The 144179-nt window shown below is 34.7% G+C and overlaps 1 protein-coding gene across 1 annotated transcript; it reads right to left on the bottom strand.

The window, feature by feature from the left end:
- Nucleotides 1-22309: 22309 nt before the first annotated feature.
- LOC120352966 lies at nt 22310-72800 on the bottom strand. The gene is made up of 5 exons (XM_039435327.1): nt 72789-72800; nt 69171-69213; nt 66908-66997; nt 49747-49926; nt 22310-22401 (listed from the first exon to the last, which is right to left on the bottom strand). Exons 1-5 carry the CDS (start codon nt 72798-72800, stop codon nt 22310-22312), a joined length of 417 nt encoding a protein of 138 aa, XP_039291261.1.
- Nucleotides 72801-144179: the final 71379 nt, after the last annotated feature.

Genomic DNA, 144179 nt, shown 5'->3' on the forward strand with positions numbered 1-144179 from the left:
TTTCTTTCATCATCATCATCAACATCATCATAATGTAATTGAACTAATATTATGATCTCACTTTATATAAGATACACACACACAAACACACAAACACACACACACACACACACACACACACACACACACACACACAAACACACACACACACACACACACACACACACACACACACACACACACACACACACACACACAACACACACACACACACACACTTTACCTCCTTCTACTTCTCATTCACTAAATAGCTGGTTTGACAAAATAAAGAGACAATCAGATTTTGGCTTTATAGCCTTTTTTTTTGTTTTATTAGCAACACAAAGTTACACAATTTTTAGTTTTTCTTTTAAATCACATTGTTTGTCTTTCTCAAATCACATGTCTCTCTGTCGTGAACAATCGAAAACAAATAACGGCAACTTTTGTAGAGCAGACTTTGGTAGGAGTGGAATTCCGGTACGTGTATCTCCGTGATTATAGCTTCCATTGAATTGTGTGTACATGTTATAGATACGAGAATCATCCCCGTCAATAGTTTCGTAGGAAAAGTAACGTGTATTCAGATAAACATGTACATCTTTCACTTTACACTTGTCAAAATGTGATGCATTCTTTGTTGCCACACCACGTCTTGCAGTTTGCAACGCAACAACAATATACCTTGGTTTTTCCATATGTGATGCAGTTGTCACGTTCCAAGAATGCTTTGTGCTTGTTAGTACAGACGGATACTCATAAAGTTCCCAATGCCTGAATGACATTTGTATAGGTGTATCATCTCTAACCATTTTTAATAGAGAAAGTTTTGCTTCATCAGAAACCTCAATGTACGGTATCCTCCACTCTAGGCGTTTAATGTCAATTTTACCTTCGGTATTAAGACAATCAATATCGTTGGCAGCTCGTCTCAACACTAATTCTTGTTTGACATTCAGCATAATACGTCTATAGTCTTCCGCAAAACCCAACAGATAGCGTAGTGGTACATCAAGAATACTTGTGTTTTTTCCATTCACCAAAAATGGTTTGAATCCGTTAGTAGAATCATAAAAATAGCCAGAATTCTCCATTTTCTCCTGTTCATCTTTTTCAAAAGTGACGGCATTTTTCAAAAGCGAAGTTATGCCTGGACTTTGAGTACTATCAACTCCAGTCCCGTTAATTTCATAGCGAATTCTAGAAAATAGAAAAGCGAAAAATCTGGGTACACATGCTGGTGTATTTATTGCCTTTCCATCTGCTGTGGTAACTGTAAATTCCTAGTGAAGATAACTCTCTGATGGGAGTGTATAAATATCCTGCTGCTGTAAACATAATTTGAGTTCATCATTGGCTGCAAAACTTCTATTGTAGGGTGCATGAGTGTGAAAATCATAAGAGGTAATGCTGTTGTCTGAAAACGGTCCGCTTCTCCTTACATCCAAAATTGACATTTTTTTTTTATTCTTCTTCACTTCGTTATTTTTGTACTGATTACGCGTAGTCCTCTGTTTAGTGGATAATTAATACTTTTAGATGTTAGCTCTGCAGTGTCTGACAGACAAATGACGTTTTTGTTAGTCGATCCTGTATTATCAATATTTGTCAAATCCAACAGTCATGTAGAATCTTCTTTTTCTCTTCCTCGCCTATTACCAAGTCATTTATCAAACAATAGTACCATTTTGTTATTGCTGTTTTCTCAGATGAAGAGTAATATTGATTTGTTCGTTATGAAGATTAACTAGTCATCCACATTTGTCTACAATTTGCAATGTGATAGAACTCATGCGTTTGCTGTCCACAGGCAAATAGACTACAGTGTTTGCAACGATAGCTATTTCATAGCCTGGATCGACCATAGGGTAAAACTTGTAGAGAACATGGTCCTGTACACTGTTTGTGAATGAACCGTGAACAGTATCACACAGTACACGAACAACATTGGGTCTATCCAATTTTAATTCTACATCACTCTTTGCTTCTAAATCAGGTTTTATAATGCTATTACTTTTAACTCACAACAGTTTACCTATTGAGTCGTCCGACGAAAATCTTAATTGAGAATCACATTTGAAAGAACATTTCATCGTTGAAGGATCTAGCGTGAGCTCCAATTAAACACTATGCTCTTTCAATCTAGACTCTAATAAATCTCTTATTGTTTGAAATTCGAAACTGCCTTCTGGAAGAAATATACTTTGCCATTGTTCTCCTGTGCTGCTGCTGCTGCTGCTGCTGCTCTCATCTTGTTGTTTATCTCCTTTATTCTCAATCACTTTCTCCTTCATTATCCACTTTTCTCCCCCCTCCTCCTTCTCCTTCCCCTCACCACCCATGGATGGTGATGTTTTTGAAGGTAGATTCCATAGCAAATAACTATCCACCATGTCAATACCAAGAATTTCATCATCTGTAAGTTCTAATCAATCAGTAGTAGTACTACTACTATTACTCCGTTTCTGTTGAGGCTTATTTGTCAAAAGTTCCAACCTATTGTTAAAACCATTTTCAACATTTGGAATTGAGTTATTGCATGTAAAACTGAGCAATCCTATTGCTTCGCAATAGTTCGGCCTCCAGCATAGCCATTGCCCCGTCCTTGGACCACAACTCGTTAGTGTAAATTTCCTGTAGAAAAAAATTAAGTTTAGCAGCAAAAATATATTATTTTTTATTTTTTCAGTTGCTGTTTGAAAATGTTGCCGCGAGCAAGAAAGCGTTGCATTCATTGTTCCAACAACAGTGACATCATCAACAACAACGATAGTGATGAGAAGAAAGCGGTAAATTACTTTAAAGAAATCGATAGGCTTGACTCATTTTTTGAAGGTAATAAAACTATTTGGCCGCATCAATATCCAAAACCAAATCATTTAGCAGAGGCCGGGTTATACTTTTTAAAAGTTTTCGATAGAACAAAATGTGTTTTTTGCAATGTAGTTTTGGAAAATTGGGAAGTGAGTGATTATGCTATTTTTGAACATAAAAAATGGTCACCGAAGTGCGGCTTCATAAACAATTATCTTGTTGGTAATATTCGTACAACATCAACTTTTCAGAAAAAACCAGACTACAATGAACAATACGAACGTGAAAATTCATTTATGAAAATGGAATGTTTGCCGAAAAATTTCAAACAGCTAGCAAGTGACGGATTTTATTATGGTATTGATTTTTCAAATTCGAATGGATTTGGTCTTATTTGTAGTGGTTGTCATATGTGGGCAGACATATCGATCAATAAATACCAATTGAGGGATTTACACATTCAATCATCGACAAATTGCGATTTTGTTAAAAAAAGTCAAGTGTGTGAAGCAGAAGCAGAAGAAGAAGAAGAAGAGAAGAAGAAGAAGAAGAAGAAGAAGAAGATGATAAAGACATAACCTATTAGCAGTTGTACAGTGTGTGATAAGTATTCCAGTTTAGTTTGCGCAAAGGGGATGACAGTGTTTTAATTAGCAGTAGATTAGTTTGTACATTCAATGTGTGAAGAAGGATTCAACAACAACAAAGACATAACCTCCACCTATAAGTAGAGTGTTATTTGGGTAATCAGTTTTAGGGGACAAAAAATTTAGAAGAACTTTATTTGTATGATAGCAGCAGAAGTATTCAGATTAGTTGAAAAAGACTGATTGCACAAAGGGGATGACAGTGTTTTAATTAGCAGTAGATTAGTTTGTACGTGTGAAGAACAACAAAGACATAACCTCCTCCTATAAGTAGAATGTTATTTGGGTAATCAGTTTTAGGGGACAAAAAATTTAGAAGAACTTTATTTGTATGATAGCAGCAGAAGAATTCAGTTTAGTTGAAAAAGACTGATAACATTATTTTTAGTTTGCTAAATTTGTATGAGAAGAAAACTAACAATGTCAACAAACAGAAAACTACTGTTGAGTTTTGATTAGAAGAATGTATTTCAAGTCAGTTTGCTAGATGAGTAAATGGAAAAAATAATAATAAACTTACATTGGTTTCGCTGTTGATTGGCGCTGCCATAGGCGAGGTTTGATCTGCTGACTGATACATCGACGTAGTGTTGTAGGAGTTTCAAACTGATACTAACAGAAGGACGCAGTTTTTCGTCATTATATATTATCAACTTGATGAATATAGATGGTAAGAAGTTCAAAGAAAGTATATCTGTTTTGTGCATATGTTGTATGCGAAATTTAGTACAGATGTTTCATTCCCGGAACACTGATAAGGAAAAATATTGTTTGCAAATTTCTTAAGGACAATTAACGGGCAAAATGTGTGCACCTTGCATCTCTGTAATGCACTTAACATCTGCCAATGTTAGCTGAGTGAAAGATATTAATTTATTCATTGTGCAGTGCACATGCATACTTATATAATTATTGCAACCCCCACATGTTCTGCGTGATAACAAACAGTTGATGGTACCGAGCGGCTCAAAATTATAAAAGCATCGAGCGACATGATATTGCTTGCATTCAATTATAGTATGACGTTTCATGCACAGTGCAAATGGACAACCAACAAACCAATAAAGCAGCAGCTGCAGCAGCAACAAGCGAAGAAGCAGCAACGCCAACAATCAACATGTAAGTATAATGAAATATTTTATTAATTTGAAATTAATTTACAAACTGTAAAAAAGTAGCAACAAGTTTTGTGAGTGTTTTCATTGTCAATAATGATTGGCGGTGAAAACATTGTCACGTTTTCATTGACAATAATGATTGGCAGCAATGATGATTGGAAAACAAATATGATTAAAATGTTATACTCTAACAATCAAACTGAAAAAGCGGCGGCGGCGGCGGCGGCGGCGGCAGTAAACAATTTGACTACTTTAATTTCTATTTTGAAAACAATTGTCTTGCTCTAACAACTGCAAACAAATATGTATAATGGCGGCTGAGGAGGTAATAATTGTGCTTGAAGTAAACTGGAAAATATACTATCTGTAAACAGATTTATGATCATTCATTAATGTGCGTTTGCAAATAAATGTATACACACACGCACACACACACACACACACACACACACACACACACACAGTCATTTTATTCTATACAATTATTTCATTCTATATGTTTGTTTTTTCAGCCTGGTTGAGACGATAGCGGTCGACGAGGAGGTGGAGGTGGAAATGGCGGATGAGGAATGGTGTGTGGTTGACAGCAGCGATTCGCCGCTGGCAAAACGTGTCCACTTTTCCTCAGCGTGTGATATGCCAAAACGTGGTGGAAAAGGTCGGGGCCACGGCATTTATTTTGCCGATCAACGCGTCATCGTTCAGGGCAGAGGAAGAGGCCGCCAAATTGATGTGGGTGAAGTGAGCGCGGAGTCATCATTGCAACAGTCCAGTCGTAATAGTGGACACCAAGCTGAAGCATCATTGATTCTGCTAGACATGACAAACTCAACTCAACCGAGAGTCGTTGATCATGTAAATAAATCCTAGTCCTTGAAATAAATCAAAGGAGATCATAGAGATTAAGAGGAGATCAAAGAAATAATTGAGAAGAATATCATAGAGATCAAAGGAGATCATAGAGATTAAGAGGAGATCAAAGAAATAATTGAGAAGAATATCATAGAGATCAATCATCAAAGGGATCATCAAAGCAAATTTTAGTAGCTACTGCTACTAACATCGACAACGAAGTTGAAAACATTGACCCGCAAACCTCTTCAAAGCGGTAAGACGGCAAAACCTATAACCTATTATTACTACTACTACTACATCTACTAGCAAAATCGAAAAACTATGGATTATACTATTGAACGAAGTACTAGCATAAATTCGAGTGCAGTTCGCTACAGATTTGTTTTTAGAAAAATATTCATTGATGTTGTTCAAACATTATTGCAAATTTTAAAGCCGAAAGTAATTGAATTGATTGTTGAAGAAAGTGATAATTTTGACAAAAATATTAAATGGTATTTTGTTACAACTGTTCAATTGAAAAAAGTAAATGTTGATAGCGGCGATCAATCGCAACAAGAAGAAATCATTGAAACTATGACAAACGCATCGTTTTACAGTTATACGTCATTGTTAATTAATCTTGATGAACAATTGGATATTTTGCAAAGATCAAATTATTAGTGGTGTAGAGAAAAATTGAATCAAACGCTTGATAAGTTTATTAGATACGGTTGTGGTTGGACTCAGATAACATCATTGATAACATCATTAAAACTAGCAATAGAGAATATAAGGGTTTTGAATATTCATAAACCTTATTATAAGCTATTTTGATGGAATGGAGAAGAAACTGGATAAGATAAAAAAATTGCTCTCTCAAGCATCAGAAAGCCAGGTCATTGACCTCACTTCACAGACATGTTTGAACATGTTTGAACTCTACTTGTAGATCTAAACATGACTGTAAAGTGAGGTCAATGACCTGGCTTTCTGATGCTTGAGAGAGCAATTAGAGCGAGGGGGGATTACCTTTAAGAGAGAGATGATTATCTCAGTTAGGATTCAGTCCTTGTGTAGTGAACATCGGAGGCGTTTGTGCTCTTAATTAGTACAGTATTTTTATCTGTTTTCTACAATACACTTGTTAGAGAAGAGATCATTGTAGAGGTCATCATAGTGGTGATCACAAAGATCTTTAGAGAGGTCATCAAATAGGACATCAAAAGAGGATATCAAAAATATTATTGAAAAAAAAAAAAGACATCCAGGAGATCATTGAAGAGGAGATCGAAGAAATAATTGAGAAGAATATCATAGAGATCGAAGGAGATCATAGAGATTAAGAGGAGATCAAAGAAATAATTGAGAAGAATATCATAGAGATCAATCATCAAAGGGATCATTGGAGAGGTCATCAGAGAGGTGATCAAAAAGGTCTTTGGAGAGGTCATCAAAGAGGACATCAAATATATTATTGAAAAAAAGGAGATCAGTGAAGAGGAGATCATCAAAGGGATCATAGGAGAGGTCATCGAAGAGATCATCAAGGAGACTATTGAAGAAGTCATTGGTTCGTAAAAATTCTTACTCTCATATAACATATTGACATTATACAATTGCATTATTCAATTATATTCATATCATGAGGTGTGAAATTTGTGGTCGTGAATTCTCACGTTTATTCAATTTGAAAAGACATGTTTCAAAATGTGAAAAGGAATTTGATTCTGCTGTAAATCATATTTGTAAATATTGTTGTAATTCTTTTAAATAAATTCCATCACGAAACTTTCATGAGATCATCTGCTCTAAATTCTTAGATGATAAAGACTTAGACTGTGCTATGAACATTATTTGTGTGAAATGTGGTAAAGTTTTTCAAAGATCAGACATAAGAAAAAAGCATGAAAATAAATGCAATGAAAATTTTGAAGTTTCATGCTCTCATTGTGGATGTAACTTCATCAATTTACACAATTTGCTCAAGCATCATAAAACTTGTGAATCAGAAATCATACCATCAAAACGGCGAAGAGTTGAGCCAAAATTAGATGCATTACTTGCAATGCAACCATCCTTGGAAGGTGTTAATGAATATGAGACTGCATTTGAAGGTCGGCTTAAATCATACTTCATTCGACAAGATGTCAATCATGACTTACCTCTTTTTCTACAATCTGTGAAAGATAAAATAACTACAAGATTGAATATGTCATTGTCTTTGAAAGGTGCAGTTAAGTTCAATATACTAGTTGATTGTAGAATGATAAATCAAATGGATGAAGAGATGAATGTATCATTTAAAACAAAAAATTATCCTATTTTTGCAGATAGTAATATAGATAAAATTCTAATGTTAGGATTTGATAAATTGAATTTTGAGTTGAGTGAAGTGCAACTAAAAAAGAGTGGATGGCATCTTCTTGCTGTTGATGGGCTTAGATTACGCATCAACAAGTATAAACCTCTTGGTGGTAGTACTTATGTACCACTTCCCCAAGTGATTAACAACAGGAAAGCATGTATCAATGTCCAAAATTTTGATAATAGATGCTTCGAGTATGCAATTTTATCTAAACTGATAGATACAAAACCTCATGGAGTATCAAGTTAGAGTAATGTCAATCATACATATGACTTCACTTGTGTATCTTTCCCCACACCATTGAATGAAGTTAAAAAATTTGAGAAAGTGAATCGAATGACAATCAACATATTCGGCTTAGATGAGAAGAACAAGGTCTATCCTCTGAAAGTTGTTGATGAAGAACTTGAAGATCATAGAGATATTCTATTGATTTCCAATAGTGATGGTATCAGTCACTATGTATATATAAAAAACTTGGAAAAATTGATTCGTTATCAAATTACAAAACATAAAGATAGCATATCAATATGCAAGCGGTGCTTCAGCCATTTTGATGATCGGTATGGAGTGTTAAAAGAAGAAAAGCTGAGGGAGCATTTGAAAATGTGTGTTGCTAATAATCCTATAAGAGTTGTGCTACCAGATGATAAACCATTCGTGAAATTTGAGCATGTTGAGAGAGGTCTGCGAGTACCTTTTGTTGTTTACTGTGATTTTGAAAGTATTTTAAATCCCGTACAAGGCTGTACACCAGATATCGCTGCATCATACACAGTACTGATGATGATGTTGATAGTAGGTATCATTTAAGTATATGCTCATATAACAATGTATTTTTAAAAGATGCAATTCAAAATGCAAGCAGCATATTTGATGTAGTAGATACTTGTATCTGTGCTCAATTTTCTATGCAACTAAACATACTTTACTCGCAAATTAAATCAATAGACTTTAATGTAGCTGATGTTGATGAAGATGATGATGATGATAAGAAGAAAGAAAAGATATTAATTTATATTTTAGATTATTGCATGTCAATGGCTAATCTTAATTAATGCGTGTGACGCTGCTAACAGCTATACTGTATTATGTGAAAGGGAAAAACACATGCTTTGTAATAATTTACAATTTTTTATAATATTAGCAAAAAACACTGTCAACTTTGTATGTATTATCACTGTCTCAGATTCGTCGCCACTTACCTTACTGCAGCTGTCAACTTTGTATGTATATTTTCACCTTTTATGTATGCAGCTGTCAACTTTGTATGTATTTTCAACTTTTTATATATTGTCAACTTTGTAAGATATTGTCAACACACTTGTTTCAGCTGCTGCTGTATGTATCTAGTATTTTTAATAAACTGTGATCATTGTATGTGCGTGTTTTCTTCATTCATAAACCGCTTGTAGTATACACACACACACACACACACACGCACACACACACACACACACACACACACACATCAGATGTAGCGATGTTAACAGCATAGTTGAACTGTAGACACGCATGTGTAAACAGCAAGCGCGCGCGCGCAGCAAGAGTTAATGATTAGTTGTTATTATTATGACGTCAGCAAAAGAGTCAATAGCAATAGTTAACTTTGATAATCTAATTGTAGATACAAAACAAGTGGGCAAAAATTGTCTAGATAGAAAAAAGCATGGTGAGTTTTTGCCAAGTTCAGCTAGAATTCTAATTTGTGGTGCATCAAATTGTGGAAAGACAAATGTACTGCTGAATTTAATATTCGATAAAAATGGATTAAAATTCAAAAACCTATACTTGTTCAGTAAGTCTTTGTATCAGGAAAAGTATAAATTATTGGATGTTGTTTTTTCAAAACTCAAGTGTGTAAACTACTATAAATCTGACAACATTGAAAGTATACCGCAACCGAATGATATTGACACTCATTCACTGATAATATTTGACGATTTGAATGTTACACGTGTGCCGCAAATACATAATTTTTTCACAATGGGCAGACACAAAAGCATAGATTGTGTGTACTTAATTCAAAGCTATGGCGCAATTTCAAAACATCATATCAGAGACAACGAAAATATGCTGATTATTTTTAAAATGGATATGCACAATTTAAAATTAATTTTTAGAGATTTTGTTGGAACTGATATGACATTTGTTGCATTCAGAAATCTATGTTCAGATGTATGGCAAAGCGGTGGCGGAAATCATAGTTTTATTTCAATTTTCACTGAGTGTAAACCAGATGCTGGTAAATATTGTAATTGTCTTGGTAAGTATATTGATCCAAGTGTGTATAGCAGCAGCAGCAACACCAATTGACATGTGTCAATTCTCATCATTTGTTGTTGAGCCAGTGTAGGTGAAAGAATTAATTATCGTTCTACTACTAGCAATATGCGTGAAATTAAATTAAAAAGAAAAAAAACAAAGAGGAGGGCGAGGACGTGGACGAAGACGAGGACTAGTGCAACGTGATCATCATCATCGTCATACTAGTAAAGTAATTGACAGAATAAAAGGTTTGCGTAAGTCAATTATTAATAAACATAGATCATTAACTAGTATGATTAGGGAAAATGATTCGATTAGACAGAAATCATTAGAACCAATTATCAATCCACTAAAACAATTGAAAGATACACTTGTACAACATGCACACACTAGTAGCAGACTTAAAGAAGAATCAGAGGACGATGAGGAGGAGGAGGAGGAGGAGGAGGAGGAGGAGGAGGAGAAAGACGCGGGCAAGGAAATGGATGTGGATGAGGGTTTGAATAGATCTAATGTAAGTGATATTTTGAATAAAACAACAACAACAGTGGATTTTATTGATGAGTATATACGCGAATTTCATAATGAAAAACTAAATAATTGTATATCTTATGGTATATGTTATGATAGTAAACTAAATGAATACTATATGGGTGTAAAGGATATTAGTATTGCCAATGGTTATTTAATTATCGACAATAATAAGTATCGTTTAACAGTTGGTTTGTGTGAACTTCTATTTAAAAAACAGCCTGACCAGAAACTGTACACAGAACGTGATTTAAGAAAATATCGTAATATATTGCAGGGGTAACCTGCTCATTTAGATAGACGCGGTTATGTAAAGAGAAATACAGGCTTTAAATCACAAATTATTCAATCTTTATTTCCATCGAGTAGTAGGAAAACAAAAAGATCTAGGATTGATGATGCAGCAGCAGCAGCAGCTGTTAGAGGTATGGGTTTTATAAGAAATGAATCTACTAGTCGACAGTATGTCTACTGGGATAATCCAAATGAACTGATAGACAGATTAAATATTCTGCTTTCATCACAGCAGGCGGGAAATAGATCACATTCAGTTGAAATAGCTTCTATTATTGAAGAACTGAAAGAAAGTGGTATTATATTAGGTGGCAATATTGCTTTTAGTCGTTAATATGTGTTTAACACTTGACAAGGATAGAGATGTCGGGCAGTAGCGTCACTGCTGTGAGTAGTACAATAGATCGATTTGGTAGGACAAATCATGTGTTTAATACAACAGCACCGCCACCATTAGTTTTAAACAGTGGTTGTGAATCATCAGTAGCAGCAGCAACATCGTCATTAGTGGCAGCAAGTAGAGAATATTTAGACAGTAAACTACTTGAATTATCATCAAATATATTCAATAAACTTCAGTCTGATCAATTGTCACCGCTAGTTAACAGAGAATACTTGGACAGTAAACTGCTTGAAATATCATCAAATATATTCACTAAACTACAGTCTGATCCATTGTTGCCGCTAGTTAACAGAGAATACTTGGATAGTGAATTAAAGGAAGTTTCAACTAGTATAATCCAAAAACTACAGTCTGATCAATCATCACTGCTAGTTAACAAAGAATACTTGGACAGTAAATTGCTTGAAATATCAACAAATATATTCACTAAATTGCAAACTGAATCATCTGATTTAGTAGATAGGAAATATTTAGACAGCAAATTACTTGCAATATCAACTAGTATATTCCAAAAACTACAGTCTGATTTAATTACTAAAAAAGTGTTTGAAAGTAAATTGCATTCAATGTCTGATATATTGAAGGAGATAGCACAACAAAAACAGTATTTCGATTCACAATTGAAAACATTGTCTAAATCAATTAGTGATGATATTGAGGTAAAGTATGTTAGTAGGTCGTTGTTTGATCAGAAATCAGACAAATTGAAGACATTATGTGAACAACAAAGTAAAAACAATAGTTTAAAACATGTTGATACAGATTTGCTAGAAACTAAATTGAAAGAATTAAAAGACAATCTACTTGCACAAACTAAACTTAACTTTATTAACAGGCAAGATTATAATTTGAAAGTAGTTGATCTAGAAACATCATTCAATATTATGTTTGCTGAGGTGCAAAAGAAACTTGATGAAAAAAATTTAGCTTCTCACCAAAAGCTAAAAGATGACATTATGCAGATGATTATGAAAGGTGAAGATTTTCAGAAATATTTAAATGAACAATTGTTCAACTTTTCATACTATTTGATTGCACAATATGTCAAAAAGAGGTACATCTTTGACATGAGTGAAGCTGTACAACATAATTTGAATTCTGATCAGGTGCAAGAGTTGTTTTTGAAAAGAATGTTCAGTGATAGGCGACCAAGTGATGCAGGAAAAAAAATAAAAAAATATGACTGGGAAATAGATTGGTAGTAGTAGTGTAGTTTGAGAGTTTAGTGCTAGTAGTGATATCTGTGGTTTTAAAGATTTTAAAGATTTTAAATGTGGGGATATTTTCAATATGCAAATTGGCACCACTTAGAAGCAGGTGTTAACTGGGGCAGATGTCAGAACACCTGCTACAACAAAGATGGTCGCCGTCGGGGGCTGGGGAACCTATTGGTTGGGGGCGGGGACTTTGGTGGGGGATGACAGATGTTTTTGACAGAACACCTGCTACAACAAAGATGGCTGTCGGGGGCTGGGGAACCTCTTCCTATTGGTTGGGACGGGGTCTTTGGTGGGGGACAAAATGGCTGACACTAGGGAAGGGGGGTGGAGGGCCGCCATTCTGGTCACGCCCCCTCGCTTCCTATTGGCTGGGGGCGTGGCCAAAATGGCGGACTACGGAAGGGGGGTGGAGGGGGAGGAAAAAGGGGCGTGGCCACGCCCCTCGATTCCCATTGGCTGGGGGGGGGCCAAAATGGTGGACTATGGCAGGGGGGTGGAGGGGGAGGCCACACCCCTCGATTTCTATTGGATATGCAGCTCTCTCAAAACACCACTGCTAGTTCAGTTTGAATAAGTTTAGCTATTTCGGTTGTTAACAGATCTTTGACAGTAGCTGCGATGCGCTGTAAGTCCAAAGGGGAAAGACAGTCAGAAGTGGGGGTGGCTACGGCTGATCCCCCCGACCTCTTCACCTTATAACTATCAGCCTCAGAATAACCCCTCCCTTCCGAACTGTGCAGGCTTCTTCTTCTTTCATGAGTGAAAACATCACATTTCCACTTTGTGTCTGATGATTCTCGGAAGAAATTAACTTCCTCAGCTTTCAAATTCACCCAAGACTCCAGTCTCCAGACTCACAATTCCACTCACCACACAACACCAATCCTGACATAGTAAACTTGAGGAACTGCCTTATTTATAATGTTATAATTACCCTGAAAGAGAAAAGCGGCTTTGAAACAAACTAATGAATGCGATCCCCCTAGAATCAAAATCGATTCTGACCTAGGTAGATTACACTCAACTATTGAAAGTTTAATGGAGTTTTCAATGTTGATTACTATGTTAAAATGATCCCTAATGCCGCTTACCATATAAAATGATACTATCAATATTATCTGACTCCAGTACACACGGAATTGCCGATATACTGAGTGCTTATATTGTTTGACTCATATGAGTCAAACAATATAATATACTCACACTCTACTCGCATAAGTAATTAAGTCCGTGGGAAATTGATTTCACACGGGCCCAATACAAATTCGAGGGATGAAAGAATATGGGAAAACTGCTGTCTCCTTTCAGCCAGTATCACTGTTAATGCTCCGTGAGTATTGGCAATGTACTTTCTCTTTGTTCATAGAAAAAATACATTCTCGATACTCCTAAGAAAATTGAAAACTGAATAATAAGTCCAATATTCAAGTAAGGCATACAATGAATTTTAATTTGATAGAAAAAATAATCAAATTCAACAGTAATATAAATTTTGAAATATGCTGAAATAGAAATATGCGTGTTACAACTTTTTGGAGACCACACAATCTTGCCAAGACTTGAAACAACCCTATCAACATGTTTATCTTTGTCCAGGCTATTGGATATTAAGCTTATGTGCTGCTTATTATGATAATTCCACTATTTATTCACAATTATGTCTAATACTCACGCAGTATATTTTATCTTTCCATGAATTAAATTCAATCGAAGCACTTTCAACACCTTCAGCACTTTTTAGAGAAAAATTTACCTCCGGGTAACCTGGGCGAATGGGGATTTTACAAGGTTTAATTCAGTAGGATAATTCATTGAGTGGACCCTCAAAAAACTACATTCAACACATCTAACAAACAATTGATTTTACAGTTAATTGGAGTAGTTAGAAAACAAAATTGAAAGAAATCTAATTGGATTTATAGAACTAATTCATCATGTCAAACAAGATTATCACAGAAGGGAACAAGAGTGAGTGAACGAATTTAAAGCAAGGATAATTATTGTCTCTTGCAGAACAGCTGTGATGTTAGGTCAGCTGTATTAATTGGACAAAAATAATTTGCAAATTGGGGCAGAATTATTCATTTTGTTCATGAGATAAATTAATACACTTATTACAAATCTTTACGCTTCTAATAAATGCAAAATAATAAATTTTTTAAATTGGTTTTACAAACACCAAATCCAGTATAGATCTAACAGGCATGAAAAAACATATGATCAGACGTGATGTTACAATGTTGTCTGCTTGGAATCTAACCTCAAATAATATAACCTTAAAAAATGTTCTTAATGATAATAAAGGTTTATTGAGTATTTCATTTTTAACCATATTTAAGTTTTTGAATTTTCTGCCCGAAACTAGTAGACTGTATAAATGAATGAAGATAGAGAAAATGATTGGAAGGATAGAATATTAGAATATTAGAAGGATAGAATATATTAGAATAGATGGACAGAAAAATTAATATAATAAATACCGGTGCACCCTTGTGCATGCACTTGCCTAGGCCAATAGCTTGTCCATGCAAAAGGGTAGATGGCACCTTTGGTAGCTCAAGGGATTATAGATAAAAGGAAATAAGGTTGTCAACACCAAAGTAGTTGAATAAGCAATTTCAATGCTTAAAGACTATATTGAAGAAGGTAAAAAATATGAGTCAGGTGGAATTAATTACAATAGATAATTGAAAAATATATGAATGATATTGTAATTAAAACAATAACCAACAACAAGTAATAAAAATTTCATAAGAATTTCCTAGAGAACAAAGGTAGAGTGCTAAATGTTTAAGAGTGCTATTAAATTGAAACATAAATCCACAATTTCTAAAAGGTTGACAATTATTATGTCTGATGTCAGACCAAGAAATCAATGAAGTTTAAAAAATTGAAATGATAGAAAAATAGCAAATTATTTGATAATGACACTCAGGAGAGCTCAATAAAAAATTATTACAGGAATTTGGGATTTTTTAGCTTACTGAAAATTTAAAGATTGAAGCTAAGAAAAATAAATCAATTTAAAAGAAAAATATTGAAAATAGTATACCATAACAATAACCAGGATTAAACAAATGTTCGTCTGTGAACCTAAAAAAATCTGGAGTGAATCAATAATGATTATGAAATGTACAAAATTGAAGTTCCATCATTGAAACACAGATATTCCAAATGGTAATTGAAAAAATGTGATTCTGAAGGAGAGTGAAAAGGCTAGGTTAATAGCTAGCCTAAAAATGTTAACAAATGGGATAAAGATATGAAATTTCAAAACTGAAATTACACCTAAACTTCAAATGCAGATTCAAAAATATAGAAAATTAACTAAGAATTGATTACTAAGAAGTAACTCAAGTCGAATACTAGAAGATAATAAAAACAATAAAATGAAATGAGGTTACAAAAATATTAAGCAACCTAGCAACTTGACATAGGTCAATCAAGAGTTAAAGAATACATTTGTTCATGTTTAGTCATTTATCATGGACTAGACAAGATAATCAATGATATTGAGTTGACAAGCCGGGAATAGAAAAAGTTGACAAAGTCGGGAATAGAAAAATCATTCAATAGTCAAAAATACTTGTATGTAGACTGTACTTGACAAGTTACGATTAAGTTCTCAAACTGGAGGACATAACCTAACATAAATAGTAAAGGTTGAACAAATGATTAAGAAAAGGAATGAATGAATCCTTATTAAAGACTTGAATACGTGAATAGAAAAAAATAAAAACTTGACCTGAATGGTAATTCCCAGTATCTGGAACAGTGGATAGAGCTCAATGCTTCTCAGAAGTGAAGTTGGCTACGGCAGACGTTTGGCATGTGACTTGGACAGAAGACCTCAAAGAGTAGAATATTCCCATGAATAAAGTAAGCAGAAGGACCCTTCCTTAACCGCGTGAGGACAGGAATGGAAGTAGACTTCACAAGATGATGAATTTGATGAGTAGAGATCCCCTTTATCCAACGTGAATAAAGCAGGAAATGGATTTAGTGCAATCCCCGAGATGATGAAGTAATGAGTAGAGATCCCCTTTATTAATCGTGAATAAAGCAGGAAATGGATTTAGTACAATCTCTGAGATGATGAAGTGATAAGTAGAGATCCCCTTTATTCATCGTGAATAAAGCAGGAAATGGATTTAGTACAATCCCCAAGATGAAGAAGTTGATGAAAACTTTGAAGAAGTTAAGAATTCCCTTGTTGCCATGAGCACATTGCAAGTCGAAGCAAATGCAAACTAAACTGAGCAGGAAGCACTATAAAACTGGGAATGATGTTTTGAACGATCAAAAAACATAAGAGAACAATTTCTATAATGCTGAAAGGCTACATACTCAAAAAGGGGATTAAAAATGAGAATTTTTTACAATACCCAAGCAAGGCGTAGAAATGAAGCCATTTTTAACAAAACGGAAGAAGGAAGTGTGTTAGAGCAAACTCAAAACAGGGATCACAGCAAAAACCAATGCCAACATGAACCGCTAACAATGAATATGCCAAAAGAGATGAAGAATTCAAAGATAATAATCTCCTCGCAGAAATTATGCAAAATAAAGAAATAAGAAATGAACATATTCAAAATAAATAAATAAAGTCAGTACACGGGCGAAAGTTTTACGTGACAATGACTTGAGTGGTGAAATAATTTTAATGTGAATATTCATTCGTATAGTAGGAAGAAGGATGAAATAATAGTAACAATTTAAAACATTTATTTATACAAAGAATTATATTTAAAACATTAATTTATACAAAGAATCTCGCACTGAACCACAACATTGTGATTACTACAACATAACCTATTCACTTATGCATGATTATGTGATTATGCATTATTGTGATTACTACAACATATTTAACCTATTCACTTATTCACCTAAGCAGGCGCAGTCGTAGGAGATTGCTTGTGGCGCCTGCGCAGGTTGACTACTCCGTTTCACTCTCTCTCCAGGTGAATGCCTTCGGATTGCTGTGCTGCTGTGCGTTGCTCGCCACTGCTCCTATTCGTGCTCTTTCCAGACGACCGTGAACCGAAACGAACGCTCTCACTCGCTCTCATTGTGAGCGCATAACGTGGGAACGTAACGCAGTTTCTTGAAGTGTCACCCGGCAAACCAATTTATAAGACGTTGACACATCAAAAATATAAAACGTTAAATTAAAACCAGAGAGAATGCTAATTTCTTCCTTCAGAGCAGACATAATCTAGTAGGCAGCTGACGTCAAGCATCAAACAAGCTGTGACATGCGCGCTAAATACAAAAATGAAATAAGGAAAAATGCAAAGTGAGATTTAACATAGTATTAAATGTGAATTTCCCAGGTCATGAATGCTCAGGCGTGTTGCGTTGTCACAATATTTTAAATAATTTTCTCTTTTCAATTTTGAGCAGCCACAGCTATTGTTCGAGATTGAAGGAGTACAGTGTTTGAATCATGAATATGAATGTGGTCTAGATCAAGTGGTTGGCCAACCATATTGGGAGAGAAGGTCATGAAGACGCTTTTATTCAAATTAAGTGTGAGAATGTGCTCATCTAACCAGCTCTTAACAGTCTTCAATACCGACTCTGCAGTTTTCTTCACCTCCTCCCAAGACGGTCCGGTAAACACTGAAGCGGTATCATCCGCAAAAGCAAGTGTCACACAGTTTTCCAATTCAAGTTTGATTAAATCATTAATATATAGAAGAAAGAGAATCAGAGATAAAACAGTTCCTTGAGGAAGACCGTAATCATTCAACTGTTCAAAACTAGTTTTATTTTCTATAGTAAGGATTAGGTATCTATTTGTTAAATAGCTGCCAAATGATTTGAGGGGTATACCGCGTATGCCAATCTTTTCTATCTTTTTTAGTAATTTGGAATGTGGGATTGTATCAAAAGCTTTGGCTTTTCAGGAAGGTGAGTGACTATTGTTTTTTTATTTTCAGTGAAGTTATTTGAAATTGTTTGGGTTAGGAGGGTTATAGAATCAATTGTACTTTTGTTCGCCTGAAATCCATATTGGTTTTTATGAATGACATTACGTTTAAGTGGGTAACAAACTAGTCGAGACTTGATCAATTTTTCAATTAGTTCAGCGATACCACTCAGCAGACTGATTGGACGGTAGTTTGTTGGGTCTTTATGATCACCAGACTTATGTAGCAGTATAATATTTGTCAACTTCCAACTATCTGGAAAGCAGCATTCCAAAAAACAAAGGTTAATTATTTCTGATAAGAGTTTTACAATGTGAGGCCGGATAATTTTCAAACATTTATTGCTTATTTTATCAATTCCCGGAGCAGAGTTATCATTTAGAGAGCTTAACACAGTAGATATTTCAATTTCAGTGGTAGGTGGTAGGAAAAAAGAGACATGATCTCTTATAGATGAATCCCTAAACTTATTTCCGGCAGATGAGTTGGGATTTTCGCTTTTCAATTTTTCAGCATAGTTCTTACCTACTTCGGTGAAGTGGAGATTTAAAATATCAGCATCAATTTTGGGAGGAGTTGATTTTCGTTTTCTTCCCAACATCTCATTTAACGTGTCCCAGACTTTCTTCACATTATTTTTATTTTGGCTAATTTTATTTTCATAATAATCACATTTACTCTTTTTCAATGATTTATTCAGCATATTTCTGTAAGCGATAAATTCATTTTTCAAAATAACATTAAAAGGTTGCTTTGAGAGGCTTTTAAATAATTTATCACGTTTAGTAATTGACAGAACAAGACCCTTGGTGATCCAGGGTTTCAATGATTGGAATTTATGCGGAATATGTACTTTAACAGTTGCTTGTTCAATGTAACTAGTTATCTTTTCAGTGAAAAAAAGCATTTGATCGTTTACATGTAAGTTTGGGTTACGCACACCTTCCCTATTCTCCTCCCCAATAGATAACAGTAATTTATTATAGTCAATTATTTTCTTATAAGAATGGACAGGTTCAGCGGCTTTAAGAGAATCAATTGGAAGATCAACATGAATACTAATACAAAAATGGTCAGTAATGTGTGTTTTGATAATTGAGCTAATTAATTACATTATCAGGATTAAAAGTAGACGAACAGTAGTGTCTATTCACAATTGGAATAAATAATAGAGTTTTTAAAAAAAAATATGATCAATACATGATTCTGTGCTGCCATGAACTACCAGAGTTCAGAGGCTTATTAATATAAGACTTCAAATCATTTAAGGACAGTGTGCTAGAATAATCGCTGGAACTGGTGTTATTATCATTTAAGTGGATATTGATGTCACCTGCAAAGATTATATTAGCTCTATTTCTGAGAGATAGCAAACATTCATCTAAGCTGTTCAGAAACGTATCTACATTCGATGCAGGCGATCTATAAACAGCGATAATTATTATCTTATCTTTTACTCCTGGCACTTGTACATCCAAGCAGGCAGAGCTTGCTTCAGTAATCTCACAAGTTTACTTGTCTACGATCAAGCTATTTTTGAAAAATATACAGACTCCGTCACATTTGTTAATTTTACCTAACTTATTTATTACTGAATATCCGTTCAAGCGAAGATTGAAATTATCATCATCAACCACCCATGTTTCAGTCAGAATAATTATATGGAAATCAACTGAGCAATTACTAATTATATAGGAAAAATCGTCAAAGTTTTTATCCAAGCTTCTGATATTTAGGTGAATTATATTAAGAAATGAATTGCATAATCTATCACCAAACAACTGTCTTGCACTGGGAAATATCCTCTATTCCGATCGTATTGTAACATTCAAGGGAAATCTGCTCATCAAAATCGGTTCCTAGAACCATGAAAAATAAAAAATAAAAGATTCTAAAACGAAGAGACTGAAGAAGGTATAGAAAATGAAATAAGAAAATAAATTAAGATTAAAAATAAGAGAATATTGAAACCGACTCCTTGGTTCCTCAAGAGGCCACAAAATTATAAATTATTATACATCGATATAACAAAATATTAAAACAGTATAATATTATGAATCAATCAACCTTATTATCAAATTAGTCGTTTGAACAAATCTACCAAATTTAAATGATAAACTGGAAATAAATAGAGTTCAAAGAGAAATGATAAGAGAGTCTATTTGCTTTTTTCTGCTATTATTCTATTTCTAAGTTCATTCTTGAATTTCGAAAGATCCTCCTCATCTGAAATTCTTTTTGCTGGTGAACCCTCCCTCTGCCTAACCATAGTCTTTCCCTCCTTTACCCATACATAGGCTATCTCGCCATTTCTGGCCATGTTTTTAGCTTTCCCAAGAAGGATCTTATTGTACACGGTTAAATCTGAAATTGAGTAAATATTCTGAGGTGAAAGATTAGGATGAATATCGGTAGAACACAGGTTTTTCTTTTTCTTTGCAGTATCTCTCCATTGTAGTATTGGAGTCCGCGAAACGAAACGAACGATTATTGGTTCAGTTTTTTTCTTAGCTGAAGGGACCCTGTGGGCGATGGAAATATCCTCTCTTTTGAATGGAAAAGGGCTGTAGATTGTAGCACAGAATAAACGTCTTCATTTCTGGTTTCCGGGACTCCCACAATTTCTGAATTATTGAAATAAGAATGCTGTTTTAGGTCATTTCTTGAGCGTGTTTTCAATTCAACACTAATACTGTTCAAGTTGGAAATAGTATTATTCAGTTCCTCAAATTTACAATTGATAATTTCAGTGAAAAACTCTTTCAAAGAGTCTAAATTGTCTCGTTGATCACACTCAGAGTTTTTTTTTCGCTTTGAGACTTACACTTACATAAATCACATCTCCATGTTGCCTTACATGCTCCAAGTTTTTTGAAGTTATCAATGGTGCGTAGTTTTGAACAAGTTGGATGGTAGACGTTCTTACACTCCGAGAACTCAATGATTTTCTTTGATGTTGGTGAAATGGATTTTGCATTTGAAACACTCACTATCCATGGTTGATTGAAATAGACTTACAAACTCGTTTTAGGAATGAAGTAAATGAACGTTTAGGTTAGAACAGCTCGAGAAACCGGAGTCGGCACGTTTGCTAGAGCGATAGTAAGAGCATCCGACCGGTTCAAGAGATAACTCAACACACTAGAAAATGAGCTGTAGTTTCCTCCTCTCACACATTGCAGATTGGACAGTGCTTCTCACAGGCTAAGTAAACTCCTTTCTCCTTTAAATACAGATGAAATACACTTACAGTTGCCAAACGCAGCTGAGTTACACATCTCACCCATGAAAACAACAATTCTAAGCCAAGCTGTCCGCCCAAAATGAAGTTCGGATTAATCTTATAAGAAAGGACTTGATTTGAATTGATTGCATGCTCTGAATCTGCAGCATAGAGTGCTGTACTATGCTCAGGAGATATTCCTTACTCTATTTATCTCAAGGTTGTTGATAGATTCTCACAATGATTCCAATCAATCGTGACTGAAGTGAAAGGAAATTGTTGTTGCAATAGACCCAGTTGAGCTTGTTTCTGCTTCCATGAAGCCGGTTACTAGACAAGATAATTAACCATTCCAAATATATTTGTGGGTATATACTGTGTTCTCAAACTGAATATATGTGTTTACTTTGATCAGACAAAAAGCAGTATTGGCTGTGACATTTTGTTAATTGCAGTTTCAATATAATATAGATTATCCCCTCCATTAAAAGAATAGAAGTATAGATAGATAGATAATGAGGGTACTAGTGATTATCTGATATTATACATTCAGGTAGCCCTATCAAATGATTAATTGAAAGATAGTGATCAACCTACCATGTCTCTCTCTGGGTTATGTCCAAACTCCATGGCATAAGCTAAAATAATATCGTGCAAATCGATTTCACTTCGAGCTATCTATGGGCGTTGGTATTGAAAGAATTCTCCTTTATTCCCAAATTGAACGCCTTAGCCAAATACTCATAAGGTTTGGCAGCATATCTCACTGCAAAAATAATTATATCAGTCAGATCATTCATGAAACAATCAATCTAAACATTGGCCGTTTCCACCAATTAATTGTCAGCCGCAAATGTAAATATTATTAGCCTCCGATTGGTTTATGAGAATTAGCCAACTCTGAGTATAAGATGAAGGAGAAGGAGAGAAAGAAGAAGAATGAGAAGCCTATAATTATCATCAAATACATTGACAGAATGATGTATAACATTTCAGATAAAATATATATGTGAAAATAGTAGTTCTTTATACAACAGCTTTATGATAGGGGTCTTTGACTGAGTATTGTATAAATAAATAGTATGAATAGTATACTATTGTAGTATTGAGAAGCACGAGTTTCATGTGGAGTTAAGACACAAAAGTGGAAGTGAGAGAGTGTAGTGAGCAAACGTGTGTCTTAAAAATCTTACAAGTGCTTTAATTACCATATAAAACTGTTGTATACACTATTATTTTCATCTACAACCACTCTAACAAAGTACATTAGGGTATCAAATCCCTGACTTGTTAGGTTTAACCATAGACAAGAAATATACATCATTCTTATCCTTTATCAATGGTTGAACTTAGAAATCAACTATCGGGCCTTTATGGCTATGAATGGGAAATGATTGCCAGCTAGGTAAGCAAGGTTTTTGGCTATAAGCAGGAAGCTCGATATGCAACGTTACAAACAGCCATCACTGCTAGATGCTAGAGCACATCTCTTCTCATCACTTCTTCTTCTTCTCTCTCTATATACAGTCGAACCTCTCTATAACTAAAGCCGTGTTTTCGTAACGGGCAGACGATAGAATTCACTTTAAATCAACATTGGTTCTTAATGCAGGAATGGAATAGTAGAAAATAGTTAGAAAACCTTGACATAGTTGGTTTGTTTAAATTCAAATGTGGCCGGACCAGCGACATGCTGTATATGTCTATGTGGTGGGGAGGGGTAATCTTTAAACTCACAATAACTTTGTCTAGTGATGAGCTATCGATTCTGTTCTTTGTGGAATATATTAGCAGGGCTTGTGTACTACATATTGGCTATTTTAGTTTTTCAGAAATGCAATCATGGCAAGGCTAGAAACGTGTTTTCGTGTGTGGTGATTGGCGAGGGAGGTGGGTGAAAACTTACAATCCCCTATAACTTCGTTTGGGTTGAGGTAGAAAATTTGTTATTGGAGGTAGAAAATGGTAGAAAATAGGTAGTAAATCTTGGCATAGTTTGTTTGGTCAAATTCGAATGTGGCCGGGCCAGCAACATGCACGTGACCTTTACATATTTTCGCCAATATCTCCGTTATGCGTGGTTAGATTTCAGTTTGGTTTGAGGTAGAAAGTAGTTAGTAAATCTTGGTATATTTGGTTTGGTTAAATTCAAAGATGGCCGGGCTGAGAGGTCATTGACCTTTTAATATTTTCGATCATATCTCTGTTATCCTTGAGGTAGAAAAACTGTTATTGGAGGTAGGAAATAGTAGTAAATAGGTGGTAAATCTTGGCATAGTTTATTTGGTGAAATTCAGAGATGGCCGGGCTAACATGTCCCTGGTCCGGCACTTTAGTTTATTTGATATCTCTGTTATCTTTGAGGTAGAAAATCTGTTATTGGAGGTAGAAAATAGTAGAAAATAGGTAGTAAATCTTTGCATAGTTTGTTTGGTGAAATTCAAATGTGGCCGGGCCAGCGACATGCACGTACAGAAAATGTTGGATTCATCGACTTTCAGTATGAATATGTAGGGGCGTGTCTATTTCAGGACTGGTCTAAGGAATAGATCAGATTCGAAGACTCATTGAAATTATTATGTTGTACTAACATTTCAAGTAAATCAGTCCAGACGTTCAGTAGTTCAGACGTGATGATGCGTCAAACATAATTTTCCTATCCTTTACACAGTATACCTAGTATATAGCTAGGTATATAGCCTAGTATATAGCCTAGTATAGGCTAGGATATATAGCCTAGTATATATATGCATATAGCCTAGTATATATACCTAGTATATAGCCATATATACCCAGTATAGCTAGTATACCTGTACTAGCAGGAACCCGTGCTTTGCAAGGATCTATTTTCAAACTTGATAATCTGAAAACTTGACGTAATGAAATTTTGAAGAATCGAAAATAGGCCTATAACCATCCTTGGTTAATTAAGAATCTAGCCTATATGCAAAATTTTAAGTTAATTAGTCCAGTAGTTCAGACATGATGATGCGTCAAACATAATTTTCCTATCCCGTACGTACGTGTATAAGATAACTCTTTCTTTTATTATAGATACGATTAACGACTGCAAGAGATAAGAGTGTGGAACAGAATAGTTGTGAAACTATGATAGCGCCAGAAGTGTCTCAAACACAATAATAGGTACCACATGAACTTTTTAAAAGTGATTTGAAAAAAAAATGTTAAAACACCGGAACTGAAAGTTGTCAACTTTATCATTCTACCTCCATTTAGAGAGGCTTTTATTTGAGCCGATGGAATATTCTATCTTCTATATATTCAATATAAATATAAACAGGATACACACGACACGGATAGATTAAAAACTTACATTTAAACGAGAATTTTTAGGAGCTGGGCCCCCTTTGTCAATCAACAACTATGAAAACATTGAATTCATCTTCAAAACACTGATTTACCCTATTTTTTTTCAATTCAATACTTTACCGGCTAGATTTTCGTCTTATCTTAGGGGCAAGATGACGGAGCGACACAGTGGACTCTTGTCCATCAGGGCGACGAATGTGAGCATACTCTGGGTTTGCCTCAATCAATTCAACTTCTTCTACTGATGAATCTTGCTTTGAATTTCGGTTTATTTTCTTCAGCCAAACTGGTCCTGGGCTCACTAGCCAAGATGGTAGTGACTGTCCATTTGTTGAGGATCTCATGTGTAGGAACATTCGTTCATGAGGGGTGCAATTTGTTGTAGTACACAAAAGAGATCGAATAGAGTGAAGTGCATCAGGCAACACTTCTTCCCATCGATTTGAATCAAGTCCTCGTGATCTTAGAGCTAGTGTTATTGCTTTCCATATAATTCCATTATATCGCTCTACTTGACCATTCCCTCTCGGATTGTAAGGCGTTGATCTACTAGTTGCTATCCCTTTTGAGCCAAGAAAGCTCTTCAACTCAGTTGACATGAAGTATGTTCCTCTGTCTGTGTGAATATAGCTTGGAAGGCCAAACATTGATATTAATGAGACCAGGCAATTTATGACTGTTCTCGCAGTCATGTCTGGACAAGGAAATACAAAAGGGAATCTTGAGTACTCATCAACCATCACCAGTAGGTATTTATTTCTTGTTTTTGATTGTACGGGTCCTTTGAAGTCCATATTAATTCGTTCAAAAGGTTTTGTTGCCTTTATGAGATTTCCTTTTGTCTTCATATACTGTGGTTTTATTTCAGAGCAAATTGCACAATTGGAGCAAATTTTCCTCACATCATCTACAGTATAGGGGAGATTTTTCATTCTGAGCCAGTGGTAGAAACGAGTTACACCAGGGTGACAAAGTTCATCATGGTATTTTGCCAAAGCTGAGTTCAATGTTGAACAACCAGCTGTAATACACGAGAGAGTGCATCAGCTGGTGCATTTTCTTTTCCAGGTCTGTAGACTATGTTGAATTTGTATTCAGATAATTCTAGGCGCCACCTTTGTATCTTTTCATTTTTTATTTTTCTATTGTGTTGAGTGCCAAACATGAATGTGACTGATTTTTGGTCAGTGATCAATGGTGCAAGGCGTTCTGGGTCAGGTTTAATTTCTCCATGTTTTATCTCATACCCAAGGAACTTCAATGATTTTTTTTTAAATTTACATTTTTCTTCATTTATAGTCAAGCCATACAATTCAATTACTTGTTGAAATTTCTTAAGATTTCTGTCATGTTCTTCTTGATCTGAACCGCAAATGACAACATCATCCAAATAGGCAAAGCAGTCGTTCAAATTCTCTCTCTCTATAAGTCCGTTTATTGTACGTTGGAAGGCAGCTACTCCATTGGTTACTCCGAATGGTATTCGTTTGAACTGATAAAGTTTTCGGCCTACTTCAAAGGCAGTGTAATGTCGTTCATTCTCAAGAATCGGTATTTGATGGTAAGCTGACTTGAAATCTACAGTACTAAAAATGTTGTACTTGGCAATTGTGTTTACAAGATCTTCGATCAATGGGAGAGGGTATGCGTCTAAATTTGTGAATTTATTAATAGTCTGTGAATAGTCTATGACCATTCGTTTCTTCTGTCCATTGGTTACAATGAAAGGCTGGGCACGCCAACTGGACTGGCTTTCCTCAATTATTCCTTCTGTAAGGAGGCGATTGACCTCATTCTTCATGAATTCATAGTCATCTTGTGGGTGTCTTCTGGATCGGGTAGTTATTGGGTGGCAATCGAGAGTTAAGTCATTGAAAAGGGAACATGGTTTTATCATGGCCTCCACCAAGAGGCAATCCTTCAAGGGTGGTGTGGTTGTAGAATTATTATCTATTACAAGAGGCTGTTTATTACCATTGAATGCTGAACTTATTGTAGAATGATTCATCAAGAAATCGTGACCAAGTATTACATTGCAACAGCATTCTTTTAATACCAAGAGTTTAATATTGTTGTATTCATTTCCTTTGTACACAATATTGCTATAAACACATGCTTTTGTAGCGGTGTTATGTTGAACAGATGCAAATCTTATAAAACAAGAATCTGATGCAGTTTTAAATTTATTTGTTTTTGCAAATTTTTCATCAATAAAACTGGCAACACTTCCGGTATCAATAAGAGCTGGTGTATTTATTCCATTCACCGAAACAATAATTGTAGCTTTAGAAAGATTACTGGCTATACCAGCTGCAGTAATAGTTGACGTAGTTAGTTTTTCTTTGAGCGTTTTACTTTTACACACATGGGAAAAGTGTCCAATTCGTGAACATTTATGACAAGTCTTTCCTATTGCAGGACATTCTTGAGAATTTGAGTGTTTTTTATATCCGCAACGTTGGCATTGAACGGATTTCTCTACAATTGCCTGTCGATTTTGGGTTACAGTATTAACATCTGAGGAAGATTCACTCAAGCTTATGTTTTTATTTTCTTCAACAGAGTTTGTATAACAACTACTTTTTAAGGAGTCGGCATATGTTTTTGCGGATTCAAGAACACGTGCTTGGGAAACGGTTTCTTGTAGACTCAAATCTCCTTGTTGAAAAAGTTTCTCTTTTATTTCAATAGAACATAACCCTGAAACAAGAGCATCTCTAATATGCTCGGTTTTGTTTTCTTCGGCTGACACTCTAGTGAAGTTACATGATAAGCTTAATCTTTTTAGTTCAGAATAGTAGTGATCAATGGACTCACCTATTTGTTGTTTTGCATTAGCAAAGCAGTATCGTGCATAAATTTCGTTCTTTGGTTTAACGAACATATCTTCCAACATGGATATAGTTTCTTCATATGAAGTATAGCTTTCCACAATTTCGTATAAAGCAGGTGATAAGAAGTTTACCAATATTTTAATTTTGTCTTTGGTTGTCGTTCCTTCTAAGAAATTTTCGAACGTCTTTTTCCAATGTTTCCACTCTCTCTCTGCCGTAGGCGAATCTGAGTCGATAGATAATTCCTTTGGCTTGAGAAACTTGTCAATATGTGATTCCATCTTATCTTCTTTGTAGTTACGGTTTTCAATCGTTTTTGTCTTTCTCTTTGTCGGCATTTTATTTGATTAAATTGAAATAAGTAAACTCTTCATTTGTAGAGCTTTAATCAAATAAAATTGAACATGACTTTCTACTAGTAATGGATCAACAACATTTGATATTTATGAATGAATCAATGACAACGAAAACATATGGTTTATCATATCATAGATATTACTACCAATTGATTGAGAAGAATTTGTTTCGGGAATAATGAATTCTGCATGACTAAGCACATAGGAAGTCTGTATTCAGATGTAAATGAAAATATTGATTGTCAGATAAATTTCATGATTCACCAAATAAAGTAAAGCGTGACATGAGATACATTGACTTTTTGGTGGTACAAAGTTCGCCAGGTAAGCTAGTTGTATATGAAGGTCCATTATCAATAGTCAATGCTGGAAAAAGACAGGCTCAATCACCAGGAATACTATAAATTCTATGAAGGACCAGTAAGCCATTAATTTTCAGTAGTTCAATCACTTCCATTATGGACACTGGATACATTATGGATAGTCAATACGTATGGAATTTATTAGCTACAAAATAAAAAATCTGGTGTGTTACACTCACACAACTTTCCTTGCTCATATTTGAAACTATGATCAGACTTCTGTATATGTGTATATATAATTGTTTTCAGAGTACTTTTCCTTTGTGTAAATTGTGAAACTCGATTATTTTTTTTGTCCTCATTTTTTCTAAGTCGTCAAAACAGATGTTCTACAGATGAAATATCTCAACTATGTGTTATTTTTATGAACTGCGCTACCTACCTACCTCATGCACGAGAAGGAGGTAACTAAGTCCATTTATCAAGGATGAGGTGAACCCCCCATCAGTTTCCCAGGAAGGAGACTCATGCCAGTTGATAGAGCTGATAAATAACTATACAGGGTATGAATTTGAAAAAAATCAGTAAAGTAATTTTTGAGAAAATCGTGAAAAACATGGTTTTTTAGTAATCATCCGCCAAGAATATTTCTTTCTCAAGAATATTACGGTGCTCCTGCAATTTTCTCAAAAATGAGACTCATGTCAGTTGATAGGGCTTATAAATAGCCATCCATGGTATAAATTTGAAGGGAATCGTTAGAGTTGTTTTCGAGAAAAATGTGAAAAACATGGTTTTTTAGTAATTATCCGCCATTTTTCCCGCCATCTTGAATTGAATTTTATCGAATTTCTTATTGTCAGATCCTTATGGTATAAGGACCTCAAGTTCAGAGTTCCAAGTCAATCGGTTAATCAGGAATGGAGTTATCGTGTTGACAGACATACACACATACACACACATACACACATACACACATACACACATACACACATACACACACACACACACACACACACACACACACACACACACACACACACACACACACACACACACACACACACACACACACATACTGGAACAAGGCCACAAACGGGGAGGTGAGAAATGAACATACAATGCGGGGAGGCTGATTTACACACATTTACACACATGTTAGAGATTCATTTTTTGTTTTAGAAGGTATATTAATATGTTTCTGATACAATTGTAACATTTTTTTTATGTTGAGTTAAAAAAAAATTACGCATTAAACCTACAAAATGGGGAGGAATGTGTGTACACTTTCACTGCACAAACTGGGGAGAAATGTGTGTACACTTTCACTGCACAAACCGGGGAGACATAGTGTGTACACCTCCAACCCACAATCCGGGGAGAAATTGTGTGTTTAGTTCAACTTACAAAGTGGGGAGAAAACTGGTTCTCAACACAAGTTCTGGCTGCAACACTCATTTTGCTAGGCTAAGATTTAAACTTGCAGGGCTGCCTATAGCATCTTATTCAAATGATAGTGAATATTTTTTTCACAAGTCAACAAATTCAATTGGTTGATTTGGAATAATATTAAATAAGAGGGTATAATTAATTGATCATGAAGTTCTAAATAATTGAATTTTCAATTTATTTCCAATTTCAATTTCAATTTATTTTCCTTTACACACATACATAAAATACAAGTAATATTAAATTACAACAAGAACAAACAACTAGCAAAATTAGTACAAAAAAAAAAAAATGTCCGTACAAGATGCTAATTCAGAATTTGGTGTAAAGGGGTGGGTCCACACTAGATTGGTAAGTGAGCACACAAAAACACTAAGTTCCTCTTTTACTTTGTTTAATTTACAGGTAGAAAAAATAGTTCGTTTTAATCCAAATACTAATATCATGTTTTATTTTTTTAGTCAATTTCGCGCAGCAGATATATTCTTCAGGAATTTTATTTATCAATTTAGTGCTTAAATATATAAGTTGTCTTCTGATGGTTTCGATGTTTGTATTGTACATAAGATACTTATTCGAGGAGGGTCTCAGATTGTACAGGTTATTGATTGTGTTATTTGTGCAAGGAAAATTAGCTTTATGTTTGATTATATATTTCGCTACATTTATTACGTACAACTGCCTAACTGTTAACACATTAAACTCTTTGAAAGTCAAGTCGGTTGGGTAAAGTCTGGGTTTATTTAAAATTGTTTTGATTATTGATTTTTGAATTATGAAAAGCTCTTCTAAGTGAGAATTATAACAGCCCCCCCATACGGATATACCATACTGAATTATGGACTGGACCAGTGCAAAGTAAACCATTTTTAGATGTTTTGAGTTCAGAATTTTTTTTGCTTTGTAGAATTTATAGGATAGATATATCATTCTTCTGCAAATAAATTTTATGTGTATGTCCCACTTCAAATTTTCATCTATTTGGACACCTAGATATTTGGTACTTTTGACTCTTTTTATAGTAGGGCAGGTGCAGTTATTGTTGCAGTTTGAGTGGAGTTTCAGATTTAAATTCTCATCAGGTTCACCAGTTGTATTGAATGCAAAGGTGATGTAATTGGTTTTTTCAATGTTCAGGCTCAGGGTGTTTTTGTCCAACCAATTTTTTATGAGCAAACAGTTCTGTTCTGCAATTTCATGTACCCCAGTCCAAGATTCCCCATGGAAAATAGCTGCAGTGTCATCTGCGAATGATATAGTTGTGGCTTTTTTTAATTTCAGCTTTAATAAGTCATTGACATATAATATAAAGAGGATTGGTGATAGTACCGTTCCCTGAGGCAAACCGTAGGAGGTCATTTTGGAGACATCAGTAAGTCCGTCGATTGTTAAAGACTGGGTTCTATCTCTCAAGTAGCTCTTTATGAGTTTTAGAAATATTCCCCTAAAGCCATATCTTTCGAGTTTATTGTAAAGAAAACTATGTGGTATAGTATCAAAGGCTTTTTTAATATCCAGGAAAACTGCTATAGATTTGTAATTGGAATTCAAGTTTTGTGAAACAGTATTAGAAAATTCAATTAACGCATCTTCGGTACTTTTCGCAGTCTGGAATCCAAATTGATTCTTATCTATTATTTTATGCTTGTTCAAATACACAACTAATCTCTTCTTTATAATTTTCTCCATGATTTTTGCTATATTACTAATAAGGCTGATTGGTCTGTAGTTACTTGGGTCCAAGGGATCTCCTTGCTTGAATAAAGGTTTTATCTTGGCGGTTTTGAAATGTTTAGGGAAGTAGCCTTGTTCAAAGCATTTGTTGAAAATCACGGATAGCGGCTGTGAAATAGTGTGGCTTATATGTTTGAGTACTTTGTTACTGAGATTATCCAAGCCTGGGGTGCAGTTATTTTTCAGCTCTTTTATTGTCGCTTGAACTTCATTGGAGTTTGTCGGTCTCATAAAGAAGGAATTCGGTAGAGGAGTTTCAATTACATCGTTGTTGAAATTGAAATTTGGAGAGCTTGTGGGATCATTGTTTATAGTTTTAGCCTGTCTCTCCCCAACATTGGTGAAAAAGTCATTCAACCTCTTGGCATCAACTCCAATTTTACAACACTCTTTCTTCCCCTCCCCGATAGCCTCATTAATACACCTCCAAAGCTTTGAACTATTGGTGTTACATTGTTCTATTTTATCCCTATAATAGTTATCCTTCGCCTCACTTATGAGTCTATTCAATGTATTACGATAAACTCTGTATGTATTTATCGAATCAGCATCTGCAGGGCCTTTTCTTATTTTATCATGCATTTTATCCCGTATAATAATTGATCTTATTATTCCGTCCGTAATCCAAGGTTTTAAGGGACGCTTTCGGCGAGGAATATACTTCTCAGTTTTACTTGAATCCATAAAACCATTGATAAAAATTGCTAGAATGATCTTCCTAGACTTCATTCATTTTATTGAGGACTTGAAGAGTCTCCTTCATTCATGCAAGATATGGAAGGACCATCTTGAAATATTAAATACAGAGTGGCGCAAAAATATGGGAACGTTTTGATGTGATGTTGGCAGAATTAAGAGGGTCAAAGAAACGCGATTAGCATGGCAAAATGTACACTGGAGACACTGGAGTGTACATTGGAGATTGATAATCCATGAAACAGTAGACTGTTCAAGAACGTGTACTGTTAATTGACTTAATATAATATCTCTATAGACTAATTTTTGGAGGTCGAGTTTTTAAAAAAGCGTAGTTTACACAGCTTTTCCAGTAAAAACGGTTAAATCCTCAAGTTTACTGTAATAACATAGTTCTATGGACGTACAGAAAAATTTATTATTTTCAATTCAGTTACTATAGTAATTTCTATGTTTTATATTGATCTTATGAGTATTTATAATATTGTAATTGTACATTACGTTCTTAAACAAATTTTGTAACGACATTAGGACAATCAATGATTTTGATTTCGTTTAACTCACGAAATAACTGTAACAGGACGGTAACGGTCTTCGGCTTCCTCTCTATTGTTATTGTTCCGTAATCCATTTCATTTGGGTTGAGCTCTTGAGATGTGTATATATCATGCAAACAGCTATGGAGTGCACAGCTTCATTCCTTTTATTTTTAATTCAATTTTGTCCAGCTTAATAGCATCACGGATCTCTCACTCACTACTTGTTATTATATTTACAGTCACAATATACGAAGTGAAATAAACTAATTATTGACCGAGCGAAGTGAGGTCTAAGATTCAAGTCCATGGTTTGGCATTTCTCTTTATGTTCAAATGTTTATATGTTGCGCATTTACAGCAAAACGCAGCAATAGATTTTCATGAAATTTGACAGGTATGTCCTTTTTGAATTTCGCGTCGATGTATACATGAGGTTTTTTTTAAATGTTGCATTTTAAAGATAATACAAAAGGAAAGGGAGTTTTATTCGAACACCAGTATTACCGTAAAAATCAGACTATACAATTATTCATCATAAGTCAGCTGTCTAGTGGACTAGAATACTGACCGTTCAAAAATATCTTTCCATCAACGTTAGTAGACAGTTGTCTACTAACTTTCTCTTCCCATAAGCTGAGATCACTATTCTAGTTTGGAGTTATTGATAGAAAACTTTTTTTCCACATTTTTCTTTTTAATGTGATGATTGAAATTGCAACAAATATTATTGAAAACAAATATATTTCTTAAATCATGGAAAGTCAGAAATGAAGTTTGTAGGAAATCCGCATTATGGTAGTTTATTTTTTCAATTCCAACACACCGATTTTTCGCCAACACAACACAGAATGTTCTCTGATGGGTTGATTGGATTGGCGTATCGACAGCAGCCAGAACTGATAACAGCGCTCACACTCACATTCCGGGACGACAAGTCACGGTACGATAGAACGGAAAGCTCTATGTATATTTAGGATTTTCTCTAGACATTTTTAATTGATAAATTATTTATTAATTTTTGAGGAAAAATAACAACAGGTCAATGTAACTTACTGAGCGCGAGGTCTAATGTTCACAGAACAACTAGTTTATCACAGTCAGCACTGTCAGCAGTCTTGCGTCTTTGACACTGTGATATTTTGTTTTAGGATGGTTATAAATATTGTCTTGTCTTTTCAATAGGAATTGTACATTAAAACACAAAATTTAACACAAAAATGTATTCTTCTTGATTTGGCATAAACAAACGTTTTTAAATTTTCTCTAAAATCCAGTTTCTTTGCAATTTTATTTTCAATCGAGAGTATCGCGAGTGAATATTGAGCCTTTCTTGTGCCATTGTAGAGCGCAAATACATTTTAATAGGTTTGACTTTGCTAAAACTACGTTCTGCACTAACCACGGGAATTGTCAGGAAATTGAATTGTGCAACCCACAAGTTTGTGAACATGTCTTCACTGTTGAACTTTTCAAATTAAACTCAACACTTCGCTCGCTATGAGCAGATTGGGGATAAAAATGCTTAGAAGGAGGAAACAATAGCCTATTCTCAAATCCGGAGAATTTTCTGGTGCCCCTGCTTGAGTACCGTACAAGAACATGTGATCAGTAAACATCACATGCTCCTGTTTCCAAAGAAATCGCTTTAAACAACAAATACTATAGTAATCTGTGACTTATTATTTTACATTGATCTGATATGAAGATAATATATAATGTAAGGCGCCAGGCGCTTTCTTGCAGTCAAAACACAACATAATGTACTCCGCGCAATCAACTACGTCCACTCATATTGCACGCAGGCGTCAGATGAACAACTAGTGAAAAGTATATTTATTATTTAGAAGAAGATTGGAGATCATTCACTATCACAAGCTGTTCAAATCTGAAATTGGGCAAAAATTCAGTTTTTTTATGACACCGAGGCGCCCCAGCCTCCCAGACCACGGCGCCCAAGGCGACCACCTCGGTCGCCACACCCTCGCGACTGCTCTGTATATGAGTCACTGTTTTTGACAATTTTGGTGGGACAACTTTCGAACCACTCTATACCAAGTTCAATCACTCTCCCAATCAATTTCTTGTGTGTTATGGTCAACAAAAGTTTTGCCTTGGGAGCCTTAGAAGAGCACGACGGCCTTGTTCACTCCCCCCCCCCACCAAGGACATAAACTCTAAGGTTGACCCTCTACCTTAAACTCTAAGCTCGACTCTAGTAGGTTGACCCTTCCCCTAACATGAACGCCTATGTTGACAGAAGAATTGAGAATTATGTACCCTATTTATGTTTATGTCTTTGGAGGGACAGATTCGAGGGTCCAAAGGTTCAAAGGTACCTTATTCAGAAGGGTGGATGCATAAAAAAAACAACTTTGAAAGCTGATATTCCTAGTACTTGATAATTTCATGTTAATCAAGCCTTCAATAACTGCAAGAGATATGCTGTATGTTGCATACTTCCCGTAAAGAAATTATGTACAACAATAAAAAACTAATTCCATAATAATGGTGTATTGCAATAGATTATAAGAACTGAAGAAATTTGTATTCATGTTTCACGAGTCACAACTGAACTGATTTACAAAATTTAATTATTTGAGTATACAATAAAGCTTTCCATGGATCTTTTGTGAGTACTGACATAAATGCTTAGAAGCTTACATTTGGGTTTGATAAATTATAATAACTTAACAGGTTAAAATAAGGATTTTAATGTCAAATATATTGAAAATCAATATATACATGATCTTGCAAAATATATATAATCATAATATAATATTATGTTGATCAGATATGAATAACTGCAAAAATCTGTAGAAAATGTCTCATACTTTTGCAAATAGAATAAATTAGAACATCTCATAACACTCGAAACATACAATGATTAGAGCATTCAAAAAATAATATTATGTTGGGCTGTTGTTGAGCCTAGAATGCCAATCTCATGCCAATTCATTGATGAAAACAATCAATGGATTATCGAATGAATGTATCCATTCATCAGAAGACTGGAAGTGAGGAAAATAGTATGAAATAGAGTTAAAAGATTAAAATATGATTTAAAAATTATTATACATTACAATAACCAAGCTATTATGATGTAAAACTCTTGTGGGTAGCCTGCTAAAAGGATATGTTGAGATATTTTTGAGCCTCGAATGCCAAGCTCAAGATTTTATTACTTCAGATTGAATCAAACACTCAATGGAATTATCGAATGTGCATCCATTCATCAAGAGATTGGAAGTGAATAAAAAGTCTAAGTAGATGGAAAATACCAAAGGATAACACAATAAAAAAGGATCATGACTTATTACAATAAAATATTGTAATGTAAAACTGTTGTATATATTATTCACATGAGAATTAAAAACAATGTAGCCTATTCAAAAGAATGGATGTATGCAAAAAATACATGATATGGTATTATACATAGGCCTACTGAATAATTCCTTGTTGATCAAGTATAAATATTCATTAAAAGATCATTCATTTTGAACTTATTTATCTATTTTCGTATTTTTTATTGGAAATTTCTATTGATACTCGCTGGCAGCACTCAAAATTTCGGTTTTGCAGGCATAACCCATGTGTTATTTAGATTATCGAAATTACTTTTCGTGTGTAATTGCAACGTCACGTCTGAAACTGAGCTGTCACCTGTGAGCTGAGAAAACCGTGAATTATGCTGAAAATGAACTGACTGCTGAATCATCAGTTCACTGAGAGTTCAAGGCCAAAGCAATAGCAGTTACTTCGAGCAGTGGATACGAAATAATTACACATCAAAGCCACAAAACGAGGAGGTTTCTGTGTACACTTTCAACATACTATCCGGGGAGAAATGGGATTAGTAGATAAATGAATAAATTTTTTTGAATTCGATCAATTGATACCTTCATGATTACCTTGCTGATGAGAGGCTTACACCAATGACCATGATACTATTTTTTATTATTACGATATATTCATTGCAAATCAAGGAGAGGATTCTTCTATACAATTTGGGCCTAGATAAGTTCTACTTTCAATAACCAAAAAACAAAGCACGGTAACCCTTGAAAATAGAATATTGGAAAGAGATATTATACTTCTTTGTTTTGGAAGATCATAATTAGACAGTTGTTGAACATAAGTGTTTTGGAAAGGCATCAAATTTTTGATAAATTTATTAATTATTCACTTATCAAGGATGCCTCAATTGGAAGATCATTCCCAGCCCTCTCCGAACTTTTTATTCATGTGAAGATTTCCTCGCGACAGCCAAGACAACAAACCGCTACTCTAACCCCAACCATTCTCGAGTGAATCGACTGAAAAAGGCTTATTTTAAATATCAGCTGCAACATAGATAACAACAATGAAGTTGTTCAGATTAGCACTGAAATTCTCTTAAGGCCCCCTTCCACGACAGAGCCAATGTAGCCATATACACAGAACATATCCTCCGATTGGCTGATTCTCACCAACAGCTGTTTCTTAGCCAATTGGAGGATATGTTCTGTGGATTTGGCTCTGTCGTGAATGTGGGCCTTTAGAAAAGTTTTATCTCGTTATAACTATTCATCAATGTTACAAATCTCAATAGGCTTCTTTCTCAATATATATAAGATATATAAATAGAGAGAACGTGGGTGGCTCGTTGGAGCAAGTCAGTGGTTCTCAAACTTTTTTTTTCGAGCCCCACCTGCATAATTCAGCTGTAAGCCGGGCCCACCTACATGTATAAGCATAGACTACTGTGCATGTTGTACATATACGTATACGTACGTATATACCTACATATTTAACACTCAATATTTATTTAGTTGAATTTAGCACGTTCTATACATAACCCAATGGGGCGATAGTCTCAATCATAATAAAACAACTAATTCTATAAAAACAATTATCATTTATTCAGGTACTATCGTACATAGTTGTTTTTTTTGTTGCAATTGAACAATAAAAAGAGCCTAAATGTGAATGATGAGCTCGTTTTTTTCGCACAGAGTTTATTGGAGCGAGGTGTCAGCTCTGATAACGCTACCCTACTCGAAGTTCCTGGGTCACAACCAGTCTATATTTACTTTTCATGGCAGTTAGAGCAGTAAACCGAGTTTCACACGAATAAATTGTCGCAAATGGAGTCAATATCTTCAATACATTATCACTCAAAATTTGGTGTTCCATTTGCACACCAATCCAGAAGGATGTGAGAGAATATTCTTCAAACTTCATTTTAAGCGCAGAGTCACCTTTGAGATCAATGAGGTTTTCTTAGCTCATTGATTGAGAATTAAAATGGGTTTTGAATCCATGCCAAACCATTCAAGTTTATATTTTTATTGAATAAACAAATTATATTTATATTTATACAAATATTTTCCGAAACTACTTTTGAGGACTTCTAAATTTTCAAAAACGAATTTTATTTCTTCTCATTGAATGGAGTTGGATACATTTGTATGAAATGTTAGATACTTTTCTTCAGTAATAATCTTAAGATTGGGAAATAGCTCCAAGTTGTCAATTCGAAACCGCACTCGTACAAACTTAGCTTCTTCACAAAGCTTTCCATCATTTCAGTCCATTGCAGAATGTTTGCATCTTTTCTCTGCAAAGACTTGGATAGGACATATATTTTCTCAAAGATATCCACCATGCATGCTAATTGCAGCAAAAAATCTGAGTTGGTGAAAAACTTTCAGTTTTGGTGGTTTTTCCCAAGCAAAAGTATAAGGACTTCATGTATGAGCTCAAATATTCTAGTTGAAGCCTTTCCTTTTGACAGCAAGCGAGCTTCAGTAAGAAACAGTAGAGCTGTGTGTTCTGAGCCCATGTCTTCACAGAGAATCCTAGAAACTCATGACTTAATGCCCTCTAATGCTGTTTGGTACACCTTTTTATTTTTATTTAAATTGGATAATCTTTTTCAATATAATTGTTAAGATCTCATAATGATCTTAACAACCCATAACTCGCTTATTGGACCACTTGAAAATTTCAGTTTTTCTCACTCAGTTTTTTTCATGATTTTTCAGTTTTTTTAATGATCTTAACAATTATATTGAAAAATATTATCCAATTTGAACAATAAAAAAAGTGTACTGAACAGCCTTAATGAGATTGACTGTTTCAACGACCACATGTGAAACTACATCAAGTTCAAGAGTCATACCTTTTGCAGCTAAAGTAGCCTCCCTATGAATTATACAGTGTGTCCATCTAGCTTCTGGTGCTACCTTTTTGATCAACCCTCGAAGTCTAGTGTACTTTCCTGACATAGCCCGAGCTTCATCTGTACAAATTCCTACACATTTGCTCCAATACATGTCAATGTCCTTCAAAAATGTATCAATCATTTGAAAAATGCTTTCACTGGTATGTGGGAGAGTGGTGGAGGGCTTCGGGAAAGTCATTATTTTTCTCTCCCTTCAATTTTGATGATGTACTTATTGTATCAATCAATAGAGAATAAAAGAATGAAAGAAGAAAGATGCTTATAGTGATTATTTTAGAAGTAAATTCATATAATTTTTCAACCAAGCTTCGCGCCCCTCCTGAGGAATCATCGCGCCTCCCTTTAGGGTCGCGCCCCACACTTTGAGAACCACTGGAGTAAGTGATTACGCAACGGTCTGACAATCAACAGAACTCGAGTTCGAATCTTGACCCGGGCAAAAGTCTTTGACCACAGCACAATCACATGGATACGGCCACTCCATCTTTCGGAGGAGACAATAAGCCGTCGGTCCCGACTACCTAAAAAGTAGCCCAGTCGTCATCTCTCATCATCATCCCTTTCACTCAATACCCACGCACAAGCCTAAGAGCTTATGTGGTCATCACCCTCAATATTATTATTATATATATTTCGAAATTGTACGTCCTTCCTTTCGTTACATATCTTGCGTACATACGTACACAATTAGAGATAATATTGTTCAGTTGAGTACTCAATAATATAAATTATGCTTCTTTCTTGAAAAGATAGAGATGTAACAGTAATTATCAAGGAGGCTCATCAATAAATTCATGACTTGGAAATGTGAACTCCGCATTGTGGAATCATATTCCTATGAATATAAAACGATCGAAATTTGGTTCTTTTATTAGCCTACTTATATTCATGGTTGATTTTTCAACACTTTAGACTTGACATCTTATTCACATATCTATAGAACAAAATTGGTTGGGAACTCACAAAGATATCATGCATACAAGAATCTCACATTTATTTCAGTTTTATGTAAAAATAAAAAAATATTAAAGTACAAACTGGCAAAACTGATTAAGTAGTTTCAATCGAATGAATGGTCCAATCAGAATAATTGTGGTAGGAGTAGTCCGTTGCATGTGGTCTACTTTTGTTCAATATTTAACCCCATCACACATTGAGGTGAATCACAATTCAAAATAAATTATATAGTTAGAACATTGGCAAAATATTACAACAACGTCAGCTCACATATCAATATCAACAATATATAACACATAATCGAATCAAATGAATCTTGAAATGATTCAAATGATGCACGAATTAAACTATAAAAACAATATTATAATAAATAAAAATAAAACTCCTTGATAATTAGTTTTCAATAGTACAATTATGAAATTATCACAATAATAAACCATAAAAGACGACTTATTTGAATAATTATCCATTCATAATAATTCATATAATAATCCATTCAAAATGCTCCCCAAGAAGTGGAATTCTCTAAAGAGTAGCTAAGAATTCAGTCATCTCATCAGAGAAGCCATAATCATGACCTGAACTAGTCAACACAAAACCGATCAATCTCATCTGCAGTTGCAAAACTCTGGTCCAAATCACCTGATTTGCGTCTACAGAAATCGATGAAACTCCAAGCATCCCTACATGGATTTGCAGCCTCTGCTATATGAATAGCGCATTAGCATTTTTCTTAACTTCTCTCAATCTGTGTCGTCGGTATGCTCTTTTCAGCCTACCCGCATGTGGCACTAGATTATACCTGGTTCCAGACAAATAATGCATTATCATTAATTCTTAAATGAGATATTTGGAAATGATAGTCTACCATATCCAATCTCTCATTGGTTAAGCTGCGAACCAATCCTTTACTTGTGGAACAGACTCTATTCTGGCCAAGATCGATTGAATTGAGGTTTTGAAATGCCAAAGTAATAAACCAGAACTCCCTGACAGGTGCTTGCTTATAATTCAATGTATAATTTATACAACCCCACTTACAGTTTCCCGAACAATTCTACAATTGACCATTTCTACAATATTTGAATAAAACCTGGATACATGCACCAACTTATTTTATTCATCTTGACAAGGACAGGATTCATATAATTTTCTTTTTCTTGATTTCTGTTCAAGATTAATATTGAAGCTAGGATAAATAAACTGGGGATCTATAACGCTCTCCTGATTGATTAATAAGTTATTTTCCTGATTAGAAATAAGAAGTTAATATATGTAGTGTTCATATAAATTTCTTTCGCGAGTTTAACATGCGATTGATGGAATCACTATCCTTCCCCACGTTTATAAATTATTTTTATTTTAATTCATTGTCGGTTATGATTGTGACTAGTATAGGTGAAACAATCCATAAACTGAAAATTCTTAATTAATAATTTGGCTTATCATAATGATACGATACATTTATAACATTCAAATAAACATTCCACGTATGGATATAAGCTACTCAGTACTGGGATTCAAGAAAGTACGTTTCACAGTGCCTCCCAACTCTAAATTGCGAATTGGTCCTCGACATTGCTGGTAGGTGACTCCATTTTATAGTAGGTTACCGTACTCCATTTTATAGTGCATTATTGAGAGACTTTCAGCTACCCAAATTGGATTATTTAATAATATGAACTGGAAGGACTCACTGCTCTGATTTCTCATTCTTCATTTTCTCAAAGATAAATCATTTTGGAATGCCTTGACTCTTTGAGTAATAGCCCGCGCGGTCACCCTCCCTATCTGACAACTAGTGACTACAATTTTTCTGAGCAGGGTATGATTACTAAATCTTTTCTCCGGAACAAAGTCTTTTCACACGAAGTGAGCATATAATACACAAGTAAAATATTCAATCTGAGGTTCACAAGACAGTTTTCGCAAGGATATTGACAGACACAAAAGGAAATGGCAATATGGCCATCCTGGTCTTGAGATAAAATGTTGGGTTACCAACTTTTCACATTTCTGTAAATCAGTAAGTGAATTCTCAGTGAAGCCTGTTCGAGAATATAAACTTACTGACGTGCTATTCTTGAATCTTAACAAACCTCCCATTCCCATAATTCTAGCAATAGCCCAAATTCAATGAAGGAAATTGTGTTTCCAAGAATCATGTCTGAGTCACCATTGATTGTGATGAACTCAATTTGGCGTTGAATTGTAGAGGATTTTGTATTCTTGGAAACGGTTCTGGATTTTTCACTATGAATAATTTTTGACTTATATGGAGAAAAACTGGTATTTTCAAAGACTGTGAGGTTAGCAGAGCGTATTTTTTGTGAAGAATCATCATTTACAGACTATTTGTACCAAATAACTGAAAAATCAGTACCACAATACAATCTGCAAGCATGTATCCTCGCTCCCTCCTCATGTCACAAGTGAATGAACAGAAAAATAAACTATGAATTCGCTAAGCTGTGAATCATTGAGTCACGGCAAATCCCATAGCAAACCAGCTACTTCGAACAGTGGAGGAGACAATGGAGATTTGCAGGGATATGCAAGTAGCCCGCATTGTATGCTCAATCCGTAAATAAGTTTTGTGTGAGTGTGTATTAGCGATCGTAGCACAACGTGGTGGCAATTTCGGGAACTGGAGTGTATCCCAATTAGGTAGAGTACTAACAAAATGGGGAGATTTTTTTTTATTACGTTTTTACATGGTTTTAAGCATGTAGAAGTGATTTTCACTAAAATTGAGCAGTGACAATACGGGGTCTCCCCTTAGTGTACACACCTCCCCTTAATGTGCTGTGTATACTTGATTGTCTCCCCGTATTATACCTTGTTCCAACACACACACACACACACACACACACACACACACACACACACACACACACACACACACACACACACACACACACACATACACACACAGACCAACACCCAAAAATCATGTTTTTGGACTCAGAGGACCTTGAAACGTATAGAAAACTTGAAATAGGGGTGCCTTAATTTTTTTTGGAAAGCAATACTTTCCTTACCTATGGTAATAGGGCAAGGAAAGTAAAAACTTTGATTGAAGTGACCTCGACTACTAAAATATGAATAACCATTCAGATCAAATATGAGAAATTACTCACATCTCTCATCAACTCGTACTTTTTCTTCACAAAATATAAACACAAAAATATAAGTTATATTGAATGAACTCACGGCTAGTAGACCTACTCAAGTTTGTCTTTTTCTGGCCGTGCTATAAATAAATGTAGGTTTATGTTTGACATCTTGTTTTTGTGATCTTGTTGTCTAACTATTAAGAAATTTTTCAATGTGGTTTTTGTTTGCAATAAAATTTGAATTTGAAAAAAAATTATCAACAAACTCCTATCCAAAGAAAATCTCTGTGCTCTGTTCTTATCGGAATGTATGAGACTCCATATACAGCTGATAGAAGGCGCAAACCGATCTGGCCAAGCATAAAACAATGGAACAAACACGTGGTAAGCTCACGCTTTCGAACCCCGGAAATTCAAATTCGATCAGCTAATTGATAGAATTATCATTTTAAGCTTTCCAATGATTACAACATATATGTTAGAATATCATGTGTCAATTATATCAGTTCCATATGGCATTCACCTTACCATGTTCATAACCTTACTAAATAGGATCCTTTTCCATCCTTTGAAACCCTTAGAGGCAAAATATCTCAAAATCCGTTCTTAGTGCATGTCTAGCATGTTCGAAGGATATTTGTGCAGAGTTTTAAGTTTGTAGGCCAATTAGTTTGAGATGTAGTGTGATTTTCCATGGAAATTTTCAAAAAATGCCCTCTCCTGGACTCCTCTCTGCTCCTGGTCAGATTTCTTCTGCATAGATCTGATTTTTTTCCGTAGCTGAACAAAAAAGTTCCTCGTGACTTTGCTGTGCAATGAGTGGTTAAAAAGTACAAAATTTTTAGGGGGCTCCAGCTCCCTCAGGGGGGCAAATTTCTGAAAATCCTTTCTTAGTGGATGTTTTGAAGCTATCATAAACAATTGTGCAAAATTTGTAGGCTCAGTAGTTTGGGCTGTGGTGTGATTACAGTCTGTCGGGGCTTAGCCTTTTATAGATATAGAGATAAGCCAGTTCTTTTCTCCATTATAGTAGAGAAGATGATAGATAGATGGATGATATATCAGCATCTTTTAACTTTTGAAAGGTTTTGAGATATCGATGTGCGGTTTTCACCATACCTTCTCTCTTAAAATCCTGTATCAAAATCATGTATCATAAGACCACCTTTCAATTTTGAAAAATGAAGTTGGATTCAAAATGGCGAAAAATATTTGGGTGCGACGTGTTTATTATTCGAATAGGATCCCCAATCATACCTATCTTCTAATTTCCCTTTTAAAATAAATGTTCAGCTGCTTCTATACAACAACTGGAAGCATGACAAATTGAAACTGAATGCTTGATTTAATCAAATTCTGAAGAATCAAAAATAGGTCTATAACCATCCTCGGTCAATTAATAATCGATATGCCAAATTTCAAGTTAGTAAGTCCAGTAGTTAAGACGTGATTATATATTTTGCTCGATTAAGAATCAATATGCCAAATTTCAAGTAAGTAAGTTCAGTAGTTAAGACGTAATTATGTTTCAAACATAATTTTCCTATTCCGTACTTGTATAAGCCAGTTCTTTCCTTTATTATAGTGAAGATTATTATGTTGCTTTGGCCTGTGATCTGTATAAATATGTCCTGTAACATCTCAAGGTCTGTCCACACATGCCGAACCGAACCTCGAACCGCGCAGCAAACCGTGCATTCCGCCGAATATTGCGCCTTTCAGCGAACATGAGCATATGTTTCATAATGTAAAAAATCAGCTGTTAAACATTATTACTATTATTATTAGTGAATGGCACATATATATAGACGCACACAAACACATTCGGTAGTCAAAGAAAAATCTGTCATGAGACCGTTGTCAGGTTGATATAATATTGTAAATATATTGAATTTTGATGTCAAGGTTGTCAATGTAGTGTAGTGATTGTGGAGTAGCCGAGATAAAATAATTTAAATCGCCTTGGTAGGCACATATATTACAATTTCTGATGATGTGCTTCATCGTCTGTCTAGCCTCTCCACAATCACAAGCTTGGTAAGGTAAACTGCCCCAGGCATTGAGAGAAGCCCCGCATCTCCCATGGCCAGTCCTAACCCTGTTGAGGGCCGCCCACATCCATCTTGGCAGTTCAAATCCAGCTACATTTACACCAACTGTGTATCCAAAGCAGATGCTGAGGGGGGTTTTTCCATCCACTCCTGCTCCCAGCTTGCTCTCATGGAGAAATTTTCATCACTCAGTTGCTCTGTCATGAGCATGGGAGGATGCCTTGACTTTAACCAATCACCCAAATCCAGAAGATCTCCGTGGATTAGAAGTGCCCTGTTACTCTTCATCTTTTTGTGTTCATGAAAAAAGCAGAAGATTCAGGCAGCCTCAGTGAAGCAATATTGCTGAGAAACTGTAAGCCAATATATGGGAGTGCTTCTAATTGTCCCAGTGATTAAATGCTTTTCAATTTTGGGTATGGTATTTATAGGATAGAGTGCGGTCAAGCATAACTATCAGGTACATGGACAAAAAATTATGTTGCAGGTGAGCATCATTAAATTTTATCTTCAACTCCACACTTGCTCCCTTATTATTCAGATGAGAGCAGCAAACCCCCAGTTTCCTCATGTTGGGCTGGATCCTCCACTTGTGGAAGTAAGCTGAGAGGGAAAACAAGTCTTGAGTCAGGCTGCTCGCTGTTTTTTCCATATCCCTGTCCTGCATGACTATAACAATGTCATACACGAATACTCTTGATTTGATATTCGGCAAATCGGCTTTGTAGAGATTGAAAAGAAGGGAGGATGAGATAGATCCCTGTGGCAATCCATTGTTCAATACCTCCCTCCTGCTCAGCCTATCATCCATGAGAACCCTGAAATTCCTGCTCTCCAGCTATTTATTGATTAATTGAATGATTTTTAGACTTGGCAGGACCTGTAGGAGTTCAAATTTGAGGCCCTCTCTCGACACTGTGTCGTATGCAGCACTCAGGTTCACATAGGCAACAGACGTCTTCAAGCCCTTCTGGAAACCTGCTCCAATATGTGTTGTCAATGCAAGAACCTGGTCTGTGCAGCCGAAATCCTGCTTGTTGTATTGGAACATGTTCCAGTATTTTTGGGCTGATCCTATTATAGATGAGCCTTTCAAGCAATTTATAACTGACACTGAGCAGAGCAAATGGGTGGTAACTCATAACATCATTACAAGGCTTCCCAGGTTTTATGATTGCCACAATTTTTGACTCCTTGAATTCTGCTGGGAGATAGCTAGTCTGTAAGATCCTTGTATAGAACCGAGAGAGCCACAGTCTGACACGCTTTCATGTATGTAGCATCAGAAACTCTGGATGAACTCCATCAAACCCCATTGCCTTACCAGGCTTTGTATAGCAAAGTGCAACATTCACCTCCTCAACTGTGAAATTACTGTAAGACTTGAGTCTTGTGGAACAGTTGCTTTCATTTCCCTTAGCCTATTCTTCACGCTTATTGCATTGTCCAGGCAGCCTGGGGCCTTTGATGTCCTTACAATTTGTTCTGCCACCTGATTAGGATGGATATGGGAGTCCTGATGAGTGACAATATTTTCGAACTGCCCAGCTTCCTGAGCAGACTCCAAGCCCGGCGGCTGGAATGTATGAAATCCATCTCCTCCATTGTGCTGGATCATTTCTTTCTCTGTGCCTCATCCAAACTCTCCAGGAGTTCTCCTGCAATCGTTGGGTCATTTCTCTTCTGGAATTGCTTGAAGAGATGTTTACTTGTTCCACTTCATCCCGGGATATATTCCTTCCTGAAACCTCTTGGAATATGTTTCCTGGCCATTGCTACAACAATGCCTGTAAATCTTACATAGTTTTCAGGCTCTGGGGGGATCCAACGGATTCATTTATCAGTTTAATGTTTTTTAATGTTGAACATTCGCCGTACTGTACTCCAAACCGTTCCCCGTGCTGCTTGTCTCTGTTTCAACTGTTCGCCATACCACACTCCAAACGCTGAACTTTTCAGCCAATCAGAGTCCTTGATTGGAATCCGCCGTGCAGTTTGCTCTATAATTTTGGCTATCCATCACAAGGAAAACATGAGAACACGTTCGCGAACATGACTACAGAAGTATGGGACTTTTTGTTTGATTAAATTCATGTTTTGAACAATTCATTGTTACGAATGATCGATTGATGGAAGCTGATAAATATTTTCTAATTCGAATAGAACTTCTGAAAAATGATGAATGGTTTAATACCGATATTCAAATATTGTTGACCAAGAACTCAGTACAACGACAATTCATTCAATTAATTATGTACTAATAAAATTATTATGATTTTTTTTTTGTCTTTGATTGATAGTCAATTTCATCAACTTACCATGAACTGACCGGAATATATTCCTTCAATTCCCATGAATTCAAATAATAGAAAATTGTGAAAATCTGAAGTGAGATCATATCTAAATTCACAAAGTGTTTGATTGTTGTTGGCAAGAAACATTTTATTCAATGCAGAAATCAATGTTATTTTACTAAAAGATAGTAAAGTTGGATAGGTTCCCTTTTAGGGGCAGATTTGACAACCCACAAAACTCATTCTTCATTTGAAGAGAAACCGGAAAGGTGCATAGGACCTTATTTTTTTGTTCAGCTTGCCAAAATACCCCTCATTTCGATATTAAAATTTATGACTGACTGACTGTACAGTGAGTCAATCATTCTATCAGGGCTCAAATAATTTCTAAATTGTAATTAAATAGAAATGAAGGAGAATAATCCATTCATGTAAATATCAACACCTTTTCAGACATCTCAACATCTTAACATCTCAACTCAATGCTATAGTAGTACCTTAGAAAAAAAGCAGATAGCAGATAGCGCAGGTTTGAGTCGCTAACTCTAGCTAACTCTGTCATATTTGGTAGCAAAAGTGAGGTTATAAACTTCGAGTTACACAAATTATCTGCTTGGAGCGCAATTGCAGTTAGCTTATAGCAAGGTCTTTATATACTGGTCATGAAATTCATGTTCCTTATGGAGCGGCCATTTTATGGGGTCTTTATGGCGATACATTTGAAAATCCAATCCAATTCAATTTGCTCGTTACAAAATTATGCAATCTAAAAACCATATTCTAGTTCAGATAATGTGTGGATTCAGGATTTGAATTTCTAAATAATGAAAATCCAATAATAAATGGTTCAACTATTCATTTATTTATCATAAAAAGATGTTCTTATTCTTGCAACTTAAGGATTATGATTCATAAGGCATTGGGACAAGACAGAAATATGTGAGTCCAACTTCAAAAAAAGTTTTAAGTACCTGATCAATTGAATCTGAAAATCTAAAATTCAGTTCCTAGTTGGAATCTAAATATTATTATTCTGTCGGAACAATTTATTTTATAATTCAAAGCCAAGCAATATCCCTTGAACAATATAACAAAATAAGACATCATTTTGTTCAATCTATAATGATAACAGATGATAAATTAAAAAATTGTTGAACTAGAACCCCATAAAATGGCAATTCTGCAATGCATCACGGGATCGTGTCATGACCTGTATTAATAGACCTTGGCTTATAGCAGTTGGTTTTAGATGAAGGGTTCACAATCCAGAGTTATCAAATAGCACTTTAGCTGGCTAAAACAACATTGTGAATACCCGTTTTACATTAGAAAAACAATGTTTCTAAACTATGTTTCTCTGAACAGATGTTTTTGAGATAACTACTTTGATGCAGCTGTTTCATATTCACCATATTATTATACAAATTTTGTGAATATGAAAATATTTATTAATTATCAGATCAATGTTATTATCAATTATTCAATAATTAATTATTTTTAATCATCAAAACAACTATTATCATATTAATAATAATATTATTCTATTAATAATATTTATAACCCATTTATCAATTATCAGAACAATATTATGAGGTCAAGTGGAATCATGTGGGAAACAATAATAGAACACATGTTCTTTTTTAACTTCTATCATATGATTTGGTGAATTCGCTGTATAAAATCATATGTCCCATGAATGAAATTTGAACATTAATTTTGAAAAATCTAGAAAGGAAATTTAAATTTGGGCTTCAAGGTGCACGAGATTGAATCTACTTGAAAAATTTGGAAATCTTAATCATTCCCGTTTTTCCGATATGCAATCCACAAGTTGGCATGTTTTGATGTGAACAAACGAACAAATGAACTAACACAACCCTACTCTCTCTTATTATATAGATGAGCGTGATAGGAACAGATATATATTGTAATACTATATTGTTTTCAAATTCATATCAAATGAATCATCGAGTCTGACGAATTTATAGGTAATGTAATCTAGTTATGATGGCTGTAGCATTCCATATTGAGCTTCCTGCTCATAGCCAACAATCCTGCTTATATCAGATCAGCTGATTCCAAAAATTTCGACACTGTGGATAATCTTGCATTGTAATTGGTTGAAGTTTGATTTGAAAATCAATTGTGAAAAGGAAGCTCTGATGGGATTGATTGTAATGTCCACATTATAACATGGTTGTAGATGAAATAATATTTGAATGCCACCTACCTATACGCTTATAAACCTCTTGCATGAGACCAATCGGACAAAAATTGTTAATTTTTTCTGCGAGATGTTTACCACTTGAATCAGAATGCCCGTTATATTTCTCCACAACCAATTTGATCTGTTCAAAGCTGGCAGTTGTCAGGAAATCCTCTAATTGCACATTATCACAGTTCGCTGTTTCTAAAAAATACGAAATGAAAGAAATTAGATAATAAGAACGAACTTGGATGTGGGAGATGAGTTAGAATAAGAACCAAAAGATTGGTGCTGTTTGAAAATCCTAGAGAAGAGTCCGATGTGAATCCTACGATAGTAGTCTTCTGTCAGATGAGTTCACACAATTCCAAATGAGTTGAAGCTACATACTAGCACCACTTGCTGGATGTCGAATCTACAGTATAGCCACATTCACGTTATAATGTCAGTGTAAATGACAAGACAACATAGTTGAATAGTTTCTCTCTCCACCACCTTCTATGGTTCCCTTTATACTATAACCTTGTACAAAGTGCGCCAGAGAAACTTACTCATTTGAAAAAAATCCCCGGTGAATTGATTGTGTAGAGGGGTAGGAGGGGGCGTATCTGGAGGTGGAACTTCCCAAATTTATCCTCTCTCAAGTAAGTTGCCATCATGCTCTTGTCCAGAGAGCAGCGGGCCTTCGCAGTTGAGAGATTCTTTTCTAATGGTCGATCACTTGTTCTTGCTACGCAATGTGCATTCTGCGCTCGATTTCAAATTCCTCCTTACCGACTCGTTCCTGTTTGTAATTCAATTCTGCCGTGGTTTAAATAATTTCGGGATTGTGAAAGTGTCGCTAAGCTTAGGAATGAACTTTCACAAACCATCAGAACTCCCGAAAATATTGAGAGTGAGGCAGTCAGTTTTGCGTTCTCCCAGGCATTTGGCTCACAAACACGCAGCTGCTATGCAATAGTAATATAAATTATTTATGACTCCTTTGTTCAGAGAATTTCCCATGAAGACCTTCAATTTCAACCATATGAATTGGCTGTTGTTCAAAAATTGACTAAACGCGATTTTGTTGCCCGTCAAAATGCATGTGATATGCTGATTGACAAACTGCCTGAAGTACGGTCATTTTTCTCAGTGATGAAGCTTATTTCCACATACATCTCTTCAATGCTATTTTTTATGGGGTTATTTGAGATCTCTGGTTTATGTCGATCGACCACGGACTAAAGCCTGTGAGTATTGAATGTATAATTGTATTGAATTGTATATAATTACATTCTATCCTCACTGACTATAGCACACCTCATGAACAACATTCGCGACAACATACTTATTGATAACTCCCACAATGAGTGGACACAAATTTTGAAAATCGACTCCATCAGTGTATGCGCGAAGGGGGTCGCCATTGATCTGATGTAATTTACAAGACTGCATAAAAAAATTTAGATATTGTATTTTCATAAAAAAAAGATTGAAACAATAACTAAAGTACTTTTGTTTTTATTGACCTTTCAAATAAGTAAGTTTCTCTGGCGCACCTTGTACTAACCCTCTACACTAACTAACTAGATAGTATATCTTGTTCTATAAGTATATCTAGTCTATATTATGATAGGGGTATTCACAATGTTGGAGTTAGCTGGCTAAGTCGAGCTATTCGCTAACTCCTGCTATTTGTTAAATCAATGCTATAGTAGTAAGTTACAAAAAAATAACAGATGAGATAGCAGATAGCGAAGGTTTGAGTTCGCTAACTCTACCTAACTCAGTTAAAACAGCGGTCATATTTGTTAGCAATAGTGAGGTTATAAACTTTGAGTTAAACAAATTATCCTCTTGGAATACTATTGCAGTTAGCTTATTGCAGTTGGTTCCAGATGGAGCATTCACAATCTAGAGTTATCAAATAGCACTATAGCTGGCCAAAACAACATTGTGGATACCCCTAGCCTATAGTATATATGATTTGAGTTATCCTGGTATATCTGATATTTTAACAAGTCCCTTGAAAACAACGAATTTTCTGAAAATTGGAAGCTTGCTCTTGTTCATCCACTAAACAAAGTCACCTCTACAAAATAAAGTATTTCACCTGCTCTGTCCAAAATACTTGAAAGAGTTGTTCATTCACAAGTGTTGTAGATTTTCTACAAGCCAATAGTAAACTATATAATTTCCAATCTGGATTCAGAAAAACTTTTTCCTCTGAAACCGCTTTTTCGCGTATTCTCAAATATTTTGAGATATTTTGCCTCTAAGGGTTCCAAAGGTTGAAGAAGGATCCTATAAAGTAAGCTCATGAATATGGTAAGAAAAGCCACGATGAAAATGATATTATATTGACACATGATTTTCTAACATATGTTGTAATATGTTAGAATATTTTTTGTGATATGAGATCAGCTGTGCTTTTAGTTCAAGTTTGTTTCTCGGTAATTCTTCAAAATTATATCCTTTACTACTAAACGAGCAACTTCTGTTTATAAGTTTAGATGTTTAGATGTTTATATGTTTTGTGATGTACCAAAGGATTGTACAACCCTCGAATTATAATCAATTAATTCATAGGCCATTATACGAGCAAAATAAATTCCATCACTGGGGAAGTACCTTAATCTTATCGAAGGCAGATAAACGACAGTTATCTGACCTACACAGGCTGAAACTAATAAATCAGTAATTATATTATACCTTCCAGAAATTTATTAACTGAGAAAACCGTATGTATTTGTGACGTTTATCATTTTGATCAGTAAGGCAATATTTGAAGGTTGGAATTGAATCAAAACATAACCCTAAACCGACCAAAGCTAACTTGTCAACAAATAGCCAATTGAGAAGGCAGTTTGATTGATAATTGATCGCAACAGTTATATTTTATCAATTTTTTCACTTTTTATATTATAATTTCTATGCCGAATGAGCCTAAATATTTATTTAAGAACTGTCATGAAGATATATTTGTTAGAAATACGAAGACAAATTAGCTTAGCCTGTATATATATGATGATTGAGGGTCGATATAAACCAGCCGGAATGATATATTCTACAGCCGAATATACTTTGAAAACAAAAAACGGAAACAAAAGTCTACATAAGTTATTTGAATATATGAAAGGGGAATATATGAATGGTTAATCTAAGAAAATTATACAGCGTATAAATTCGTCAATTTGGGAAGAGTCATGACTATAGACTTAAGGGTATAAAGATATCATAGATGATTTTCATTGTAATGAGTAAATTTTAATATTCATGCTGTACTTAGCCAAAAGGTCTGTACTTAGGCAAAACCCCACCCAGATAATAATTATAACTATTCATTGATTTATTCTATTTTCTAAATGATAATTTTGTATTAGCTCACTTTGCCTATTTGATTGGTGCATTTTATGACCCATTCCAAGGGCTATCACCCATCTCATTTCATTCAATTAGAAAGTATTAAATTCCCATATAGTATCTATAATTTGAAGATTCAAATTCGCTATCACTTAATATTCATTCCTTATCAGTTGGAAATTAAATTTTGTGAAATTTGTTCATTTATCTAGTCAATATTTTGCTGTCTGAGAATATTCTCCAGAATTTATTCATATTACCTTTTCACTGAACTGGGTTTATTCAATTACACCTCCAAATTCATTCTTTCTTGACTGACACATATCAATCATGCAAGACACGGTGACATGCAAGACATATTTTGCTGTCTGAGAATATTCTCCAGAATTTATTCATATTACCTTTTCACTGAACTGGGTTTATTCAATTACACCTCCAAATTCGTTCTTTCTTGACTGACACATATCAATCATGCAAGACACGACCTGTTTTGCAATAGTCAGATATTATCGAGTATGGTACTTATTATTAGAATATTATTTCTTCTGGTGGTGGATGGTAGTCGATATTCTTATCAAATAATTATAAATCGATATTCTGATCATTTTATTCGAGATATCCTCCAGAATCAAATAAAAATCGACTGCCATCAACCTACCGCATCAAGGTGTATTGGATCGAGCATTCACAACCAGTCATCATCACAAGGAGAGGTAATGGGTCGCATAGACAGCATCAGAATTAAACTCGGTACTTGAAGTATTTACTATTTTGGTTCAGCACTTTGCTATCACATAACCTATAGTATTCATCAGAGACCCGGTTCATATGGATTTGCTATTCTGTCTGTTGTCTTGTGTGGTCTAATATCTCTTTCAACTGTAATACAGGTATTAGAACCTGAGTATATTGGTTATTATTTGGAGAAGGAACTCTTGCAGGAATTTATATATCTGTCTGATCCTAGTGACAGCATTGATCATAGTGAGCAGCTTCAAACTGAACTGCATTCCATTACTGAATTGGATTCAATTTTAATCCACTACATAACCACCTACAGCGCTAATTTAGAAATTTACAGTCCCTACCTCGGCTACCTTTGTAGACCGCCAAACTATCAATCTAGCAAATTAGTTTTCGAACCAGTTACATCCATACACTGTTCACTCTGTTTAAGCACTCTGGATTCAGTGATACCCTGTCCCCGGCAAAACAAAGGTTAGTCAACCTAACCTACAACTACAAATAACCGAGTTATAACCTCAAATTTTACAACTGTTTATTTATCTCTTTTTAACCAAGTATTCTAGTTATTGTTTCTCTTTCAATGCACATTCATGCCCCTCCACGGAGCAATATAGGCTATAACATATGCCGACACAAGGTGAGGCACTTAATACTGAGAAACCATATTTATGGTTAAAGATTATAATCTTTGTTTTTTGTCCAATGACTCCAAGTTCATAAGTAGATACGAAGTATGGATACTGAGAAGCTCTTTTATGACTTTTCCACCACCCTAAAACTGCAAGGTTTTATAAATTTATTTTTAAAATTATAATAAAGATCAATTTCTGCTTCACATTAGTGTTCGTTGTGTTCATCAATAACCCTTGGACATATTAGAATCATGAAATAACATCATATCTTGAAATATATTGAGATATTCAATATGAAAGAAGCAGGTCTCTGGGACCCAGGGTCACGACTAATGTCAGGAAAAAATAGGGTCAGGACTAGAAGGTTAACCCTTATTGCATGCAATTAAAAATCCACTCGACAGCTGATTTATGATGAATGATTCTATTCTGATTTTTACTGTGATATTGGCATTCAAAGGAGACTTTACCTATTGTATTAACCTTAAAATGCAAAATCTCCAAAAAAAAACCTTGTATATACATCGAGGCACAATTCAATAAGAAATATATCTGTCAAATTTCATGGTAATCTATTGCTGCATTTCACCGCAAGTGTGGAACATATGAACATGAAGAGAAATGCAAAGCCGTCGATTTGAATCTTAGAACTCACTTCGCTCGGTCAATAAATCAAAATTTTAAGAAACCACAAATATCCTGGATGAGAAGGGGAATCAATTGTTATGTAGATTTGAATCTGAATGTCTAGGATCTACTATAAAGTCTACTAAATTCATCATTTTTTCTCAACAGGAGAAACGTTTAAAGCTGGCATCAAATGATGTCACCACATTATTAAATAATGTGTGTGAAATGATTATTAAATTTACATATGTGAATTATATATTTATATATGTATGTCACGTGGATTGAAGGAGCGTTTTTGTCACGTTGATTGTTGATTGAAGAAAGATTCTATTCTACTATTCAAATGAATCATAATGTAATTTACTTATCCACTTTGAGATTTACATAGTATAGCGAACACTTCAGTTGCTATGTAGGCCTACTGTATTGTATTATCTGTAGTGTCTTATTTTTTACTAAAGTGATGAAGTATCAGAAAATACTATTATTCAGCATTGTAATGTATTATTTTCAATGTCATCTTTCTCTCTTTCTTCTCAATAATTTAAAATATGTTATTATTTTAAATAAGTAGATAACTTAACTATTGTTTGTCTTTAATCATATTATTTGTATTATTTTTTTGTATTGTTATGATACTTGAAAAAGAGTTGAGTGTAAAAGAGGGTCAACTGCGCCCTAACTTCGCTCTCTAAGAGAAATAAAGGCAGTAATTCTATTCTATTCATGTCACCATGATATATATGTACATATATATTGAAAACAGATGACATCCAATTTATTAGAACAAATGGAATGCCTTCATCTTCATGTGTAGGCAACACACCACACCATCCTTGTTCCTGTGAGACTGACCTTGTCTCTGTGACACTCCACTTGTTCGGATGGGACTCTACCCCTCTTCTGGTTCCACTGACACTACTTGTTCCAGTGAGACTTACCTTGTCTCTGTGAGACTGACCTTGTCTCTGTGAGACTCACCTTGTCTCTGTGAGACTCACCTTGTCTCTGTGGGAACTTGTTCCTGTGAGACTGCCATTTATAAAAATACTTGTCCCTATGAAACTTGTCTCTGTGACACTAATATCGTTCAAAAACACTACTTGTCTCTGTGATACGGACCCTTTTAAATGCTACATTCTACAACAAGTAGTATGTTAAACTTTACTGCATCTTATTTTGGCTTCAACTCTGAAGCTCAGTTTCTTAATTTTGCTGGTGCAGAAAATTGTATAAATTAGTGGAGTAACTGTGCAGCTTCTAAATTTTCATGGTTTTTTCTTATGACTGATCCTTTAAAAACTTCACTACAAACAATGTACATATAGTAAGATCAAATCAGAAAAAACAAGATGAATTGATATTCTTCCATTGAGAGAAGTGAGAAAGAAGTGAAAAATGAGAGGGTAGAAGTAGAATGAATTTGTATGTTTTGCATCACTTTTTTATTACTACTCCCCCCCTCCCCCCTCCCTTGCACCCATCCCATATACCCCCCACCTCCCCCGCTCACTCTCTATTTCAGGAGAAGAAGAAGAAGGAGAAGAAGATAAAAACAATGATGCTCTCTCCCTCTCACACCCTCTCTCTCTCTCTCTCTCTCTCTCTATATATATATATATATATTATATATATATATATTATGCTCTATTTCAATTATAGATAGTCATGCCCAATTACATTTATGTAAAGAGATGTGAGAGAGAGGCAATCTAGTGTCAGATTCTAGTGAAACGAACTTCTGCCAGATTTAAGTGAAACGAACTTCTTACTGTCATAAATTCTAGATGTACTTGACAAGTAGGAGGAGATTTTACCATTCTTTCAAGAATACAAGTCCAGCAGTAACATTCAAATCCCATCTTCTGCTTTTAAAACTCTTTATGTTGTGTGTATTCAGCACAGTTGAATATTCTTTTGGAAGAATAATAGTGAATTCAAAGTTGTCTTCTAAATCTATATTGATATAAATTAAATCATCCTCACCAAATGTTACATTCTTAACATAGAACCAATCAAACTGAAAAACATTATGAAATGCTTTAATGGGATATATCTCCAATAAAAGTTAATTAAAAATTGACATATCAAAGTGTGTCATTTCTTTGTTGCAGTTTTCACTCATCTCACAGCACAATGTAGCAACGTTTATAATAGATAAGGATATACTAATTACAATCATATACATGCTTCCTGTGAGACAACCTTGGACGTTATCACTACGCACCAATTCTCCTTTAGCTTGAACATCTACATGTTTCAAAATTTCAGTTCAGAGACCTTACAAGGACGAATGTGGTTCTGGTCTAATTCGATACTCGGTTATTAGCACGTTTGCAATTTCACTTCACAGAGCTTACAAGGACGAATGCATCTCTGCTCTGGTTCATCTCAAAGTCGATCATTAGCACGTTTTGTGCATAATCTTGTTTCACCTTGGAAAGAATGGTTGTGAAGTAGAGAACACTCTCTCATGTTGAGATAGAATGTAGCTATCTATTTCTCATGCAATTTCTCCCAAGCAATTTGCATAGTGAAATCAGTTGAAGATTGATGTGATTCTCACTTGAGGGTTTTAGAACATTCGCATAGATACTAAGTCCCATTTTATCAGTGATCAAATCACCTACTTGATCTTCTGTCAAATTATGCTGTTTTGCCTCAAACAATTCATATGAAAACTAACTTTCTCATAGTTCCGAACTATTTGGTAGGCTATTCTATGTACAAATAAAGTGAGATAATTGATGAATGCAGGTGAACATTGTAATCTTGTCACTTCATCATTCTCAGTATTTTCAATTGAAGATGCTATTTCCTCACAAATTGATTTGACTGTAGCTTGTAATTCATCCTTCTTAAATGCTTGCATTCCACTACTCAGATCATTTTTCTATACATAAGTCTTGCTAAATGTAGATAGCAATGTATTTTAATTGTTTTTTGAAACAAATTGTTCAATCCCCTCCAAAAGATTCATCTTTATTGTATTAGTCATTGCGGATAATCGATCTTCAAACTCTTGTTCTGTTATAACAATGTTTTCCAATGCCTGCACAGTTTTATCCAAATATTCCTTATCAACCGATAATGAATGAGTTCCATTTACTCTGGTAAAAAGTTCTGTGCTAAGCTGTTTCAATCTGGTATTTAGATAGATTCTATCCAATACTTGCAAATTTTCAATCTTGTCTGAGATAACTTTCAATTTCTCATCCAAAAAATTCTTGTCAACTTTATTATCGTTGATCGTATTCAAGTGCGATCTGGATATCTCTGTTGTTGATTTGAAATCATGTAGAGAATTCTCCAAATTGATAGATTCCTCTTTAACTCCTCTATTGATATTGTCAGATAACTGTTGTAATGTACTGAAGATGTGTTCTATTTCAATCTCGTTCAATCCAATATTCTTAACTATATTGAATAATTGTGAATCTAAATACGAACGTGGAGATTCACTAACACCTTGTTGATTAATTGCCTGGATTATTCTCTCACTAAAACTGTCAAGATCTATTTCATCCCATACAATCTCTTTCTTCGCAGTGACCCTCTTGCTTTTACCTCCAAATCTGTGCACGCTCATTCTGCAACTAAACAATGATTTTACCTTCACGTAGTTGATGCAATCTCATCATCATGACCTGAGTGTCCAGCAAGTTTTGATGATTTTAATAAATGAAGTCTCTGAACCAATTTATCATAGTTGTCATATATTGGTAAATTCTATTGCTGGAAGTATTTTTCGCAAATTTCGATAACCCTGAACCTCTCTTACTCACTTTTTCAACAGGGAACAGCATTTGAATAAAGCGAGACTTTACACCACTGTTACGTTTCACATATCCTCGTCTATCCAAATTAACTTTTGTTATTGATAAAATCTTCTTGTATTTATTAAGATCTTTTTCATCAAAGAGATATGAATTTGGTCTTTGGGCAAATAACAGTTCAAATAGACCATGTGTAATCCGGATTTTTTTGTTATCAATATAAAAGAAGTAGTTATCAAAGCTAACAACCAACTCACCAATAAAATATAATTTTCGGTCAGAATCATAGGAAATTCCATAAGGAATCGAGATATCCAATTTTTTACTATGAAATGTATACAAATATTGTGCGAGCACTCGATTCTTCATCCTCTTTATTTTGCTGCTTGTATCACTCTCAAGCCTAGTTGAATTGAATATACTTGAATCGTTCATGCTTAGATCTTTTTCAGCCACTGATGGTGATTCAACTTCTATTGTTTCACTGATATCATCATGTTTTTCTCCTAGATCCATACTTCTTCTTCTTCTTGTTCCTCCTTTCTTGGTATAAAACTCTGATCGGATTGGTGAGGAGATTTATTTTTCCCCATTTCAATTAGAGGTGTGATAATTGGTTCAAAAAGTTTTTCTCTGTAATTGTCAGATTGCTTTTCAAAATGTACAATGCTTCTATGTTTGTCTCTAATAACTTCCCTCAATTTCTTGATCTTATTGATTAGAGCAATGCTAGCGTTTTGTCTTCTATGAGGCATCCTCATTCTCCCACTGCTACTCACTCTCTACTGAATGTCAATGAAGTTATCCAGACCCTGCCTATATTTTCCACTATTAGCTATACATTCAGTCATAATAGTGAGAAAACTATGCTTCTTAGAATTCCACACAATTTACTGAAATCTCTGAAGCAAATATCTTCACCCACATAGTCTCTATGTATTAATTTGAGTGATAATTGATCAATTTCGAATATAACAATCATATTTGCATTATCTCTGAGGAAATGTTTTTGTGTTGCACCATAACTTTGAATTAAATATGCTGTATCAATATTACAATGTCTACCCATGGTAGAATAATCCCTTATTTGAGGTGTGTGACTAAGTTGTAAATCGTCAAATATAACTAGAGAATATTTTGGTATACTGTTTGGGTGTGGAATGTTATCAGGAATATCATTCACATGAAATTCAATACCTTTCATTTCTGAAAGGACTCTTCTTAAAAACAAGTACTTATCTTGATATTGACTTTTAGTATTCAAATAAATATGTTTAAATCTCAATCCATTTTTGGAAAAAATCGAGTTGAACAATTAATTCGTTTCACTGCATGCAGATGGGCCCACGATGAGAATTCTAGTGTTATGTGGGATCAATGCCCCATTCTTACACCATACAGGCTTTTCCTGTTGTGTAATTATCTTATCAAAATTTACAATGACGAGTTTGTTTATGTTAAGAAAGTGAGATATACAAACAGAACGAACTGTTTCATGTGTCTGGTTCACTCACTAATGTAGCGTTTCTAGGTGACACACATACATGTACTCAGCCATTCAACATCTAGACACGTACCACATACTACTACTTCACACTTCTCTATGACAAAATGAGAAATGAAAGAGCAAACATTCAATTCAAGTTGTTTCTATTTAAAAAACACACAATGTGAACAATATTACAATGGTTATTCACAACAGATATGGATAGATAATTATACAATGTACATTATTTACATCATATGATCTTATAGTCTAGGCGCTGGCTTACATTGAGCATACATGAGAGAGGCAGAGAATTTGACTTCGGATTATTGTTAGGGGGTGTTTAGTGTATATGAAACTCGATGTCGTCACGTCCCAGGGTGGTCGACAGCTTGGGGTGGAGGGGGGTAAATTGTAAAAAACGCGCGTTTATAAAATCGCCTGTCCTGCAGTTACTATTCATAGTACAGCTTTTATTTTTTTCTCAATATTATGTACACATAACTGGCTTTCAATGTGGTCCTATACTTTTTTGCGATAAACCGCATGGTTTTTCCGTAAAAAAATAAAATATCTCGAAAAATGTATTTTTTTATTATGGACTTTTTGTTATTTCTCGAATATTGAAGTAATTAGCCGACTTAGAGGAAAAGGCTCCTAATAAACGTTGTAGGCCATTCCTTGCTGAATCCAATGATATATATAGTTTGGGGGTTACGATCATAGATGCGGAGGTGGGAGGGGGATAAGTAGCACTGTTACAATGCGGTGTGGTCCTCCCCCATGATTAATGTGCGTAATGGCCTGTCTATGGCATCGCTCCTACTAGTCTACGCATTCAAATTATGTATTTCAGGAACGCTATCTTATGTATTTTTGGTCGCTGAACACGATTTTTCAACTCTCAAGCCTTAATAATTGATAATTCTCATCATAATATACTAATTATGGTCAAAATTACAAACTTCATCTCATTATCATTATTTATGATTACATTGTAATGATAAACCATCCTGTTAGGAATCCTATATGTGTTTCTCAATCGATAAAAAACTGATATTCCATTAAGAGAGAATAATTATTTGATTTGGTTCAATGATCACTTTGGAATTGCGAAAGTCAAGTAATGGAATAAGTTAAACAAATATTATAGGCTACCCCATATAGAGCACCGTGTAACAGGAGTAAAATATTTCCTTAATATAAATTTACAGTTGAAACACGAATAATACCAAATACTCCCATGTAATATGACTAAATATTTGATTACAAAGGAAATACAACTCTAAAGCTGAGTTTACACCAAAGTTATTAAGGAGATGTTAATATAACTCAATCTTTATAGATTCTATTAGATTGAACATAACTTATCATACATATGATAGACATATGTGTTTGCCAAGTTCCGTTCAATCTAATAGAATCTATAAATATTAAGTTATTAACATTCTGTTAATAACTTTGGTGTAAACGCAGCTTTATCAACTGATTTCTGTAACTTATATCTACTCATCTGGCTGAGTTTGACTGATTGTCTTGGGGTGGTACTTGAATGAAAGTGGAATGAGAGATATCTTTGTTGAATTTGAAATATTTGGAGAGAATACTGTTGGAAATCTATTGAGGGGAGATCAGTATAATTAAGGTGTGAGAGCAAGCAATCAATTCAATGAAACAACTACAAGGACTCATGAACGGTTCAAATATGAGAAATTGTCAAAGTATATTTGAAAGAAGTCAGGAGCTATTTGTAGAGTTTTTTTTTAGAATCAAAATCAATGACTACTTGAAATATTCATGACTGATTATTGTAACATAGTTTAAATTATCTTAAATTGTATTCATGCTCATAAGGATGGACTCTGGTATTGCACATAGAAACTGTTCGAGAAAAGATCCCATAATTTTTTCATTCAATCACACAAACTATGTTATAAAGTCTGTGTCATATCTAGAAAATATAAAAAATACCCATAGAAGTGAAAAATAATTTCCAATTAGGAAACATTAACTCTATACAGTCAATACATTGACTCTCTGTCAAATGAAACCTTGAAAATTTAATAAATGTGACAACCGATCATGCTTTAGACTCTTTAGAGCATTGATGCTCATTAGATCATCCAAAACTGAGTGATTGGAATAGCTAGTTCTTCAAAGGCTTTCCTAAAATGTCTGCTACTACATAAATAAATCTTCCATCAAAGATATTCTGTTCAAGTATGTTGACATCATTATGGATATCACTGGAGACTGTGAAGAAAGTCATCTAATGAAGTAAAACAAGAATAATGAGAGATGAGAATGATTTCCAGAAGCATAATCTTCTCAAGAGAACTTAACATTTTTCTTCAAGACTCTGATGGACAACAGAATCTGCATAATGTTATCAATGGTTTGGAAGCAAGTGAAGAAGTGTGTGATTCTCTTTTGAATGTATAGAAAGAAATAGTTATTCGGTTTCCAACGATTTTTATCTGAACATAGTTGTGGCAAATTGTAAAAGTGTATTCTCACCTATAAAAATAAACAGAGTTCTTTCATTCTCCACGATGCAATCAAACAAAAATCCTAGTCTTAGTTAATTCTAGAACAGAAAGATCTGATCTCTGTATTTTTACTAGATAGATGTTTAAAGATAATTCAGCATTGAAGTCTTAGTGCAGCATGCATTTCTACAATAGCCGCAATCTCTGTCAACATCTGATGGATTTTTGAAAAAAAACTCCTAATCTCACTTGGCCTATGAAATTGTAAGTGAAACTAGTTGTGGATTTGACTAAATCCCTAAATATCGTTGACAAATTCACATAATGATGACACGGCTCTCCTGAATTCAACTCCTACTTCACTTTTCAAAACTTCAATACGCTGCAAGATTATGGAAACTTTGTGATGAGAAGAGTTATGAAAATTCTCAATAAAGATGGAGTGATACAGGTGGACATAGCTTTTCATGTCTATGGTCTAAAATCAAACAAAGGTAGTGAACATATTAGAAGCAGCAGAGTAAAAGAATCACTCCAATAATATGCTCTCCAAACCATCGAGACTTGATTTCTAAATCTGTGGCAGAGATTTATTAATGTGATATGCAAGAATCTATAAAGGAATTATCCATACGTTAGCTACGTGCAGGAATACATACATTCATTCATTCATTTGTGGATAAAATTACAAATCATATAAATATGTTTGGGAAAGAATAGCAGGCATGGCCCAAAACTATTCGAATCCCAAATTTTTATACTGAATAACGTGTTACCATTTCAAAACAGTCTGAACAGGAATACCATAATGGATGAATCAATCAAAAGTTAGTGAAATATTATTATAATAATACTGTTAGAAATAATATATGAATGAATATTTAAATTTTCATTTCATTTTGATTTGACACATATCTATTATTATATTGGATATAATTTCTCAAAAGTCCACGACAAACTGAAGATTCATGAAAGATTAACATTTTCATACTGAACATAATCATTATGATAATGAATGAATGATGAATTCCATTTCCACCATGAAGAACTAAGAAATTCCACAAATATTTCTTGGAAACTAACTGACCACTATCAAGTAAGCGTGGCCAGTGTGCAATTAATAATATAATTTAGCCTGCAGCGCATCACAATAAATTAATTTGAAATAAAAACAATAGAACATAAACATATATAAATATTAACTTTATTCTATCCTAATATATTTCTTGAAACCCAAGTTTCGTTTATTTCAAACAGTCATTTCTTAGTTTCCTTGCAGAATGAGATGAAGTTTGTAATTTTGACCATAATTAGTATATTATGATGAGAATTATCAATTAATAAGGCTTGAGAGTTGAAAAATCGTGTTCAGCGACCGAAAAAGATAGCGTTCCTGAAATACATAATTTGAATGCGTAGACTAGTAGGGGCGATGCCATAGACAGGCCATTACGCACATTAATCATGGGGGAGGACCGCGCCGCAGTGAAACTAACAGTGCTACTTATCCCCCTCCCACCTCCACATCTATGATCGTAACCTCCAAACTATATATATCATTGGATTCAGCAAGGAATGGCCTACAACTTTTATTGGGAGCCTTTTCCTCTAAGTCAGCTAATTACTTGAATATTCAAGAAATAACAAAAAGTCCATAATAAAAAAATACATTTTTCGATATATTTTATTTTTTTACGGTAAAACTATGCGGTTTATTGCAAAAAAGTATAGGACCACATTGAAAGCCGGTTATGTGTACATAATATTGAGAAAAAAATAAAAGCTGTACTATGAATAGTAACTGCAGGACAGGCGATTTTATAAACGCGCGTTTTTTACAATTTACCCCCCTCCCCCCCAAGCTGTCGACCACCCTGGGACGTGACAACATCGAGTTTCATATACATTAAACACCCCCTAACAATACTCCGAAGTCAAATTCTCTGCCTCTCTCATGTATGCTCAATGTAAGCCAGCGCCTGGACTATTACTCTAATTATTCACAACATATGATACAACAAATGTGGATAGATAATTATACAATGTACATTATTTACATCATATGATCTTACTCTAATTATTCACAACATATGATACAACAAATGTGAATCAATAAAATTATACCATGTACATTATTTACAACATATGATCTTACTCTGATTATTTACAATCTTACTCTAATAATTTCTCTCGATTTATGAATGATGGTTGTGGAAATCCAATTCATTTCAAAAGCAACTTATCTTTATCTTGCCTCAATATTTTTTCTATCAAATAAACATCTCTCATATTCATTCAAATGTGTTTTTTTAATTTCTTCTTGATAAAACCTACCCTGTATTATCTCACCACTAAGATCTTCTAATGAGTAAGTGATAGGTCTTGTGGGGTGTATGCTCACAATTTTCGGAAATACTCGGGTGACCAATTCATTGGATATTCTCTATCAAATATCTTTCTTTTTTTTATAAATTCTCACAATATCACCTAGCTTATATTTTGGTTTCAATACTTTTAAGTTGAATTGTCCATTAAATGCAGAGTTTAGTGATTCTCAAACGTGTTTACAATGTTTTTTAGTTACATCTTCAGGATGCATTCTGATGGAACTGTGTACTGTATTGTTATAATCATCTACAATATTTTGTAAGCTATTAACCCAGTTTTTACTCCCACGTTCAGTTAAAGATCGATATATTTTTGATTTTATTGTACAATTAAATCTCTCAGCGATACTAGCTTTCTTATTAGTAAAAACAGAATAATGCTTGATATTAAGCTCGTCTAATAAATCTTTCACATGCTTATTAAAATACTTCTTCCCTCCACCTGTCTGGAAAAAATGCATATGTTCATTCTTACGAATAATGGGTTTGAGTGCATTATAAACACTTTGTGCAGTCTTATTCTTCAAAGGTATACAATAAGCAATACTTAGTAAAACAATTAATAACAACTAAAATATAATGATATTCTTTATTGAATTTAGATAAGCTACCCATCTCAATCAGATCTGATTGATATGAATCGTTCTCATTCTTCAACTCATATCTACGTGTGGGGTAATTTTCACGTGCAGCTGAGTGAAGCTCTGCTGCTAATTTTGCTCTAATATTACTCATTCTTCTTCTTTGTGTGAAGACACACTTGAAACAGAATTCAATGTGTTGGTCACTACCTCGTTACACACACACTGATCTGTGTAATCAGTTTGCTATTTTGTAGTGACCGAATGGTAATGTATCGATTCCGTTCTCTGCAATAAAGCGCTTGTCATCAAATGGGCTTAAACAAACCTTTGCGCATTCAATTTGATGTATGTTATGATTGAAGGATCTCAACATATTACATTTTTCTATATGTTGGCATTGTTCAATCAAACATTTCTTATACAAGTCATTATATACTATTCATTTCCAGTCCCAGCTTACGCGAGAAAACTGCAATTACATCTGAACTTATTATCTGCCAGCATTTATATAGGGGATTTGAAATTTATTTATCTAGACACTTGGCATCTGTGATAATTTGAACATTACAATGATGAGTATTCTGTAATGTCTTCCCGTAAATTAGGTTACTCATCTGCTTGAAGAATGAGACTTCAAATTTATTTTTTGCGGCTTGCCTATGACAGATATTGAACTCAATTTAGTTCTTCAACCAAGGTGATTGGGTAAAGCTAATGATGTGATGTACTTTTGTTAATTGTAATCTGAGTTGAAGGTACAGCTTTAAATTCATGTAATGAACAATGTACCTCTCGATCAAAAAGTGTGTTGATGAGTTTTTCAGTCAGAGTATGACCATTCTCATTGGTTTGGTACTCAGAGAACAATTCGCTGGGAGGAATTTAATGGAGTGGAGTGAGAGGGAAATTAGCATGCATATCATGTAACTCCTGGAGGTACTTGAGATGACATTCGATAACATAACCAGTTTCTGATCCACTCTCCAAATTTGTAAAGTCAAGAGCATGGATTTCTTCCTCTGAGAGGAATCTGAAATTCCCATATGGTAAGAATTGATTCATACAGTGGGCATACAAAGAATTACAATCTATATAAAGCAAATAGTTACTTGGTTTTGTGGAGTCGTATGTGTCAGGGATGTGTTTGTTATTGGCTTTGCAATAACGCTTGCTAATAAACGAAACACCACCGCGCATTCCTAATTCAAACATTAGATGTATATCAGGATCACTAATCAATTGGAGTTCAACCCAGGTGTACTTTAATATACAATTCCAAGTGTAATAAGCAAGCGAAAGAAAATGAGTCACATTGAGGCCGTATGAACTAAAAAGCATTGACCTCATTTCTTCAAAAACCTCAACTGATAGCATGACATCTAGGCACAGATAGAGATCATGATACTCGCTGAGAGATTTCAACTTGAATGTTGAGAACACTCTTTGTGCGTGCTCATATTCTTTGGGGGGAAGGGGTGTATCATTTAGATTGTTATGAAAACATTCTATCGGAGGGAGAGAAGTCTCTGTGAATTTTTCAGGGCAAGATATGTACGAATAGGGATATACTCCTTTTTTTCAACAAGATTTGCCTATGTTTGAGATTGGAGTCATTGAATACTGGAAACAGATGTTTGAACTTTGATTCCATATCTGTACCATCTACCAAGTTGCGCACTAATAATTCCAAGGATTCATTCATAAATTTATATGAATCTAAAAACTTAATTCTCCTAACTGTCAATGTCAAAAATTTTTCTGATGTATTGGCAATACAGGCAATTTCTTTTTCATATTTTCGGAGAGCTTTTAAAATGAAATTGCTGTCAAATCCGCTAAAATTATGGAAGTAACAGCTAATCGTATCATCAGTTTGAGTATTTAAATTACACAACACATGAGCAGCACACAAAAACTTTCCATTTTCATGTGCATGATGGTGTACCTTTGTGTCTGTTTCAGTGAAAACTTTATCGCAAAGGTCACACTCATCAGCGTTTTGAAATTCGCGTTGCTGATGCTCACTTAAATGCTCCATCACAATTTTGCATTTTATATCTGCACTCAATTAATCACCCAGTTCGATTATTTCCTTGAGAAATTTCTCCATGATATTTTCATTGATATTACTCGATTTATAGAGTACTGGGCCGTACGCAATATCTCCATTCACATCAATTACGACGAAACAATACCCACACAGAATATGACAAGCTGTTTTCTTTGTGTAACTTCTGGTGATAGGTACATCCTCACAATCAGATTCGTTAGCATGCATATTCACAACAAATGTTTCCAAATCCGCATAGATTGTTTACTTTTTCTTCAAAGTCAAACCAAGTTTTTAATTTGATTGTCTCACCTCGTTTTGGGTTCAAAGTTCTCTGAGACTGGAACTTTGAACAAAGCTCTAGATGTCTCATCAAATTTGCTTCCCCGTCATGGTTTACTGTTTTGTCTGATGTAAATCTGTGAAAACAGAAATTACAAACATCCACTTGATGAGCATTTTTCAAAAGGTGAGAAAGAAGATGCGATAATCCGTTTTTCCCGTTTGCGGTGTTAATTAAACAAAAATGTCTTATTCCTGCATTGCCTTTCAACATTAAAAGATTAATTTGGTATTCACACGTACAAAATATGCTTGTTTGATAGGGAAAAAACTTTTTGTTGTCATACACGATAACATGAATTGTGATGTCTGTATTAGGAATTTCAAATTTCTTCGTGTTGTGATCAGTGGTTGAGAAATTAACTCCGCGAGTGTTCAACCTGTGAGCAAATTTGCTTAAATGTTTCACCATTGATCTTGAATTATTTGGTTTTTGGTGAAAATAGGCTAGAACACTCCACAGGAAACACTTTTTATCAGAAAGATTTTTGACATTGATAATACATTTCTTATTGTTGATGAACTGGGGTGTTTGAATATAACTGCTTGTGTATATTGGATTATATCTAATCACATTTACATCAAGCGAGTCAATCTTCTTCAACACCCACCCACCACCAAATTGAACAGAGTTATTGAACAAACTTAAAATTTTCCTAACCGCTAACATAAAATGTTCATTCAATTTGTCATAGCTCTCCAAGACGTTCAAGCCCATGGCCGAGTAGCTATGCAGATTCACAATGTGGAATGGAAGCTGTTTCATCAGCTTTGGATTCCTCTGATTCTAAAACTACCATCTTATATAATAATATATTTAATACTAAGAACCATTCCATATTTCTTTCAAAACGTGCAGCATGTTCTCTTATTATCTCAAAAACACGAGCTTTTGAGTTTTCAAGTACATTTTCAATGTCAGGTGCTACGTTTTCGAAGGAAATGAGATGGTGAATTGTGCGTGAACTCAAGCCTCTGACCCTGCGTTCTCTGGTGTGCTCCACCTCTGCTACTAGCGGGGTGCTGAAAACAAACAAAGAATATATTACTATGACATAGAATTAGATATAAAAACAAGTAAACATTAATCTAAAAATCAGTTGTTATTTGACAAGCTGCAAGTACAGTGCAAAAATGTTATCTCAGGATCAGATTTTCATGTACAAATGATCAAGGTTATCAATATTTGATAATCATTGGAAATTAGAATCGAGTTTGTTGTCACCTCAAAATATGGCTAAACAGGGTTTTGAATTTGTGCAAGCACCTGAAGTTGTTCAATGTGTGTTTTGTTCAGCATATTGTCACGTTATTCTTTATATTTAAATAACGATTAGCCTCCTGCTTGGCATCAGTCGGTAGAGCATGAAATATTTGATATATAATTATAAAATTAGGTCGTGTTTTTTTAATAGGATACAGTCTCATAAAAATCTTTATAGGCCCAGGTATGAGCTTCCCCTATAATTCTTGTAATTCATTGAAAAATAATATATATATATATTATATATATATTATATATTATATATATATTATATATATATATATGGTACTTATCCTATAGTGTTGAGGAACTAAAATAAATTGCACACCATAAACAATTTGATACATATATTGACAAATATTGCAAAAATAGATCAAGGCAAAAAATATAAAGAGCGATGGAAAATATATAATATAAAAATAGAACAATAATTGAAATCAGTAAAATATCACAGGCTAAACATTATACTCTAAATTTATAGCACGAAACGTTACCATGTGCCTTTATTTTTGAATCATATGCATCCTTTTGCATGTAGCTGCGATATAAGCTTGCTAATACTTGTCGACTTGGACAATTCTATTAAAAATAGGTTCCTCAAGATCAACTTGATAAATTGGCAACCAATGATCCAAATATATATATTAAATTCTCTAGTATCTAGTAGATTTCTTTGTAATGAATATATATTTTATCTCAGGGTGCAAGATTCGGCACCTGATGGAATAAGTAGAGCAATTCATCTAGTGAATCAGAGCTACAACAAACTATCGCAAATTATATTGCAAAAATTAAAGATCATATGAATATGTTTTGATAGCCTAGATTTTATACTTCTTTGATTTATTAGAATTTTCTGAAATGTTCAAAAATTTCATTATTCCTCTAATAAAATACCTTTAATACTATATTTACTTGCACAAGTATTTTTCATTAAATTCTTAATTTGTAAGAAAACCCTTTCGACGAGCTAGCTTTGATTATTAGGTAAATTCGAAGCACTAGGGCGCCCATCACTAATTCAATATTTCTCACTCACGTGTCGAAATCTTCTTATGAGCCGCTGATGTCGATCCAACTCCTGGTGGTCCTGGACTATGGTAGCCAGAATTGTCTATTCCAAGGGGTTACAAAAATTATTTAGAAATGAAAATGACTTCTGCTTTGTAAGAGCATCACAAAGTCCCATAAGAAATTTAATAATTCAAACTAACTTTAGCTTTTACAAGTTATAGCAAGGTATTACGCTCTATAATATTAAGGGACCTCTCATGGTGGCATTTGGCAGACGAGTGATGGTTCTCTTTTCTCAATTTTACAATTCTTACTTCCGACTTTCAAATTTACATAAAATTTGAATATCCTAGTCCTCCGCCATTTGAGGTTCAAATAGACCGTACTAAAATATTAAATTATTACTTATGTTGTATGTTTAATAATTTCTTTGCCTTCGGGCCATATCCATAACATAGACTATATAACAATTTTATACAAATTCTAATCATTTATAGAAATATATATAAATATTTTTGAATTGGCATACTATTGCCACCTATTAACTGCTATTATGTGATTGGTGCATGCAAATTGTTTCAGTATTTATGCGCTTGGTAACCTCCTATTTCCTGGATACATTTAATTATTTTTATTAGGTTTTTTAAGTATGCCCTCTACATGCTAGTTAATTTTCTATATATTACCATTTATTTCATGCATCATAATAGTTAGCCACGTGACCTTTTGTTCTTTCAAATTGCATACCGTTTTGCTGCAATAGATCTCTGCCAAGGGGTTTGGTCAAATTCTACGTTGCATGGCTCGGTCGATTGTTAGGTCGCCAATCACTGAATGTTTATGCCTAACCTCAATCTTCAATATTTTATATAATATTATATATTAGCAAAAAATTATTTCAATTCCTTTTAGGCTATTGTACCGTTTAGCCAGGACAAGCTGATGCTATCTAATCTTTATGTTATCTCTTTGGCAATATCAGCCAGTTACTTTACTCAGACCTATTAGTACTTCAGCTAGTGATTTTTATATCTACCCAAATTTCAAATATGTTACAATATTTAGAAAATTGGTTGTCAACAGACGATCCTAGTAAGGAACATGAGCAATGCAGTCCAAATTGTGGATGGCGCAAACAAGATAATATTTCATGCGAAGAGGAGAATTTCGATGATAATATTCTATGACAATATGAAGAACAAGTTTTAACTTTCCATCGTCCAGAACCATTCAAGCTCTCGGTATTCATAAATAGAGCAGACTATTTCGCAAGAAATGGGTATCTTTCAGACAAGAAATCATATCTCCAATGTGTAAATTGCAAATATATTATTGAAAATCCTTATGAAAAAGTGAAACATGTTCTGTTTTGTATATATGAAAAGATGAGCTATAATGAAAAAGAAAAGATGAATGTTGAAGAAGCAGCTGTGGGAAAACAAGCTGGATATTGTACAATATGCACTCTGTTGTAGAAGTAATTCTCAATCAGAATTGAGATATTATTCATTTGTTAGGGATGAGTGCATTGTAGTATTAATTTATCAGGAAAGAAGTAAGTTCTGAAAAAATCATGATTAGAAAAATAAAGTGAAATTGTATCATACTTACATGCAATGAATGATGTGATGTACTGTACTGTCTCTCTGGTTACACTCCAACTCTCAGACTAGTTCTTCATACGTCCTTCCTCCTCAAAGACTGGAGTGATCATGCAGTACTTCACACTCGAACTCTGTGAAATCAACGAACATAATGAAAATCACAATAATATCGAGAAGAAATTTAGCAAGTCAACATAGTTATGTGATGTTAATTGAGAATCAATGAGGAGATTTGATATTATATTGTTCATACATTTAAAATGTACGTCCAAAGTCTGTAAAATCAAAGAGCTTAATGAAGAAATTTAATATCTCTAAATAGTTATGAGACGCTAATTGAAAATCGATGAGGAGATTTGATATTACATTGTTCTCACATTCAAAATATTGTTATTCGAGATTATATCTGGAACTGAGAAATTTTATAGTAGTGCATTGTGAGAAAACAGTAATTTTTTCAATTTTTGATTCAATACTTACAAGCAGAATCTAACAGAGGATGAGTTTCGGCAAGCTGTGAGAGATTTGATATTTTTCATCTCTGAATGCAGCTTGCTGTACGGCTCAGAATGCTTTTGTATGTCAAGGATGTGATAAGTGGGAAAATGCACTATCTCTTACTCAACCTAAAAGAGAGGGAGAGGAACGAATGAGTATATGAGTAGCACTTATTGGATTTGGCAGCTTCATTTGAGCACTAGTTATGTTCAAGTTACATATATCGTCATCATGAACTCATCATCATCTGCACATCAGGAGTACATACTACCAGACACTCCTCCTCAACAAAGCACTTCCTTCCCATCTTACTGGGCAGTGCGAGCTACACAGCAGAAGAAGAAGCTCCCAACCACCACAACCACTGCTGCTGCTGCTGCTGCACCCGACAGCAACGAGTCACCACTGAAGAGCCGTGTTATCTTTGTGGAGAGGGACTTGAGCAGTGAGGAAATCATCGTACCGGACAGTCCAGCATCAACCACATCTCATCCAGGGTGGGCCTCAAGGTGTGTACCGCTCACCATGATCTCCAAGAAGCAACAGCAGCAGAAACAGTGGAAGAGAAAGCAGTGCTCTCTGGAGGAGGAGGATGAGGAAACCATCTTTGTACCCTCAAAGGTTAGTTATTTCAAATATTATTAACTTGTAATGTGAACAGATAATTTCAAATCTTTATAAAACTATTATATGTTGTCATTGATTTGTTGAAAGCTTGCTACTATCTGATAAATTTCTTACTTTACTGAGAAAAACTGATTTCCAATAGATCTGAACACATCACATGCATCCACATTGTAATATTAAATGATTAGAGTTCAATTAATTGTGAGAAATTGATGAATCTGATTAGATTTGAAAGTCAATTTCGAACAAGAATTATTTTTCGATAACAAATTGTAATATGGGAAATGAAACTATTCTACTTTAGAGTTCAGTTTGTGCCTTTCGCTAAACATTCAGCAGCAGTGGCGCAGTTGTGTGCCTGCACTTTTTAAAGGTGATAAAGAAGATAATTTTGAATAAAATTTAGAATTTAGAAATAGGCCGACACATCTAGAAAATACCTGAGTCTATACCTAATTCATGCAGGTGAACGGGCTAGAGTCAAGAAAACTTCAATCAATCTTGCCATGTCTGATTTACTAGGTTTCTACTATAAACTAACACTACACTTTGAAATAATTTAAAAAAAAATACAAACAACTTCAATAAACATTGGCAACTAAAATCGAACAACAGAAACAACAATATCATGTTACTTTGTTGACATCCTTCATCTGATTCGGGGGTGCATTACTATCCCCGTTTAGATAGCAATACGTCACAATACCAAACAAGATCAGTCATAAAATAACCAATCAATTTCAACATGAGATTACTCAAGAAAGAAAAAACCCGTTGAACCCAAATTTCGTCGATAGTAACCCATATAACCCATTTCATAATAATTTCGAATCCCCACTTTTGATTGACATCCTCAAATGAACCTTTGTTTCACTACACTGCACTTTCGTTGGTCTGTATGTTGCTTTATCATTGGGGTTACAGTACCTTGTTTTTGGCGGTGAACTTTTACCAGTTGAATTTGGCTTGATGCCGACGTCCTCTTACGTCCCTAGATCTGTCGTCTGAACAGGTGTCTTGAAGCAGTGTTACATAAAGTTGCGGAACCAAAGGGGTGGTACATGAAGTTGGTTTGGGGACAGACATGAACCGCTCAGCGGTTATTTGAAGAAACAATTATTCGTACATGATGAAGAAACACAATTATACCTTCCAGGACATGGCACTACTAGACAATTTGAACATTAATAGAAATAAAACTAGCTCCCACATTAACTAATTATATAAACTTATAAACTCGCCCAAAAAGGGGGAAACATAATGACTACATCTTTACTTTCGTAGTGCTCCTAGCAAAGTGTCGTCCGAAACGTAATCTGGTCTCTCGACTGGGGAATCCCCCCACTACTGTATTTAGAAACAGGTCTCCTATTGGGCGAAGGGAATCAATTTGACCAATCGTCGCGTGGCTTCTAGAGCCTTTGGACCATATAGTAACTGCAGAATCGGTAGTTTGTTATAATTTCAATGCTTGCTGTCTTCCAACTTATCGCACTTTATGTCGCGACAAGAAGGCTAAGTTTTAGAGATAATTCCATAATCTACATTCCTCGACGACTCGGAGCCACAATTTTTAAATATCTATCATGGGAAACTCGAAGTCATGGCCGTTCATAACAGAGAGAGAAAATATTATTTATTCTGCTAACTCACTTACAATAATGGCTCTAGTCTATTGCGTATTAAATTTACTATTATAACTTGAGAAAAGGCCTGAATTAAACTTAGTGCTTGGCACAAGTTAAAAATTGAATGAGATGTATATTTGAATTCATGAATATGATGATTACATTGAAATTGATATGTACATTTGAATTGAGCAACCTCTATGTTGTTTTATGAAATCAAGAAATATAATTATTCGAAGTGATTAGGTTGAATGCATGCTACTATCTGATAAATTTCTCACTTTACTGAAAGAAAATTATATCCAATAGATCTCTTCATATTGCATGCATTCACAATTAGATATCAAATGATTAAAGTTCAGTTAAGAATTGAATAAGATGTATATTTTGGATTCATGAATATTATAATGATTACTTTTTGAAATTGAACTAATCAAGCATACTAGATGAATTGATTAGATTTTAGTCGAAAATTGAATAAGATGAATATTTTGATTCCACGATCATTATTATGATGCTTACATTGCACTGATCATACATATTATTTGAATTATGCTATGAAATTATTTGTACTAATCATGCATGCATACTATCCTCTCTATAAAATAGTAGAATATTATTGAAGTGATGTGTTAAGAAAATGACTGATTCAGTTGAGAGTTATTTATTGCAATGTACATTGAGAGAGCTTGCTTATTAATTTGATGTATGCATTTGATGCATTACTATTGGATTCTGAAATATGAAGCAGGAAATATTATTTATTCAAATCATTTCAATATTGGTTATTACTTACTTTGAGATTCTGTAGAGAATGTGTTGATAATCTGTCAATATCAAGTCGATACTCTGAAACAAATTATGATAAATTACCAATCATAGATTTTTATTTAACAGAAATGCATGTGTGAGAACTCCTCCCTCACTCCACTACTAGAGGAGGTGGCGTGGGAGGAGCGGGAGGATGATGATGATGATTTTGTTTCACTCATCAATAGACCGTCTCCAAAACCATGGATGCCACTCCGCGAGTTGGTGGAAGACATTCCGCACAATATCATCTCTGCGCATGAAGAAACAAATCATCATGGGAGAAGAATTATTTGAAAAATAAAAATCGCTTCTACAAAGAAAATCTCTGAGGTATATCTACCTCAGAGATTTCCATCCACAATTACACAAACAAAAGTTGTTAAATTTAATAACAATTGTGGAAATTTAGCAATAGTGGTGAAGCATGTCACTGCCACATGGACTGACATAAGGATTGTTAAAATTTAACAATCTTATTGTCATACCATGTTGCAGTGGGATGCTTTACAAGTAGTATATGATGTAAATATTGTAGTGACTAATAATAAATTGTAATATTGTTTTTGTAAGAATTGTTTCCAATCCTCACCTGTTTGTTGTGTCAAGGAAGATGAAGAATAGGAAACTGTTCACGCAAGAATAGATCCTCTTGTGAGTGAGCACTCAATGAATGTAGAAGATGTAGAATAGTAGACTGTTCATGCAAGAATAGATGCTCTTGTAACTATGCAGTCAATGAGTGTATGGTCACAAGAGAAGCTATTTTATGGTTGCTGCTGCGTGCACGTGCATGCACCACATGTTGGTCTTAACCTTGTTGCAGCATTCTCTCCCATCTGTTAGTGCTACACACTCACTTTAGATATTGCAATCTATTTTCATCAGTATGCTTACAACACTTGAAGGGAGAAGCTGTGCAATGAAGATGATCATATGGAGAATAGTATTTTTTCTTCCCTTTATAATATGTTGTGTGAATATGCTATTACTCTTCCATATTGCTTTGAAAAAATATGATTCAATGCAAAATGATAGAAAGAGGATATTGGAATCCATACAAAATGTACAAAATAAGATTAGGGATTTGGAAACACCTCAATTGATGCAGGAATCTTTGCTAGTAGGAAATCATACATTATCTTACATCAAATCATGTGTCAATTCAACAGATGCTTCTCTCTATGTTAGTCTAAGACATTGGTATAGATTTATGATTGATGAACGTTCAATTCTTTGCAATTTTTACAAAACTTACAACATATTTAACAAGTGTGTTAATAAGACACTTGATGATAGAAAATTGTATTTCCTATTGATTAAAACATACCAACTTTGTAGTAATATATAAAGCACTTAGTGAGACAATTTTTTTGTCTCTTGATTAAGGTGAAGTGTTTGATTGAATAACCTTATTCAACTCCCACCAACTCTAACCTTGCTACTCCCACGAAGCAAGTGAAGAACTAACTCCACACCAATGATGCTGTCTATTCTACTAGGAAGGTAGAATTTGTCATCAGCCAGTGTGAGATTTTCAAGATGATGAAGTTTGGATCTGTCGATTTCACAAGAAGGCAACTTGTTGATGATTTTATCTACCACTGTGGCATCCATCAAAAACTTGACGGTAGGATCCAACTTCGACTGAATCGACACACAAGTACAACCTCGAACTTCACTAGTACCACCAAATCCACAAACAACGGATTCCATGGGCTGGAATGGTAGTCTCAAACGCCGACACAATTTGGCTGTAACAAAATGACACTGACTCCCAGTGTCAACCAAGAAACGAACATCACAAAGCTGATCATTACAATTTCGAACATGTGCAGTGATGGTCGACAACACGACGGTCGAATTTTCTACATCGTTGGATGTAGAACAACAACTAATAGGTGATGTGCCACCTGCCTTTGAGTTCAACGAGGACGCAACAGCTTCATTGGAACTTGATCTGGAAAAGTGCAATAAAGAATGATGAGATTCTCGACATTGAGCACACTAAGTTTTACTACGACAATTTCTACTCTAATGATCCACATCAAGACAACGAAAACAACAAAACTTCCCTTTAATCAAACAATAATGATCCCAAGGAGTCATTTTCAAGAAACTTGCACAATCTTCTTACTGATGACCCAGTTCTGAGCACTTCAGACAATTGGGCTTTCTACTAGATGCATTGTAAGATGAATTATTGGATTGAACCACAAACACCTTTGATTTATTATCCTTTTTGTGCTTCATATTAAACGATTCAGTCTGTTTCTCATCAGAAGGAACAGTCTTAATTTGCTTTTCAATGAATTTGACATAATCGGTATAAGTTGGCATAGCCTTGTCACGGACGGCCGATTCAAAATTCCTATGAGAACTTGAATTCAGCAATCTCAAGCCATGATAGAGGAATATCGAGTCTGACAAATCAGTGAGTTGCAATCTCTACAATACATTGATTGAACAACAAAACTCATCCAAAATTGCAATACAACCTGCCTTTGATTATGATTTTATTGGACAAAATTCAAAAATTTGTTTGAAATAGGCATTGACTTGCGCCCGTGGATTGTAATAGCAGGTCAATAATGCCTGCCAAATTATTTGATAATTGTTAGCCAATGGTGGCAAATGATGAGAAATATTTGCTGCTTGTCCAGTAAGTCTACTCACAAGATATTGGATCTTCTGCTGATCGTTCAAATTCTTGTTGTCATGTACCAATGCCTTAAATAGTTCATAAAACACCAACCATTGAGTCTGGTTCCCATCAAATTTCGGAAGGTCGATTTTAGGCAGTACCGACTCGGACACAACCTGGTGTGCTATATTGCACCTAGGGTGCAAATTCCACAGTGCATAGCCTGCAAGTTGAACGCGAAAAGACAGCCCAGAAGCCAGAACCTGTCTTATTCCCAGATTTCATCCCACCCTGAACCTGATCAAAACACCTAATAAAGGCTTCGAAGGGCAAGTAGTCAAGATTTGATTTAATCTGATGAGCTTTTGCTCTTTTTTATTGTTCAATTATGCAGAGTTTGACTGTACAAATAACCTGGCTCAAATTGAAGATTAAATTTTCCCCCTTGTTTGTATTTGATTATTTGAATAGTAAATTACAGTCCTCTGGTAGCTCTAGCCTGAGCTTTGTTCAGGAAATTTTATGATCCTGCTGAGCCGGGATAAATTCAAATTTGTATTTTGTTGATCAATTCACACACATTGGATTTAAGCAGTTTTGTATTTGTTCAATGTTGGCATGTTGAGAATGGTCTGATCCATGCTCAACTTGAGTTTGTTGTAGCCTTGTTCTAAGAGCAAGGTTTCTTGTCAATTTGTATTCGTCTGAAATTGAATTTAATTCAGTTAAAATTATAATTTCCTTAAACTAGGCTCATTGTGCTCTTTCTCAGGAGTTTGTTTGTTTGTTCGAATTTGTATTGTCCATTTTTTATACATGTTAGTGAAGGTTAATCACCAGCATGATTTTGTTTGTTCATTTCAACAAGCTATCGTTTGTTTGTGAGTTGTTGGAAGAACATCATCTTATCATATAGTTTTGTTTTCAGCAATTACTTATCTTGTGAATTGATAATCAAAGTTCAACTTTGATAACATACTAACTTGTGATTCTCCCTTTCATCTAGTTTTGAACTCATTCTTGTTTTATTGTCTGTTGTTTGTATTGTTGAAGCTGAATTGTTTTGTGTATGAGTTGAAGATGGAGGAAAAATTACAGAAACAAATCAGGGTGCATCATGTTTAACTGGAACAATTGTATGCCAGATTGCGGAGAATTTATGACCTGTCTAAAAATGTCTCTGATTCAAAAGTTGCTGAGCAATTTTCAATCTTGTATCCTTGGGTGTCTCAGACCATTTTGGATTATGAAAAGACAGAATTGGTGGTTAATGAGTTGGAACTTGAGTTGAATAAAGATCATGTTGTAGCATTCAAGGACTCACACCCAGATCTGTTTCAGTATATTGAAGTAGCGGCTAACACTCTCAAACAGAAAAAGGCGACTGTCGCAGTTGCTCAATCTTCGGCAGCTACAGCAGCTAGTTCATAGCCAGTCGTGTCCGAGTCAGTACTGCCTAAAATCGACCTTCCAAAATTTGATGAGAACCAGACTCAATGGTCGGTGTTTTATGAACTATTTAAGGCATTGGTACATGACAACAAGAATTTGAACGATCAGCAGAAGGTCCAATATCTTGTGAGTAGACTTACTGGACAAGCAGCAAATATTTCTCATCATTTGCCACCATTGGCTAACAATTATCAAATAATTTGGCAGGCATTATTGACCTGCTATTACAATCCACGGGCGCAAGTCAATGCCTATTTCAAACAAATTTTTGAATTTTGTCCAATAAAATCAGAATCAAAGGCAGGTTGTATTGCAATTTTGGATGGGTTTTGTTGCTCAATCAATGTATTGTAGAGATTGCAACTCACTGATTTGTCAGACTCGATATTCCTCTATCATGGCTTGAGATTGCTGAATTCAAGTTCTCATAGGAATTTTGAATCGGCCATCCGTGACAAGGCTATGCCAACTTATACCAATTATGTCAAATTCATTAAAAAGCAAATTAAGACTGTTCCTTCTGATGAGAAACAGACTGAATCGTTTAATATGAAGCACGAAAAGGATAATAAATCAAAGGTGTTTGTGGTTCAATCCAATAATTCATCTTACAATGCATCTAGTAGAAAGCCCAATTATCTGAAGTGCTCAGAACTGGGTCATCAGTAAGAAGATTGTGCAAGTTTCTTGAAAATGACTCCTTGGGATCATTATTGTTTGATTAAAGGGAAGTTTTGTTGTTTTCGTTGTCTTGATGTGGATCATTAGAGTAGAAATTGTCGTAGTAAAACTCAGTGTGCTCAATGTCGAGAATCTCATCATTCTTTATTGCACTTTTCAGATCAAGTTCCAATGAAGTTGTTGCGTCCTCGTTGAACTCAAAGGCAGGTGGCACATCACCTATTAGTTGTTGTTCTACATCCAACGATGTAGAAAATTCGACCGTTGTGTTGTCAACCGTCACTGCACATGTTCGAAGTTGTAATGATCAGCTTTGTGATGTTTGTTTCTTGGTTGACACTGGGAGTCAGTGTTATTTTGTTACAGCCAAATTGTGTCGGCATTTGAGACTACCATTCCAGCCCATGAAATCCGTTGTTTGTGGATTTGGTGGTACTAGTGAAGTTCGAGGTTGTACTTGTGTGTCGATTCAGTCGAAGTTGGATCCTACCATCAAGTTTTTGATGGATGCCACAGTCGTAGATAAAATCATCAACAAGTTGCCTTCTTGTGAAATCGACAGATCCAAACTTCATCATCTTGAAAATCTCACACTGGCTGACGACAAATTCTACCTTCCTGGTAGAATAGACAGCATCATTGGTGTGGAGTTAGTTCTTCACTTGCTACGTGGGAGTCCTAGTACAGGTGAATCGCACGAATTGATGACTGCTAATAGTGTCTTTGGTCACATTCTGATGGGGAGAGTGCCGATTCTCACTTCAACAATGAATGTGTCGAATTGTTCTACAGCCATCTGTAGTCCATTCGTTAGTAGTCCATTGTTGGATAGTTTTGTGGAACGTTTTTGGGAGTTGGAGTAGTGTGATTCTGACAGTTCAGACGACTTTTTTCGCTCGAAATTCCCCACCCTCCTCTTCCTCCTCTCCCATCCCACCTTCCCCCGCCCTCTTCCCTCCCCCAGAGGGTGAGGGGTGTTCTAAAAATAGATTTCCCTGTTCTAAAAATGGATTTTCCCTTCCCCTTGCCCAGTGGTGATGAGGGGGATGAAGAGAGATAAAGAGATATCTCTCTCTCACTCTCTCTCTCAAAATAGATTTACCCTTCCCCTGCTCCAGTATAGATGAGGGGGGTGAAGAAAGTCAGGGAAAAAATAATTTCCCTTTGAGGGGAAAAATTCCCTCTCTACATCTATACTGACAGATTAAAGTGAATTGAGAAATTCCTTATCACTCTACATCTATACTGACAGATTAAAGTGAATTGGGAAATTCCCCATCTCTCTCTACATCTAATGCTACTCTCTCTCCCTCTCTCTCTCTACATCTATACTGGCAGATTAGAGTGATTGAGAAATTTCCAATCTCTCTCTCTCTCTCTCACTCTCTCTCTCCACATCTTTTGCTTAATAATCTATTGCTATACTGTCATATTAAAGTGAATCCTCATCTCTACAATAATCTAAGTTCTATAATATCCATATTATGTTTGGTTTCCAACTGACAGTCAAGAGTTCAATCAAACTGTTTATGAATGAGTAAAAAATTGAGCTCTTTTGCTGTACAAACATCCCAGTCATTATTGTTAAAGTGTTTTCTCCGACAATATGTAAGTATAATTGGAATGAGCTAGCATATCTAAAAATACTTACATATTCCAAGACCTATTTCACTCTGGGGGGGGGGGGGGTTGGGGCTATCTTAATACTCAACGCCTATAGTTACCATGAAACTGTCTTGAGAATATACAATTCCCGCTTGTGTTCAATTCCCGCTTGTGTTCAATTCCCATGAACGAGAATTGAAACTTCAGATGTTATCCTCATTCAAAACCACTGAATATTCTTTGGCAACTTAATAGTGTGTTTAAAGTTACCTTCACTATCAATATCGATAATTTTAAGGTGAATTTCGCCATTATTGGCAAATGTTACCTTCATTACAACGAACCAATCATGAGGATAAAATTCAAAACCCCAATCAGCTAGTGGATTTGCTTCTACAGAGAACTCATTGAAACTTCTCCAATCAAAATAGTTAGACATCATGTGAACTTGTCGGCTCGGCTGTTTAGACTGAAGTGACGTGTGCGCGCGCGCGCGTGCTACACTCCCCCTTGTTGAATGTTTCTCCAGAGAAATGACACGTGTGCTGCGCTGCTCTCTGTGAGGTGAATGTTTCCTCTTCCCAAATTCTATAGATAAGAGTGAGTTCATATAACTCCTGCATCGAAAAAACCGTTACATTCAATCATAAACACATGAAAAAATATATAGTCTGATTCATTATCTTGAAGCGCCATGTGTTAGCAAGAAAACCGTTAAAGTTCACTGTGCTTCAAATTTCTCTCTCTCTCAAATGCCAAGTGTTATCGTTTCACAAGATTTTATGTTTTCTGAGACAATACAAACCCTTAATACTGGGCTAGACCCATTTTGGTAGTTATAATCTCGGCAATTTGATTTTCTGAAAGGTTATGTTGCTTAGCTTCTATCCAATTCATATTGAAGCTAACGCGTGCGTATCCGCTCACAATATCGTAAGCTATCTTATGGATGAATGAATAAAGATAATCTATGAATGCAGCCGAACATTGCAGTCTCATAATGGACCCCTCCTCCGAATTTTTAATTGCCTCAGCTATTTCATCACGAATGCTTTTCACAGCAACTCCCATCTCGTTTTTCTTAATAAAATTTCCTATATCATTCCTAGTTGCATACTTGTCTGCAATTTGATTAATCAGAATAGCAATAGCATCTTTTGTAATGAATTGTTCAATACTATCCATAATATTAGCTTTTATTGCACTCGCCATTTCAGATAATCGTTTTTCAAACTCTTCCTTTGTTAATAAAGAACTAGTCAATTTCTGCAAAGTAGATTCTAAATATTGCTTATCAATTGGCGATGGGTGTGTTTCATTCACTTTAGTAAAAATTTCTGTACTAAGCTGTTTTTATTTAGTATTGAGGTAGTTTCTGTCCAACACCTCCAAATTCTTAATTTTATCTGATATGGCTTTTAATTTCTCATCTAAGTAACCTTTATCAACTTTATCGCTGTTGATACTGTCCAACTGGGATGAAAAGCTGTCTGTTAGAGTTTTCACTTCTCCTAGAGCAGATTCTAAAGTTAGAGTTCTCTCTGCAATAGCTTTATCAATATTGGCACTGAAATTTTGTAATGAACTTAGAATATGTTCTCTTTCAATTATGCTCACAACGATATTCTTAGTATTTTCCAAAACAAGTTTGGTTATTTGTGAATGTAAATAAAATTTCACAGCTTCGCTGATTCCTTGCTGATTTATCGATTCAATTATTTTCTGTGTTATCGAGTCAATATCGAAGTAAGTAAGATCAGCACTACTAGGTGTATCAAACCGACCGAATCGATGCAAAGTCATCGTAACACTAAAAAATTAGCTTTGCTTCTTTTAGCTCTTCAATTATAGACGCAATCTCAACATCATGTCCAGTGTTGCCAGAATCTTTTGAGGAATAGAGTGAATTCAATCTTTCCGCTAATTCGTCAAAATTATCAAATTATTGATGAATTCTATCATGAGAATTATTTTTTGCAAATTTAAATAAACCCCACCCCTTCTTTTTACTAATTTTTCTACTGGGAAATAACTTTTGAATCATTTGCGATTTAATTCCCTGATTTTGTTTAACATAGCCTCTTCGATCTAAATGTATGGCTGTAAGTGTTAAGATTTTTTTATACTTATCCAGATCTCTCTGATTATAAAGATTAGAATTCGGTCTTGAACTGAATAATAACTCAAGTAGACCATGTGTTAAACGAAATCTTTCATCATAAATATCTAAATAACCGTTATCGAATATTACTTGCTGATTTTCAATATAATACACATCATCTTCAGAATTGTATGAAATTCCATAACTAATTGAATTATTCAATTTTTCCGCATGAAAAATTTCCAGGTATTGTGACAGCAGCTCATCGTTCTTACTAGAACCAAGTAAACTGTTTTCAAATTTAGTTGAGCTTGAAAGATTGCCTGTTGAACTCCCATAGCTTTTATCATAACTCGACTCCTCATCATCAATCTCCATACTCTTTTCTTCCTCTTTTATTTCTTCCTTTTTTGGTTTTACACCATAATTAGAGTGGAAACTAGATTTGTCCTTTCCCAGTTCAATTATGGGCTCTATCAACGGTGAGAGCGTTTTCCTATTGTATTCCTCCGATCGTTTTTCAAAATTAAGTGAGCTTTTATGCTTGTTGCTGATTACTCTTCTCAATTTCTTAATCTTATCGATCGAACCCACGTTCTTTCTATTCAGTTTTCTGCTGCGTGTTTTAGACAACATGACTGTACAAAGGATTAATCTCTACTGAACGGTAAGAAACGTATTGAGCAAATCTTGATACTTGCCGCTATTAATTCCACACTCGCGCATAATAGTTACAAAATTATGAGGTTTACGATTCCAAACTTTATGACAAATTTTACTGAAATCTTTATAAGAAATATCTCCTCCAACATGATCTCTGTGAATTAATTTGAAACTCAATAAATCTATCTTGAAGATTATAATCATATTTGCATTGTCCCTAGTGAAATGTTTCTGTGTAGCTCCATAACTCTGAATTAAATATGCCGTGTCAATATTACGATGTCAGCCCATAGTAAAATATTCTCTTACTTAAGGTACATGATTGAGTTGTAAATCGTCAAATATAACTAAAGAATATTCTGATATTTTGTTTGGATGCAGTATAGATTCAGAATTGTTGTTTATATGAAATTCAATATCCTTAATTTTTGAAAAGACTTTTCTCAAAAACAAGTACTTATCTTGATACTCGCTCTTCGTATGCAAGTAAAAAGTTTTAAATCTCAACCCATTCTTTGAAAAAATCAAATTAAATAGCAAATTCGTCTTACTGCAGCCTGAAGAGCCTATTATAAGGATCCTTGCATTATGAGGTAACAACTTACCATTTTTACACCATGTTGGGATTTCTTTCTGTCTTATAATATTGTCGAAATTCACTATCGGGATATTACTCATGTTAGACACGTGTACAGCATGTGATCTGATAAGGAACTAATCATTTTTCAAAAGTTATCAAGGAGGAGGCTGTATGCCACCCACCACATGGGTGTCTGAGCGTGTATGGGTTATGACATCGGAATGCAGTCGACATGTGCTTGCTGTCACTCTCCCCTTTCACAGCAATGCACTACCAAACTGATAGAAGTTTCTCACTTCAATATATCGTTCCCTCTCTCTCCCGCACCCTCTCTACGGGAATGCATCTGCTGCTCCTCCTTATCTAAGCCTTAGCGAAAGCAAATTATGAAAATGAAACTACAGATTGAAATGAAACTGAGAAGCGTTTTTTGATAAAGACGTATTATATTCACACCAAATCTTCGTCATATTTACACTGAATGGAATGTATTACAATATGATATTACAATAGATTATTTTTCATCTAATAGTTGACTTCTACTAATATAACTAGGTGTTGAAAATCCAATCCAATTAACAAGCAATCCTTTTTTGTCACTTTAATATTTTTTCAATCAGATATACTTGTCTCTACAATTCGTTTGATTGTGTTTTTTTAATTTCTTCTCCGTAAAACCTACCACTAATTACTTCTCCGTTTAGATCTCGCAAGCTGTATGTTACAGGTTGAGAAGGGAATATAGAATGAATCAGAAAATACTCTGTGCTCCAATTTATGTTATAAGATTTATCGAAAAGAACCCTTTTTTTTGTGATTCGTACAACATCTCCTAGCTTAAATTTTGGTTTTGGATTTTCCAATTTATATCATCTATTGAATGCAGAATTCAAAGACATTGAAACACGATTACGATCTTTTTTCCTCACATCTTCAGGTTTCATTCTAATTGAAGTGTGCATTGTTGCATTATAATCACGAACCAAACTGTCTAGTTGCGATATCCAGTTTTTGGTTCCACGTTCAGTTAAATATCTATAAATTTTTGCTTTAATTGTTCTATTGAACCTTTTAACTATGGAAGCTTTCCCATCGCTTAAAAAAATGGTAATGTTTAATACTGTATCTATCTAATAGCGCTCTAACTTTTGAATTGAAGAATTCTGTTCCCTGATCTGTTTGAAACAACTTGAATCCTTTATTTTAAGAAATAATTGGTTCTAGTGCATCAAATACAGACTGACTTGACTTGTCTTTTAATGGTACACAATATGCGAATTTTGAAAAACAATTAATAACAGCTAAGATATACCTTTAACCTTTATTAAAACGTGATAAACTGCTCATCTCAATGAGATTGGCTTGAAGCAAGTCTTTTTCACTTTTCAACTCATATTTGCGAGTAGGATAGTTTACACGTGGTACGCTATGAAGTTCCAACACTATCTTAGATCTGATAATATTCATATTTACAACACATAATCAAAATTAGTGGTGATGGATGATCGTCGCAGGACATACTGAGCAATCAGTTCAGAGCGTTGTTGGCACTCTAATGTCCAAAAGGCAAAGTGTCCACACCGTTCTCTGCAATATATCTCTTATCGTCATACGGACTCAAGCAGATTTTTGCACATTCAATCTGATACATGGTGTGATTAAAGGACCTCATCATATTGAATTTTTAAATTTGCTTACAACATTCAATCAACGATTTCTTATATAAATTAAAATCAAGTTTTCTACATTTCACTCTGGTCTGTACACCCTTTGCTACACATTTATTTACAGGTTCTTCATTCTCATTATATACTAAATATGAGTAAAGTTTAGATCGGAGCCCTATAAATTTATGAACGGGTTTTGAGGCTGTCTCATCCTTGAACTTTCCTACAACTTCATTTCTCTCCATGGAAAAGCAGGGGTGGTAAGGGGGATAGTTACTAGTATCGAAAAGGTTCAAATTTTCTTCAATCAACTGATACACTTCTTCCACTTTCACATTTAAAAGAAAACTATCGGTATTGGTCATACAGAGTTCTACACAATCCCACCATTTTCAACATTGATAATTTTAACATTGATATGCTTGCGAACTGATTGAATAGTCTTGCCAAAGATCAAATTGCAACAGGCCTTGAAGAAGGATATTTCAAATTTATTTTTCGTGTTCTGTCTATTGCAGATGTTGAAGTCAATGTAGCTTTTCAGCCAGGGAGATTGGGAAAAGCTAATTAAGCAATGTACTTTCATTAATTGCAAACCGAGTTGAAGGTAGAGTTTCAAATTGAGGAAGTGGACAATATACTTTTCATGGTCAAAAAGTGTGTTCATGAGCTTTTTGGTTCCAGTTTGACCATTCTCATTTGTTTGATAGTTTGACAGCAATTCGTGTGGAGGTGTTCAGTGGAGAGGCGCGAGTGGGAAGCTGGCATGCTTATCATGTAACTCTTTCGGGTACTTGAGATCACATTCTATTACATATCCAGTTTCTGAATTGCTGTCCAAATTCGCGAAATCAAGCTTGGAAATTTCTTCCTCTGTGAGGAATTTGAAATTTCCAACAGGTAAGTTTCGACTCATAGCTTCCAAGTATAAACTGTATGCATTGATATAAAGAAGATAATTACTCGGTTTTTAGGCGTCGTATGTCTCAGGTAGATGTTTGTTATTCGCCTCACAATAACGTTTACCGATAAATGGGCCCCTCATCCCCGCCTCAAACATGAGATGCATGTCAGGATGAGTAATCAACTCTAGTTCAACTTTAGTATGTTTCAACATGCAATTCCAGGAAGAGTGCACGAGGGAAACAAAATGAGTGATATCAAGGCCGTATGAGCTAAAAAGCGTAGACCTCATGGATTCAAAAACTTCCGCTAATAGCATCACATCCAAACATAAATAGAAATCATGATATTCACCAAGCATTTTCAGCTTGGATGTTGAGAACACTCTTTGTGCATGCTCATACTCTTTGCGAGACAGAGGTGTATCAGTTGAATCATTATGGAAACATTAGATGGGAGGAAGTGATGTTTCCCCGAATTTTTCGGGACAACTCATGTATGAGTAAGGATATATTCTTTTTTTCAACAAGAGTTGTCTGTGTTCGCGTGGCAGGTGATGAAACACTGGAAATAAACGTTCAAACTTCTTTTCCATGTCTGTACTCTCTACCAAATTACGCACCAATAATTCTAAGGATTCGTTCATAAACTTGTAGGAATCTAAAAATTTAATTTTGCCCACTGAAAGTGTCACAAATCTCTCTGACGTATTTGAGATGCAGGAAATTTCTTTTTTGCATTTACCGAGCGCTTTCAGAATGAAACGCGAATCAAACCCGGAGAAATTGTGAAAATAACATGAAATGTACTCTGGAGTACGAGCCAATAAATTACATGAAATGTGCGCAGCACATAGGTAATTTCCGGTTTCATGCTCGTGGTAACAACTTTCAATATCGGTGTCTAAGAACAGTTTGGCGCAAAGCCTGCAGTTTACCAAATTTTGAAATTCGCGCTCTTGACTTTTGGAATGTTGCTTTGGAATTTCACTTTTCATATCCTCATACAAAATGTTGCCGAGATCTGTAATTTCCTGAAGAAATTTCTCCATGATTTTTTCATCTAAACTACTCGATCTATGGAGTACAGTTCTGTGAGCGATTTCCCCATTCACATCGATAACAACAAAACAATACCCGCAGGGAATATGTCGCGCTGTTTTCTTTGAATAGCTATGAATGATTTCATCCGAATCGGATTCATCATCATGATTATTATCGATATTAACAACGTAAGTTTCTAAATCCGCGTAAATGGTATACTTTTTCTTCAACGTGGCACTTAGTTTCTTGAATTTAATTGTCTCTCCGCGTTTAGGATATGGAACACGCTGTGATTCAAACTTGGAACAAAGCTGTTCATGTTTCATCAAATTTGCTTTTGCATCACAATTTTTAGATTTGGTCAATGTAAATCTATGAAAACAGAAATTACAAATGTGTACTTGACTGTAGTGTTTTGAAAGGTGAGAGAGAAGACACAATAATCCGTTTCCCCCGTTCGCGGTATTAATTAAACAGAAATGCGTTTTTCCTGTATCGGCTTTCAGCATTAAAAGATTAATTTGGTGCTTACGAGTGTGGAAAATGCTTGTGCAGTAGGGGAAAAACTTTTTGTTGTCATACGCGATGACGTGAATTGCAATATCCAGATTCAGTATTTCAAATTTCTTAATATCGCATGTCGTCACCGGAAAATTTACACCTCGCGTATCAAGTGTGTGAGCAAACTTGCTCAAATACTTCACAGTCAAGTCTGAGTACCTTGGTTTCTGATGGAAATACGCGAGGACTGACCATAAAAAGCATTTTTTGTCAGACAGATTTTTGACATTCATAATACATTTTTTGTTTTTAAGAAACTGTGGTGTTTGAATGAAACTGGATGTGAATATTGGATTAAATTTAATCACGTTCACATCCAGTGACTCAATTTTCTTCAAAACCCAACCACTGCCATGTCGAACAAAGTTGTCAAGAGATGACAGGATTTTTCTTATGGCCAACATGAAATGATCATTCAAATCTTCATAATTCTCAAGCACATTTAGCGCTATGTTGGAGTAACTATGAAGATTTATTAGAGATGAGACAGTCTCACTAACCTCATCATCCATCACCACTAATTTATACGATAGAACATTCAAGACGATGAATCATTTCACATTGCCATCATGCCATGCCGCGTGCTCCCTAATTATGTCAAAAACGCGCAGTTTCGATCTCTCGAGCACGTTCTCGATGCTAATTTCTTTGGGATCCTCGATGGATATACGATGGCAAACCACGCTGGAACTCACGCCATGTAGTCTTCGTTCCCTCGGCATGGTGATGTTAGGTTCTGAAAAACGAAAGAATAACGATCAGCATGACATAGAATTAGAGTGATAGAGTACAACTGCATGTTTTTAAATAAGTTGTGAATTAGCATTGGTAGAAGAAGGTTGTGTGAAAATGATATCTCAAGATCACATAATGTTGCATGAAAGATTAAGATTATTAAATTTTGATAAAAGATGGACGAAATCTTCTCAGCATTTGTCCACAGAAAACATGGCAAAAGAGGGATTTATATTCGCATGTGCGCCAGACATTGTGCGCTGTGTATTTTGTTCAATTTATTTGGGAAAATTGGAAGAAAGTGACATACCAGCAATAGAACATGCAAGGTACAGCTCAAACTGTGCATTTAGAAGGAAAGATAATATAACAATTGAAGAGGAGAATTTGGATAATAATACTCTACGCCAATATGAAGAAAGATATTCAACTTTAAATCGTGTAGAAGATTCATCCGTTCAAGGAGAGTATTTTGAAAAGCATCATCTACATTGTGACTATTGTAAATCATTATCTGATAAAGCAGACTATTTTGCAAGAAATAGTTATTTCTTACATAAAAATCACTATCTGCAATGTGTCTATTGCAAATATATTATTGAAAATCCATTTGAAAAAGTAATACATTTACCATTTTGTTCATATGAAGAGTGCGAGAAATAAGCGAGAGGAGAGGATTATCCAGATATACCACATCGTAAAAATGAGCTAAAATCGCATGCATGCAGTATACTGTAGAAGGATTTTTGTCCTCCGAGGACAAAAATTGTTCTCAGGGGACAAAAATCCTCCCCTCCGAGGACAAGAATCCTCCCCTCCATGGACAAAAATTGTCCTCTGATGACAAAAATTGTCCTCCGATGACAAAAATTGTCCTCAGAGGACAATTTTCCTCTCCTCAGAGAATAAAATCAAAGTAAAAATGTACTTACATGTGTTGGTTGATGCTGCGTGAATGACAGGTATCTCCTCAGATATGGATGCAGGTATAGATAGCGCCTATGCTTCCTTTTCGGATTGTTCCCATTAACCTCTCAGGTATGTTGCCACGACGAGAGCTCAACTGCTTATGAGGTGGGAAGCCGAGTTGAGAGGTGAGAAAATGCTGTGAAAACAATGAAATATTTAATAACTGATAATATTAGAAATCAATAGGCATCATGAGAGGCAGGATGCTATTCAAAAATATAGAATGTTTGAGTGAGCCCCCATGCTGAGACGTAGAGGAGAATTCACCTTCTAGCAGGTGTGGCTGTTGCTCAGCAGACACTGTCCCATGCTGAGTTCTAGAGGAGAATTTTTTTTTCGTCTTCTAACACGTGTCGCTTGCCCGAGGATGCTATTCGAAAATATAGAATGTTTGAGTGATTGTAACAGTTTTTTATGATAGGAGAGAATACTTACAAATCTGAATGATGTTGATAACGATGTGGGAGCATGTGTTGTTATGTGCCTAGAGGAGAAATTTGAATTTTTTTCGCCTTGTACCACGCCTCGCTCTCACTTGCACGAGTCTGGAACAGAGAGAGAAATGCATGGTATATGAACAGAAGTAATGAGAGGAAAATTGTCATTTACATCAGAGCCAGATTTGAGTGCACTTCACTATCGTACGAGATGAGTTCTCCATCATCATCACCATTGTTCCTCCTCCCAGATAGCCCACCAGCCCATTGTCATATCCTCAACTACTGGCAACAGAAAGCTGCCCTTGCTGCCGAGTCATCCGCTAGCGCACCCGCTCCTTCTCCGCCCACCGTGGAACCACCATTGCCGGGCGAGATTGTGCTGGGAGACAGTCCACTTCAACGCCTGGCACCACCTGCTACATGGGCACCGCTGCGAGCGGTGCTAACTAGCCTATCCAACAAGATCAAGCAGAAGCAGGGGAAGAGGAGGTTGTCATTTGAGGAACCTGAGGTTAACGGGGAAGAGGACGAGGAGACAATCTACTCACAAACAAAGGTTAGTTCCAACAAATATTATTGACTTGTTTGTGTACAGATTTTTTCCATGATTGATTGTTGAAAAAAAAATCTGTACACATACAAGCCTTTGATTATTATTATTTGATAGCAAGGAAATATTATTTGAACTGATTAGAGATTGAATTATGAGATATTATTGATTAAAGTAATCGATCATGCATCAATTATTCGATAGCAAGGAAATATTATTTGAACTGATTAGAAATTGAATTACGAGATATTATGGTTTGAAGTAATCAATCATGCATAAATTATTCGATAGCAAGGAAATATTACTCGAACTGATTAGAAATTGAATTACAAGATATTATTGTTTAAAGTAATCGATCATGCATCAATTATTTGATAGCAAGGAAATATTATTTGAACTGATTAGAAATTGAATTACAAGATATTATTGTCTAAAGTAATTGATCATGCATAAATTATTCGATAGAAGGAAATATTATTTTAACTGATTAGAAATTGAATTACGAGATATTATTGTTTAAAGTAATCGATCAAGCATAAATTATTCAATAGCAAGGAAATATTATTTGAACTGATTAGAAATGGAATTACGAGATATTAGTGTTTGAAGTGATCGCTCATGTATGAATCATTACTCACTTTGAGATTGTGTAGTGATCAAGTTCTCTAGTATGATTTGACGAATCTGATTTGATGATAATCTGAAACAAATAAGACACTTATCAAATATTTTTCAACAGAAACGAGCTGGAATGGAGCACTCCTCGTCACTTGCCCCGCTGATGAAGGAGGTGGAGGGGACGGGGGAGGTTGATTTGGACTTTGTCCAACTCATCAATCAGCCTGTAGCCAAACCCTGGGTGCCACTGAGAGAATTAAAGGAGGATGCTCCCTACCCCATTATCACTGCGAGGGAGCATATGAATAAACATGGGCGACGGGTTATTTTAAAAATTGGCAATACAGCAAGCAAATCTGTGTGTGAGGTATATTTACCACAACGATTTGCTTCCCACATTACCAAGGAAAAAATAGGACAATTTGATAAAACTTGTAAAAATGTTGTAATGAGAGTATCACATTACAAAATTATCAAAGTCTGAGAATTGGACCGATATAAAATTTGTTAAGCATTAACAATTTTTATATCTATACAATTCATCGACTTATGTGTTATGAATTGTATAGATTTATGTGTGAAAGTAGTATAGTAGTAAATAAATTGTGTACATATTTGATAAAAAATTGTTTTCAATTCTTACCTGTTGTTGTTGTTGTTGATAAGTTCACAATGAATAGTAGAAACACAGAAGAAGAATGGTTCACCTTTCACCTGCTTACACTCTGTTGTGAATGATGAGTAAAGAAGTTGAGCACCCCCCTTATAGTTTGTTGCAAGCATGCTCAGGGGCTCAGTAGTCTTTACTACTACACACACACAGACACATACACACACACACATACAGCCAAGCAGCTTCGGTGAGTTGATGCGTTGCTCCCTCCCACATCTGTGTTGGCACGTGTTCCTGCAGATATGGGTGGGCGCTATGACATCATTTTCCCCCTTCCAAATTGCATTCACCTTTTCAGATTTGTTATTTGAAATGATATTCTTATCATTCAAGCAATGTTATAAGTACATAGCAATCTGATACATGGTGTGAATTCATTTCCAACTCGATTGAAAATTAAACCATTTCAATTTTCTTTTGATTAAGTTGGTGTAATGATTAATTAATTAATTAACCTCAGTTGATGTTCAACCATTGAGTTGAAAGGTAAGAAAATGGTATGTAGGAGAAAGCAAAGTTCGAGGAAACGAGGTAGAGGAATCTTGAGTTCGGCGGCAAAAGTTTTTAAGGGTGTGACAGGTTTGGCAGGTAAAGTCACATCAACTATTCCAAATAAGCTTATTGACAATCTGCAAGATGAAATACCCTGGGGGGTATCAGTATTGCAGGCTGGGCACAAAGGTTAATGAAAGGTTAAAGAGAGGTGATCAAGGTATAAATTCATTAGATAGAGCCTGTAAGGTACATGATATAGCGTATACACAAAATAGTGATAATAAAACTCGAGCGGTAGCTGACAGGGCTCTAGCGAATGCGGCATGGGACATATTCAAAAATCCACAAACACCCCTTGCCGAGAAAGCACTTAGCTATCTTGTTACAAACGTCATGAAAGCTAAAGCTGCATTTGGTGGGTCTTTGAGAAAGAAGAAGAAGGGGAAGAATGAGAGGAGAAGTTATGGTAATGATATTAGACGCAAAGCTATAGCTAAGTTGAAAAAGCATATTGCAGGAAAAGGGTATTTTTTGAAGCCTTCTCCTCAAATAACTAGTGGGGGGAGAGTTTTAATCCCACCCTCTTTACCACCACCATCATCATATGGAGTAAGTTAATCCCCCCAAAAACAAGTTAAGAAACGTAAAACAACAAAGAAGAGTAGGAAGAAGAAGAAGAAGATATATGAATATTGAAGGAGAATTGAGTAATTATGATTTGATTGATTGGTTGAAATTATTACAGATTCAGCTAAGAGGTATATTGGCCCAGTCAATAAAAGTTTTTTTGATCCGAAAATTAAATAAAAGATGGATCTTCTACCATCGATAGAACCCTCCCAGAGGGTCATTATCCCAAAAGTCCCAAGAAATCTCCTTGGTGCTTTCCCCCCTAGCCACCATCAAAGTTGAAAAATGCAGGTAATCACGGAAAATCAATTACCTCTGTACCTATTGATCGGAAACAGCTTTAATATATGCCATTCGATTCGTTACATTATAGACTACAATATTAGTTCCATTCATTCATTCAATAAAATCAACAATTTCCTTGATAAAATAATATATATGTAAAAGTTTAGGGGGTTTGCGATTTGATTTTTTCATTATCCTCGATTAACTTTGAAGCAAGTATTTTTAAAGGAAAATGAGTTGAATAATTAATGTAGCTACTCTTATTGCAAATCCATTGATGTATATTGTTATGTATTTGCGATTCGATTTTACGCCGTGGAAGGGGAAACAGTCAACGTGGAATGTCGTGGCTGACTCTCTTAGCCATAGTAAACAGCAAACTGGAAATCAATTTTCTCTGTAACCATTAATCGGAAAAAAATCTATCATATCCCTTTCAATTCGTTAAATTAAGGACTACAATGTTAGTCAAATTCATTTCCTCAATGAATCGAACAGTTTCCTCAATAAAATAATATAATGTAAAAATTAAGGGGTTTTTCGATTTGATTTTTTTGTTTTCTCCGATTAACTTCGAAGCAAGTAGTATTAAAAACCAATGTGATGAATAATTATTGTAGCCACATTCATTGCGAATCCATTGATGTATATTGTTATGTATTTGCTATTCAAGTTGACGCTGTGGAAGGGGAAACAGCCGAAGCGGCTGACTCCCTTCACCATAGTAAACAGAATAATACTCCTGTCTACATTGCATTCCATTTACAGTATGGTGCTCGAAACAATCAATTTTGTCTATTGTTTTGACATGCGCTGTATATAGATTTTCACTTCTCTACTCTCAAAAAATATTACAATTTTCTTGATTTAACCATGCTCATGATAAAAATCAGGATTTCGTTGTTTTCTCACAGAATCTATTATATTAATTTGAAGTGTGCCTTCTCCATACAAGTCAGAGGTAACACAATTTGATAACTCTAGTTTCAGATATTGATGTTTTTCAACGAAGTCTCATGATATATTATGTGTCCGACTCCTTCATCTTATCCTTATTTTGTGGAGAATGAAGATTCAAAATTTATTTTCGTAGCTTTTCTTGTGTTTTAACTTGTTTCATCACTCTTTATAATTTAAACACTTGATGGAATGAATATCATCAGATCACATGAACAAAAAAATTTTCAAGCTGAAAGTAGATTAATTTGTTGCACATTCGGTTCAAATATTAACACATGTTACCAAATATTATCACATATAGTGAGAACGGATTATTCTGAAGCTTACTATTCTCACTGAACATGAAGAGGCAATACCAAGCCAGAATCGCAGATCCGTTTGAATCATTATTATCAGAGCTTTCAAATTGATGCTATGTAACTATGGATGTTATCCCCATCTCAAAATTTCCCTATTTATCCTCATCCTGATTCAGAATGAAGTAGTTGATCTCTTTAATCACAAAAATCAATGTACAGTACCTATAATAAATAGTAAAAATAACAAAATTTCTAGTAATAATGCAACTTTCTCTAGGTATGAATTTCAAGGCTCATAAAATTACTTTTTTTAAAATGATTATCATAATAGTAATTCAATGAAAATTGTTTATATTGTACATTGTTCGATGTAAGATAAGCTACATCTTAAAGGTAACCAACGTATTTAGGATTATCATGTTTATGAATGAAAGAGAGACTGTGATAGGAGATAGGTCAAACTGGAATATAAACATTATAGACAATCCATATTTCTGATCAATCATAATTATAAATGATAGTATCAAGCCGTAATGAATTGAGCAACTGAATTTCAAAGTTACTATCCACTGTTCAAATCGCACTGTGATTTCCTTTTACTTCCAAATGGATTGAATTGCCTAACTCTTCAACGTAAAAATTATCGAAAAAACCAGTGGAATGCGAACATCATCCAAATAGCATTTGAATTTCAATTTTCAGATCATGAAATTCATGAAAAACTAATTCTTGAGAGAATAGTGATGAATTGCAAACAGTGCAAGTAACATTGATACAAAGCAATACAATGAAAGTCAACATTGAATAATTTAATATTGGACTTATCAAATTTATAATATTTATAAAGCTTATAAAATGTAAAACCAACATTTTAAATTTTTTCTACTGGAGCAAAACATCGATAGAAGATAAAGAAGAGCCCATCATGGGCACAATATACTTGTGTACCAGAATTTACTTGAACTAACTCATCACTTCAACCCTCCAATGATCACAATGAACTAGAATGGTATAAAAACCATGGAATTGATAATAAGGTACATTTTTCAAATAGCTTCACCCAACTAAATCTGTGAATGCTAAGTCATAAGAAATCATGTTAAATAGATTTAATTTGAATGCTTCAAATAGGAAATGATCTATTCTTTTGGTGCCCCAATCAAAATCAATTTCAATCAACATTAATCGACATAAAGAAAAGCTTCTGTCAACTTTGTATAGTGAATGACAAGATCCGAGTGGAGGTGAAAAATCGATATGTTAACAAAAATGATAGAACATGATGAATCATCTTTCAATAATCTTATATGGTAGGGTACTTTGTGGTTAAATGTGGAACACTTTCATGATTTTCCTACCTTTCATGCATGCTTACTCTTCCTTAATGTGTATGTTTGCATGGCTTTCATCTTCAGAATCTACTGAATCTTCATATTGGACTGTCTAAATAATGTAGATTCAACTAGTAAGAACGGAAGATAAGCTAGCTACTTTACAGAGAGAATCATAGAAAGTTACAACTCACAAGCCCAATGTATAAATTTGTTTGCATGGCTTTCATCTTTAGAATCTACTGAATTTTCATATTGGACTGTCTAAATAATCTAGATTCAACTAGTAAGAACGGAGGATAAGCTAGCTACTTTTCAGAGAGAATCATAGAAAGTTTTGACTCAACAAGCCCAATGTATAATTTTTTTTATGCCTCAGCCGTCATATATATTTGGCTCAACTGGAGGTATATCATCAACCTGGCTTGAAGAATATCAACTGTAGAAAACAGCAAACACTGCACGCTATGATTTTTCAGGAAATTGCCACTGTTAACACTATTGTAATCTATAATTTATCTCAGTTTTTGACATAACTTATGATAAATTTTAGCATAGAATTATGATCATACACACATATTTAAAATCTGTATTATATTATTGTAACATATTTGAAATTTGGGTAGATATAAAAATCCCTAGCTGAAGTATTAATAGGTCTGAGTAAAGTAACTGGCTAATATCGCCAAAGAGATAACAATAAAGATAAGATAGCATCAGCTTGTCATGGCTAAACGATACAATAGCCTGAAAGGAATTGAAATAATTTTTTGCTAATATATAATATATTATAAAATTTTGAAGATTGAGGTTAGGTATAAACATTCAGTGATCAGCGACCTAACAATCGACCGAGTCATGCAACGTAGAATCTGACCAAACCCTTTGGCAGAGATCTATTGCGGCAAAACGGTATGCAATTTGGAAGAATAAAAGGTCACGTGGCTAACTATTAGGAAGCATGAAATAAATAGTAGTATATAGAATATTAACTAACATGTAGAGAGCATACTTAAAAAACCTAATAAAAATAATTAAATGTATCCAGGAAATAAGAGGTTACCAAGCGCATGAATACTGAAACAATTTGCATGCACCAATCACATAATGGCAGTTAATAGGCGGCAATAGTATGACAATTCAAAAATATTTATATATATTTCTATAAATGATTGGGATTTATGTAAAAATGTTATATAGTCTATGTTATGGATATGGCCCAAAGGCAAAGAAATTATTAAACATACAACATAAGTAATAGCATTTCTCCATTTTTGTGAATAAGTGTACTATAAAACCTGCTTGCATAATATTAACAGAAACCTGGATTTACAGTGATGAATCTAACTTGTATCAAATAAGAGGTTATAAATGTTTCACAAATTGTAATGATAACTATAGAGCAGGTGGAGTGGCTGTGTACTTGGACGAAAGTGTGGTAGCTACTGCTGATAAGATTACAATAGTTTCGGCAGACGGTTTGAAAGTTAATCTCACTATTGATAATGTTAAACTGAGCATCATTGCATTGTATAGATTTCATTCATTACCTAAGAATTTGTTCTTTGATGAGATAAAAGTTTTGCTATCAGCGTTAGGAAATGAGGAAAATGTTATCTTCACCGGTGATATAAATATCGACCTTCTTGAAGATGACATACAAACTGAAGAGTACAACTTTATTATGTCAAGCTTTGGATTCATGTCATATGTGAATGAGCCCACACGAATTTCTAACACATCAAATACATGCATAGATCACCTTTTCTTCAGATATACAGCCACTAAAAATAGTTTCAATCCAACAACTTATGTTTGCAATAACGGAATTACCGACCACTGCACTATTGAATTATATCTTAACCTATGTACAAATAGACTAAATCAGTCATTATCTCAGGCTAGGAATAACAAGAAAATTAGGAAGATTGATTATCAAGCGCTTTCCTTCAGGCTACAAGAGGTTGACTGGACTAGCGTTTATAATCAATCACAGGTAGACCTTGCTTTCAATCAGTTTATCAAAATTTTTAAGGATTGTATCAATGCTGTTAGCTCTGATAAACTCATAAAGGCGCGGAAATTAAACGAACACAAACCGTGGCTGACCTCCAATTTACTAAATCGAGTTGAAATAAAAAATAAACTGTATAAAAAAACAAAAAACAACCACATAATATCAGATTAAATAATCACTACAAACAATACAGAGATAAATTAAAAGCTGATATAGACGATTCCAAAAGTAAATATTTTCAGGATACATTTAACAATTTGGGAGGTAACACTAAAGATAGCTGGAAATTGTTAAATTCATTAATCGGGGAAAATAAAAGCGACGAGAAAATAAAGCAAATTGTCAATAATAATGGGGAAGCGATCGAGGACAAGGTTGGAATTGCCGATGAACTCAATAAACACTTTGCTCTAGTATCATCCACAAGAAATGCTTTAGATGGGGAGGGCCCTCTGGAACCAAGGAATTCAGAATTAGTAGACAAGCTATTTCCTCAACAAGTAAAATATCCAGGTTCGATGGTCTTTTTTCCTATTACAGTCTCAGAGGTCAAAGCAACAGCCATGTCGATGAAATCAAGAAAAGCTCCTGGATTTGACAATATTAGAGCTGAGTTGTTGAAGAGTATGATAGAACACCTGGCTGACGTACTGACGTATTTATATAATCTAAGTCTGAGCTCTGGTATTTACCCTACACAACTAAAAACTGCAATAATCATACCATTATTCAAATCAGGAGATAGAAAAAACCCCAACAACTATAGACCCATTGCACTTTTGTCAGTTTTTGCCAAATTATTGGAAAGGCTGGTACGAGTTAGGCTAGTTAGTTTCTTATCAAAGAATAATTTTTTCAGTAAAAATCAATTCGGTTTTCAGAAAGGATGTAACACTGAAGATGCTATGCTCAAACTAACGTCAGAAATATACAATGGTGTGAATAATAGTAAAAAATGTGCAAGTTTATTTATTGATATAAGGAAGGCATATGACACAGTAGAACATAAAATTCTAATAAATAAAATGAATAACGCCGGCATAAGGGGAGTATGTAACAAATGGTTTGCAAGTTTCCTTGCGGACAGATCGCAGCAAGTGAGAGTAGGTGACACATTAAGCTCCAAGAGATACTCATCCTGAGGCGTTCCGCAGGGATCAGGATTATCAGCCGAATTATTCCTGATCTATATAAATGATTTGTGCGAAGGAAACCTTATTGGATCGCTGACAGCATTCGCTGATGACACAGCTCTGAGCTACTGCGCTGAAACTAAGACTCAGCTGACCCAAATGATTACAAGCGATGTACGCCGTTTGAACCTGTGGTTTCAAATTAACTCCCTCGAGATCAACGCTAAAAAGTCAAAAATTATCGTCTTCCAACTAAAATCTAAAGCAGAAAACACACAACCTCTAGCTATTCCCTCTCATACCGATAAGTGCAAAAATCTTGACATAGACTGCAACTGTGACAGAATTGAGGAGTCTGAGTCTGTAAAATACTTAGGCGTAAAAATCGATTCCAAGCTCAGCTGGGCACACCACATACAAAAATTGAGAGAAGAGTTAAGGGTGACATGTAGAAAGTTATATTTCATCCGCAAACTCTGCCCTAAGCACTTGCTGAGAACGCTATATTTTGCACTTGTCGAGAGCAGGCTGCAATACGGAATAACGGTTTGGGGAGGTGCATACTTTTCTGTTTTAAAACCAATCTTAACTGGGCAAAAATACATAATTCGCACTATAGCAAACAAACCTCGCTTAACAAGTTCACTGCCGCTGTTCAGGGAATGGGGCCTTTTGCCTTTGAGATACCTGTACTTCCATAAAGTATTACTAACTTTTTACAATAGGAGTAAATCCACCTTGTCAATCCACGGCGGGAAACTTGTGGACTCCGTTCAGCGGGAAGTCTACTTCCCCCAAAACCAAACAAAGAATGCTTTCGTAGATTTTATACCTATGTAGCCCCTAAAATATTCAAAAACATACCAATCGTGGCAAGAAAGCAAACATGCTATCTAAAACTCAAAAAAGAAATTAAAAAATGGCTGTTAACAATGGATGAGATCGAAGACCTATTTAAAAAAAATAGTTAAATTCACAAGCTAAGATTGCACCCATAAGCCACAATACACAAACAGACTTATAATTAAATAATAAAAGCTTGAAAGTTACGGAACAAGCTATTTTCTTTTCTTTCTTTCTCACGCTTGCTTTTGTTTTTGACAATAACTGGCAGAGCCGCTTTTCATCATTCATCTCTCTCTTTTCATTTTCAACATAGATTAATGTTCATTGTCATAACCTCATTCTTCATATTCTCTTGAAAAAAAACTTTCAGTTTTACACTACAATATTCTACTAGACATAAGGTAGCACTGTCTCCATCATTCACTTTCATTTTTTATTCAAATATTAATAACTTTTGTAAAAATTCCGACTGTAAGCTCTTTTGTTAGAATATTTACATTTCATGGTTTAAGTTAATTTATTTTTAATTGATTGCATCAAATAAATTATACAAATGGACTTTGATGGCAACTCCCAAAATAGAATTTTTCTCGGGAGTGTCTTCTCAATAGAATAATTATTTCTTGTAGTAATGTTGTGTTTGTAATGAATGCTTATTGAGAGATAAAATTATTATTATTATTATTAAAAAAAATAATTTTATATTTTAGTATGGTCTATTTGAACCTTAAATGGCAGAGGACTAGGATATTCAAATTTTATGTGAATTTGAAAGTCGGAAATAAGAATTGTAAAATTGAGGAAGGAGAACGAACACTCGCCTGCCAAATGCCACCATGAGAGGACCCTAAATATTTTAGAGCGTAATACTTTGCTATAACTTGTAAAAGCTAAAGTTAGTTTGAATTATCAAATTTCTTATGAGACTTTGTGATGCTCTTATGAAGCAGAAGTCATTTCTAATTTTAAATAATTTTTGTAACCCCTTGGAAGAGACGATCCCGGCTACCATAGTCCAGGACCACCAGGAGTGGGATCGACATCAGCGGCTCATAAGAAGATTTCGACACGTGAGTGAGAAAATTGAATTAGTGATGGGCGCCCTTAGTGCTTCGAATTTATCTAATAATCAAAGCTAGCTCGTCGAAAGGGTTTTCTTATAAATTAAGAATTTAAAAAAAAATACTTGCGCAAGTAAATATAGTATTAAAGGTATTTTATTAGAGGAGTAATGAGTCAGTACATTTCAGAAATTCTAATAAATCAAAGAAGTATAAAATCTAGGCTATTAATACATATTCATATGATCTTTAATTTTTACAATAATTTGGGATAGTTTGTTGTAGCTCTGATTCACTAGATGAATTGCTCTACTTATTCCATCAGGTGCCGAATCTGGCACCCTGAGATAAAATATATATTCATCACAAAGAAATCTACTAGATACTAGAGAATTTAATATATATATTCGGATCATTGGTTGCCAATTCATCAAGTTGATTTTAAGGAACCTATTTTTAATAGAATTGTCCAAGTCGACAAGTATTAGCAAGCTTATATAGCAGCTACATGCAAAAGGATGCATATGATTCAAAAATAAAAGCACATGGTAACGTTTCGTGCTATAAATTTAGAGAATAATGTTTAGCCTGTGATATTTAACTGATTTCAATTATTGTCCAATTTTTATATTATATATTTTTATTGCTCTTTATATTTTTTGCCTTGATCTATTTTTTGCAATATTTGTTAATATATGTATCAAATTGTTTATGGTATGCAATTTATTTAATTCCTCAACACCATAGGATAAGTATCATATATATATATATATATATATATATTTATTTTTTAATGAATTACAAGAGTTATAGGGGATGCTCATACCTGGGCCTATAAAGATTTTTATGAGACTATGTCCTATTAAAAAACCACGACCTAATTTTTATAATTATATCAGATATTTCATGCTCTACCGACTGATGCCAAGCAGGAGGCTAATCGTTATTTAAATATAAAGAATAACGTCATAATTATGTAATAGTATAAATATTTTATCAGTTGCAAACAATATCTTTGTCTGTCATAGAATGCATGATTTAGCACATCTATAACAACAAAATGATTTTCGAGAATTAAGAGAATCAAAATGTGAAAAATTAGTTTCATCGCATGTCAAAACATCAGAAAAAATTGATTGTTTCGAGCGCCATAGTGTGTGAATAAGATGCAACTCAGAAAGCAGTGGGCCTACTTCTGTATTTCACTGTTTACTATGGTGAAGAGAGTCAACCACGCAATACCACATCGACTGTTTCCCCTTCCACAGCGTCAAATCGAATTGCAAATGAATAACAATATATATCAATGGATTCACAATGAATGTGGCTACATTAATTATTTGTCTAATTTTCTTTAGATTATTTGCTCCGAAGTTAATCGGAGAAAACAAAAATCAAATCGAAAAACCCCTAAATTTTTATGTATATATTATTTTATCAAGGAAACTGCTTGATTTATGGAGGAAATGAATATGACTAATATTTCAGTCCATAATGTAAAGAAGCAAATGACATATGATAGATTTTTTTCCGATTAATGGTTACAGAGATAATTGATTTCCAGTTTGCTGTTTACTATGGCTAAGAGAGTCAGCCGCGCCATTCCGCGTCGACTGTTTCCCCTTCCACAGCATAAAATCGAATCGCAAAAACATAACAATATACATCAATGGATTTGCAATGAGATTGGCTACATTGATAATTCGTCTCATTTTTCTTTAAAACTAATTGTTTCAAGGTTAATCGGAGAAAACAAAAAAATCAGATCAAAAATCAGTTGTGATTAAGTGTTTGTTGTGAACACACACACACACACACATCACAAGATGGTTGTTATTACATTAAGATCTAACACAAGTATCCTCTACGAACATTCACAAGAAATTATAGAATTGGATAAAAATCGTGAATGAGAAATTGGATTAATTTTTGTAGCTACAATAGTATTGCCAACGTTAACAAAGGAACAAATTCCAGCTTCAAATATGGTGATAGATTAATTGAGCTGGATACGGGTGCATATGAAGTTGAGGATATTATAAAATCTTCAAAGAATAAATTGAATATTGATGAGAAGAAGAAGAATAAACTTATTATACATGCAAACACAAATACTATGAAGATTGAAATTCATTCTGATAAAGCTATTGATTTAACACATACTGATTCGATTGGTAAGATACTTGGTTTTGATAATGTTGTTTTGCAACCAAATAAATGGCATCATTCTCAGCATTTGGTTAACATAACAAGCATTGGTAGTATTGTACTCGAGTGTAATTTAGCATGTGGTAGTTACTCTGACGGAAAACAAAAACATATAATCTATGAATTTTTGCCAAAGGTTCCTAGTGGCTATTTAATAAACGAAGTACCATCCCCAATTATTTATGTACCTTTGAATATGCATCGAATTCAAACTATTAATGTAAAGGTAACAGACCAGAAAGGATTGTTCATTGATTTCCGTGGAGATACAATTACAATTAGGTTGCACATACGTGAAAAACAAAAGTAAACGTAATGAGTTATCTTGTTTTCAATCCACGTTCAAATAAGACGCGTACACACAATGTCATTGGAGAGACGAACATGAGAGCATCAACACCTAAAAACAAACATGCTTTGTTGGCTAAAAGTGTGAGAATATTAGAAAAGTTAGGTTTTATAGTTGATTGGCGGAATGTTAGGAGGAGGAGCTGCAATTGGTGAAATTCTGGACGTGGAGACAGACCTTCAGTTTTATAATGATATAACCAAATTCCAATTTCACACTCATACAGTTTATTTGGGACAGGAAATAAAAATCTCTGATGAGGCACATATTGGCATAAATTCTTAAGATGTCTATCCTTCACCTTGCAAATCATTTATATTTATTGAGGGAACAGTTAACTGTACAAAACCGGGAACAGAGATGGCTGATCCACCAGTTGCGGCAGACTATAAATTAAGCAGTAACGTAATCGGCAACCTTTTTGATGAAATACGATATGAATTAGCAGGTCAGCAAATTTCTAAATCAAGATTGATTGGATTAACATCCACAATTGAAGCTATACTAGTGAAGAATACGCTCGATAAGAACACATATCACTTGGCTGGTTTTGACAGAGCAGGATATGAGCTAACGGATAATGAATTAACTTTCTGTGTACCGCTGAAATTAATCCTCTCGTTTATAGAAGATTTTCAAAGAATTATTATGAATTTGAAACAGGAACTCGTCTTATTGAGGTCACCGACAGACCTCAATTGTGTTGAGTCCGCAACTGGAACAAGCGTTAGTGTGAAAATTACAAAACTGCAATAGAATCTTCTAAAGTTATGTACAGCATTCCTACATAACTTTAGAAGATCATGTAAGAATGAAATTTTTGAGACTGCTCGATGCTGACACTCCACTGAAATTAGGTTTCCGGCATTGGGAAATTTGTGAATTACCAAATTTGCAAAATTCACTTAACCATTCTTGGGCAGTTCGCACCACATCGATTTTTGATAGTCCAAAATATGTTATAATTGCATTTCAAACCGATCGTAAGGATAAAATTAAAAAATCAATATCTAATTTTGATAGCTGTGGTATTTACAATGTTAAAGTATATTTGAACAGCGAGTATTATCCATATGAAAATCTGCTAGGTAAAAAGGAACTATTATACCGGATGTTTTTGGATTTCCCTCCCTCATATTATAATCATTCAATCAATAGCGAACTCGGAACAGAAATTGACTTTAAAACGTTTTGTGATTCAACACTGCTGGTTTCTGTGGACTGTTCACACCAAGCGAGTCATTTGAAATCATCGACAGATGTTCGTATTGGAATGGAATTTAATAGTGCAGTACCTGCAAATACTTCCGCCTATCGTGTTTTAATAAGCGATTAGTGTGATGAAGTACACACCTCTGACGAGCATGGTGAAAGAAGTTCAGTAATTTTATTGCATGTTGCCGGAATTGAAAATCCTGCTGACTGTTTGTCTAGAGGTTTATCACCAGTTGAGCTTGTGAAATTTCAGTTGTGGTTCTCAGGTATATCATGGATAGCAGAGGACAAATGCAATTGGCCCATTCGAACTCAAATGGAAGAGATAGTGGATCCACCGGAGGCAAAAAAACCGTCAGTGTTGAAAGTCACAAAATCTCCTGATTGTAACAGCAATGCAATATATTCATTGATTGGTTGTTGTTTGGATTATGGTCATCTTTCGAGAATTGTAATTCTTGTTTTCAAATTCTTACAAATCTAACCCCAATCAGAAGAATCAGATTTTCGATGTTGCTGAGAGGTATCTATGTGAAGTGGTACAGAAGATACATTTTTCATCTGAATTTGTGCAATTAGAGAAGGGAGAAGATTGTTCTATGTGCCTACGTCGCCTGTCTCCATTCATTGATAAAGGTGTGATTCGCGTTGGCGGTCGTTTGTCTCATGCTGGACTTGAATTTGAGACTTGTCATCAGATGATCTTACCAAGATCCGATGCTTTCATATCGATGTTAATTGATTATCATCACAAGAAGAATTGTCATGCTGGACCTTTGTTATTGTTGTCCTTGATCAGACAGAAATTCTGGATACTGTCCGCTTGCTCTATTATTCATATTCGTGTCTTTAAGTGTAATTGTTGTTTCCGTATTCGACCTAGTAATAATGCAATTATTCCAAAAATGGGTGACCTGCCTGCTTGTCAAGTGTCAAAATGCAAACCATTTGAAAATTATGGTGTGGATTACGCTGGTCCTCTGCATATTACTATGATGAGACGACATAATCCTTGTGTTTTTAAAGCCTACATTTGTCTCTTTGTGTGTATGGCAACAAAGGCGGTACATATTGAGTCTGTATCAGATCTATCAATGCCCATTTTTTAGCTGCATTTCATCGTTTTTTGTCACGTCGTGGACCCTGTCGTGTGATGTATTCCAATTGTGGTACTAGTTTTGTGGGTGCCAAGGAACAGTTGCGAAAAATATCTCAACTTCTGAACTTGTCTGAGTTTCAAACCACATTAACTAGTCAACTCGCCAAACACAAAATTGATTGGAAATTCATTCTCCTCAGTTCGCCGCATTTTGGAGGTTGTAATGTATTTGAAATTTGGGTAGATGTAAAAATCCCTAGCTGAAGTACTAATAGGTCTGAGTAAAGTAACTGGCTAATATCACCAATGAGATAACAATAAAGATTAGATAGCATCAGCTTGTTCTGGCTAAACGGTACAATAACCTAAAAAGGAATTGAAATTATTTTTTGCCAATATATAATATTATATAAAATTTTTGAAGATTGAGGTTAGGTATAAACATTCAGTGATCGGCAACCTAACAATCGACCGAGCCAGGCAACGTAGAATCTGACCAAACCCCTTGGCAGAGATCTATTGCAGCAAAACGGTATGCAATTTGAAAGAACAAATGGTCATGTGGCTAACTATTAGGAAGCATGAAATAAATAGTAGTCTATAGAATATTAACTAGCATGTAGAGAGCATACATAAAAAACCTAATAAAAATAATTAAATGTATCCAGGAAATAGGAGGTTACCAAGCGCATGAATACTGAAACAATTTGCATGCACCAATCGCATAATGGCAGTTAATAGGCGGCAATAGTATGCCAATTCAAAAATATTTATATATATTTCTATAAATGATTGGGATTTATGTAAAATTATTGTATAGTCTATGTTATGGATATGGCCCGAAGGCAAAGAAATTATTAAACATACAACATAAGTAATAATTTAATATTTTAGTATGGTCTATTTGAACCTTAAATGGCGGAGGACAAGGATATTCAAATTTTATGTAAATTTGAAAGTCGGAAGTAAGAATTGTAAAATTGAGAAGGAGAACCATCACTCGCCTGCCAAATGCCACCATGAGAGGACCCTAAATATTTTAGAGCGTAATACCTTGCTATAACTTGTAAAAGCTGAAGTTGGATTGAATTATTAAATTTCTTATGAGACTTTGTGATGCTCTTATAAAGCAGAAGTCATTTTCAATTTTTAATAATTTTTGTAACCCCTTGGAAGAGACGATTCCGGCTACCATAGTCCAGGACCACCAGGAGTTGGATTGACATCAGCGGCTCATAAGAAGATTTCGACACGTGAGTGAAAAAATTGAATTAGTGATGGGCGCCCTTAGTGCTTCGAATTACCTAATAATCAAAGCTAGCTCGTCGAAAGGGTTTTCTTATAAATTAAGAATTTAAAAAAAATACTTGCGCAAGTAAATATAGTATTGAAGGTATTTTATTGAAGGAATAATGAATCAGTACATTTCAGAAAATTCTAATAAATCAAAGAAGTATAAAATCTAGGCTATTGAAACATATTCATATGATCTTTAATTTTTTACAATAATTTGCGACAGTTTGTTGTAGCTCTGATTCACTAGATGAATTGCCCTACTTATTCCGTCAGGTGCCGAATCTTGCACCCTGAGATAAAATATATATTCATTACAAAAAAATCTACTAGATACTAGAGAATTTTAATATATATATTTGGATTATTAGTTGCCAATTTATCAAGTTGATCTTAAGGAACCTATTTTTAATTGAATTGTCCAAGTCGAGAAGTATTAGCAAGCTTATATCGCAGCTACATGCAAAAGGATGCATATGATTTAAAATAGAGGCACATGGTAATGTTTCGTGCTATAAATCTAGAGTATAATGTTTAGCCTGTGATATTTTACTGATTTCAATTATTGTTCTATTTCTATATTATATATTTTTTATTGCTCTTCATATTTTTTGCCTTGATCTATTTTTTGCAATATTTGTTAATATATGTATCAAATTGTTTATGGTGTGCAATTTATTTTATTCCTCAACACTATAGGATAAGTATCATATATATATATATTTATTTTTTCAATGAATTACAAGAATTATAGGGGAAGCTCATACCTGGGCCTATGAAGATTTTTATGAGACTATGTCCTATTAAAAAACCACGACCTAATTTTAATAATATATATCAAATATTTCATGTTCTACCGACTGATGCCAAGCAGGAGGCTAATCATTATTTAAATATGAAGAATAACGTCATAGAAACATGTCACCCAACGTGATAGGCCACGGATACGATAGAAACATGCCGTACCAACGTGGGACTGATGATGAGAGCTGAGCTCATTAAATAATTATTTGAAATTAAGTCAAGACCCATATTGAGGATAATAATTGAAGACAAGTCTAGTCATATTAAAATTTGTCGTGGATGGATAATGAAACTATAGATATATGAGTATTGAGGAAAACAGGTGAAGTAAACTTTGTATTACTTTTTGGGGAATCAATAGCTTTAAATAAAGAGAAATTATATGTTTTAAAAAAAATTTTATATCATTGTTATTGTAAAAAATATATTTTTTATAGAGAGAGATCATATTTTATAAGCCTAAACTGCTATTACTTTCTAGTCAAGAATATATATGTATAAGCCGGTTGGAAAATAAGTCACAGTCTGTAAACTAGTCAGGAATCAATATTCAATATTGGGGCGCTAGAGCATTATAAAAAACTTAAGTATAAATACCTTCTTTTTGGATATCCAAACACTCTGCACATAACTGTTTCACTGTAAGTCCTGGTTTGTGTCTCTTTTTTAAGCATTTTCACATATTATTCATCACTTTTTTAATTAGCATTTATCATATTTGACACAATGAATCACACTCCCGCAAACTCTGAAGTTTCATATATGTACGGCAGTTGCACAGATCCCACTTTGTCGACTCCCAGCACATCAAACCCCACCATGGTAGATGCCAATACGCCACGAGAAAGGGAACCAGGAAGTGTCGGGTCGATAGTCTCCGATCCACAAGGTCTGCAACCTCTATCATCCACTCGGATCGACGCCGCTGACACACCATTGAATCAACGGATAGCAGAGATCAACTTTGAAGGGGGCGAGGAGCAGCCTGCAGAACCCACATCTCCAGAGGCCGAGTCACATCTGAGCAAACAAAGTCTATTTTCAGTCACAGAGCTAGATCCATTTAAAAAGGTAATAATGGAACAAACTAGCAGTATGTTCAATATTATGTTACAAAACACAATGGATAACATGATGCAGGAGATTAAAAAAGAGAATGCGGCAATAAAAGAGGCAAATAAGCAAACAGTGGAACAGGGCATGAGAGAGACAGCAGGCGCTATACAATCAGTAGAACGACGGTTAGATACTATTGAGAGTAAAGTAGAGAATCATAGGGAAGAATTAAAAGAAATGATAAATCTACAGAGGGAAAGTCAGGATAAAGTTACGGCAGGATTATCAGAAAGGTTGGATATGGTTACCTGTGAAAGGAACGAAAGGATAGATAACCTAACCACACAAATCACTACACCTATTCAGGATTTGACAACTAACATTAAGGCCGATTGCTATCAAGAAATCAACAAACAAATTACTGTTGCCAATCAAAATTTAACGACTACAGTTGATAAAAATATTAACAGGATAAAAGATATACAAAATAAACAGATTAATATGTCCACAAAAATGAACCAACTGCAAGGTAGTATCAATCGAAACACAGAAACTTGTAAGGCTTTAAACGGAACTCTAATAATTCAAAAATCCACTCTGACTCGATTAGATCAAGAAGTAAATGCTAATAAAATTACACATAATAGTCAATGGCAGATGGCACAGGAAAAAATAACAGCATTAGAAAATTATATCCAACAACGACCTCAAGGAATTCAAGCAGATAACATCAACTCACATAGTATATTGCAAGGACTGGGTAAATTTGATAATACTGATCGCCATTTGCAACCTCAACCATTCATTGATCAGATGAAATTAGTACAAACTCTTGCACCTACCTCTTGGAGCATGTGGCATCTTCGTTTGACTAGTTTATTGATTGGCGAACCCCTGATGTTCTTTCGGAGTAGAGCCCATGAATTTACATCATTGGATGAGTTTGTAGCTGTCTTCCTGGAACAGTATTGGAGCAGAAGTAAACAGTTGGACGTGCTAGCGGACATCATATCATGTGATTTTAACCCTAACTTAGACGGTGCATGTACCACTTTCGTCACTGCCCTACAGTTCAAAAATTCTCAATTGAGTGAGCCCATTAACGAATTGGCATTAGCAAGTATTATTCTGAAGAAACTACCGTATCAAGCTAGAATGGCACTCACCACACAACCCATTACTGATTGCAAACAGCTAATAAATCATTTATATGGCATACAGTCTGTGATGGCAATGTCAAACCACCGTTCAGACCAAAGACACACACAGAATCAACATAACTCGAAAAGTAATCAGTATAACAGCCAAAATTATGAACCGGTATCATATGATCGCTACCGATCTGCCCCTCAATTTGAACGCCGCTATGAGCACAAGCAAAATGGTAACTGGAATAATGAAAATTTTCAAAATCGCACAACCAACCATTACGCCCAGCAGAGCAACCGCAGGAATTACTATGATGGCCGTGATCAATTAAACTCAAATAATAGTCACACTCAAAATAATTACAACAGAAATTATAAACCGCCACCTCAACAAGTGAGCACAAATTATACATTAGCGCATGCAACAGGATTAAATCAATAAAAAACACGGAACCCAGCACCCAACGACCCGCCACCAGATATACAGAAAACTACAGCTAATAAACCATGACCATATGATACCCCCGATATAACAAGCACAAGCCCAAATGGAACAAACAAAGAAAAGCAGGATATTTCAACATCAAACATCACATTCAGAAATGATTTACCGGAGACTTTGTTAGAAGAAACCGAGAAGGAAAGCAGGCTACCGGATATCCAAATGCAAGCTTATATCGATATCGAAATATATGGAATGAGGGTTCAAGCATTAATAGATAGTGGTTCACAATGTAGCCTCATACAAACAGACATATTTCAACGTCTGAGAGAAAAAACAAAATTAGCTACTCTACCGTTAACCAACGTTTATGTATCAGGTATCAGTCCAGGATGGCGAATACATATAACTACCCAATGCTAACTGGAAATAAATCTTCAACAACAACGATTCGCTTATACATTCCTCGTATTACCTGTATCCGGTCCGCACATAATAATGGGTACAGATTTTCTACAACATTTCCAGGCCTGTTTAAATTTCCAAACCTCGAAATTTCATGCTTTTACCAAAACCGAAGCATACGAAGTTATAGTACCCCTTGATCTGAAGAAACGCACTGAAGGAATTGCGGAGGTACATTTCGCTCACTACATGGAAGGCGCGCCGAGGAAGTGGGGTATCCACGGAATTGAAAATGCTATGAAGTATATGGAGGTATTAAGCCTAACAACGAAGGACCGAACACCGACAGGAGCAGACTCTAGTACCGAAGAATTGTTAGAGATACTGATAAATAGAATCCATCAATGAACCGATTGGCATCCTGACATTAGACAGGAAATAATTCAAGTATTCCGTAAAAATGCAGACGTTTTTTCCAAACAACCTGGTCTAGCTACTCACTTCGAATGTTCACTCAATGTTAAACTACACAACACGTATTACCGCAAATCATACCCCATACCTTTCACCTATCGATCTGCCGCCATAGCAGAAATCTCTCGCATGGAATAACTAGGAATTATAGAAGAATCCACAGCACCCTATAGTTTGCCGATCGTGTGTGTAGCAAAAAAGGATGGAACAGTAAGACTATGTCTGGATGCTCGCGCCTTGAACCGTATATTGGATGATGACCGAGAAGGACCAGACCAAATTGAACAAGTTATGCAAACTTTCCATGGCAAGATCATATATTCAACGGTCGATTTGAGTGCAGGATATTGGCAAGTCCAAGTAGCACCGGAATCGCGTGATTATTTATCCTTTCTGTTTAATGGACGCAATTATAGGTTCACTCGTTTAGCGTTTGGATTAAGAAATGCTATGGCTATATTCATACAGTGTTTGAGACGGGCGCTAGGAGACAATATCAGAGACTACTGAACATTATACGTGGACGATGGATTAATAGCCTCACAGAATATACATGAACATTGCCAGCATTTAGATATCGTATTTGATAGATTGATAAATTGCGGACTGAAACTCAAACTATCGAAGTGTGAATTTTTTGCAAGGGAAGTGAAATATCTAGGACACATAATCACACCTACTGGCATATCACAGGACCCGGACAAATTATTAGCCATCAGACAATTTCCATCACCAACAAACCGTAAACAATTACAAAAGTTTATTGGATTTTTACAATTCTACCGCCACTTCAACAAACAAATGTCACACTACACTGCTCAACTCAGTCATATATTGTCTAGTACCAAGCCTTGGATTTGGACTAACAAAGAAGAGATCATATTCCAGCAACTAAAAGAAGCCTTCCTAAATTCCATCGTGCTGAAACACCCTAACCTGAAGAAACCTTTTTTCTTGAATGTCAATGCCTCAGATTACGCGATAGGCGCAGAGATTTTTCAAGAAGATGATCAAGGAGAGAAAGGAGTGCTAGCATTTTTTAGTAAGACACTCAACTCAGCACAATGTCGATATTCTGTGACCGAAAAAGAGTTGTTGAGTATTGTGGAAGTATGTATTAAATACCGGACATTGTTGCTCGGCAATAAGATATTTATCAATACCGACCACAAAGCCTTAACATTTTTCAAAACAGCCAAATTAAATCACAACCGCTTATCTAGATGGTTTCTTGTGCTTCAAGAATACGATATCGAATTGACCCATCTGCCAGGAAAGAAAAATCAGACCACCGACTTTCTATCCAGGGAAATAGATGCTTCATATTGTCAAGATACCAACCTGAAATGTTTCGCCGTAAAGAGTGGAGAAAGCATACCATATCCTCCCAACATCCAACCACGAATTCATACTGCCATATTAACCCCTGAAAGAATCCGCATCGCCCAATACGAAGACCCAAGACTGTCCCGGATCCGCGAATTGATGGAAGAAGGAGCTACTGAACCGCCCGATTACCTGCGACAGTATACCCGCTACAAAGGATTTATGTTCCACCGACCGGCTAAAAATACTTACAACTGGCGCCTAATCATCCCCGCTAACATGGAAACAGATTTGATAAAAGAAGCTCACGAACGTATTGGACATTTTGGAACTACAAAGACCCTCCACCTACTAAAAGAAAGCTGTTTTTTTAAAAGCATGCATAAAAAAGTGGCCAAAATAGTGAAAGCTTGCGATATATGCCAGAAAGCCAATTACCCGCGATACCATATCAGGGGCGAAATGAATCCCATTCTCCCTAGTGCACCATTGGAATTGATATCAGCGGATATATATGGTCCATTACCCATGGCACAATACGGAAAAAAATACATATTCGTGCTTACATGTGTTTTTTCAAAATATACCATGCTATTTCCCATAGGTAAATTGACCGGAGAAGTTTTTGCCCGATGCATAACGGAAAGATGGACAAGTGAATTAGGAAAGCCTAAACAAATCCTATCTGACAACGCAACCTATTCTTGTAGCAAGCAGTGGAAAGAAATACTTCACCTGGCTAATATTAAATGGTCGAGGACATCTCTTTACAACCCCAGCGCTAATCCAGTAGAGCGACGTATGGCAGAGATCTCTCGTTTTATGCGGACTTACTGTAATGAAAAACACCAACAATGGGTTAGATATATACCATTTTTAGAAGAATGTTATAATAATAGTCTAAATGAAAGCACCGGTCGTACGCCTTACAAAATCATGTTCGGTAAAGGAAACACTAAATTTATCGAAAAGTTAATTGATTTTCCAAGCTCAGAAGTGAACAAACTAACAAATCCTAATATCCATCATCTAGTAAGATTAAAGCTAGAGCAAAAGGCAAGTAGTAAAAAGAGATTTCATGACCAAGCATACAAAATATTTTCATATAATATTGGAGATGAAGTTTTAGTAAAGAGCCACAGGTTATCAAATGCTTTGGAGAAAGTAACTCGTAAATTCTTTTCAATTTATTCAGGGTTATTCACTATTGTAGCTATATCGCATCACAACACAGTCCAGTTGCAAAAGAATGAGAATATGCACATTGTTTGGTGGGAAAATGTAGCCAATATTAAACCATATCACAGAATTTGAAATAGATACGATAAGTAATCAAGGAAAACACCACTATCAAAGAATTACTGACCTATCATGATAAATTTAATATTGAGTTGGACTGCATGACAATAATCCAATGTTTTTATTTCTCCCAACTGTCCAAAGCCTGCAACAAGCAAAAGAATAATTTTCAAATAAGTAATTAAATTAGTTACATCAAATAAAAAAGGACACAAGCAGGGATAGAATATTCAAAATTTGTTAATTACCTTTAAAGAGAAAAAATGTAGCAGTTAGGTTAATTGCGAGATTCGACAACCAGTTCTGACGTAAGCAGTATGAATATAGAGACAGCGACCAGCTGAGCAGAGCCACCTGAATTGAATGTAGCGCTCAACATATGATTATAAAAAGAAAAGAATTGTGACCCAAAATGTTATTTATTACTGTTATTTATTATATTTATCAATGTTAGTATATTTATTTATATGTTTTATATTTATTACCGTTAGTTATGCCATGTTTGTACCCTGAAAAACCTAAAGTGAATGCTAGTTACCCAAAACCAAAGAGCCATTAGCAAAAGAAAAAGAATTGTACCTGATGTATAGAAAAATTATTTATATTAAGACCTAGGAATTACTATAAAATATAAGCCCAGAAATTTGTACATCGAAATTATTGTTTGTAAGAATCAATTATGATAGAATCAAGAAATGTGTGTAGTTAGGTTGGCGGCCCTGCGAGCGGCAAAGTCAAAAATACTATGTACTACGTGTTGTAAGGAGGAATGTGTCTAGGGGATTATATTTATGATATTTTTTGTGTGTTGAGGAGGAGAATTTGTTATTGTATTTGAGAGAGGTCTAAAGAAGGTGCAGCAGATAGATCTGCAAACTATGATAAAAGTTGGAGAGTATAATTTATAAATAAAGTATGGAATATATCAATGTATTGAAGGGTGGATTTTCATTAAAAACATTGTGATTCTCAAATATTTTGAATTCAAATCCAGGGGCGCGTTTGTAATGTATTTGAAATTTGGGTAGATGTTAAAATCCCTAGCTGAAGTACTAATAGGTCTGAGTAAAGTAACTGGCTAATATCGCCAATGAGATAACAATAAAGATTAGATAGCATCAGCTTGTTCTGGCTAAACGGTACAATAACCTAAAAAGGAATTGGAATAATTTTTTGCTAATATATAATATTATATAAAATTTTTGAAGATTGAGGTTAGGTATAAACATTCAGTGATCGGCGACCTAACGATCGACCGAGCCAAGCAACGTAGAATCTGACCAAACCCCTTGGCAGAGATCTATTGCAGCAAAACGGTATGCAATTTGAAAGAACAAATGTTTACGTGTCTAACTATTAGGAAGCATGAAATAAATAGTAGTCTATAGAATATTAACTAGCATGTGGAGAGCATACTTAAAAAACCTAATAAAAATAATCAAATGTATCCAGGAAATAGGAGGTTACCAAGCGCATGAATACTGAAACAATTTGCATGCACCAATCGCATAATGGCAGTTAATAGGCGGCAATAGTATGCCAATTCAAAAATATTTATATATATTTCTATAAATGATTGGGATTTATGTAAAATTATTGTATAGTCTATGTTATGGATATGGCCCGAAGGCAAAGAAATTATCAAACATACAACATAAGTAATAATTCAATATCTTATATAATTATTTAATAATTATTGAATTTCTTATGAGACTTTGTGATGCTCTTATGAAGCAGAAGTCATTTTCAATTTTTAATAATTTTTGTAACCCCTTGGAAGAGACGATTCCGGCTACCATAGTCCAGGACCACCAGGAGTTGGATCGACATCAGCGGCTCATAAGAAGATTTCGACACGTGAGTGAAAAAATTGAATTAGTGATGGGCGCCCTTAGTGCTTCGAATTACCCAATAATCAAAGCTAGCTCGTCGAAAGGGTTTTCTTATAAATAAGGAATTTAATAAAAAAATACTTGCGCGAGTAAATATAGTATTAAAGGTATTTTATTAAAGGAATAATGAATCAGTACATTTCAGAAAATTCTAATAAATCAAAGAAGTATAAAATCTAGGCTATTGAAACATATTCATATGATCTTTAATTTTTTACAATAATTTGCGACAGTTTGTTGTAGCTCTGATTCACTAGATGAATTGCTCTACTTATTCCGTCAGGTGCCTAATCTTGCACCCTGAGATAAAATATATATTCATTACAAAGAAATCTACTAGATACTAGAGAATTTTAATATAAATATTTGGATTATTAGTTGCCAATTTATCAAGTTGATCTTTAGGAACCTATTTTTAATTGAATTGTCCAAGTCGATAAGTATTAGCAAGCTTATATCGCAGCTACATGCAAAAGGATGCATATGATTTGAAATAAAGGCACATGGTAATGTTTCGTGCTATAAATCTAGAGTATAATGTTTAGCCTGTGATATTTTACTGATTTCAATTATTGTTCTATTTCTATATTATATATTTTTTATCGCTCTTTATATTTTTTGCCTTGATCTATTTTTTGCAATATTTGTTAATTTTGTGTGATGAATCTTTCAAATAGATCTCATGAAAAGAGAGAAAAATTGTGATTACCATTTAAAATGAAAGAATTTGCTAAAGGAATAGTTAGCGACCGAGCGATAAAGCTTATTTATCAATAACTGTATATTTGATAAGAGTACCGTTCTGTACTGAATATTTTTCTAGGAAAATTATTCAATAAAATTATAATTATTTTGCAAATAAAGCACAAATTATTTACGAATTGCTCATTGATTTTGAGGTTACACTTTGTTTATTATCGATCAGATGTTTTTAAAACAGTTCGAACGCAGCTGACTGATTCAAAGTATTGTCAATTGTCACGCTGGCTTCACGTAAGATATAATACCATCTCTAAAAATCAAAACTATCCATAAAGGATCAAGAATTTCAAATAAAAAAAAATAAAATGTATGTGTTATCGTTGAAATTATTTATTATTTAAGAAATTATATTATATGTCAGGTCTTATTGTAACTAAATAGGTCATAGCATGAAATTATATTATTGATAAAACGGCAGAAATTAATTATAACAGTCTCAAACCTAATAAAATTGTACAAGAATATTAATTTATTAACGATTTAATTCAACTGAACCACATGGTAATTAATCTCTTTGGCAGGCCTAAGCCAATCATAGTGCATAGAAATAGCACCAAGAAGGTGATCGTTTGAAAGCAACACATGTTAGTCTATTATCAGACAACAACCCTGCCTTATCAGTTACACTAGCACATGTACATTGTATGAGAGGAACTATGTCTAGAAGATTAAGCAGTTTTAAGAATTACATAAATTAAATTATTATTGTAATTAAAGGAATTGTATTCTACTGCTTGCCACTGACGTCATGTTACGTCACAAGCGTTCTACCAATGGCAAATTTTTATGCAAATTATTACATCGAGATTCTGAGAAGCAAGGTCTAGCCAAGAAGCTTAGAGAAAAAAGACAGCACTTCCCTTTTGAAATCCTCACCGTGCAGATCTCTTTTTATAGTTACCAAAGACCTATTTGTGAAAATTTCTTGTTCGATTTTAAATGTTCTATTTGTGAGCCGATATTTTAGGCCAATTTATTTGTTATTTGTAAATTTCTGTTTTCCTCAATTGATAAATTTGAAAGTTTAAAGTAAATTATCCCTTAATTAATTTGGTGAAGGAAATATTAAATTAAAATTCCCCACGTGCTGAAACCGAAGCCTGGATTGCCGCCGATCAAACGATTTTTGATCTAAAGAAGAAAACCACGACTGCCAAGGAAATTCACGTGAGTTATAAGTTTTAAAAGGGGCCCCAATCTACGCTTCGAAAAATATTTCAGTGCAGAAACATAAATTTTTTCTTCGTTAAATTATTGGCCACGCCGACAAGCGCTTTAGCATTTAAGAGTCTAGAATTTACTCATATTTAATTTATAAGAATTTGTAGTTGATTAACTATCCTCCGCTGCCTGAACCACGACCCCGAGCATTTTTTAAAAATATTTTATAAATTCATTTTTCTCTATTTTTTCAAAAAACTGTTCAATTTTATCAATCGTAAAATTCTGTTGAATCACGCATGGTATCATGCAAGCACAAGAAAATTTTTAACTGTTCTGTTAATACTAAATTATTATCAACCTGTAAATCAAATTCTGAACCTGCACTGTATGATTACATATTTTATTATAATACATTTCAGTTTTGTTAATTCGCTTTCTGAGTTCGATTATTTCTTGAGCCTGTCAATTTATTGTGTCTGATACGTTCTATATCATCAAGAACCGATCGAATAAGTTTCAAGTTTCAAGTTTCAAGTTTTCAAGTTTCAAGTTTTATTGTCTACATCAGCAATACAACAGAATAAAAAAAAAAATAAAAATCTCATCAGATACCTATAACTAACAATTTAAAGATACTAAGCACTTCTGAAAGGTTAATTTGGCACTATATAATAATGTATCATTAATACAGTAGAAATTAACTTTAAACTTATAAGTACACAACTCATATCAACATTTTGGAATAATGTAACTGATGGTGGAAATGAACCTTAACATTTTATGTGAGAACCGATGCAAACAAAAATACTATTCACAAAAGAGCTTCCGCAAAGCCCTTGTCCGTGAATAGGAGTTTGAATAATGGGACATATGAAAATGATATGACACATACACACACGCATTCACACAGTCATCAATATTCGACAATTGACACATCGGAGCATTCCCCTCGTTACTTATATCTCATAGTGATATAAACTTCATGTGAACAGTGGGGAGGAAGCCACCACCTATAAATCGACCAATAGGTATTTTAAGGCAGAAAAAAGAATTTAAGACAGAAGAGAGAAGAAGAAGAAAAATGTTTAGGTTTTATGACAATTTATTTACTTAGCTTACCACTCTGAAGAAATTTTCAATTTCCAAAGGTGAATGAAGCCATAGCCAACACTTCGTTTTACGGATGAATTGTTTGCAAATTTTCAGTTTCCTTATTTCCTCAGGAAGGATATTGTGAAATTTTGGTCCCAGAAAAATGAAACATCTTTGGAAGGTGGTACAGTTGGGTTTGGGAAGTCTCACCAGCATTCGTGTAGTTTGCCGTGTAACCAAACTGTCTTGTCCAATATTTTCCATCAAATATCTATCCCCACTCATTTTATAAAACAGGGATAGAACTTTCAACACATACATATATCTAAAAGGGAGAATCCCCAATGATTTAAACATAGGGAAAGTATGAGCCCGTCTACTAGCACCATAAATGACCCTAATGACAGATTTTTGTAGAACTATAAGATTTTTAAAATGTGACATGAATGTGGAAGCATAGCAAGAAATGCCATACTCCAACCTACAATTGAAAAAAGCAAAATACATCATACGAAGAATAGATACAGGGAAGAACTCTCTCAATCGATAAAATGTCTTTACTAAATATAGAAGGTACCTTTTTATTTTTCTTATGTGAAAGTCCCAAGTTAAACTCTGGTCCAAAATCAATCCTAAATATTTGACGGATTCTGATTGTTTTATAACTTCACAGTCACAACCCACCGAATCACATCCAAATTGATGGTATTTAATAGGATCTGGGAAATAGAAAGTTGCTGACAAAGAGAAGTTTATGTAGGAGGTTTTAGCTGCATTAATTGCTAATTTGTTGCAATCAAACCAACATCGCAGATCAAATAGATCATGCTGAATCATTCTATGCAATTCTCTTTCGTCTTTGGCTGAGTATGCTAGGGCTGTGTCATCAGCAAAGGATGTAATGGATCCATTAAAAGTATGAGAAAATAAATCATTGATGTATACTAAAAATAGTATGGGACCCAAAACTGATCCTTGTGGGACACCATATTTAACCATTGCCAAATCACTATCACAGTTAGAAATTGAAACATATTGCTTGCGATCTGACAAATATGATCTTAGCCACATGTTAGCCACCCCACGGATTCCAGCAGCACGAAGCTTTTCCAAAAGGATATTGTGCTCTACAGTGTCAAATGCTTTTCTTATGTCTAAGAATAGACCTGACGTTCTGTACTTATGAGGTGTATTGATCCCGTGATAGATATCTGCCATAAACTTGTTAAGCGCCTGCTCTGTACTTAAGCCCTCCTGGAAACCAAATTGATCCCTATGAAAGAACTTTACTCTACTGAAAAAGGATATTATTCTTTTTTTAAAAAGTTTTTCAAAAATTTTTGAAAAAACTGAGAGTAATGAGATGGTCTGTAATTTGAGATTTCTGTATTAGATCCACTTTTGAATATCGGGATCACTTTTGCAGTTTTGAGTCTAGTTGGGAATTTACCCTCTGAAAAGCTCGCATTAAATATGTGACACAAAATAGGTACTATTGCATAAGATATTGATTTTATTAAATTAGATGATATATTATCCGGTCCCGGAGACTTTCCTTTCTTCAATATATTTATTTCAGTTAATAATTCAAAAAAGTTATGGGTTTTAGAAAGAAAGAGTTACAGAAATTAATAGTTTTGAATTTTCTATTATAATTATCATTCATCAATTCATCTGGATCATGTATAGAAGAAATTATTTCTTGTGGTATGTTTATGAAATATTCATTGAATTTATTTGTGATGAGTTTTTCATCAATCAAAACACTATTTCCGCAATGCAGATGGATAGGCTTTTTTTTAGAAATAGCTTGACCACAATGATCATTGATGATCTCCCACTGCTTCTTTACAGGAAAAGTCTTCAATTTTGAAAAGTATTTATATTTTTGTTCTTTTATCAATTTATTTATATTACTCTTTGCAGTTAAAAAATCATGTTTATAATTATTATTTTGGGGATATTTCTTGTGTTTTTTGTAAAGTTTATCACGATTTCTAATTGCAATGCAAATGCTATCTGTCATCCATGGTTTCAAGTGCTTATTATTTTTAAAAGAACTTTTGCGCTGGTGAGTGCACTGATTTATATAGTTGAGGAGTACATCCATGAATATGGAAAACTTTCCATCAACAAGGTTACAATCATATAAATTAGTCCAGTCGTGTTCCATCAATAAGTCAGCTAACTTCTTAAAATCTGTTATATTTTGAACTACTGGAGTAGCATCACTGTCTCTATATTCAGGTATTGACAATGAAGCTGAAACCGCTCTGTGGTCAGTAATGAGCGATTCAATCACTGCACTCCGAACTTTTATCCTATTATATTTCGACTTGAAGAAAATGTGATCAATACAAGTTGAACTCATATCTGTTACACGGGTATCAATATCTATGAGCGATTGATAACCGTTAGAATGCAAAATTTCCAAGTAGTCAAAAGCTCCAGGATTATTTATATCATTAATATTAATATTAATGTCACCCAGAACCATTGAGTCACCCTTACATCCTACACTCTCCAAAAATTGGCCAAAACTATTCAGAAAAACATCCATTCCAACAAACTGCCATCTGTACAAGCTCAAAATGCTGAAATTGTAGTTAAGAATTTTAAAGTGCAGTAAAACTGAATCAGCACCATCAATTTTTGATTCCTCCCGCGAACACACAATACCTCGGCTAGATGAGACAAAAATGATAATACCTGATGCCCTACTTACATCATTACCGGTAGAGTAATTATCATAACCTTCGATGTTGTAGGGGCTGGTATCATCGATCGGTTGAAACCAGGTTTCAGTCAAGATAATTACATCCGGCTTTACTTTCCAGCAACTAAGGTACATTAAAAATGAATCAAAATTTTTATTCAAACTACGGATATTTTGGTGAAAAATTGTGATGTTTTCACCGTTTGTTAGAAAGCACGTGTTAACATCAGTGGTGTCCCCCACAAATTCACAAATTTCAACCATTACTAATGATGAAGTCATTTTGTATAGTATAATAACGAAGGTTATGCTCCATACTAATAGATGATAAAACATCAATCATTAGATGACACACACACAAATCATTCGTACAACATTCATACACAACACATAAACACGATAGATGACGTAAGAAATACATGAGCATACAAAGATTCTATTAGCAAAAACAGAAGAAGATTCCTTTGTTCTTCTGAAATTAGAAAGAACTTCGCTCATATCGTCCTCAAACAGAACATTAGACACGCCAAGCCCACCGGCACCGATGTAATAGAATATAATTATATGAGATGATGAAGTTCATGCATAGACTGAGTGTATTGAATTTTGATAGGGGTGATAAAAGTCAATAATAGTAGTAGGCTCGAAAGCAAGTAGTTAGAATTAATACTGAAATTGATAAGAAATGAAAATCAAACTACGACTACTACAGTGGATCACAATCTTATCTTTTAGCGAAAATCATTTTCGAGAGGTCAGCCTAAAGCTATTCTTATTTTCTTTACGACATAACTAATTATCAAGCAGAATATCTTGAACGGGAGAAAGAATGCGAGAGTGATAGTGAGCGAGAGAGAGAGAGCGAGAGTGAGTGAGAGACAAAGTGAGTGAGTGAGTGAGTGAATGAGAGAAGAGAGAGAAAACCTTACAATTAGTTCCATCAATATTGTTTACCAAACTCTTCCCTAAAATAATCTATGCTGTACTATTGACAAAAGCAAGGCCAGAATGATGATATCGGATCAAGCACCTTCTTATTTCATTGTAGGAGAGTCAACTAAATACCGTAGTTTAATCCTCTAATCTAACAGATTGGAAACATAAGTATTAGTTCCAATGAGTTGGCTATTCAATTAAGAATAAAAGCATATTAAAAGCGTTTTTCTCGTGCGCTAATAGTTCAGAAACAGTTATATTATTAATTTTCAATGATAAGATCATTGGAATAATTGAATTAAGCTGGATATTGGAACAGGTCTAAGTGGATGTAGCGAGCGGGGTCAGATCGAGATATTTATTCTTTGTCCTTACCTGCTCATATATCAGCTTTTATCTGTTACCTACCTCGACTTTGGAGCGAACACATCAATTGTACAGCAGATGCAGCCATAGATCATATAAATTCCTACAATAGAGCTTAAAACCCGACAAGACTCTGTTCTCGAAGTATATTCTGAACAATATTGGGTGCAAATACTGTATTTTAATCCTTCAGAACTTATTAGAGACGCAGTCCCATAAATTATCTACACCGGGATTTTTGCTCGACCTGTATGATTTTGTATGCTCATTCTTCACAGGTAATAATTTCAAGCTATCCGTATTCAGTGTTTAGCGTCTGCTACACTACTTATAAAAATTTCAGCTTTATACAATCTGTCATTAGAAGAATCAAGGGTGAGCGAGCATTTAGGCCTCCCGCGATTCCAACAATTGTATTGAATCTTGTAGTGAATCAATCAATCTGGTGTATACTCAGCGTCCACACACGCAATTACAAAATTTATAGCCGCTACACCATTGACTCAGTACAAGATTCACCCTACATGTGTGAAGCCGTTAAAAAACCGCACCACATGATTTGCCGGCCCAACGTGAGGCATTTAAATACAGCATTACATGATTATACATATGTGAGGCGAGTCAAAATACCGCACCACATGATTTGGCGCCCAACAGTGATAGGCATTGAAGAGGTGGATAATCGACTACGAGGATTATTTAGTTGCTCAGTATACTATAGCGCTGACAACGGGAAAATTTGTGAAAAATTCATGGTTGTGAATTTTTTCGAATTTAATATTGACTGTTCACTGTTATATAAAATAACAAGAAGTACCATACCCAATTTTTGAACGGAAAAGAAATTTATCGATTGATGAATTTTTAGAGAAAAAATCGAACTCAGAATTTTATTATCGTGTTATTCGAAAATTGGTCATACTATAAGTCATAGGTATAAGAAATATCATAAGAAAGGTGATATTATTTGAAGAATATTAGGTCTATATTGAAACAATTTATAAAAATTTACGGAAAAGAGGATTGAAGTTATTTACATTTTAAAAAAAAAAAAAATTTTTTTAAAGCATAAAAAGGGAAGTAAAATTAAATCACAGATATATTGTGGAATTCAAGCAGAGCATCACTGCTTTTATATAAAATTTTGCAAAGAATACTAGCCCTATATATAGAATTGCGGCAAGAACTTATAAGAGTAAAATATTTATAATAATAATAATAATAAATTATAAGAGACGTACCTTCGTTACCGCATAAGTGTCCATTATATCCTGTATGTTCTTATCATTTTATGTTAACGATATTGCTAATTTGATTCACTTCATCACTGAACATATTATTGAATCACACTTTTGTATTTCTTCATTGAACGAATTTTTTCGCACTATTTCAATTTTTGATCATTCACTTATAATCGTTTCACATAACCTCACATGTTTGCGGTCGTTTTCAACACACTTGCATCGTTATAACATTAAATAAATTATGGAAGGTCCACACCGCATCCCGGAGGCCACGTCAGCGATTTCAGAGACGGAGGATGTCGCGCGGGATAAACGCCCATGCATTGCCGTTCCAGAGGTTCGGACGCCCGCATCTCATGTCATAGAACCATTGCCGCCAACCGAAGACCACACACCCACTCCTTCCGTGTTACAGATGAGTCTCATCCTGGAAGCATTGAACGATATGATCAAAGAAAGGAAACAACTGAACGAAGCAATAAACAATCTAAATAAAAAATACGACCAAACGAAGGAAGAATCAAAAGAAGACAATAAACAGTGGAGGAAAACAAGTGAACAAGGTTCTGAGAAACTGGATCAACAGTTGGAGGAAGCAGCGGGAAGAAGCAGGATGTTAGGACGGCAAATCAAGGAGAAAAGTCAGACAATTAGAATCAATATTGGACCAAAGCCTGAACCCACACATGCGGAAGTAGACACACTTGGGGAGGAAGTCAAACAAGCAAGCGGACGTGATACATGTAGGGAAGACCAACCTACCGAGAGTGTCAAGACTGAAGTCGCGCCGCACCCCGCAGAATGCCGAGAGGGACCAGCCGACACCACCCGCCAGGCCGAGGACGACATCCATCAGGTAGAGGGACAGCCCATACCACCGTGCGCCGGACACCAGGAGTCCAAGGACGTTGCCCACCGAGTTGAAGAGCAGCCCGGACCGCCGACCGCCCACATCACCGTCCATCCACCGCGGACAGCACCTGCAACACATCAAATCAGTATCCATCAAAAACAAACAGAAAACAACATCAGAACAATTAAAATCCGCATAAAATCAAGACCACACACCAGCAGCAAAACAATTCAAGAAAGAAGAAGAATATCTAGAAGAACCTACAACCACCGCCGTCATGTTAGGCTAAAATCGTACATCAAGCTTCCTACCAGCATGCAAGAAAAAAGGAAGACGGTATCAAGAAGGACCTACAATCACCGCAGTCATGTCCGGTTAAAGTCAAGCAGACTGTACACCGGCATGCAAAAAAGGAAAATATCATTTGGAAAAACACACAGACACCACCGGCATGTAAGGTTTAAAAATATCAAACTGCATGTCACCAGTCGACAAGGAAGAACAACATTAGCCGAAGAGATCTACCTACTTCGCAGGCACATTCGTTTTAAGCCAAGTTTGATAAAACGGATAGTTGCAAATCGGAATTGGGCCTTGAATAACACCGGAATCAAATTTAAATGGGGGCTTAAGAAATAAATTTGAATTAACTGGAAACTACATTGTGGAATACATCAATCATCAAACTTCTTCATAATCACAGCCTACCCATTGAATCATTACTTTGCAGACTAGCATTTTTCTACTGCAGCCTAATCAACATAACCTTAACTTCGCCGCATCTCAGCTAATAAGGAAATATCAACAATCCACTTCAAAAGAAGAAATTGAAATCAACTTTAAATCAAGAAATAAAACTGAAAACAACTTTAAGAATTTACCAACCTGATCAAGCCATCCACCTCGTGTCAGAGTCATCACCGGAACAATCGCCTGGTATCATCTGCACAACTGAAAAATAGAAACAAGAATTATATTATCCACAGAAAATATTTATAAATTAGAAATCAAATGAAGTTAGTAGTGAATAGAGGAAGAAAGAAAATAAACAAAGTTTATTTGAAAAAATGTGTAAATCTAACCTCGAAATACAGAATCAATAGAAAAATCTATTCAGAACCAAAGCCTGTTCGATAATTTTCTTCGTCACACCAACCAATGTGTACGAAATCATAGAGTCAATGTTAATGGAATCAAAGCAATATCGTTATTCAATTAATGTAACCTATTATTTAATGTGGAATTATAAGTAAAAAACGCAACCAAAAATATATATTTATGTTAATTTGCACGAAATGCGCATGTTCTATGTCATATAAATGTATTGCTAAAAAACTCCAAAGAAAATGAGATTCTTACCTTTAAATGTGAAATTTATTATTGTTGCATCAAAGATCATGAATTGAAATTCAAATTGATAAAAGTAATCTTGAAGACTTAATATTTGTAACCAGCATTGATAAAAATCAAGAAAACCATTTCAAGTGTAACCCTGTTTGTACACAACGTACTAAGCGCAAATAAGGAATTGCTCGAGTCAAACAGTAGATGATTGTCAAGTCACCGAAGTAAAATCACACTCTCACCCAATTTATGTAAAAGCCAGAATAAAGAGTCGAAACCTGTAATAACCATGAAAAAATGATGAAAGTCTATATTTGTTGCAAATACTATTCAAATCTTAAGAAGTAATATGTGAAATTTTGTATATTTGTTATAGTTATGGGTCTGCTCATAAGCCACCCGTGAATGGAAGTTGTGGAGTTGTTTTAATGAAGGATCCAAAGAGACCTCATTAATTATTGTATTTCGATTGTATCCAATGGAAGGAACAATCAATCATTTATTTTCTCGTAGCCAAAAGTGCACGATATATTGTTTTTAGTGTTAAGTGTTGAGTTTTCGTAGAAGTAAGGAGATGAAATAGTGTATTCATCACTATATCGGATTTTTCAAATAGTCATTGTTTCGACTCGTCTCCCAATTACCTATTTAAAATATCCTGGGGGCTTTTGTGTGATGAATCTTTCAAATAGATCTCATGAAAAGAGAGAAAAATTGTGATTACCTTTTAAAATGAAAGAATTTGCTAAAGGAATAGTTAGCAACCGAGCGATAAAGCTTATTTATCAATAACTGTATATTTGATAAGAGTACCGTTCTGTACTGAATATTTTTCTAGGAAAATTATTCAATAAAATTATAATTATTTTGCAAATAAAGCACAAATTATTTACGAATTGCTCATTGATTTTGAGGTTACACTTTGTTTATTATCGATCAGATGTTTTTAAAACAGTTCAAACGCAGCTGACTGATTCAAAGTATTGTCAATTGTCACGCTGGCTTCACGTAAGATATAATACCATCTCTAAAAATCAAAACTATCCATAAAGGATCAAGAATTTCAAATAAAAAAAAATAAAATGTATGTGTTATCGTTGAAATTATTTATTATTTAAGAAATTATATTATATGTCAGGTCTTATTGTAACTAAATAGGTCATAGCATGAAATTATATTATTGATAAAACGGCAGAAATTAATTATAACAGTCTCAAACCTAATAAAAATTGTACAAGAATATTAATTTATTAACGATTTAATTCAACTGAACCACATGGTAATTAAATCTCTTTGGCAGGCCTAAGCCAATCATAGTGCATAGAAATAGCACCAAGAAGGTGATCGTTTGAAAGCAACACATGTTAGTCTATTATCAGACAACAACCCTGCCTTATCAGTTACACTAGCACATGTACATTGTATGAGAGGAACTATGTCCAGAAGATTAAGCAGTTTTAAGAATTACATAAATTAAATTATTATTGTAATTAAAGGAATTGTATTCTACTGCTTGCCACTGACGTCATGTTACGTCACAAGCGTTCTACCAATGGCAAATTTTTATGCAAATTATTACATCGAGATTCTGAGAAGCAAGGTCTAGCCAAGAAGCTTAGAGAAAAAAGACAGCACTTCCCTTTTGAAATCCTCACCGTGCAGATCTCTTTTTATAGTTACCAAAGACCTATTTGTGAAAATTTCTTGTTCGATTTTAAATGTTCTATTTGTGAGCCGATATTTTAGGCCAATTTATTTGTTATTTGTAAATTTCTGTTTTCCTCAATCGATAAATTTAAAAGTTTAAAGTAAATTATCCCTTAATTAATTTGGTGAAGGAAATATTAAATTAAAATTCCCCACGTGCTGAAACCGAAGCCTGGATTGCCGCCGATCAAACGATTTTTGATCTAAAGAAGAAAACCACGACCGCCAAGGAAATTCACGTGAGTTATAAGTTTTAAAAGGGGCCCCAATCTACGCTTCGAAAAATATTTCAGTGCAGAAACATAAATTTTTTCTTCGTTAAATTATTGGCCACGCCAACAAGCGCTTTAGCATTTAAGAGTCTAGAATTTACTCATATTTAACTTATAAGAATTTGTAGTTGATTAACTATCCTCCGCTGCCTGAACCACGACCCCGAGCATTTTTTAAAAATATTTTATAAATTCATTTTTTCTCTATTTTTTCAAAAAACTGTTCAATTTTATCAATTGTAAAATTCTGTTGAATCACACATGGTATCATGCAAGCACAAGAAAATTTTTAACTGTTCTGTTAATACTAAATTATTATCAACCTGTAAATCAAATTCTGAACCTGCACTGTATGATTACATATTTTATTATAATACATTTCAGTTTTGTTAATTCGCTTTCTGAGTTCGATTATTTCTTGAGCCTGTCAATTATTGTGTCTGATACGTTCTATATCATCAAGAACTGATCGAATACGATCATTGGAATAATTGAATTAAGCTGGATATTGGAACAGGTCTAAGTGGATGTAGCGAGCGGGGTCAGATCGAGATATTTATTCTTTGTCCTTACCTGCTCATATATCAGCTTTTATCTGTTACCTACCTCGACTTTGGAGCGAACACATCAATTGTACAGCAGATGCAGCCATAGATCATATAAATTCCTACAATAGAGCTTAAAACCCGACAAGACTCTGTTCTCGAAGTATATTCTGAACGATATTGGGTGCAAATACCGTATTTTAATCCTTCAGAACTTATTAGAGACGCAGTCCCGTAAATTATCTACACCGGGATTTTTGCTCGACCTGTATGATTTTGTATGCTCATTCTTCACAGGTAATAATTTTAAGGTATCCATCCGTATTCAGTGTTTAGCGTCTGCTACACTACTTATAAAAATTTCAGCTCTATACAATCTGTCATTAGAAGAATCAAGGGTGAGCGAGCATTTAGGCCTCCCGCGATTCCGACAATTGTATTGAATCTTGTAGTGAATCAATCAATCTGGTGTACACTCAGCGTCCACACACGCAATTACAAAATTTATAGCCGCTACACCATTGACTCAGTACAAGATTCACCCTACATATGTGAAGCCTTCAAATAACGCTCCACATGATGTATCAAATTGTTTATGGTGTGCAATTTATTTTATTCCTCAACACTATAGGATAAGTATCATATATATATATATATATATTTATATATATATATATATATATATATATATATATATAAATATATATATATTTTTTTTTTCAATGAATTACAAGAATTATAGTGGAAGCTCATACCTGGGCCTATAAAGATTTTTATGAGACTATGTCCTATTAAAAAACCACGACCTAATTTTTATAATTATATATCAAATATTTCATGCTCTACCGACTGATGCCAAGCAGGAGGCTAATTGTTATTTAAATATTAAGAGTAACGTCATAAGGTCTGTGGGAGGCAAATGTCAAATCTGTAAAGTTGCATCTGTTCCAAGTAATTGGCAGTCAACTTCTCACCTATGAGGAACTGGACACTGTATTTGTGCAGATTAAAGGTGTCCTGAATTCCCGCCCGCTGTGTGTACTGAGTGAGGATCTGCATGAACCGCTGGCTTTAACACCAGCACACTTTTCGACTCTAACACTGTTGAAATCGTTTCCCATGCAGGACGTGGACAGTGTCCCTGTGAATCGTCTCACCAGGTATGAATTGGTCAGTCAACTTTTTCAATCGTTCTGGAACCGATGGAGAAGAGAGTACCTGCATGAACTCCAAAGTCGTAAAAAATGGTTGAAATCACCCACTTCTATCGGTGTGGGAATGGTTGTGGTAGTTGACCAACCAAACACACCTCCATTGCAGTGGCCACTGGGTGTCATTGAACAAGTGATTCCGGGAAGTGATAGCAAGGTTCGCCTAAAAACTGGTATTTATAAAAGACCAGTAACATAATTATATCCACTCCCAACTCAATAGTTGTTGTAATTGTTGCATTTTTTTCTTTTGTGTTGTTTTCTGTTTTTTTTTTCTGTGTTGTTTTAGCTTAAAACCCGACAAGACTCTGTTCTCGAAGTATATTCTGAACGATATTGGGTGCAAATACCGTATTTTAATCCTTCAGAACTTATTAGAGACGCAGTCCCGTAAATTATCTACACCGGGATTTTTGCTCGACCTGTATGATTTTGTATGCTCATTCTTCACAGGTAATAATTTTAAGGTATCCATCCGTATTCAGTGTTTAGCGTCTGCTACACTACTTATAAAAATTTCAGCTCTATACAATCTGTCATTAGAAGAATCAAGGGTGAGCGAGCATTTAGGCCTCCCGCGATTCCGACAATTGTATTGAATCTTGTAGTGAATCAATCAATCTGGTGTACACTCAGCGTCCACACACGCAATTACAAAATTTATAGCCGCTACACCATTGACTCAGTACAAGATTCACCCTACATATGTGAAGCCTTCAAATAACGCTCCACATGATGTATCAAATTGTTTATGGTGTGCAATTTATTTTATTCCTCAACACTATAGGATAAGTATCATATATATATATATATATATTATATATATATATATATATATATATATTTTTTTTTTTCAATGAATTACAAGAATTATAGTGGAAGCTCATACCTGGGCCTATAAAGATTTTTATGAGACTATGTCCTATTAAAAAACCACGACCTAATTTTTATAATTATATATCAAATATTTCATGCTCTACCGACTGATGCCAAGCAGGAGGCTAATTGTTATTTAAATATTAAGAGTAACGTCATAAGGTCTGTGGGAGGCAAATGTCAAATCTGTAAAGTTGCATCTGTTCCAAGTAATTGGCAGTCAACTTCTCACCTATGAGGAACTGGACACTGTATTTGTGCAGATTAAAGGTGTCCTGAATTCCCGCCCGCTGTGTGTACTGAGTGAGGATCTGCATGAACCGCTGGCTTTAACACCAGCACACTTTTCGACTCTAACACTGTTGAAATCGTTTCCCATGCAGGACGTGGACAGTGTCCCTGTGAATCGTCTCACCAGGTATGAATTGGTCAGTCAACTTTTTCAATCGTTCTGGAACCGATGGAGAAGAGAGTACCTGCATGAACTCCAAAGTCGTAAAAAATGGTTGAAATCACCCACTTCTATCGGTGTGGGAATGGTTGTGGTAGTTGACCAACCAAACACACCTCCATTGCAGTGGCCACTGGGTGTCATTGAACAAGTGATTCCGGGAAGTGATAGCAAGGTTCGCCTAAAAACTGGTATTTATAAAAGACCAGTAACATAATTATATCCACTCCCAACTCAATAGTTGTTGTAATTGTTGCATTTTTTTCTTTTGTGTTGTTTTCTGGTGTTGGTGTTTTGTTCTTTTTGGCATGTCTGGATTTTTCCTTTCCTTGGTTTTTTCAGTTTTGTAACTTGGCTGAAAAATAGTTTTTCAGATGCGGGGGTATGGTCTGGCCAGAGAACTCGAATTGTAGCGCCAGAATGCCAGACTGTAGTTCTGCCAATAGCGGGCTTGTGTTTGCGCTGGCGCAGACCGTCCTGCTGCTTTGGCATTGTGGATGTTTCTGTGAGTCTTGTCTGTCTTGTTTTTGTTGACCCGTTTTTTTGCAAGACCAAATTTGTGTTTGTCTGTCATGTAATTTTCAATCGGAAATTTCTTGTAAATTGTTTGAGTGTCGTGTGTGTGAATTATGAATATAACAGCGTAAATAGTATTGAATTGAATTAATTTGAATAAGATTTGAATTTATAAAGAATCCAGTTGTAGCTTTGTTTGAAACACAGTGCATAACCTGCAAGTTGAACACAGAATCAACAAAAAGGCAAGAACCTGTCTATTCCCAGATTTCGTCCCACCCTGAACCTGACAAAAACACCCAATAAAGGCTTTGAAGGACAAATAGTCAAGATTGGAATAAATTTTGTTTCTGCTCTTTTTCATTGTTCATTAATGCAGAGTTCAACTGTACAAATAACCTGTCTCGAATTGAAGATTTAATTTTGCCCCTTGTTTGTATTTGATAATTTGAATAGTAAATTACAGTCCTCTGGTAGCTCTAGCCTGAGCTTTGTTCAGAACAATCACCAACAGATCTCAATCGCATCTAGTCTACAGAAGCAACAAATGTTAATGTAAAAATAACAAAGCTCCAATGGAGAATTCCCTATATTACTTTAGAAGATCATGTGAGGTTGAAATTTTTGAGATTGCTCGATGCTGATACACCGTTAAAGCTGAGCTTTCGTCATTGGGATATTTCATAATTACCAAATTCACAAAATAGCACTGTTCATTCTTGGGCAGTGAAAACTGCATCCCATCTCGACACACCAAAGTATGTTGTTTCAGCGTTTCAGACAGATCGTAAGAATAAAATTAATCAATCAATTTCAAAATTTGATAGTTGTAATCTTCAAAATGCAAAGGTCTACTTGAACTCTGACTATTTTCCTTATGAAAACCTCCTTGGTAAACAACAGTTGATGTACCGTATGTTTTTGGATTTTGCGCCAGCGTACTATAACCATAGTATCAATAGTGAGCTTCGAACAGAGATTGATTTCCACACATTTTGTACTGAAAAACCCCCGATTGTAATTGACTGTTCACATCAATCTCCTCATTTGAAATCCTCTACAGATATGAGAATAGATATGGAATTCAAGGAAGCTGTCCCTCCAAATACTTTCGCTTATCGCATTCCAATCAGTGATTGTATCATTGAGTATACTCCTCCTACTTCCATGGTGGAGGAAGTTCAGTAATTTCTTGATAGAGCACAAACTATATAAGTATTGCATTTTTCAAATTTTACTCATTTGAGGTTTCAGCTTTGATTGGTTAACATCTACAATGTCTTCTAATTCTGAGAAGAAAACATGGTCTTTCGGGATACAGTGTGATCTTGATGCCGAGGAAGACAGCCTCTACTATGACTCAAGATATAGTTCAACTATAATGTCTTCCAATTCTGAGAAGAAAACACGGTCTACCGGATACAGTGTGATCTTGACGCCAAGGAAGACTTCTTCTACTATCAATCAAGATGTAGTACACCTAAACCACAGGAGGAGGAGGAGGAGGAGGAGGAGAACGGAGGACAGAGGAGGAGGAGAACGGAGTACAAAAGAGGATGATGGAGGAGGACAAAACAAACCTCGACATGCATTGGTTCAAGGGAAATTCTAATCAAATTATTGTGAAAGAAATCAGAATTGTAGATCAGGTAGATAGCTTTGTTGTGTTGCATTTCAAGTCGCCATTTGCAAAGTTGGAATTGGATGCTAAATTGCGTAAGCAAGTAACATGGGCAGAGAACAATTATTATCACAAAATATGCTGGGAAGATGGTCATTTTATTCATACAGACAAATTATTGATATCTTATCTTGAAGGATATGATAAAATCTACACAAAAGGTACAGAGAAAGCTAAGTTTCTTAGAAGGTTACACAAAAACGTATGTTGTTTACCAGATAAAATTGAGAAACCAAATTTTAACTACTTCACTAGTTCATGGTGTTATAATGCTTGTGAAATTCATCATCTCAATCCGACTGGGCAATGTGCCCTCTATGCTGCGCATCATTATAATTCATTGATGATGGAAAATATGGACTTGTCTCCAAATTTCATGTGCAAAAACAATAGAATGCTTAGCATGAAAAAATGTGAATTCTATTCAAATATAGAAAAGAGAAACTTCGCAAGATATGGCTTTTTCTATAACGGACAAGAAATTCAATGTGTTTATTGTATGCAAGCATTGAGATATCATAGCACTCGCGTATGTTGTAATGGTGGAAATAGACATAAGCCATTCAATTCCTCTATATTAGTACCGACATATGTATAGTTTCCTCATTCGCTCATCATGGACCTGTGCAAGTGGATGCAAGCTGATAGTGAATTGGAAATGAGGTTAGAACAGTGTCTTGATTGGTATGATGCTTGTGAAATTGCTATTAAACATTCAACTCATGAAAATCATCATCTGGTGAAACAACTGAAAGACATTTTTGTGAACACAGTGAATTTGAACAATATACATGATCATCTATGCTATTACCGACCCCATGAACTGTCTGTGAGTAAACTAATAAAAATTGAAGAGGAAGTGATGAACAATTGTAGTGAACTGTGTAAATAAATTTCTAGTGTATACTCGATTGTTTTCATTTCCATTGTACCTGCAATGTCTAGGTTTAATTGTTCAGTAACACTTTGTTAGTTGAGCGGTGAAGATCTCACATGTGTTGAAGCTCAATTCTATTTATAGAAGTGTGTAGTATAGTGGACTGCATGCATAACTTCTTCTCCTTCTTCTTCCTGTCATTCTTCTCTATGAAAGCTATTGTTCATGATGGAATGTGATTATTGTTCCACTTGAATCTGGCAGTTAGACACACTTCTCATTTCTACTTCTTTCTCTTCTTCTTCTCCGTTCCTCTACTTCTTCCTCTCTTTGAAAGGGAGCTATTATACATGATCAATTTTTTCAAATGTGATTATTGTTTCGCTCAAATCTGTCAGTTAGACAAAGATGACTCAGTTACATCTGAATGCAAGATGAGATTTTCGTTTCACTTAAATCTGTCAGTTAGACGAAGACTACTCAGTTAAATCTGAGTATAAGATGAGATTTTTGTTCCACATAAATCTGGCAGTTAGAAAAAGATGTTTCAGTTGACAAATAGAGGTATGCATATAAAGAGTAGCCCTAACAAAAAAAGGCAGTTCAATAATAATAAATTATTTTCTTTGTCTATATTATGTAAATTCATATATACTTTTGCTGTATTGTAAGGTTTTGTATTTATTATATCGTGTATAAGCCAGTATATATCATAATCTACATACATGAAGTACTCAATCAAACAATCAATCAGAGGGAGAGAGTGAGAGAGATACCTGATCGTGTTTTAATGAGAAGGATGTAATTTTATATTCAGAGAGTCAACAATAATTTGTCAAAACACTGCCAATTTATGTAGTTACATCACAATATTATGTTATTGTTATTCAAATTGCATTCAATCTTCATTCTTATAGGGTAATTAGTAAAATTCGTTGAATAAATACCAATACTGTAATTTATTGTAAATTAGTTCATAAGGCAGTATATTGAAACATCCTGAGACATACAAACGGGCGACTGTAGAGTGAAGAAGCAACATTCATCCAAATCTCCTTGCTTTTTGCTACTGCTTTGTAGTGAGATTCACTTTAAACTGTCAGCATTAGTTGGAAGGGAACAGCGTTGATGCTATCCAGAAGTATGCTGACACACAATCAAGCTACTCTATGGTGATGTTCATCTTGAACTGTCGGCATTAATTGAACGGAAACAGCATTGATATCATCCACGAGGTATGCTGCCACTAAACCAAGCTGCTCTTCAGTGAGATTCAGTATAAAATGTCAGCATTAGTTGAACGTGACGAGCTTTGATGTTATTTACAAGGTACCTGACACACAACCAAGCAGCTTCACAGTGAGACACTGTCAGCATTAGTTAAAGGTGGAACATTGATGCTATTCACTAGCAATACTGACTGTTGAAAGTGAACTACCTTATAGAGTACCTGAGTCGGTCACTATTGACTGAATGGGAAGCATTGATGTTATTCATAAGGAATGCTGACAGTTGTAAGTGAATCTTCTCACAGTAAGTGTCTAGCACTCAAAACTCTTCAGCAGAGATATGAGCATTTTAAGGCCAGTTCCTAAACCTAAAACAATCAATTAGATACGGGAGCCTGTAACTGTGAATAGATTTTCATTAGGGGTGACTTCTTCTACGAAAGACTCACTATTCGCTTCTCACACTCACACAAACACACATACCTTCTTCAGAGATTTTGTACTTCTTCTAGCCAAACCTATTTTTTATAGGAACAGCTAATGGATTCTGAATTTGCCCGGCTTTCCTGCCGAGCCTTAAAGTTCATAGGTTTCACTATCATCCTACTCAGGGCCAGTATACATGAGATCTAGAGGTGTTCAAAATGTACATGTTGACTGCTTGAATCCAATCACTATTGCATGAAAATGTGCATTTGAAAAAAATGAAAAAAAGTTATGTTAGTCGACCCTTGGGTCCCAGGGACCCAAAAGCATAATTTCACGAAAACAACAAGTCACAGAGCACTTACAGTTTACATCAAGTTTGAGTGTCTACTAACATGAATTTACATTCGTCACAATATACAGTAAAGTGAACCGAAGCAAAATTATGACTAAAAAAAGGATTGCTGGGTCCCTCGGACCCAGGGTCACGACTTGAAGGTTAATATCTCAATGTAACTTGGTAAAAAATATCAGCTGTTGACTATTCATTGCATGCAATTAATAATGGAAAGTAAACATGGTATTTTCTCTCGACCTTTCTCTGCTTTCAACTTGGGCTGACCTGTTGCCAGTGTGTTAAAGGAGATTAGCTTTTGATGTTAGCATATTTTTGATACACTAACCCCAACAGCCATTAGCCTTTTCCACACCAACATCTTGCCGACATGACATACAGACAGGATTTACTCTCATGGACAGTATGAGACAAGGCTGTGTTCTATAACTGAGCGAGGTCTACTGTTGACAGAACTACTAGTCCAGGATTAAAATGTTGTTTTACCAAAATCATCAAATATTCAATGATTCAATACAATGATACATGTACAAATGTGAAGCTGACTAGCACCGAGGTAGAATCAATTTAATCTTAAATAATTAGAACAATATATTTCAAGTTGTTAGGCTTCATTTATTCATTCAACACCTATTTCATCATTATGGATTATCAGAACCTATTAGAATTATGTAGATAGCCTTTAATGAATAAATTGAGTTCCATGTTAATGTATCTCTACCAGACTAATAACTATTTCAATATGACTTTTAATTGTTCAGGTTAAGGACAAATTCTGATACTGCAGTGAAATTAACTTATACATAATTGATATCAATGTAAGAAAGAACAAATTATATACTTCTAGATGAGTGAAACAATATTGGGAAGATGTTATCCAAGAGTATTTGAATACAACCCCGACTGTTACTGTATGAGAGTACCACCAGTAATTTATAAGTTTTCAATTCGTCAAAAGAGTGGTCATAGATATAATAGTGTAATCAACGGTTATAATCTTCTCCTATCTATATATTTTCTTATTATTATTTTTCACCTTCTTCCTCCTCTTCTTCTTCTTCTTCTTCTCCTTCTTCTTCTTCTTCTTCTTCTTCTTCTTCTTCTCCTTCTTCTTCTTCTTCTTCTTCTTCTTCTTCTTCTTCTTCTTCTTCTTCTCCTTCTTCTTCTTCTTCATTTATTCAGACACTTTATTTCATTTATTCAGACAGACAAGATTTTTCTAAGCAATTCACAAATAGTAATTAACCTGAACAAACACTAGTTTCACAATAGTTACTCAATTTTTACTAATTTCAGATCAGTGAATTTGTTAGTCTAACAAAAATCGTAAACTATTACAGTTATCATTCGAATCTCATTAGTCAACTTATAAGGAAGAAAAAATCTTCCCACTTCGTCCTTACAAATAGAAACAAGAATCATTATTTGGGATAAAGTTATTCGGGATAATGTGAATTTTTTTGGAAGGAATAATCACCACTGGAGAGATGTAGGAATGATTGCATTGAAGCATTGCTGAATCGTTTTTTTTTCAAAATTTGAATCATCATCTAAGAGGAGTGAGAACATGCAAGTTTTGTTTTGTTGAATATTATCGTACACACACAAACAGAATCTTTTCACAACAGAGATTGTATTAGGAGAGGACTGCACGAGTTGTACTGAATGGTAGATAACACATTTAGTAAGCATTGGGCTGTAGTCACTACATGACTATGTGTTTTTATCAAACATATTTTTCACAGATTTCAATGAAACACTCAAGTTGGATGAATCACTTGATAATTTCGGTGCATTTTTATTATTTCTAGCTTCTGATAATTGTTCCTTCTCCTCCGCTTTTTCCATATATACATTATGAATCATCGCATATTCTACACCTTTAATTGTAAATGGCTGCACTCATTGAACCACTTAGCTTGTTCCTTCCCTTTCAGTCTCAATCCTCCCTCACAATGATAAGACACTTTTTTCCTGTATAGATGAATCCCACCTCACTGAGTTTGTTTGATGGAAATGGACCCATGTAGCAAAGGACTCGAGACTTATGAGTAGAGAATTTGGGGTGAACAGCTGGTTGTATTTTCAAAATATTAAGTTTCTCTGTGATTCCAACAATATCAGTACATTCTCCAATATCTCTTCTCAGCAATACACCATATTTAAGGTTGTAATCTCGATTGCTATTGTCATAGTCCAGCCTCACGTTGAAGCGTCATGTATCACTGATCCGCTCCATGGGGAGGACATGTGTCATAATCTTACTCCAAGGGAGGGGGACACGTAAATATATTATTTGAATTATAAGACAATAAACTAAGATTATAATCGTTCAACCATGAGTACGATTTCTTCGTATAGTATGTCTTACCTTGTGTTGGCGAATATTGCAGCCTATTTTGCTCTGTGGAGGGGGGTGGATGTACAGTAAAAAGGGAGTTAATAATTGAAATGGTTGGACTGAATAAAATAATTGAACAATTACAGTATTTGAGGTTATGATTTAACGGTATGTAGTTGTAGGTTAGGTTGACCAGCCTTTGTTTAACCGGACTATCGGTATCATTAAATTCAGAGTATCTAAGTAGAATGACTGGTGTATGGATGGAACAGATTGAAAAAATTAATTTGCTCAATAGAGGGTCTGGTGGTCTACAAAGGTAGACGAAGTAAGGGATCTGAATTTCTGACTTAACACTGTAGGTGGTTATATTATAGTGAGATGGAATTTAATCCAATTTAATGATAAAATGCAGTTCAACTTGAATCTGCTGAGTATAAATTATGCTGTCACTAGGATCAGACGGAGATAGTAATTTTGGAGTGAACTTTTTCTCCAAATGATGACTAATATATTTAGAATCCAATAATTGTGCCATGGTTGTGAAAGATATTAGACCGCATGAAACAACAGACAGAATGGCAAATCCATGCGAACCAGGTCTCTGATAAGTACTATAGATTGTAAGAAGGCAAAATGCTGAACCAAAATAGTAAATATTTTGAGTACCGAGTTTAATTCTAACGTTGTCTATACGATCTATCACCTCTCCTTGCGACGTTGATCGGCTGATAATGCAGGAATCACTTCACCTCGGTGTGGTAGGCTTGTGGGAGTCGATTTATTATTTGATTCTGTTGGATATTCCCAATAAAAAAATTTATTACTTGATAAGAGAACCGACCACCATTTACCACCAGAAGAAATAATAGTCTAATAATAGATACTATACTCGATAATGTCCGACTATTGCAAAACAGGATGTGTCCTGCACGATCAATATGTGTCAGTCAAGGAAGAACAAACCTGGAGGTGTAATTAAGTAAACCCAGTTTAATGAAACGGTAATATGGATATATTCTGAAAGATATACTTTTACAGCAAATATTGAATAAAATAATGAACAGATTCCACAAATTATGATTTTTAATCGATAAAGAATGAATATTGGTTGATAGCGGATCTGAATCTTTAAATTATGAATATTATGTAAGAACTCGGTACTCTTCGATTGAACAAAATCAAAATGGATAATAGCCCTTGGAAAGGGTCATAAACTGCCTAAATAGGCAAAAATATACAAAATTATAATTCAAACAATGGAATAAATGAATAATTAAAATTATTCTCAGGGTTTGGTTTCACCTAAGGAAATTAGACCGTTTGGCTAAGTACAGTGTGAATATTTAAATTTATTTAATACTATAAAAATCAATTATGATAACTTTTGTACCCTTAAAACTATAGTCATGACTTTTCTTGAATGGATGAATTTGTATGCTGTGCAATTTTCGTAGATTTATGGGGATCCCCTTTTATATATTCAGATAACTTACGTAGACTTTTGTTTCCGTTTTTGGTTTTCGAACTATATTCGGCCGTAGAATATATCGTCCGGGCTGGATCCTCCCGCGTGGCAAAAAACGTCGAACAGACTTCATTAATATAATTTCGGGGTTTATTTAAATGAAATTGAAAATCTTAGTATCATAATTATTATAGGAACTTTGGAACAACTTTCTTAAAACAGAAAGACAAAGATTGAATTACATTAAACAGAAATTAAAGCTTTTGAACAATTAAATATGTGGACTAGGTCTGCATCCTACTGATGATTCTTGCAAAATGGCCTCGAGTCTTCCTCTTCTAATTTTTACTTGCATTTCTTCTTCGAATTTATCTTGCCAAATTTACATATTAATTCGGGATTGGTCAGATTCTGTGACATAACCAATAAGCTGAATGGGTGGTGTCAATGTGTCCAACTTTAAAGCTTTTAAATGTGGCGGAATTCCTGATTTTAAGTTGTTCCAAATTATCATTCAGCTTATATAATCATAATAATACACAAATAAATAATAGAATTCATCTATGATGATATGCATTTGTAATTAGCTTCGATGAATAGCTAATGATTATAGAACATAGACATGCTTTTATAACATAGAGTAGACATAATATAAGAATATATATGCTTATAATAACAACGAACATAATAATAAATGAATATTTCTTCCTTTTTCTGTTTATATGGTTTTTTATATGCTAGAATATCGACCCTCAATCATCATATATTGGCTAAGCCAATTTGTCTACATATTTCCAACAAGTATATTTTCATGATAGTTGATTGAATAAATATCCAGGCCTATTCGGCATGAAAATAAAAATACAAAAATGAAAAAGTTAACATTATATAATTTTTATGATCGATTATTAGTTGAACTGCCTTCTCAATTGGCTACTTGTTAACAAGTTAGCTTTGGTCTGTTTTGGGATTATGTTTTTGTTCCAAAACTAACCCTCAAATATTGTATTACTGATCAAATTAATAAACATACAAACATATATGGCTTTTTCAGTTGACAAATTTTTGAAAGGTATATAATCACTGATTTATTCATTTCATACTTTGTAGGTTTGATAACAGTCGTCTATCTACCTCAGATAAGATTGGAGTGTTTTTCGGTGATAGAATTTATTTTGTTCTCATAACGGCCTATGAATGGATCTATTATATAGTTTGAGGGCTGCACAATCTTTGGTACATCACAAAAGTCCCTCTAAATCGAATCTGCGGGTTTATGATTCAGGAACAGGATCTATGAGTGCGCAGGCTCGATTTACTCAAGTACCAAATGATTGACTCAGTATCTGCAACCTCACATAGCTGGTCTCAATTAACTGAGCCAATTTTTGGTTCATTGAACACAAAACGATTTCAAAGTGCCCTAGATGGTGTGCAGACTCATCTGGTGCAATTTAAGGTGATAAGGTAGCCCTTAATGGCACGCAGGCCATTGATAGACACCTTTAGGAGTGAGGTTTGTCCCTCTAATCTTCTATAAATGATATAGAGTCAAGCTGATTGTTTCAGGTTGATCTCTTTACAAAAGGTGAGTGTAAATGATACAGTGATACATTTACCTCAAAGTACAGATTTTCGGCATTTTGCCGTGCAATACAATGTTTAAAACATAAATGCGACTTCAATGGTCAGTCGATATTGGGTAGCTAACCTCCGGCTACTTTTCTTTCAAGCAATCATGTGTACTGAGTTGATGTTTTCATTAGATACCACCTGTCCTGAATGACCCTTACACAAAAAAAGAAATAGAACATTTATAACGTTTGAATTTTGGCCGGATTTACATTAATCAGTAAGTATTATATGTTGTTTAAATTTGATACAGACTGAACGAATCGATTCTTTTTCACAATTTTGAACCATTTCTTCATATTGTTGAGGTTGAGGGTCGATATCTAATTCTTTTTTCATGCAACAATATAAAATAGACATTCTAATAAACATAAAATTATTTTTTTTTTGTTTTCTTGTTGGTTTTTTACATAATACACATTTATAAACACAATATTACCTCGAACAATTTTACAATTTTTCTGTATTGGTGAAGTTGGTACTTCTACTTGGTGTGTTCCTTAGCTTACAGCTGGTTATCGATTTTTA

This window comes from Nilaparvata lugens, chromosome 9 (genome assembly GCF_014356525.2).
Source record: "Nilaparvata lugens isolate BPH chromosome 9, ASM1435652v1, whole genome shotgun sequence".
NCBI lineage: Eukaryota > Metazoa > Arthropoda > Insecta > Hemiptera > Delphacidae > Nilaparvata > Nilaparvata lugens.

Coding starts and splice junctions, on each gene's coding strand:
- LOC120352966 (XM_039435327.1), bottom strand. Junction 66,998..69,170: donor AGCACACCAGAGAACGCAGG/GTCAGAGGCTTG, acceptor TGTTTGAATTAG/GAATGCGCGGTGGTGTTTCG. Junction 22,402..49,746: donor AGAGGTTTATAAGCGTATAG/GTAGGTGGCATT, acceptor TTATTTTTGCAG/TGAGATATGCTGCCAAACCT.